Genomic DNA, 114,972 nt, shown 5'->3' on the forward strand with positions numbered 1-114,972 from the left:
TGAGATTTCATGCAGAACATTCTCTACTTTCAATTTGGATTTGCACCAAGCAACTGTTTTTTTTTCTCTTTTTCCCCAAAAAGAAGGTAACTACATAGATACATTGTCTTAAAATGAATGTGGTTATTATTCTTAACTACGTACACCCTTCAAATTATAAATGTAGGGATGAATGAAATGAATGATAAGAGAAGCTGACCTATAAAAATAGCACTATAAAATGATATGATTGAATGTATGTGAAACAAAATTTTACATTTTCAGTACATATCAATTAATCGTTATGTTTATTTCATGGTGTTGATAAAGTTATTCCGATCATGATGTTCGGTGGCCCTGTATTCCGGATCTTGAAGGATCAAATTGAACATTGACATTTAAATTGGTTTATAAAAATTCAAGGTTTACATCAGATTTTAAGTTTAGCGATGAAGGTGATGATTTTATGTTTATCTCATTGTGACCCGACAAATACCACGCCAAACCTAATCACAAATCACAACAATGTTAGACCAAAAATAAGAAAACAGATTGAGAAGCAATAACTCTAGGCTAGTCAGCTTCATTCAGTGACAAGAAATCAGAAATTTGGTTGAAATAGATTAGCACTATAGTGTATAATTATTTCAAACGAAAATACACTATTAAATAACAGAAATTTCAAACAAAAGTTTTAACTATTTCTCTGAAGGTACATCAATGAATGATAGCAGAGGTATTTATGAATGACAACTTTAATGCAGAGTGCACAATGATCCTCAGCCTCTTTCTTCAATTTTGATAAAATATAGTAACCCTGCTGGGACTCCAAAACAGATAGTAACCCTAGTAGTATATAGTACTACTCCCTCTTATGGTCCTTGATGATGAGTAAATAACTCATCAAAATATAATTATTTTCATATTAACCTAACAATAACATTTATATTCTAAAATGGTCATCCCAAAATATTTGTCGCATCTGAAAATTTCACATAAATCATCACTAAAATAATTATCGGTTGACTTTACATACTTTCGTCTAAACTTTAGATTACTAAACCTGATTTTCGTAGAAACCAGAAGGTTAAGAACAATACACACCTCTAATATCAACGAAAAAATATTTCAAATATCGGTAATTATTATAAACAAAAGTTAATACGGTACTTTTTCAATTATTTAACGCTATTATTCCTCATATACTCTTCATTTAATTCAATAAATTTAATATGCTAATTGAAGGGATATTTTCATCAAAAGGACAATTTAGTATATTTGACCTACGTTTTACATGAAATTTAACAAATTAATTGCACTTAACTAAATTTCTTAATTACCATGCATGTAACATGTAAGTTTCTTTGCTTATAAATCAAGACATTGAGTTCAAGTGGTTAATGAACTTCTCTTATGACGTATTATTTGGGAGAACTCAAGTTCGATTTCTGGTGGAAATAATTTTTTGTCAGACTTTATTTTCCTACTTGCCGAATTCTAGATTATTGGAGCCCCTTCTCCTGAGAATCAGATGGTTAAAAAACTTGCTTATAATAAATTTCATAATTCCTGCCAATTCTACAAACACAATACCCCAGTATCTCTTCTAAGTCTCTCTCTCTCTCTCTCTCTCTCTCTCTCTCTCTCTCTCTCTCTCTCTCTCTCTCTCTCTCTCTCTCAACATGTTTCTCTAAATTTGAAGTTTTGAAAACTGATTTGGTGTCTGTCACTCTGCTTTATTGCTCTGCTGCCTTCTTCTGGTATCTTGGAATCTTCCTTTCTTTCTTTCCATTTATAAAACCACATTTTCAGTGAAGTACACAACTGAAACTATCATAAATCCTTCATCAATTTCCTTTTTCACTTTTCTCTTTAAGTACAAAATGGAAACTCAAAAATTTCCAATAGATGATGACACTTTATTATTATCTGATATTTTCAATGAGACAGAGTTTGGAACAGAGGATCTTTTTTCCATTTTGGAAAATTTCAATAACTTTCCTCCCATTATAAATGAGCAAAACTCAAAAACAACTTCTTCAACTGCTCTTCAAGATTTTGAAACTGAGCTTGCTGAAACATCACACAAATGCAAGAGACAGAAGATTGTTCCTAGTACTATTGAGGAACCAAATAACAATGATGGACAACCTAGAATGTCGCATATCGCGGTGGAGCGTAATCGGAGGAAGCAAATGAATGAGCAATTATCTATCTTGAAGTCACTTATGCCTTGCTTTTATGTCAAAAGGGTAAGTCCATATTAACTAACTTGTCACATATTTAAATTCTTTTTTTAACTAACATGTTTGTTTGTTTCGAATTAAATTTCAGTTGCAGTCGCAATTTTTGATATTGTAAACATAAACAATTGTAGACAATTGCGGTTAATGCAATTATCGTGTGCACAAAATTCTTTAAAATCTTTTTATTACGGCTTCAATTTAATTAAAATTTTACTCTTTGCTTCGTCTTCTATAATATGTCACTTTACTATGCATGTCTAAATTTATTTATTTATTTTAAAAAAAAATCCGAAAGAGAGAATTTTTTTTTTAAGTGACGAATGATTATTTTACAACTGTTTATGAGGAGATTTGAATTTCCCCTTTTGAGTTTACAAAGTTAAACTTACGGTGACAAACTATATAAATGAATGATAAATTTATCACCAAAGTTTATCAAAGTTATTTTATCTTAAAATTGTGATTTTAATTAGGTGGTAGTAATTTATGTTTCTCTTCATGCCAATTAATATATATCTTTTGCTTCTTTAATTTTTAAAAATTTAACTAATTACTATCCTATATGATTTAGGGAGACCAAGCATCAATAGTTGAAGGAGTAATTGACTACATAAATGAGTTACATCAACTAGTACAATGCCTAGAATCCAAGAAACAAAGAAAAGTTTACAATGAAGTACTAAGTCCAAGACTATTAATTTCAAGTCCAAGACCTTCACCACTAATTAGTCCTAGAACAATTTTACCAATTAGTCCAAGAACTCCACATTCACAACAATGGTTGCAACAATGTGGTGGTTATCTTTCATCTGAGCCATCTCCTACTTCTTCGGCATCTTCCATCAACGACAACATCAATGAGCTTGTCGCGAATTCAAAGTCTTCGGTTGCTGATGTTGAGGTTAAGTTTTGTGGTTCTCATTTGATTTTGAAAACAGTTTCGTCGCCAATTCCCGGACAAGCTTTGAGAATTATGTCTGTTCTTGAAGATTTAGCTCTTGAAATTGTTCATGCTAGTGTTAATACTGCTGATGAAACCATGTTAAACTCTTTCACTATTAAGGTAACATAATCTTAATCTTTTGTTTATCTGCTTAGTTAATTACAATTATCCTTGTGCTATTAGGAAATATAAATGAAAAAAAAAAGGCTTAAAGCACAACCTTTGACATTTTTCACATTTTTTTAGGCAACATTTTTCACATATACTAAAAAGTTGGTAATGTGTACATTTTTTTTTTTTTTTTTATAATTTTGTATATACTACTAAATTGTCCTTTGTGTATAAATCTATGAAGCTCTGACACGGTTATCAGAGGGCGTGTCGCCGCACCATACGCGTGTCCGACACGGGTATGCGTGCGACATGTGTCCAACACGTTTTTTAAGTGTCGAGCAAAAAATATTTGATTAGTAATAGATACTAATTAGTATATTCAATATTAATTTTTTTTTTATCTTTCAAGACTAATTAGTAATATTAATTATGGAGTAGAAAGAGATGTTATATTTAGAGAAAATTATTTTTTGAATGGTCCTTAGACAAATGGTCCGCAGGAGTTGTTCACTAGGTATATTTTGAAAAGAGGAAGAAATGAAAATATTGGTCCCCATTTTTAACACATGCATTAATAACTGTTCTTTTCCACCTAATATTTGAACTCCAATTTAATGTTTTAAATTAAGGTGACAATCGTAGTGGCCACAATTGTCTCAATTGTAATTGCAGGCATCGCGTTACAAATCTTTTTTTAATTTACAAACGCGATACAATTGTAGGTTTATGTCGTTGTGGATATTGTTGCATCTGCAATATTACGTCCGCATCATGTTATGTTATCAACCGCATTATGCTACTGCATTACTTCGACCGCATCTAAGTTAGTTATCAACTGCATTATGTCAATTTTTTTTAATGAAAAGAAAATGATAACCTAGATGAGAATGAATATTGAATAATGTGGTACTAAATTCTAATGGTAATTTTTTTTTTTATTACTAGTAGCCTACAGTAGTGAAGTACAATGCTACTGCAAAGTGTAATAATAATCAATCAATGACATATGCAGTACACATACATAGCATCTTTTCCCTACTGATCATATCTGAGATGCCAGGGATGTATCATTCTGGCATTATATGTATTTAGTGGTAAAAAAACAAAAAAGTCTAATAAAAGCATGTAATTTTATTTATATGGTCCAATATTATTTATTTAATTCATAGCATCTAATGATTGAGTATGATGCATATGTATGATGTATCATTGTGTTATTTTTATGTGCTCAATTTTGATCCATTAATAATAATGTTTTCTTGAAATATTTCTCTTGTATAGATTGGAATTGAATGTCAACTTAGTGCTGAAGAACTTGCTCAACAAATTCAACAAACATTCTGTTAAAGAAAGGTTTTTACTAGATCGAGACAAGACCAAGAATTAATCATTGAACATCTCTTATTTTTACCTTTTAACTGTTTTTGTACTTTTCAGAAGAATAGGGTAACAATAGAATTTTGTTTCTTGTATTAATTGACTATAGTAAGTACTGCTGGTGTAATTGATCATGACTTGACTTATTTTGGAATTTTGTGTCATTCTATTGTAACTGACTCATTGTTAGAACTCGCGATTTATGATGCTCGTTTGACTTATCAGAAATTTAATATGGAACGAAGTCGATAGAGAAGATGCAACCCTTGATTATTTAATAATGCACTTTTTTTCCGGGATTTTCAAGAACGAGAAGTATAACAGATTGTGATGTCATTTAGGGGATCATAGATTGATCGATTAATATAGGGTTTTCTTTGGAGAAGTTAGATTGTGCGGTTGTATCGTGTTTGTGTACCTCTAGCACAGTGTCAAACGAAGACCTTAGGTTCACGTCTAGATTTTGAAAAAGTTTGCATAACTCGTTTGAAACCAAGCTAAGGATGAGTTCGGCGTACCATCTATAGACAAATGGGCCACATAGGACAACTCTATCTTTGAAAATTTTACAGTGAGTTTGTGTTTTGGAGGAAAGTTGTTAACAAGGAGAAGTTCTTACTCCTTATATTTTTAGACTATGAGGAAAGGTAATAAGTTAGGGTGTAGTATAAGAAACAGGGGTGTAAAAAGTGTTCAAATAAATTGTTGTTCTTAAAAATGCAGGCTCTGTTTGCTCGTATTAAGATTGGCCCTTCACTTTTTTAAACATGTATATATGCATAGATACAACACGTGAAATTGGATAAATCACACTGTAATTGCTATTCACACTCTCCTTTAATTACATATATACATCCCATATCCATTTATTAACAATTTTTTCGGGTTAAATATGTTTTTAGTCTCTACAGAATCATTTTTTTTATAAAGTTTAGTCCATATTAAATTTTAATGATAATTTTAGTCAAATATAATATTGTTTTTTTTATGCAACCAATATAATATTGCTGTTTGTAAGAATAATTCCTATTTTGAAGAAAAAAAATAAAATTACAAAAAATGGATAATTTTAATCCCTCAAAATAGTATCTGTAAAATATAAATAAGAACCAAAAGTGAATAAATAATTTTGAAGACTAAACTTTTTTTTTTTGACAAATTTTGAAGACTAATCTTAAAAGTTTGTGATTTTGTAAAGACTTAATTTTGGAACCTAAATGTAATGAGTACATGGAATTTGAGAAAGTATAAATATAAGTTCCAAAAGTTGAATTTTTCTCAAAAGAAATTTTAAGTTTCTTTAACTTACAACTATGCATTTTGAAGTCAACAGTTGAATTTGAGAAACTATGCATTTTAAGATATTTTACATTTTTTTGGTAAAAAATAAGATATTTTACATTTTTTTTTTAAAATAAATTTATACTTGAACTGTTTCATATAAATTCAGGTGTTTACATTTTAAATAGTAAATTTTGTTTGAAATTGTTCCGTTGCTGTTTTCTCACTACATGGACAGCTCTGGTGATATCTGCTTGGTTTTCAACTGTTGTGTTGTTGTAACTGTTGTGGCGGTTGTTTGTGCACTTATAAGAGAAACATTGTTTTTTAGATTGATTGAAAATCTAATGTATCTAGTCAATAATATGAACTAGATACATTAGATTCTTAATGAATCTTACGTGTACACATCATTCATTTATAACTTTTTAAAAATGGCATTTACTTAGCACTTAATTTCTCCAACTCAACACTCTTTAGAAATCTCTAAAACGATTCTACTAATAACATTACATCTCACTAATAAAATATCATGAAAGAATAACCGTGCCACATAACACACACAACACAAATTGGTATCCTTTTGCCACATAACGCAGTCACAATGCCACATTTGCATCGTTTAACATTTTTCACAAAAATCTAATAGAAAATACCAATATGATAAATAAAGATATCTTTTAAGAATTAAAGTGGAACATTTATTTTTTAAGAGATTAATGTGAAATCAATAAATTCTTTAAGGAATCAAAAGAGTAATTATTAAGCCTATCATTTAACAATATTTTTTTGAAAACTTTGCGAATAAGTTATATATATAATAATTCTTTCAGCCAAACCAACCTATACCAATGCCGAATTGGATAGGTTCTGGTTTGGCATAAAGAATACATATGTTTTTACATTAAATTTAAACCAATTCGTTCAGTCAAACCAACCTATACCAATGTCGTGGTACACGTTCATGTGTGATTTGACTATCATACTTTATTTGATGTTAACTTTTTAGTTTCAAAGAAAGGGACATGATAATCTGGAGTTCGACCAAAAGTTAAGTAAAATATGGCTGAGAATACAAAGTACTTATTATAATATAATGTAAAAATTCTTCATAGTGGCCATGTATTTAGTATATTAATTTCTTGACTTCAAAAATATTAGGATCTTTTAGTCAAAATCCATATAAGTTATTGGAAAATTAATTTCAACTGCTCCCATTTGATATAACTTTTGCTGTCCGACATGATCGATCACTCGTAAAAAATTGAGCAAGTTATCTGTCCTCTCCTAGAGTTGGTGAACAAAGGGACTTATTGAGAATCGATATTCAGCTTAAGTGACACATTCTCAAACATTCATTATACATGACAAGAATTCATTTCATTTTTTTTTAAAATATATTTTGGAAATAACAAGATTCATTTTTTATTTTATCAATTAATAGACAAAATAACAATTACTGTGAGGTAAGTTAAGTCTCATAAGTAGGATGACACATAAACCTAATTCCTTAAAATTTTGGGTTAAGATGTGTTGTGCAACTCACTCATATATATGGCTTGAACTTAGATTTTAGTATTTTACATAGAAACAAAATTGATTTAATTTGTATATAAAATAAAATATATGTATATCCAAATGAGAAATGAGAAAATACTAGGTGAGGAATGAGTAAGGAGAAAATGGATTAATTTAAGATAGATTCGAGTGCTTTATTAGATTTTAATCGTAAAGCTAGTCCAGTAAGTTTACACTCATAAAAGTTGCACATTGCACATACTATTTTGGATAGCTACAAACAACATGTATATGTACATATATAATAGTTAATCCAAGAAAATAAAATAATATAATTAATAGTTAAAAAAATATATCTAAATATTAAATAATATTAAATTGTCCGTGGATTTATTTTAATTAATTTTTCTTGGCTAATGGCTCTATATCTATCTAAAATGGCACATGTGCTGGAGCTAAAATATATCTAAATAATAATAAATATATAACACTAAATTTCTATATTTTTGTCACATATGCTGGAGCTAAAATGTTATATTTTTATCAATAATCTCATGTTTCTACATAATTGAGCATAATAAACTAAACAAGATATAAACATTCTCTTTTTTTTCATTTGAAATGAGATTTTTATATAAATAACTTTATTAAGGCAAAATTACATTTGGGTCTTATAATTTTCACAATCCAACAACCACACAAAAGTGTAAAGACAACCATAAAAGTGTAATACAATCTTAATCAATCTACACAAAAATGGTATACAGAACACAACTGGACAAAATCCAGTGAAAGAACCAAATGCGAAGTAGTCGAATACACATCAAACACAATCCAACAAGTCCAACACGGGACCCGAAATCAAGTTGCAAAAAAAGAGATGTGTAAAAGATGCAACCATTACAACAACAAACTAGAGACAGACTGAAAACACACCAATCTATCTCTTAAGGCACGACAATTGAATCTGACTGTCAACACGGAATCACAGACACCAACCGATAACAAGGAAGATAGTTATCTCTCACACCATATTGTCATTTATGTTATATATTAAAAATTATTAGAAACAAAGAAGATAGATATAATTGATCAATGATATAGCTAGGTTGAGAAATTAGGTTTGTCATGTCAAAAAAATTCCATTATCATGATCACATACATGACAATATATATATATATATATATATATATGCTATCAATAGTAAAAGATATTTGAGTATCCATTTGAAATAGTACTCTATAATGTAACCAATATAGAGACAAATTAAATTAAAATTATACATAAATTATTAGGTGAGTGAATAATATTGTGTATATATATACGAATGCATATAATTTGGTGTATGCCCACTTTGTTCATGCTTCGTAATCTGCCTATACAAATAATCATGCATCCTACTCGAGAACTACTTGGCAATGACACAGATCCAACTAATTTGGTTACTATAGAGCTACAATATTGCTTCCCCAATTGGTTATTATATGCAAGGTCAAAATTCAACAAAAATTCTAACTTATTTAGTGGTTTAAATTAAATCCGTACATAGACATGTCCACCAAAAAGTGTTGAGTGAGTGGCTCATCAAGAATTTATCATAAAGTTCTAATCAACGGGAAAACTATATACTTTAATTAGTAGCGGTGTATAAACTTTGTGAAATATGATTTTTAAATGTTTGTTTCCATGAAGCTATTTTTTCTTACTTTGAGGAACTATTTTATTTTTGAGGAAGTGATGAATTCTTCTGCCTTCCAACTGGCTCTTGTAACAAATCATATGATTTTGGATTCAGCTTAGCTAACTTAACACTTAATTACAAAAACAATTTAATAATTATACGATTTATAAACACATCTTCAAATCATATTTAGTTTGAAATGTTTGATATATAGAGCAAACTAATGTCTAAGTGACATATAATAGTAGGTGGCCTAACAAATTTTCAATTTTGTTCTTATATCATCTTAAAATTGAAGTTTAACTTAATTCAATCTTTAAAAATTGGTTTATAAGATGGAGAGTTTTTTTTCCTTCTTTTTTTGACTAAAGCGTTATTTTCCCCCTATAAACATATTTTTATGTGATATCATTATAAAGTTTTGGGTTGGACTCATTAATTTAACATTTACAATAGTCACCAATTATAAATACATTTTCAAGTTATATATCATCTAATGCATTTAACAACGACAAAAAGACTTTGGTTAACATGCACAAATCATCGATTTCATTATAACGAATACGAATTTTACAAAATTCACTATTGGATTGAAAGTTTATATCATATAGATCATCCATAATTGTTTTTGAAAATTAAAAATCATTTGATATGTTATTGAGACTCATAAAGATTAACAATATTTAATAAAAATTCATAAACCGTTAATTTTGACCAACTTTTTTAATGATTCTAATTAAAAATTAAAATGTACTCTCAGGTTTTCAAATTGCTCTTTAAAGTTTAAACTACAGCAAATATAGAATCTGTGAGCATATATTAATTAAGAACTTAAATCCTCATTGTGACGTGGCAATTAGAAGGCCTACATTTTATTTGAAAAATTAAAAGGCCCACATTGTGTATGACTTAATTGCTATTATCACATCTTAAACTCCACCTAGAAAATGATATGCGGATTCCTATTAATTATCACATCGTGCCATGTCACTAAATTTAAATAATTCGGATAAAATATCAAAAGAAATTAAAATTGAAGAATTAAAAGTCTAAAATTCTAACTTCAAAAAGATAGTTTAGTGATAAAAAGATAGACCTTAAATTTAAAAGGTCATGAATTCAAGTCTTGTTAGTCTTTTTAAATATCTTTATAAATGTTATTTTACACATGCATCTAATAATGTGAATTTAATTAATTATTTTACACATGCATCCAATAATATGTGAGTTTAATTAATTATTTTATACCGTCGGTGTGAAGTTATTTTACACATGCATCATCCAATAATGTGAGTGTAATTAATTATTTTACACCGTCGGTGTAAAATTATTTTACACATGCATCAACCAATAATATGAGTTTAATTAATTATTTTACACCGTCGGTGTAAAGTTATTTTACACATGCATTAATTATTTTACACCGTCGGTGTAAAGTTATTTTACACATGCATTAATTATTTTACACCGTCGGTGTAAAGTTATTACACATGCATCATCCAATAATGTGAGTTTAATATTTTACACCGTCAGTGTAAATTTATTTTACACATGTATTAATTATTTTACACCGTCGGTGTAAAGTTATTTTACACATGCATTAATTATTTTACACCGTCGGTGTAAAGTTATTTTACACATGCATTAATTATTTTACACCGTCGGTGTAAAGTTATTTTACACATGCATCATCCAATAATGTGAGTTTAATTAATTATTTTACACCGTCGGTGTAAAGTTATTTTACACATGCATTGATTATTTTACACCGTCGGTGTAAAGTTATTTTACACATGCATCATCCAATAATGTGAGTTTAATATTTTACACCGTCGGTGTAAAGTTATTTTACACATGCATTAATTATTTTACACCGTCGGTGTAAAGTTATTTTACACATGCATCATCCAATAATGTGAGTTTAATTAATTATTTTACACCGTCGGTGTAAAGTTATTTTACACATGCATTAATTATTTTACACCGTCGGTGTAAAGTTATTTTACACATGCATTAATGTGAGTTTAATTAATTATTTTACACCGTCGGTGTAAAGTTATTTTACACATGCATTGATTATTTTACACCGTCGGTGTAAAGTTATTTTACACATGCATCATCCAATAATGTGAGTTTAATATTTTACACCGTCGGTGTAAAGTTATTTTACACATGCATTAATTATTTTACACCGTCGGTGTAAAGTTATTTTACACATGCATCATCCAATAATAATGTGAGTTTAATTAATTATTTTACACCGTCGGTGTAAAGTTATTTTACACATGCATTAATTATTTTACACCGTCGGTGTAAAGTTATTTTACACATGCATTAATTATTTTACACCGTCGGTGTAAAGTTATTTTACAGATGCATCATCCAATAATGTGAGTTTAATATTTTACACTGTCGGTGTAAAGTTATTTTACACATACTTGAAAGGATGTGAGTTTAATTAATTATTGTGTGGTGTAAAGTTATTTTGACGCATCACACATCTTTTCAGTTCCATCTTCTTTGCAAAGCTTTTCACGAGTTCACTGGAGTGTTTACTTCTCTGCATTCTTTGCTCGATATATTCTATGAGGTTTTTAATATCTTTCTTTGTATTGTAAGGATTGAGTACTTCTTATACTCCTTATTAATTAATACATTATTTGCTTATAAAAAAATATATTTTAGAGTACTAGAAGTACTATTCTTTGCTCTAAACATATATTTCTTATAGATGAATTTTAAATTATGGAGTAGCTCACTAGCTCCCTAGTCAGTGGAACTATTATAAAATTTTATCCAAGCACAATTTGGAAGCTAGCTTTCCGTATCCATGCTTTACGACGTCAACGTGCAATGGGAACATTAACCTAAATAAAAGCCAATTATTGAGTAGTATTCTTTTATTCGTAAAATTAAGACATTGAGCTCAAGTGGTTAATGAGCTCCTTTTAGGATGAATTGTTCGGGAAATTCTGAATTCAATTTTTAATGGAAATAAAATTTTGCTAGATTTATTTATCTCGTGCCAAACCCTAGAGATTAGTCACCGGTTAAAGCGATTTGGTGCTATTAAGTAAATTGATAATGAGTCCGACCCTTAATTTTTGAGTATGTAAAAGTTTTGGTTGAAAGAAAAAAACTCGTGTCTAGCTAGATTTTTCAATAGAGATTTGTCACGTTAAAAATGGTGGAAATTTTATATCTATATTTATAGTAAAAAAAAATCATATGGCTTGACAATATATAGCATATGAGGTAATCATAGCCACTCTGAAAAAAAATTAAAATAGTATAGACTAAATGTATAAATAATTTATTTTAAACCTTAAATGATTTTTATTACATAAACAAACAAAATTTTGACCAAAGTTTTAGAATTAAAAATTTGACCTAATTCAACCATACAAACCCCGTTTTATAATTAAGGTGAGAGTTGTCTCACTTATAAAAACAAGGCTAGCTCTATCATTAATCAAATCGATGAGATGAAACCACAACTGAACTGTTAAAATAACCGAATCACGATAATGCCCGATTCAAGATTCAACTGGTTGAAATATTTCATATTATTTGAGTCATCAGTTTGCAAAACACTATCTTGGGTTTCCAAAACACTATTTAGCTTTAACAACTTGTAGATAGGATCTTTTTCCTTATTCTCCTCCATAATAATTGTAATGAATTGATCGATCCTAAAGAAGCAAGAAGTGAGAACTCCAAGAGTAGTGCGCGCATGGCCAATAAATGAACGAACAGCATAGTTTGTAGTAAGTGAAAGCAAAAAGAGTGATGCAATGTTGCACTATATGCATGTTTAAATAAGGACTACGTACGATATGGTTTTTCTCTTAATGTGTAACCAAAAGTCCCTTGAAGTAGAAGAAGGATTAAAATAAAATGATTGATATATGTCATTTCTATTTGATGATATGAATAGACATATTGCCATTTACATACACTTTTAGTTGTATTTAGACATTACTTATCATAGATATGCTATCTACCTTTCCTATGTCGATGATTTTCATACCTCAAATAAATTGATTTGTAAAAGTGGTATGTATGCATATGGTTTCTTACTTTAGCATTGTGTAGCTTAAATTAGAGCTTTGATAAAATGGGCTAATCTAACTCAACCAAATTAAACTGAACCGTCAAATGTAGATATATATCATCAGGGTTGGTTTCGACTATTTGGAGGTCCGATTCTGAAAATTAAAAATGAACTCCTTAAATAAAAAACGTAAAATTATTATAAAAAATAATCATCCTTATAACTAATAACATACAAAATATTATTATTCTTGCATAAAAAATTCTCATATTATTATCCTTATATCAATAACAACAAAATACTACCTTCTAACTAGCAACTACTTGCGTCCAACATTGTTGGCTTAAGGCGTGAATATAAATGATGGATGACACGATCAAAACTTGATAGTAGGTGGCCCGTCCAATCAAGAGCATACTCTAATATCATCTTAAAATTGCTGATGAGTCTTTTCGCAAGTGTACGAAAGATGTCAAGTAGTACAATTAAGAGTTATCGTCCTCAGGGATTGGATGAATTCGTATCGCGGATATCGTATTTTAACACACTATTTTTAAACATGATTGGGGATTAATTTTCAGAAGAATCTATGATTTATTAGTTTCAACGGTTTTGAAATGATTGAGAGTTTTCGGATCGAACTATTTCACAAGCTACACGCGAATTCACACACAATATGGTCGGTTAAATTCATTCAATGATGAATCGATTATAAGTGGATTCAATCTCTTGCAATCCACTTCTCTCAATCAATCACAGATCCTTAATCTCTTAAGTGATTTGTGATTCATTGAGGTTTTGACAAACATGATTCAAGTAACATAATCAATCAACATTCAATCTCTTAAACACAAATTGATTACTCAGAATTCTCAATTCTACAACTAAATCATATTCTCACATGCATTCAATTGTTAAGATCATTTGTGTAATTAGCTAAAAGACACAAAAGCATTACAATCTAAGAAGTTCTAAATTGAATAAACTAAACCGATTACAATTGAGGAAGAATTCACGCGAGAGCTTGATCCATAGTCTTCACCTCCAACTCCCAATCTTGGTGCTTAGTGTGCCATGATCTTGCACATAATCACCAGCTGGCTTTCATCTAGCATTATCTTCATCATCTTCAGCTAAAAGAGTAGAGGAAAGTACAAGATAGAGCTTGATTCTCAATTCCGGATCTAAAAAATCGAACCCTGCATAGGAAAACAGAGCATCTATTTATAATTTTCTCACCTGCGCCATGCGCAGGCCCCCTGCGCCCTGGCGCAAAGAGGCAGTTACAGCTGCGCAGTGGCGCAGGCCTCTTGCGCCGTGGCGCAGCTTCCAGATCAAGAACTCAAACCCAGATGTTCATCTTGCGCCATGCGCAGCTACCCTGCGCCATGGCGCAGCTTACAGCTAACAAGACTTCTCAAGCAAGACTAGATTGCGCCATGCGCAGCTCTTCTGCGCCATGGCGCAGAACCCAGTGGAGTTCACCATCAAACTTAACAAACAATGCGCCATGCGCAGCCCTGTGGCGCCATGGCGCAGCCTACAGAGAAAATGCCTTATTAATTAGCTCTCATAGGCGCCATGCGCAGCCCTTCTGCGCCGTGGCGCAGAATAAACTCAAATTCTCCCCTGTTTTGCTTGCGCAACACTCAATCTAATATTCGGCTAAATTTCACTCAATATACTCGACTTCTTTACATTATTTCCTAGAAATCGCCTTAAACATGCTCAGATAACATGTCATGATGAGGATTCATCAATTGCGTTTTGGGTCATCTAACAAAACCGGCTTGTAAGGTGAGAATTGCATCTACTTTATAAACACATATTCAAATCGTCTCGCAACGATGTGGAACTTCTTAACAACCATCAGTATTAAGCGATTAACTATTTTTTATAACATAGTAGAGCACAAGTGAAACTTCAAATTAATATCTACTACCATTTTTATTTTTCAAATCAAACTTTTTATTTTTTTTCAAAGACCAAGTACTATATAATTTTATTTTAGGCTAAAAAATAAAATAGAGGTTCAGCTGTGCCGGCCTTATATATATATATATATATATATATATATATTTAATCAAGAGATGAGGTGCAGAGGAATCACCTACTACAACACCCTTAACATATATTAATAGAAATAAAAAAGTACAAAAAAAAAAGGATATAACCAAAACCCTCAAAGGAAAAAGAAAGGCGAAAAATAAAAGATAAAAACATAACAAAACTAGGAAAACACCTACATACCAACTGAATTAAACTCACGGGACTCATCCATCGATTTATTATTCTTCCTTATATCGTTTCAAATTTTCACTCCTTATTAATAAAAAAAAAAATATATTTGGATTAAGTCAAATATTATTGAAATAAATAACCTTCCAATACTTTTTTTTTACTAAGCCTTCCAATACTTGACAACAACAAAAAAAACCTTCCAATTAGCTTCTCTTTGCATTTTTTCCCGATAATTAAACTTATTGATATAATCTAATCAAAAGGTTAGATAGAGAAAAAAAAAAGTACACAAGATTAAACAAAATTCACCCATAACACCAAAAAACACAACCCAACACCCTAAAAAGACATTAGTAGGAAAAAATACCTTTAAAAATAATCGAGATGAAAAAGACAAATCACAAATAAAAACACGTCTCAAAGAAAAAATAACACCTGAATACCCCCAATGAGAAAAGAAAAAAAACACAATAATCATTTTAAATGTTTTGGAGTGGTTCTTTTCCAAGTACTTTATCCTCCAATTCTGCATAAAGCTCCAACTTACCAATCTCCCAAGTTTTTACTGCTATTTGAACGTCGTCATTAAAGTCATCCGAGTTATCTTGATAATTTAAATTAGTTGAGTTGTTCCATTTTTTAAATTAGCTTTTTGGATCTTTTAATTTCTTTGACCTTTTCACAACGACTCATTTCTCTAAACAATCTCCAATTGGACTATCACATGGGCTTGTAACACAACTAGCTTGACCCACGTCAGAGTCCTCATGAATACACCCAAAATGGTTATAAAAGGAAGCTTGAATAGCTCCTAGACAAGCATTATGATGATCTGACACTCTATAAGAAAAGTTTACAATCTCTATTAAAACATTTTCATCATCTCGTTTAATTAAATCATTTTAATTATCAATATATCAAATTATCACTATATAACTTCTCTCATTATTGTTTGAAATTAACTATTTTATGAATTTATTTTCACCTATTTATTTATTTATTTATTTATTTATTTATTCACTTCTCTGATTTTTTTTGTGTCTTTTCAAGTTATAATTACATTTAAATATTATCTAAAACACATTTTCTTTTTCTATTGCTGAGTATGATCATAAAAAGCCAAAACAATTTTTTTTAAAAAAAAAAACTGAAAAAAATGGTGAAAGTGGGCCTAAATCATTTTTTTTGAAGAAGCTAAATCATTGAATCCTAGTGGCCCACAAGTTGTTTCAGCCCATTGGTTTACTATCTCATTTTCCTCGCCCAAACTATATATAGGAAATGTTTGCTGTGATTGTTTGAGAAATTAGGGTTTCAGAGCAAAGGAAATCTCAGTCTGCCGAAACACTCTTGTAACACGCCTCTTATTCCTCAATCCTAGATGGTAGGTGTTGATTGTCATCAAGAGCATTTAAATTCTCCTTGGAAATTGATTGGCCATCAAATCGTGTGTGGGAAGGAAATCGTTTAATCAATTCGAGAATCACGAAGTCACATATGCTTCCATTCCTTGAGAATCGTTAGCCGCAATTTCAGGTGAGTGATTAATTTCTCCACTATTTCTAATCATAATATCATTTACTGCACCAATCTATGCTCAATTCTACCTACCACATGTTGTATCCAATTCTTGTGTCGTTTCCAATTCTTGCATTTTTGTGTCGATTCCTCTCTGCAACAACTACGGTGCCCTCCAATCTATCACACTCTTCCACGCCATTATCATTTCCCTTGTTTGATTTTAATACTTCATTTTCCGTCGTCAACGACGCTTTCTTGAATCGATTGTGATGCATATCTCCTTGGTATACACAGTAAAACAAGGAATTACTCTTACCTGTTTTTCTATTCTCTGATGACAATCTTGTATTTCTAATTTTTATTTTTATTTTATTATAACAGAGAAGCTTATAAGAAGGGTTATTTATATAAAATTATTTTAGTTAATGCAAATATTTTTAAGAATAATTAAGGAAAGATGCATTTTAAGTAATATGGATTGATAATTGAAACGATGTGAGGTAGAATATTGCACCGATTGATTTGTGCATGAATATATTATCATTTCCCTTGTTTGATTTTAATACTTCATTTTCCGTCGTCAACGACGCTTTCTTGAATCGATTGTGATGCATATCTCCTTGGTATACACAGTAAAACAAGGAATTACTCTTACCTGGTTTTCTATTCTCTGATGACAATCTTGTATTTCTAATTTTTATTTTTATTTTATTATAACAGAGAAGCTTATAAGAAGGGTTATTTATATAAAATTATTTTAGTTAATGCAAATATTTTTAAGAATAATTAAGGAAAGATGCATTTTAAGTAATATGGATTGATAATTGAAACGATGTGAGGTAGAATATTGCACCGATTGATTTGTGCATGAATATATATTATTTTTTTTACTTTGGATGTAATAATTTGGACTTCATTAGTGCACCTAGACAATTTTGATTTGTCTAGGTGCCTTAATGATGTCAAAATTATTACATCCAAAGTAAAACGGAAAATATATTCATGCGCAAATCAATCGGTGCAATATTCTACCTCACATCGTTTCAATTATCAATCCATATTCCTAAAAATGCCTCTTTCCTTAGTTATTCTTAAAAATATTTGCATTAACTAAAATAATTTTATATAAATAGCCCTTCTTATAAGCTTCTCTGTTATATTAAGATAAAAAATTCACAGTATAGTTCGTGATAGTTAATTTGTACATGACATATGAATCTTCTAGCAACTTTGGCACTTTCCAATAGTAAGTTGATTCTTTTCGCAGGAAAGACGTAGTTAATATGAATGAGAATGAAAATCAAACATCAAACTTCAATTCCATCAAACCTATCAATTTCTTAAAATTATCGATTTACTGTTGGTGTGTCTCTGGAAGTATGCATTTGTATTGGTGTTAAGGGCATCATGGAGTATTCGTGTGGAGTATTGATACAAATGTAGACTTTCAGACACACTAGCTAGAAATCGATAACTATAAGAAATCAATAAACTTGTTGGAATTGGAGTTTGAGGTTTGAACTTCATGTTAACCATTTCTTTTCTGTATGAGGAATTGGAAGTGGAAGAGTTGTTAGAAGATTTAGATGACATGATAGAAATGCAAGTTTTAATATAAAATGGAGAGTAATGAAATTTAAGCTTGTTTCAAGAAAAAAAAGTGTAATTTTTCCTAATACATTTTACATAAAAGAGGAGAAAAATTTATATTTTAACATAAAAGAGGAGAGTAGTGTAATTTAAATATCTTTAAGAAAATGAAGTACTCCCTCCGTCCCAAAATATAAGAGCTATTTTGACTAAATGACACTATTCACTTATCTAGCTTTGACCATATTTTTTTAATTATATATAGATATAAATATTAGCATATAAGATCTTGTTTGATTTGTTTTGATGAGTATTTTCAAAATATCAAGTTTTTGTAATTTTTACTAATAGACAATTAAAGATATTAATGATCAAAATTGTGCATTGGCATACGTGCAGTAGTCAAACTGGTTTTTATATTTTGGGACGGATGGAGTATATGCAATTTACTCTAATTTAAATATACTATTGTGATTCTTGGATACTACAAAATCAGCTAAAATTCAACTAGCAAATACATGTAAAAAATTTATTTAGCAAACCATTTTTAAAATTTTAGAATCCACTTTTAAAAATAAAACATCATTTTGATAAAATAGTAGTTTAATTTTTTCCTTAAATAATAATCAAAAAGTAACTTTTAAAAATGATGATGTTATATCTTGATTGTCAAAAAAAAAAATGATGTTATATCTTGGGATGACTATTAGATTTTTTTTTTACTTACATGGAGTTTTGGCCTCCTATTTAAAAATAAAAAACAAAAGTTTCGGTCTCTCAATTTCAAAAATTGTTTTTTAATCCCCATCAATTTAACATCTTTCAAAATTTTGGCCCTCATCCTATTTTTAAGTCAATTTTAGTGATACGGTCTATTCATTTATGACCTGATAATACTTATTAGGTCACAATAAATACTCATGTCAATAAAATATGCTTAATGAGTACTTCTACTGTTCTACATCATAAATAAATATGTTGTACCATAAAAAAATGAAATGAGAGACCAAAATTCTAAAGGCTTAAATGCAACTTTAAAATTTTGAAATTCTTTGATTTTATTTTTTATCCACCAAGTTTCAAATGCTTGATTTTATCCCCCTCGATTTCACAATTGCTCGATGTTGGCCCTCAAATTTATCCCTTTTTGCATTTGTTAGTCCCCGTTGATTTTTTTGACTAAAAAGTTGCTTATGTGATATTTTAAAATTACAAAATATGGCTTAATTGAAGGAAAATATCGAGTATAACAGCAGCAAAAATTTAAAAAATTTCCTCCCAAGGATCATTACGAATGAGCATGAATCGGTGAATATAATAGATGTTTATACGCAAAACTTTTCCTCCCTATATACATCTTGTAGTGCAAAACTTTTTGCAGCATAACAACTTCTAATCATGAGCAAACCAAACTGGTGATACCGCTACTTAGTCCATACGTACAGAGCTTCTAATCATGTTTCTCTATTTAAATAATTATTCCTTAATTATATAAATTATAAATAAATCTCACTTATTTATTTTATATTGCTTACTATAGCAAAGTATCCCTTAATTATATCACTTACCGTCAACCTAATCCTTAGTTAACATGAATTAAATTGTCCGACATAATTCAAAACTAGAGTCTTTATTATCTATTTGCAAATTTTAGAGGTGTAAATGTTCGATCCATATAATTTCAAGGGTAAAATATGTTTTTCGTCCCTACTTTTATATTGAGTTTTAATTTTCGTCCATATATTTTAAAATCACTCGTTTTCGTCCTCAATTAATTGTCAGTTTTGGTTTTAGTCTCAAATGTTAAGTCAACTAACAGTTGACTAACAAAAGTCCACGTGGCGGTGCCACGCTGGATTCCATTGACACGTGTCATCCTACATGGACTGTCACGTCATAATTTTTTTATAAAAAATAGTTTTTTTAAAAAAAAAATAATAATACTTATTTTTTATTACTGTTATTTTTTTTATTTTTAAGATAATGACTTTTTTTATTTTATTTTTCTAGCGCATCCCACTGTCTTTTCTACGAATGGCAAGCAGAACCTCAACTATGTTTACTGCGCTAATCATGGACAACAGCTGATCTGTGTTTTGGAGAGTTGTTTTTCGGTTGCTTGTGTTGCTCAGTCATTTTGTGGTTGTGTGTTCGTTGTAAGCTTTGCCGGTTTTTTAGGTCTGTTTATATTACTGTCATGGACTTTATTTATTTACTGTTTTGTTTTCTTATTTGTAACTTTGTGAGGTGTGTTAGCATTTCTTATGCATCTCTCTTTTTTAATATAATTTAGAAGCTTTAAAAAAAATTCATCAAACACAATAAATTACAACCATAACAAGTCCTTATCTTAAAAATAAAAAAAAATATAACAGTAAAAAGAAAATATGTATTAAATTTTTAATATTTTTTTTTAAAAAAAACTGATGTGGCAGTCCACGTAGGATGCCACGTGTCAACGGAATCCAACGTGGCATCGCCACATAGACTTTTGTTAGTCAACTGTTAGTTGACTTAACATTTTTGGGACTAAAACCAAAACTGACAATTAATTGAGGACGAAAACGAGTGATTTTAAAGTATAGGGACGGAAACCAAAACTCAATATAAAAATAGGAACTGAAAACATATTTTACCCTAATTTCAAACAACAAAATCAGTGATTTATTCAATTTGAAATCTTTTAATTTATTCCCTCTTGCAACTAGTTTCATCTTCTTATCTATTTTTAATCCCTATCACTAGTTACACTAAGAAAAAACACTAGCCATAATATATGAAAAAGGTGAATTCTTCATTAAGTATAAATGATAAGATTGGAATAGGCTAGATACTTAGGTTTCCTACTTGATCATGACAAATCAAATTATGTCATAAACTTCTAAGTTCTCCCTGTCTTTCAAAAATAAAATGTTCAAAGAAGCTATTCTATGAATATATCTGAATTTCTATTTTTCGTTGGAAACACATGTGCCAATTAAGGGTGGTATAGTATCAAAACTATTGTAGATTTTGTGCTTGCAACCACAAAAAAAACAAACACTACACGTAAAATAAAGCAATGTTTTTATTATTCGTGGTTGGAACTTGGAATTAGAACATATTCTATGTTCTTAAATCTTAATTGATATCACATTGTGTGGTAAAACATTTTGTGTGTGTTGTTGCTGATCCATCATCCATCCATTCACCTTATCGAATATGCACTAGACATCCTATAGAGAGTGATACACGCTTAATGGTTCAGATAAAAAAGTGGATATTGTATCAATTGGTCATTTTGGGTATTAAATTTTACATTTTTTATTGTTAAGAGTCCCACATCGGTTGAGAGATGGCCTGACTAAGTGTTTATATACTAGAGGCAATCCTCACCTTACAAGCCGGTTTTGTAAGGATGAGTTAGGCCCAATACCCATTTCTAAGATTTATCACCCTAAGTTGGTAAAGTTTTATCAAAATTATTATCTAATCTTTTCTTTTGGGTAAATATGTTTTTTATCCAATAAATATTTCAAATATTATTTTTGTAACAACTTTTGGTTCTTGTTTTTCAATCAACTCATGTATATCATTCAAAATTTTGAATTTTTTACCATAGTCATGTTTAGTACATTATAAAAATTTCTCTTGCAAAATTTTTAAATTGTTTTTAATAATGGATGAATTATTTTTTTCGGTAACAAATAATGGATGAATTAAATATGAATTTTTATGTTTTTTGCACTTAAAAAATAATAAATAATTCATATTAGGTTAAAAAATGAAAATTTTTGTGAGAGGGATTCATATAATTAATACTATTATAAATATTAATACAAAAAACCACTCAAAAAATTGAAAGTACACAAGAGTTGATTAAAAGTATGGACCAAAAATTGTGACAAAAATATTTGGTGGACTAAGTTGCTAAAAACATTTATATGGAATAAAAATAAAATTTGAGATATTTATATGATATAAAAACTTATTTAACCTTATTTAATATTATAAGATTTTGTGTAAAAATATGGTGCGAATGTCTTGTAGGAATTTTAAACATTTAGCCTATTGATGTTTTTGGCGCTTTTCCTGATTCTCCAATAAATGGTATAAGAATCATCGTTCAACTTGGTGGGGGAGCTGGAGTGAGATCCTAGTGTGGATCATCAAATCTCTCGACCGAATTTTTTCAACCCATATACACCCGTAAGTCTAGTGATGCTTTTGGCATTTGTCCATAAGATTTTCGATAAATATGCGATATTACAATCTCTTAGGAGTCCTAAATGTTTGGCTTATTACTGCTCTTCCTAACTCCCCAATACAAATATTATTTTATTTTAAACTATATAAACTCAAAGTGATTTATGCTTTGAGGTAAGCGACTTGAATCTCTTAAACATGTCATCAATATATTATATTAAAATTCACTATTAGAGATATTTTGCATTTAAATATCATTTACTTTTTTTGCATTTAAATATCATTGTATAAATAAATTAAAATTCTAATTTAATTTCCTTACATTTAGCAATGGAGACTGTGTTGAAGATTTCCATTTATCCAACCAATTAACAATTTATAATCACCCAAAAGATCATATCTCACATCTCCACCAAATAAATTAAAGACTTGGAAACTCATTCATACCTCAATGTGGAACTATAATTCACATTTGAACTCATTTATAGTCGATGTGGATAGTCACACTTGAATACCAACAATCTCCATCACAAATGTGAATATAACACATAACTATACTTGATCCAAAACATGAGGTCAATCTCACTTATGATCTCTAATCAATATTTTGATACCACTTATTTTGAAGTTTGGGTGTAAAACAAGCTAATGATCATATATAGTTGAGATCATAAGTATGACTAGCTTGTTTTAAAACAAGAGATCGGACACAAAATTTCCAAAAAATAAAATAAAATTAAAACATTGAGAAAATGTATGACTTGTTTGAACTCATTCATATATAGTTGATGTGAGATTATATCATTAAATTAGAGAAAAAAAATAAAATATAGTGAAAATTCATTTTAACCTCTCAAAATATTCAGATGGCCCAATTCAATCTCTGACAAAAAAATAAAACTCACATTAATCCCTAATAATTTTATAGTGAAACAAACTAGTTTTTGGTCATTATAATAAATAAACTAATTTATCTCTAATATTAAAATATCATAAAATAATTTAAATTGTGTTTGTCAAAAATTGAATGTCTTCACTTAAAAAACAAAAGTTAATGTCATCATCTAAAAGCATTTGAAACAATCGTTAGTTGGTTCAGTAATGATTAACGCTGGATTTAATATGGAGATTCACGGTTCGATCCCCCGCAACTGCAATCGGGGGAGACTTTGATTCCAAAATTGACATCCGGATCGGATTAGACGCTCCAATGAGCTGGATATTGGCGGTGAGAATAAAAAAATCAAAAAATAAAAGCATATTGAGCCGACATACATTGAATTGAAGTCAAAATAAAAAGTGATGCTTTGAATTTCACACTTGTATAAGTTATCCCATTGCAAGCAAAACAAACCATTGGAGGGGATATAATATTTGTATGAACAGAAATGCTAGCTACTAGCTTAGCTTATATGATCTGTGTGTCATAAAAAATTATTATTATTCTTATTTGCCATTTAGCATCACATCATCAAATGTAAAACCAAACATACGAAAAGAATCAGAAACCAATTGCTGCGCTCATGCTTTAGGACATTGAATTTCCAGTCTGTTTTTAAGCCAATTTGCTACTAGTAGTAGAATCAAAGAGTGTCACTTGACATGACTAACAAAAAAGTGTGTTTAGGATTACATCTTTCTATAAAATTTCTTGGCTGGTTCGCATTCATTCAAAAGGAGAAATATTTTGCACCACAATGGTTTCCCACCATATGCTTATAATGTGCGGTTATTATAATTTTATGATTTATCCCATTTCCACTAGTACAATTTTGGAGGGAGTAATTTAAATTGAAAATCACTTTTAATGTGTCTTATCATATCACATTAACCTTTCGAGACTAGTACACATTAACTTTAAGCAAATTAGCATGTTAATTATAAGTCCCAAATTTTGATGAGATATGATCTAAAAATAGGTAAAGATTGAATTGAATTGCATTTCTATGACAATATTAAAGTTTAGGTAAAATTTGTTGAACAACTTGTTATTAGGTCGTCGCTTTCGAGTCACTCATGTTATGTCCACTCATAAATTCTAAAGGTTTGTGCTAAGAGTCTCACATATATGTCTTCAAAAAAAAGTGTGGTGGATAAACACCTTATACAAGTGTTGGTATTGGGTCATGAGAGGAGTCTAATTATCATCACATTTGGATAAAAGTGATCACATAAAGAGAATTTGACATCAAATTTTTACTCAAAATATTAAGATATTAGATATGTGAGTTCTCTCACTTATATACTGATCAACACTCATTTTTCCATCCAATATGATCTACCCCTCGAGTGTGAATCTATCTCTAGATTTGTCGGGGATTATCACATCTCACTTATATACGCCCTCCATCCCGATTTATAAGAAGAAAAAAATTTCATTTTCTTTGTCCTAAATTATAAGAGAGAAAAAATCAACATTTATCTTTTCTAAGAATTTGTTTTCATTTATTCTCATAAAATTAAATGTTAATTATATTTAATTTGTTTTTTCTTCTATTTTCTCAATAAGCCGGCCCATAACCAATAAATATTTTTTTTACATATTTCTATTATCTATGAAACTTATTTTAAGTAAAAGACAAATTAAAAAATACTCCAAATTATGATGTTTTTGTTTTTCTTAATACATGTGATTTTTATTTTTTTTCTTTATAGTTTTTTATTTATTTTATTTTTTACTTTATAATTTGAAATAAAGGAAGTAATATTGTTCAACACTCGTTTTATCATCTAATATAAATGTGTAGAGAATCATTGTATTGAACAAAGAACGACCACATAAAGAGAATTTCATATTATATCTTCATTCAAAACTTTAACGCTTTAAATATATGGATTATCTCACTTATATATTGTTAAACATGCGTTTTCTTTATTTGGTGTGAGATTTCTAACTCACAACACCCAAGTCGGTTTTTGTTTTAAGATTTTTGGTAGAAAGTGGTGTCAAATTTTCTTAATTAATACTTATTCCTTTTCCAATCCTATGATGAGACCCAATTAGAGCTCTTAAATTATTTAAAAACGATATTGCATAGTGGAACAACTTATCAACTTAGGGTGGATTATATTGGAGCATTACCTTACACAAAGTATAATAAACCCCCCTTTCTTATTATAGCAACGGCATATCGTTGAATTCCTTTCACTAAGATGAGTTTTATTCCACACACTAGCAATTGTTTTTTCGAGCAGCTTTAAAGAATTATTGGTTGTGCATGCATGAATGAGAATATATAATAATATAATCCCATCCCCTCTTATTGGGTAATATTATTATTGTCTCCTTTTTGTACTGTTTCTATTAGGTTGACTTAGCCAATGATTCATTTTCGTACACGAGAGGACAAAATCTAATTTAAAATTTTATGATTGAATTTATTTATTTTAGTTTTTCTCTTTATTATTTTGAGCAATTTATCCTTTACTTGTTTTGAAAAAAATTTGGTACTTCACATTTTTCTTCAATTTACATTGTGGTGACATTATTATTACTACAATTCAATTCTTCTCTAAATTTCTAATGATGTAAAGACAAAGAGTGAGACAGAGAGTTTGATTAATGCACTAGAACACTTTGAATTTTTGCTTGGTATGGTTATTTGGTATGATATTTTATTTGCTATATATTAATATGTCAGCAAAAAGTTGCAATCTAAATCTATCGACGCTACCATAAAATTACAAATGGAAGATGTATTATTGTATTTTGAAAAATATCGATGGGAAGGTTTTACAAAGAGTATGAATCTTGCAAAAAGTGTTGCACTAGAAATGAATGTTGAGCTCATCTTTTCAACAAAGTGTCATGTGATTAGAAGGAAATGTTTTTGGAGAGAACAATGAGGAACATCGATATCATAGTAATTTTTATTTTAATATTTATATTTATTATATGTACTAATGTATTTATATATTTTTAAAATATTAAAAATTTTATTTATCTGTTTTATGAAATAAAAAAAAATTGACGCAAAAAATTAAAATAAAAAACGGATTGTTAGATATTTGCATTTATTTTCTTGACCGAGTTATATTTCTATTTTTTTTTTAAATTGAAATATTTTTTAATCATGTCAATTTAATTTTGTAGAAACTTTTGAAGGAAACCAAGAATATTGATCTGTCCGTTCATTTTTAAATGTCGTTTTAGAAGAATTTTTTTGTTTTTATTTATACTAAAACTCCACTTAAAAAAAATAGAAGGAGTATAAAATTGGAATCAATATAATGCTATTAATTATCTTTTCTTCTTCTCAAGCCGTCACCCCCTCTCCCCTCGACCCTAGTTTTTTCTGTTGTTCATCCACCAAGGAGGGGTGGTTTTATGATCAATTTTTGATCCAAAATCACCCCTCTCAATTGTTTTTTTTCTTTCCTTTTCATTTAAATAAGTGATTATCCACACAGATTTGCTTCTTTATTTTTTGTCTTGTAAGCTTGTCGTCGTCTTGTGCGGCGTTTCTTCATGGTTCATTTTAGTACAATATTTCGTTGATTCAAATTGACATATCTACCTTCATTACAGATCTGATGAAGACTTTGACATCAACGTTGCAGATCCGGGTGTATGAAGATTCCGGTTACTTTTATTTTGTCATATTTGTAGGCACTTTCAGGATGTCGTTGTATGCTATTAACCTAAGTGCTGCAAGATTGTTTGTAGATTCGCCTTTTTTAGTTTTTAGCAATATTGAATTTATAATGATCGGTGTACTTTCAATTTGAATGAATGAATCCAGATTTTTAGTCAAAAAAAAAATATATAATGCTATTAATTTGGGGTCATTTTCATATTAAATTTTGGGGTCAATTTTAATTAAAGTACTATTAACGTGTGATAATTTAGGTTTTCTTTTCAAAATTCAATGTATATACCCTTGCAAGATAGAGGTGTTTTTAGGAGGGGAAAATTTGGTACTCCCAACTTTAGATTTTCAACCTAGGAGAGGCTTTAGTCCGGTCCCCCTCCTTAATGCATTCTCCTTATTTTTAGATTGCTAATATATTTCTAGGGTTCTCATCATCTTAATGCCTATTTACTAAAAAAAATGCTATTAATGTGTGATAAAGAAATTGACAAAATCAATAATTTTATAAAATATGAAACAGTAATTCAAAATAGTAAAAATATGAAACATTTTGAATAGAAAATAATTGTGAATTATTTAAGTAAACTTTGGGTTGATCTGCTCTCTAGTAAATATGTTGTTCGCTCAACTCTCCTCCCATCTGACAATCTTTCTAGTGGCTCTTCAACTTGGTCCTCTTTTATTCAGGCCAAAAACATTCTTAAAGATGGCTTTTTTTGACGGGCAAACTCGGGATCTTCTTCCTTTGGTTCAACCCTTGGACCACCTCTTAGTCACTTAGCGGCTCTGGTTCCTTACATTGATGTCCATGATTTGCAGCTTTTAGTGAAGGATTAGCTTTCCTCGGGCAATCCTCATACTCAAATCCTCTACACTCAGCTTCTTTCATTGGTTTCTAATATCATCAACAACACCCACATCAAGTTCAACGCTTCTATCGAGAACTTATAAAATAGTTCTCAAAAAATATATATAGTAGATAGATAGATATAGATATAAATATAGATATATAGATTCAGTTTGCTAATGCAATTTTTTTTTTTAATTAGTAGTATATCTAAAATTGGTACATCATGTGCACTTATACCTTTTGCCGTAGAAGTCAAAATATGTGTAATAATTATAATATATGATGATAGGATTTATGTCACACCCCATTCATGCAAGAATAATGAAATAAATTTGCATTGGCCATTTTCTTTACTATCTTAAAATTTGAGGAAAGTAGAAGAAAATAAAAAGTTTTCTTTCTAAACATAGGAAGCCAATCGTACAATTCCAATGAAAATAATTAATCTGTTGCTTGTCAAATGAATTCATATATATCAAGAAAATGGAATCCACATCATGAAGAGTAGAGCACTTGAATTAGTAATGTTTTTTAAGGCATTATTGGTATCTATAATGCTTTACCAACATAAAAGCATAAGCCATATATCACATTGTATCCATAAAAACAAAGAAGGAACATAACAAACATATTCTAACCTTACTTAAAATTTCAAATGACACGCAAGAATTATGTCAAAAAGAGATGGTGCAAATCTAGTGCCATTTACCAATCTAAATTCTCTAATCAGAGTTAGTAGCAAATGTGTATTTTGTCTCTACCTTACATTAACCTCTAAAACAGGAAATTAAGAAAAGAAATTCAGATTACAGCTCATAGCTAAGGTTAAAATAGACTAGACATTAGATTTGTAAAGTTGGTTTCTTAAGAATGCTAGCTATGGGCCTGACTGTTCCGGCTTTGTAAGAATTGTGAAAGTATAGACAGTCAATTGCAGAAAAGTAATAAGATAGAGTATCGTTCCCATAGGGATTGCGAGTGGAACTTAATTTCAATTCGTATTCAGTCAATTCTTAACTTATGAGCATAAAGGTAATAAAATATCATTTTGGATATTTATAACAGAGAATATAAATGACAATAATGAAAATAGGTTTTGATGACAGGAGTTGGAAAGTTGTTGGAATCAATCAGTTCAACTACGGTTTAATGCATGTGTGTGATAAGTGTTGTCAAGACTATTGTGACCAAGCTTCCTTGTGGTGTATGTCTATAACGTTAGATAATAAAATGAGGGATAAGGTGGGTCTTATGTCTAGGTCACGCTTAATTCATTTTAGTTCAGAAAAGATCTTGCTTATTTTAAATCACTATGGCCTCAAGGCTTATATCTAAGTAAGAAGTATGTGTCTATCCTCTATTTAACCATATTAGTTCATTCAATCCATTTACTATTAGATGTCTCATAATAATAAACTTGTATCTAATCCTAAGTTGATCAAGCTCAGAATCAAATATATAACAAAATAACAAATGAACCAAAATAGCATAACAACACGCAACACATCACATAAATGACATTAAACTTTCATTGAAGTTCACATAATTCCAACATCAAGAGGTTTAGCTCATGATGAGCTTTACAACCCAAATAACAAGAGGAATAGATCTACACATCAGATGAGAATAGAAATGTAAACCTACAAACACGACCACCTAGAGATGATGTCTCAACCTCCAAGTCAGCAGCGTCGCGCCTCCAGTTATCGGAACTGCATCAGAGTTGCGGCGGTGGCTCAAGTAGCTCTCCACGAAACTTAGGTATTCTGCCTCCAAGCTAGCACTTCTTCTCTTGTATGCCATACAGCTTTAGGATTATTGGCTCCTTTATATAGAGATCAATCTTGGATCATGGGCCCTAACCACTTAGAATAAGACATCCCAAAAGAATAAGGCATATTCCCTTAAGATAACAGCAGACAGTACAATCTGCACATGAGAAATCTGCCAGCTGTCTTAGCTTCGTCCTGTAGTGCTTTTGTCTTCTTTCACAACATACATCGAGCTTTGACTGCACATGCGACTCCACGCAATCCTTGTTGTATGGAACTCAGGTCTTGACTATAGTTAGCATGAGATAGCTCTGAACCCTTTTTGTCTTGCTTTAGGTCCAGTGGTTTGTCTTGACTCAAGTTATCACCAGAACGCCTTTTTTTGGACGAAGGATTACAATTATGTCCTATTTACATACTAGACTCAAAATACATAAAAATGACTCAAAACATTGAATGATCACCTTATGGTCAGACAATAACTAAAGTAAATAAGGATAACAAACATCACATAAAGTGAGTTATCACTGACCTAGTATTGTTTATTGAGTTTTACTTTTTTTCACCCCCGTATACATGCGCGCCCCTTGATACTCTAAATTTAACCGCTGCAGTGGCAAATTAAAATATGATATAAGATGGTGGCCATATTTTTTATAATATATACTAATTAAAGTGTAAACTGAGTTCACACTCTAAATAGCGAACTGTGTTTCATCTAGGGGGTGCAGACGTTGAGTTTCAGTTAAAAAAATTGACACTCGCTACTTAGAGTGTGAAAAGTGCTCGCATCCTAGAAAGTGAGATGGTTAGTTTGGTCATTTCAGGGGGTGACGTAGGAATTTTAGGGGGTGTGAAAAGCAAATCCCTTGTTTTTTAACCGTGATTGCAGTTTTGGTTCTCATATCTTTACCATTTTGTAGAATTGGTTCCCCTATTTCAAAATTTGATATTTTTAGTTCCTCCATCAAATATTTCACCTAAAAATTGATGATGTGATATATTTTAAATGATGTGGTATATGATTTGATGAAGAGAAAATATTAAAATTGATGAAGTTGTAAGAAAATTATTTATAAATTTAATTTAAAATATGTCGTATCACCATTATTTAGACAAAGGATTTAATGGAGACATTAAAACTGTCAAATTTTAAAATGGAAAAACCAATTATGCAAAATAGTGAAAATATGGGAATCGAAACTGCAATTAAACTTATTTATTAAAAGCTTTTCCTGTGTTCCCTCACTTTCCCCTCTCTTAAAATTTGATTTGTCGACCAAGACATTAGGCTCAAGTGTTTAATGATATACTCCTAGAATGCATCGTTCGTAAGAATCCGAATTGAATTTCTTATGAAAACAATTTTTAGCCAAATTTTACTTAACTCTGAATTTCTGAAACTTCTTTTTCGTGAAAACCAAAAGGTTAATAAAAAAAATATTGTCCAGATTCACCGTTTTAGATAGATAAAAAAAATGATTTTTTTTTTTTGGTTGAAACAGCAAATTCAAACAAATTTGATTTTAAGAAAATGGGAGTAGACAAGAATCTCACTTACTTATTATATATGCTCACTTTTGAGGCGACCTAGCTTTTTTGAAATTCCAAAATCCTGAAAGTTTGTTTAAAAATTTATTAAGTAATATGTCAATGTGTTCTATTTTTAATTTAACGTGATATTTTAGATAATTTTATATAATATCTTATTTAAATTCTATTTCTTAATAATACATTTAAACATGTCATAAATTGATGTAGGTCGATATATGTTTAAATTACACAAGATGTTATATTACTATTTACTAAGATAAGATGTTAACACAGAGTACTAATCTGTATATTATAATAATTAATAATAATATATATACTACTTAAATATGACAATAAGATTGTATTTATTCGAGTTTGAGTTGATGAGATACTTATAAATACAATCTTATTGTTATATTTTTTAGGGAGTGTCTCACACGAAGTACCTGCAATTTGAAGGTTTTAAATAAAAAGGTTCCATTGTTTGTCAAAAAAAATAAAAAGGTTCCATTTTGGTTTTCAAAAATCAACTAATGTTCTATTTTGTCTCATATGTATTTGACTCATGACCAAGCTGTAGTCGATATCTAATACTACCCTATGTGATAAAATAAAAAGAAGTTGTATTTGAAAAAGTATATTATATGTTTAATAAATGAACTTTACAAATTATATTTGATCTACTTAATAAGAATTATATTTGACGAAAAAAAAAGAGGACTATTTGTTAACAACTGAATAAGTAAAATTTGATGTCTGCAAAGAACTATTAAGCAAGAGTAATTCTAAAAAGGTATTCTTAGAGGGGTCAACTTACTCCAAAGAGTAACTTGTCTTATATGGCTTTCACTATTTGATCAATGAGTCTTGCTATTTAATTAATATGTCATATATTTTTTATTTGATTTAATTATAAAATTTATTTATCCAACGGTGAAAAAAATTATACACGGTAAAAAAAATTGTCTGACTTGTGCACAATAAACATGTACCCTCTTTTTATATGGTTATAAGTCTTAGAATTAAAAGTTGTGTTTAATTCAACCCTACAAAATTGACATGTAAAGTGAATATTATTTCTTATCTATAAACTCTAGTTCAGGCCAACTCATCTCCGATATAGGACTTCTAAAACTAACCATAGTTTTAACCATTGTCAAAGAATAGTTTCTCAAGTTTAACTAAGAACCTTTATTTTTAATTAAATTCTCTATATTCTTTTTTCATATTCTTTTTTTTACCTTAATACTTTAAGCATACCTCTACTAGCTTAGGTGTTGAATAGTACTCAAAAAGTATTATAAATAGAGCATCCTCAAAATGTCTTCTCACTCACCATTACAAAATATCTTCATCTCATCTCATATCACTAGAGAGAGCAAATAACTTCAACATGGCAGAAAGCCTTCGTTTGGCTGTTGCTGTTATTGGTACTTTTTCAATCCATTCCATAATCCATAGTCCATACCCTCTTAACATTATCATGCATTATTAATTACTATGATACAAAAAAAAAAGTGACTTATTTAACTGTTAATTTCTTGCAGGAAATGTTGCCTCAGTGTCCCTTTATGCTGCACCAATGTATGTTACATAACATTATAAATTTTTCATTTTTTTTAAAAAAATTCAGTATCCAGCCCAAAGACCGACTATTTAAAGATTATGAATCATTGAAAAAAAATTTCTTCTTCTTGATTTGATTTTGCAGTGTTACTTTCAAAAGGGTCATAAGGAAAAAAAGCACTGAGGAATTTTCATGTGTTCCTTATATCATAGCATTATTGAACTGTCTCCTTTTCACTTGGTATGGATTGCCAGTAGTTAGCTACCAGTGGGAAAATTTTCCTCTTGTTACTGTTAATGGAGTTGGGATTGTTTTGGAGCTAGCTTATGTTCTAATTTATTTTTGGTATTCTACACCCAAAGGAAAGGTATGTACAAAATAGTAAAATACCTCACCAAATTTTACATCTCATTATTATTCTAAGAAAATAATAATTGTGTGCATGAAAATTTATCAATATTTTGTCATATTTGCATGAAATGAAAATTTTGAATGAAAAACGAAATGAAATAAACAAGCTTAAGTGGTTCATGAGCTCTCTTAGGATGAACTGTTCAGAAGAATCTAAATTCAATTTTTAGAAGGAAGAATTGTTTACTAGACTTTATACTTTTTGGCCGAATTTCAGATCACCAGAGCTCTCATTCTCCTGAGACCCGGAAGATTGAGAAAAAAAAAATTGAATGCAAGAGTTCATGTATTTTGATTGTTTTAACTCAACTAGAAATTTCTTCATTAGTCAAAAATATTATATTATACCATTAAATTTGAAAGAAATAAAGTATGAAAGTAGATCAAAGAAACATGTGAGTTAAGAAACATATATGGATCAAAGAACTTCATAATTAAAAGTTAAGTATTTTGTGAAAGTAATTATGAAGAATTTTTTTACAGGTGAAGGTAGCTATGGTAGCTTTACCAATTCTTCTAGGGTTCTGTGCCATTGCTCTTGCATCAGCTTTTGCCTTCCCTGATCATCGTCACAGAAAGTTACTTGTTGGTAGCATTGGTTTGGGGGTTTCAATAGCAATGTATGCTTCCCCTTTGATTGTTATGGTGAGACTTCTCTTTTTCTTCCACTCAAATTTTATATGCAATCTCTCTGTTTACAAAAGGAAACAGAGGCACCACTAGAAAGAAAAAAAACAGGGGAACAGAACAGAGCATAGTTCATATACATAATGGAGTAATTAAATACACTCATTTTGTTCACTTAAATTATGAGGATAGTTTTGTCATTTACATTATCATTATTCTAAAATTATTTTTCAGTTATAAAATTTTAATCGGGTTCGTTCATTGACCTAGATCTGCTATCAAATACTATTTTTAATCTTAAATATAAATATAACAAAAAAGATCAATAGTCAAAAGTTGATATGTCTGGTGATACTATTCACTTTGTGTAAAATGCATCTCCGATACAGTCACTAAAACGTGAAAAGTCATGATCTGAATTTTAAAAAAAAGATATTCATATATATTTACTGTTGAAAGATCGGATTTTTTTAGCGTGCCTTCTGCCTGTGTCCAACAATTTTGAAAAAATATATTCTTCCATATAGTAATTAAAAAAAATATTACACAAAAAGAAATTGAAAAAAAAAGTGAGTAAATGGGTGTAACTTCATATTTTATTTTAATATGGTGCCTCTAAATTATATTCATTAACTTACATAATTTTGATTTTGATTATTGCAGAAGAAAGTGGTACAAACAAAGAGTGTGGAATTCATGCCACTACCCTTATCATTGTGTTCATTCTTAGCAAGTGTATTGTGGCTTACATATGGACTTCTCATTAGGGATATATTCGTTGCGGTTAGTGTAATATTAAGATAATTTGATAATTGAAATTAACATAATAATAATAATAATTTAATTATCAAGATAATCTTATTGACAATGATGTTGTTACTTTTAATAGGGACCAAGTGTGATTGGAACTCCCTTAGGAATCCTACAGCTGGTTCTCCACTGCAAATATTGGAAAAGAAAAGTTGTTATTGAAGAACCAAACAAAGTGGATCTTCATAAGCTTGGAAACCTCGAGAATTTGGACATGGAAAAGGGTGGTTTAGAAAAGGGGAAACTTGGAAATGAATGTGACAAAAACACAACTTGTGATGTGTGACAATGTTCTAAGACCTAAGATGATGATTTTCACTAGTTTTTATTATGTTTGTTTATTAATTAACACCCCCTCCCCCTCCAAAAAAAAAAGTGAAGTTATGTTCTTATTAGTTACATCTAATTTGTTAATGGATGTATTCATTACATAAATTCAAGTTAGTTTGCTTCTTCCGTTAAAGTTATATTTTTGTCAGTTGCGTTTTTTTCTTCGTTTTTTTTTTATAAGCAATATTGAATTATAAAGGAGTACAAGGGGTACTCAAACCCTTACAATTCAAGTCAATAGATTAAATGCTTTGTAAACATACAATAGGATTAGTACACCAATCCGCAAAAGAAAAAGTGGACTTGCGACCGGCTCTGCCACTAAACCAAATCCACGAAATTGTCGTGATATTATCAATCAGCATAGATACATCTGCCACCTCCCCTCGAAATATGATATTGTTCCTCAATCTCCATAAGCACCAGTTAGTAGTTAACCAAATCAAATGTCGAACACGATGTCCCTTAACAAGATCACCACACTTAAAAAAGTGATTCAGCCCTTCCTCGCCTATGGTTATACTACATCCCAACCATTTGAAAATGGCGGTCCACACCAATTGAGAAAACTTACATTGATAGAAAATATGAGAACAATCCTCTACATGCCTAAAACAGAATACACAGCAAGTTTCAAGAGGATTTGTGATAATACCTTTAGAAGCTAAGACATCCCGCGTTAGTAATTTCTTCAATAAAAGACGCCAACCAAAAACACTCACTTTCGAGGGCACGTCATTCTTCCACAACTTTTTAAAAGCCTCCAACATTGATGGATTAAGATTTTCAGCCGAGTCAAATTGTACCATAAAATTATAACAAGACTTGACCGAGAACGAACCTGTAGAACCAGGAATCCATCGCCACCTGTCAGCACAATTCGGATTCAAGTTAATTTCCAACATCAACTCCTTAAGCTTGAGTAAATCAAGTTCCTCCGCTTGCGTTAGAGCATCACGCCACTCCCATTGTCACACCAAACTCTCTCTACTGCTAGACAATCTATCGGCGATCAAAGAGTTCGGCCGCAACTCTTTTGCAAAAAGGTTAGGAAATAATTCTCCTAACAGAATATTACTGTGCCATTTAGCGTTTTTTTCTTCGTGAAATTATATGAATTTGGTGAGTAGAATAATTTTATTCGAAATCAGATTTCAATATCATTTAGATTTTTTGGAAATCTATGATAGGATAGAGACTATCAAATTGACTCGATCAAAATTTATAGGTAGGTTAGTTAAAATTGAAGTTCATGTTAATTTAATACTTCAATTTATTAGTCATTATTGTAGTAAATTACCTTTTGAAGAGTGGTTAATCTAAATATAAATGATAAAAATAATCAAATACAACATAGAGTTTGTTTTCGTCCAATAACATGTTAATGTCTAATTGGCCCAGTTAAAATTTTAGTGTGTTAGGGAAAAATATAATCATCTCAACTCGTCCACAATAGATATTTGTCTGGAATTAGATATTTGTAAGGATATTTTATAAATTAATTTAAAAATAATATCTAAAATATTTTAATTGAATACATGTTTTGCATTATCGGTTGTATACAAATTACTATATCATTACTTAAAATATGACCTACCAAATTGAAACTTATGCTCTAAATTTTCTCATACTGAATAGATAAAACAGCTTAATGTGATTTTTAAATTATGAAATTCTGTTAGGATTTTGTTTTAGGTTGGACTATATATCTTCATCATATGCTTAATTTCATTCAATAAATATATTGTACATATATGTTGTTGTCTTTTTTAACCTTCCAAAAGAATAAACTCTGATAATTTAAAATTCAGCCAAATCATAAATAAAATCTGATGAATTATTTTTATTTAAATAAACATAATATGTTTGTGTGCGAAACAGTTCTGTTTTTTAATTTGGAAATAATGGCATCACTTATGTCAAAGAAAGGTTAACTAGGTGAAGAGTGTGAGCTAAAAAAATTGTGGGGATACTTACACCTCATGCCTTAACTGTGGAGATCAAAATTTATAGGTAGGTTAACTAGTTATGTTAATTTAATACTTCAATTTATTAGTCATTCTTGTAGTAAATTACCTTTTTTGGTTTATAATCCTCCGGTTCTTAGGGGAACGGGGCCCTAGTAATCCAGAGTTCGGCCGCGAGGTAAGTAAAGTCTGGCCAAAAAAGTGTTCCATCCAAGAACCGAACCTGTCATCCATATTTTCCGTCACATCAATATTAAATATTTACTTTTTAAAAAATAAAAATAAAACCGTCATATTAAGCCACAATTGTGAAATTTGCAAATCTGTATTTATTTTGGAAATAAATAAAATGCAATATGTATTTAATTTTTTGAGAATAAATAAAAGTAAATCTTGAAAATGATAAAACATTATTTTTTTTCTTATAATTTGCGACAAAAAAAATGATGTTTTTGCTTATAAATCTGGACTCTTCTAGATCTCTCATAAATCTTTTTTTCTTTTGGACGATACAGTTGCAGAACAATCAACATATATATATATATATATATATATATATATATATATTGAATGAATCTTTTGAGTCTTCCAATGCATTATTGCCCAGTGCATTGGAATTCATTGGTATAGGAGCCAAACTTGTTAAATAGATATTTTTTTGTTTCGACCATCTTTCTATTTTTAATACAAAGTTTTTCAAAGTTTTTCCATGTTGATGATTCCTAATTATAGTGCTTCGAATTCCCCCATGCGGCCTATTGGTACTAGTAAAGTAGGATTAACCTAACCCCATATAGGTATAGGTATAATCTTTCGCTTAATAATGAAAACCTAAATGAAAGCATATGAAGCTGCATTAATCAGGAATGATGGGAATATATAGTAGACGTTCTAAGGAAAAATATGTTGAGCATATTTAATGCATGAGAAAAGAAGTAGTTTTTTCTAGTACATAAACGAAATGACAAAGTCATCATAAACTTACACATACAAGTAAGGGAGTCGGGAATCGAACGAAGAAGTAGTTTCTTAAGATGGGTAGTTATAATTACCCTTACCTATGGAAAATAATAATACCGGAGAAGGATGAAATCACTTTATTCACTTCGGAAATATGATTAAATATAAAAAAGGTAATCATATTAGACATTTGATTTGGTTAGCTACCACTTGGTGCATATGGAAGCTTAGGAATAATGTGATTTTCAATGGGACTATGTCTAATGCCGTCTCTATATTGGACAATATTAAAACTATATCTGGGGTTTGATTTAGTGATCGATCCAAACGCCATTCTTTGTTGTCTTTTTTTTAGTGGTATTTCGATCCTTATGGTTGTTTTCAAAGCATACTATAATTTGCTTTGCATTGTAAGGGATTGAGTATCCTTTGTACTCTATTATAATACTATTTTGCTTATAAAAAAAAGAGATAATACCGAGGTATACCCCGGGATATTAGTTAAGAAAACTGAATATAGTAAATGTTATAATACAACTTTGTGTAATTAATATTTATAAAATATATTTTCAAAAAAATATATTTATAAAATATAAAATTATTGTTTTTAATGTAAAATTTACTCATTTATGATATCTTTAACCAGTACCTTAGGAGCACCAGTTAGTATGATACGACCATTTTTCACATCATTCATAAAGATTGTCCATGGATGGTGTTAGTGTTTTTTTTTTTTTTTTTGTCTACTTTTTTAGTAAAGGATACTCGTTTGATTTTATTAAAGGTAGTAGAAAGAAAAAGAAATCAACTCGGGGATCATAGTAAGTATTTGAGTTATTAGACTTAAATACAAACATTGTAACTTGATAGCAACTCTATGAGCTTGCTGCCGGATGAAATGACTTATAGGTTGACAAGAGAGTGACGGTGCCTAACTCATTCTCATACATATAATCATTATCAGAATTATATTTACGATTATTTGACAACCGCTTTTAAAAGAGTGGTGCTATATATACCGACTGAATTCATCTCGAAAACTTCCCGAAACATAATTCAACCAATTAAATATTGGACAGGCCAGAAAACATGGGGGTGTGGTGTATATAATTGTTACCATGTTTAAATAAATATGCCTTCGGGAATAAGTCGGGATAAAAGTTTCGGGACATTAAGCATTTCCCCTTTTAAAAATGACTCTCTCTAAGCTACTTACATTGCTATTAACAAATGAGCTAAATATGTTTATGGTCTCTATAGTTTTTTAAAATTTTCATTTTAGTTCCTGAAGATTTTTTCATATTTTTTAGTCCCTGGAATTTTTTTCTTCAATGTTTTTAGTCCCTACTTTTCATTCAACTCGTGCGTACCCATTTATATTTCCAAAAAAATAAATATATATTTGTGGGGTTCATTCTTTGGAAATTTAAATAGTAGTTGAATAATTCATTCCACATATATTTGAAACTACTATTCAAGTTTAATATGTGTTTTTTTTTTTTTTTTATAAGCACAAGTTTAATATGTGTGTTTTTAACCAAATTAAAATTGCCACATAGTACCTCGTGACATATAATAGGACCACAAATTAACACATGCATATTATTCAGTTAAGGCATGAGGTGTAAGTATCCCCACAATTTTTTTAGCTCACACTCTTCACCTAGTTAACCTTTCTTTGATATAAGTGATGCCATTATTTCCAAATTAAAAAATAGAACTGTTTCATACACAAGCATATATATGCATGTTTATTTAAATAAAAAAAAAATTCATCAAGATTTTATTTATCAGAGTTTATTCTTTTGGAAGGTTAAAAAAGACAACAACAACATATATGTACAATATATTTATTGAATGGAATTAAGCATATGATGAAGATATATAGTCCAACCGAAAACAACAATCCCAACAGAATTTCATAATTTAAAAATTACATTAAGCTGTTTTATCTATTCAGTATGAGAAAATTTAGAGCATAAGTTTCAATTTGGTAGGTCATATTTTAAGTAATGATGTAGTAATTTGTATACAACTGTAAAATTATTTTATACATGTATTCAATTAAACTATTTTATATATTGAGTTCAAGTGGTTAATGAGCTCCATCAAAATGACGGATTTCGGGAGAACCCGGGTTCAAGTGTTATTCTTAGTTTTTGTTAATTAGTCCTTAATAATAACAAGTATTTAAGTTACACCGTCAATGTATAGTAATTAATTAATTAATTTTTCTTTTAAAAAAAACATTTCTACAACTTAATCAAAACGATGTTTCCATACATTAGTGAGTTCACATGTGAAAAACAAAAATGTAAACTAGAAAAATTCACATGCAACATGTAATTCATATAAGGTAAATGCTAACGAGCGTATCTGTGACACTCTTTAAGACCTTAAATAGTAAATTTTTTATTGAATTTTTATGGAAATGCGTAAAGTCAATGCATTGAAAATTGTACTGTTTGATTTTTTTAATAAAATTTTTCTTTAAATGAAATACTTAAAAGATGCCCCGAACACTCGTTAGCAAAGAACCTTCGTATAAACACTCTAGTCACTAAAGAGTCACCAAACAACTTTCAGAACACCTGGATTAACATCGTTTTCAAGACAACAACTGCTTCTTTTTATTTCTTGTTGTTTCTTCCTTCACCAAAGGAATGGGAATTATGGAATTCTTATTGCTTTATATAATGTAGAAGTATTATTTTTTGGGGACAAATATTCTGTTTTGGATGATTTTGACATCAAAAAATAAGTGGCTACTCTACTCCCTCGTCATGTTTCTAAGCTTTGTCATTAATTTCTTCAATCAAGATGAAATGTGATGCAGAAGCAAAGTCACATAGAAACTAGAAAGCATGAAAAATGGTGTCAAAAAAAAAAATGAGATTATGAAAAATTAATCAATTTATACGTACCAATTTGTTAGAGTAAATATGTATTTTAGACTTTTAGTCATTAAAAAATGGTAAGGATTAATCAATTTAATGTTTAAATTAAAAAATATTAATCTATATAAATATTTATTTAGTTAACATTCATCAAAATTAATAAAAGACATACAAATTAATTTCAATAGTCTTATCTGACTAAATTATTCTCTTATAAATTTAAACGACTAAATTGATTGACTTTTATAAAATTGAACAACTAAATTGTCTTGGAAGGAAAACTCTGCTAATTAACTATATTTCTCTACATAGATTAGTTATCGAGAATTTTAACTACATATACTTGTAAAATATGGACAAAATTATCTGCAATTCTTTAATTTGACAGCACCCTACCCTAGGAGTTTAAGCTTTTGAGTTTTTCAATTATTTGGGTTAGCGTTGTGCTAAAAATAAAATTCAAAGAATTGTTTTGTACGGAAAAAAAATTCAAAGAATTCAAAATGCCAAATATGCTAAGGTTAATAATAATAATTTCATCGTCCATAAATATGTCAAAATTATTAGGTCGGATGTCATGACTGAGGTTCGAACTTCGGTCTCTCTACTTTATATATGTGAATACGTGAATTGATAATTATTTATCATTTCATCTATTAAAAGAAAAATAATAACTTCATCATCAAAATTGTTACTATACCACACACCACACCACAAGTTTTCTTAGTAATATTGCTATCATATATTAGAGCCTAATCCTCAATAAATTTATCCATATCCCATTAAGATAAGTGATTCTTGTAAAATTAACACCGACATTCTTTTCTTGTGGCTAAGATTTAAATAACATCCGTAAGAATCCTATATAGTATCTTATCTATGCCTTTTTAATTTCCAATTGGGTGATATCTGAGTCACTAGACTATAGAAGCAGAAGCCTATCACCAAAATCATGTGCTTGGGTGAGAGATACAACAGAGAGCATTCTAATTTAAAACCTTTCAAACTATATCTCACATGGTGTTATGTTGTCACATTACATATATATTTATAAATTTTCACAACCTCTTTAGCTTATGATCAAATTATCTGACATCATATTAAGTTCAGAATCACATGCATGGCTACTCATATTAAAAAGTACTACAATTACTAACCAACAATTACTAGCGTCTCAAAATATTAAGTGTATGATTGATATCACGATAACAATGTCAAAATCACGGCGATCCATCGATTCATACTTATACAGAAATTATTAAGTGTAGCTTTTGAAAGATGACGATAGATCCCCGTGATTCTGACATATTCACCATAAATCCGTAATAGTAAACATAAGCTGAGATTATTTAAAGAATTGATTTTTTTTCCCTCCATATTTGTTTATACACATTAACTTGTTATCAAAATTCTAATAATATGCTTATCGTGAGACTAACAAAGTTGCGGATATTTTTGATAAATTTCAGTTTATATAAATATAAATTATTTAAGCATACTCAAAAAAAAATCGGAGATGATTCTATGTTCTATCTCTTCGGTTGTCTAAAATTGGTACTTTAAGCATGAATTCGACCAATGTTCAACCCTGCTGACTGAGATCAAACCCATGAACCTTTGGTCCCAAATAAATGTTTAATGTACATGTTAGAAATTTGTTAAAACACATCATTCACGGAAATGTCTAAAAGTTAATTTTATTATATACTATATTTTTTTGTAAAATAATTAAAAATTGTAATATACTCCTATTAGTTAATTAAAATGCATGGCACACATATAACTGATTCTCCACTTGATCCGTAGCGTTACGTTACGATATGTGCGGATGCGCGAATGCGCAGGTCTCTTACTAGTTTCTACTATATTTTTTTTAGTAAAAAAAGTTTAACCAAAAATCAGAATCATTTTCAAAAAGGTATATACTATTATAACTTATAGTTAGATCCCAGCATATTCGGACACACAGAGTCACAATTTTCAAATACTGCCATCTCATCGATCGTGTAAGAACTATAAAAGAATGGAAAACATTTTTGTGGTACTTTTTTCTGATAAAATAAAATGAGATCATATACCATGCTACTAATGTACACGTTAATTATATCGTAGCAAAAAAACAGTACACGTACTACTAGTACTACTATACTATGCACACATTATTGATGATTTTAACATGATATTATTGTTTTCTTTGTGTTATTTGGATACTTTGAAATTGACATCAAATTCGACATAGCATAAAATACAACTCAAATGTATCTTGACGTCGAACCCAATATTATGAGAATCAAGGAGATGTGTAAAACTTTAAAATTGTATATCTCGCTTGTTCATTTTTTTTAGTAGATCAAAACACATAACTAAGAGAGGATGAGAATAAATCAATCCTAAATTTACGAAAAAGGATTCCATGCAGTAATCGTGTTAACGCACTGTCTGGTCTACAATGAACGGCTGAAATTTAAAACTGTAAGTAATTATGAAAATCTGTACTGCACAATTATAGCCGTTAAATTATAGATCAACGGCGGAGATCTAAAACGATGGCTAACTGTGTGCTTTTATTATCGAAGACGATTCAAATCCCTAAATTTACAAGCCATGTGAAATGGTCCTCAAATAATGAAAATGTTGCAAACAGAATAACACGTCATGTACAAATTGAGGTGTGAAAGAGAGAAACTCACCTCTCATAAACACAGATCACAACACACAAGCATTTGTTTCCCTTCTAGTGGCTTTAACTCACTGAATTGTATCAAAAGGTGTACACTCCAGTTCCTATTTTTAACTTTAACTCTTTTCACTCAACGATTCCTAACACACTTTTCTGATTTTTCAGTTTCACAGAAACCAAACCAAGCAAGTTCACAGTTAAAGTTTTGAAACGTGGCAACAATGTAGTAGGGGGATGCCAAAAACCTGTACTTTATGTGCATTCTTGTTCCTCCCACACAATTGTCTTTTTCTTCATTACTTGTACTCAAGATTTGGAAAGCATGGAGAGGTGTCTTCAAAGGACACCTAAAAGCTGGTGCTATGTATGTGTTTCATATTACATATAATATCTTCCCAATACACATGACCATGATCAAATCAATAGTGTATATCAGGGATTTTTTGTTGTTTATAAAAGCTGCTTTGTAGATTTCACATGTCGACCATTTTATATTGTCCTACTATAGTTCTATCATCTATAGTGCAAGTAAAATAAATTTTGCATTTTTTTTTTTGACAAAAAAATAAATTTTGTATTATATACTATTAGATCGGTTAATCTCATATCATTAAATTAAATGAGATATAAGATTTATTGATTCAATTATGGAAAACACACTTATACGTGTACAATGCTAACTTACTCGATTAGTGATCGTTAGTTGGTCCAGTGGTAATTAGCACTGGACTTAGTAGGGAGGACCGCAGCTCGATCATCTGCAACTGCGATCGGGAGGGAAGTTGGAACCATGTGATACTTAGGCCATGAGGCTCTCCCACCTATTAAGCTAGTCTTTTGGATTAAATTCTTCTTATGTCTTTTTGTCCTCACAATTGGTGCTTTAACCGAGAGTTTGGTCACGGAAAATGCTACCTATAAGTTGGATTAAAATGTTCCACCGAATATTGATAAGTGAGGAAGCTCCAGTCAAAAAAAAAAAGGGTGAGGAAGCTGCCTCAATATGGTACTTAAGCTATTAGGCTCTCCCGCCAATTCTCCTAGTCTTTTAGGTTAGATTTTCCTAGATACGTTCAAATCCTAACACAGTAAACTCATATATCCTTGTCAAAAAAAGAGTAAGGTCGTATATCACGAAATGTTCCTCCAAAATTATTGTCATAAAATTGGATCAACACATGAAAAATTGGGAATGATCCTTTCATATAACATGAGAGAGTCTATTGAAATCCTCGCATTCTATTATAAAGAAGAGAAATATTAGAGTTTCAACTTTAGAGTTTAAGTAAAAAAAAAATAGAAGATGATCAAGGGTAGAGATTTTTTTGTTGAGGACAAAATTTAAGGGTAGAGATGACACTTGAGAAATCATGTATGCACCCATGTGGAGACTTTGTGACAATATTCTCAAACCACCTACCTACACTCAATTCAACCCGCTCCCTAACACCACACATATCCTCCACAAACACGAAGCTTTTTCACCCCCTTCCTTACCATCCTCCATACCATATTTAGCTATCAACACCTAAACCACAAGCCCTCTTGAATCCTCATCAACAAGAAGCCGTCAACTTCATTTCCCTAATAATGATAAATTAAATTTTCTAACTCTACGAACTCTCAATCCACATTCTTCGTGTCCTTACACACCTTATCTCACCTTACCAAATCAATTTTTCTCGTTTCCTCACTCCCACCCTACAGAAAAGATTTAAATAAGTACTAAATAGAAGAAATTATACTTGTACGAGCCTTGAAGAGTGAAATAAACCGACAACCAAGACAAAACATAATTAAGCATCATTAGACAACAATCTATCGACAAATTTCTACTTTTCCAACTAGACAATCTCTAACGTATTTTTTCAAACACCGTAAGTCCAAAAAATAAATGAAGGAATAAAATCCTAAATATTTTAGCTTATTAAAAGGATATATGTTGTATTAAAATTTATATCTTTTTTGACCTAAGTATTAAAATTTATATGAATTTTTCAAAGGGAAATATTGATGATCCGTATTTCATATTAATCACTCATAGAGGAGATGCTTTTAATGAGATCTGTTTTTTTTCTTTTCATTTTCAATTATTTCAGAACGTAGCATTTGAACCACATAAATATATACTTTTTTTTTTGTTACAAGGCTAATCAAAACAAAACAAAAAACAAAAAAAAAGAAAAGGGAACTATTCTCTAAGGTAGAAAGTTCCAGTCGCGTCGCTTCGAAGAATGTCAAAGAAGCCTTCTGGGGGAGATGCATGAATCGTGAGATCAGAATCTGAAGAGGCTCCAAGCTTGGCTAAGAAATCCGCACAATTGTTTCCCTCTCTGAGAGTGTGGCAAAGGGTAATGTTCCTTTGAGATATCAACTCTTTGATGTCTTGAATCAACACAGCATAAACATGATATTTGATATTGGGACCTTTAAGGAGGTTGATGCAGTGGAGAGAATCGGAGTAGCAAACTAACTCATCAATAGCCATATTTTTCGCCAAAGTGAGGCCCTGATAGATGGCAAATAACTCTGCGAGTAGAATGTTTGAGGATCCCTGAATGAAACCCGAGAAGCCTGACAAATAGTAGCCTGAGTCGTTTCTGATAACTCCTCCATAGCCGGCTCTAACAGGTGATCCGAGGCAACTTCCGTTAACATTGAGGATGACACCGGAGTAGTTACTGTTGTTCCATTTAACATGGATCTCTTCCGAAGTGGTTGTTGAGCGGGATGAGAAACAAGAGGTGAGGGTGGCAATCATACTATGAATATTAAAGGAGAGACGATTGATAGACCAAGTCTCGTTTTGTAAACACATCAAATTTCGATGTCTCCAGGCCCACCAAACGCCAGCAGAGAAAGCGAAAACTTGAGAACCCGTGGAACCAAATTTGAGCCACTCGTGAGCATCCATAGGGATGAAGAAATCGGGGGTGATAAAACCAAGGTGGTGCCAAATGGGTCTAGAGAAATCACAATCCCGAACACAATGGACATAAATATATACTTTAGATTCTGAAGAAAAAAGTTATTTCGGAAAATATAATAAGAAGTATATGTTTATGTGGTTTGGGTTCTATGTTCCGATATATTTGAAAATGCAAAAAAATAAAATTGATATCTCATTAAAACACACTCAACATTGTACCAAAAAAAAACACACTCAACAAAAACATGTCTTATTAAAAACATCAACTTCAAATGATACAAACTCATAATGGCATACAATAAAGATTTGGGTCATGCTAACCGGTGCCCCCGGGGCACTGGTTAAGGAAACCAAAAAAGGAAATTTTAAAATTGAAAATAACACTTTTTAGACTTTCGAGGCGTTGACTGCACAAACTTCAATATGATATTACTATATTTGGTTCCTTAAACAGTGCCCCGGGGGCACCGTTTAGCATTTTCCTAAAGATTTACATCAAAACATAAGATATAGATTAAAAAAACATAAATAAAACACAAACGAAAATAAATAAAATTAGATTTTAGAATCCGAAATTTTTTAAACTTTTTTTACTAATTCAAAAGGGCAAAAAAAAAAATTGGGGGGTCTGAAAGAAACATGAGAGCAAAGATAAATTTTCTAGAGATATTTTCTTTAAAGTTAGTATTGGGCCTACTTTATGCAGTCCATTATCCATTTGAAAATTGCTTTCCCCCCCCCCACTGTTTCCTCCAAGCCCCCCCAAAGTGACCATTTTGATCCTATAAATGCGTTTGGACTCTAGAATCCGAAATTTGTATGTTATGGTCCATACAATCCGAAATCAGTTTAAACAAGCAATTGGCTGGTTATGTCTGCCTTGTACGTGATGTTTTGCCCAAGAAAACCTGGGTTTGGACTGTACAATCCGAACGTCCTTTATTTTTAACGGTTTTGGAGTATGGAAGCCGAAACTTGTTTGATATGGACCATACAATCCGAAACCAGTTTAAACAAGCCATTGGCTGGCTATGCCTGACTTGTACATCGTTGATGATTTGCCCAGGAAAACTTGATTTTGGACTGTACAATCTGAAATGCTTTGATTTTTAAAATTTTGCATCATTTCGGATTCTACCAACCGGAAACGCTCATATTCGGTGTGTAGGATCCGAATAGAGTCTATATAGCCTATATTTTAGAAGTTGCACTTTCATAACCACTTGGACACTCAATTGGGAGCTTTGGAGCTAGGGCGATTTTTTTGGCGTATCAGAGACTTGAAAGCAACGTTTATTCACTCAAAGAGGGGCGCAATACTCAATCGGAGTCATACAAGAGGTAATAAGCACTTTAAACCGTTAATTTTTTCAATTTTCATGGTTTTATGATCGCAGTCGCGTTTGGCTCATACAATCCGAACCCATTTCGGATCCCACATGCCAAACTGGACAGCTTTTTAAAATTTTGAAATTTATTGTGATAGGTAGGGTTTGTGATGGCCGAACCTCCGTTTGAAATGAAACCGAACATCGATGAACCCGACATTGCACAACCTAATGTAGTTGAACCCGCAAATATTTTGGTTAACACTGCCAATTATTTTTTTAAGTGTGAAAAGTATAAGGTCCGAGATGAGATGATCGAATGGTGCAAAAAAGAGGCTATAAAAGCTGGATTTACTATGGTGATTGTGAAATCAGATATGGGGCATATCCTTGCAACGACCTACAACCGCGTTGTAGTTTTATTAACTAAACACGAGATTGGTTATTGTGAAACCTATTTTCCACTGCGCGGTCGTCCACCGTTGGATCCATCTGCACGCATTATGTGTGTTGGTATGGTTCCAAACCACTGCCTCCAACTTGTAAGGAATGGAAAATCATAGGGCGCCAGAGGCTGGGACTTGGGAGGATACATTTATGGATCGGATGGTTGAGTTTGACGAACTCATGAAGAATGAAAAAGGTGACATGAAGATGGAAACAAATGAAGATGATCCTGTAGTTGTGAGAGACAAATGAAGATGGAGCCAAATGAAGACGATCCTGTAGTTGTAATTTACGTTTTAGAGTTTGAAGTTGTGATTTATTTGATTATGTTTGAAGTTATCGTATGTAATGACAATGGTTATTTTTAACTTTTAATTTAGTGCAAAAGAGCAAATTCCGAACATGCATAATGTTGGCCTGCAAAACTGTAAAAAAATTTCTACAGAAAACTTGATTTTGGACTGTACACTCCAAACCTGTAATTTTAGTGACCATTTCGGTTCGCAGGATCCAAACCTGTGATTTTCATGACCATTTTGGTTCGCAGGATCCAAACCTGTGATTTTCGTGACCATTTCGGTTCGCAGAATCCGAACATAATTGGTTTTGGATTGTAGATTCCAAACCAACGTATAAGCACAATTTTCGCCCCCCCCCCCCCCCCCCCCCCCCCCAAAACGTGTTCCCATCTATAATTGGCTTGTTTCGGATCCCACGAACCACACATAATATATTTCGGATCCTAGGATCCATAGCTTCCTAAACCCCCCAAATTCAAGGTTATTTTTGGATTTTTGGGGGGTTTAAGAGGAACATGGGGGCGAAAAAAGCAATTTTCTATCCATTTTTTTTAAACTAGTATTTTTTTAAGATAAAAGTCTTGGGTCTAACTTTTTTGAATTTTGCTATTCTTTGATTTGTTCATAGGTCCTCTAAAGTTTTAAAAATATCCTAGGATATTTTGGAAGATAAATTTTAAATTGGGGCTCGTTGGGACCTATATTTCAAAATGAGTAAAATTTAGATTTTTTTTTTTTTTATTTCGGAAGATATCTTTTGAATACGTTGTGTTGTGTGTCGTAATGTATTTTTTTAAAAGGTACTCCCTCCGTCCCAAAATATAAGCAAAAGTGAGTCAAAGAAACTTGATGTATTTGGTTAAAGATTTGGACCAAATACATTCACTTTTGTTGACCAACTTTTGCTTATATTTTGGGACGGAGGGAGTACCTTTTTAGGCCAGCAGTTAGAAACTGTGTTTTTATTTCCTCTCCCACACTCCATCTCAATGTTACAAAAAAAAAAATACAATTTGTTGACGTTTTGAAAATATGAAATCAACATATCATCACTCATAGAGATTTCTCCACTCATTTGACATTAAAAAATAATGCTCCGTTTGACCCTACTTATTTTTCATATTTTTTTTCCTCCTTAAAAGTAGTAAATAAAAAAAAAATTGTGTTTGAACCAACTTCTCCTTATTTTCTATTTCTTTACTTTATTTCTCTAATTCTTTTAAGGAGAAATAGGGTCAAATACAAATTTCTACTTCTCTATTTCTTTTAAGGAGAAATAGAAAAGTAAAAAATAAGTAGGGTCAAACGGAGCCTAAGTACCATGTGTTTTAAGTTTTTTTTTTTTCCAAGAATTTTTGTAAAGCTGCATTTTGGATTGCAACTTCTGAAATGCAAGGGGAAGATAAATTCCGAAATGGCTTTTGGAAGATAACTTTGAAACTGGTTCAGAGTGAAAATCATGCAATTTTATGATGGTTAATGTTTTATTTACACACACACACTTGTAGATACGATTGAACCTCTGGTTGATTTGAAACAAGACAGTGATAAACCCGACATTGTTGAAACATACATTATTGAACTCTTGATTGTTAACATTGCCAAATATTGTTTTAAGAAATAAAAATATAAGATTTGAAAAGACTTTTTTGTGTTTTTCGAATAAATTTTATGAAAAGATTAAAAAATAATTTTTATTGGCTATTAATTGTGAGAAAAGGACAAAAAGAAAAACAACTTAAATACAATTCGTATATAATTTTATGAAAAAATAATAATAGGTCTTGCTAAAAAAAGTAATAATAAGTCTTAAAAATAGTAAAAAATGATCTTCTTATTTATAATAATTTAAGATAAAGACAATTGATTTTTTTTTTATTATTATTATAGATTGGGATGGAGAGAATACATAATATAATAATGTTCAAAGAATGAAAATAAATTATGAATAATTTTTTTTACCAAGTAGCCTACATGTTTGAATCGGTGTTGCGTATATCCCTACTGAGTGAAATATGCTTTTTAAAAAGGAAAGATAATTATATTGAGGTTAGAGGATGACATTCATGTGTTTTTTTGAATGTGCAGCAGCCTATGAGTGTTGCTCATAGTGTTTTTCATGTTAAGGATCATAGGGCGGTTCGGTGGGAGAAATCAGGAGTGAGATGAATAAAATATAATGTTGATGTCGTGTTTGTAGGTGGGCCCAATGTGACTTCTACGTGTTTGTAGGTGGGCCCAATGTGACTTCTACGAGTCTTTGTTTTCACGAGCAATTTGTGGCAAGTTTGACTCAGTGGCAGCAGCATGCTTACTTCGTAGTGGAAGGCGAAACATGAGCTCTATTACATATTATGAAAGGGGTCACTCTTCATGGATTTGAGCATGCCCAATTTGAAAGCGATTCAAAGTTGTTGGTTGATGTTATCCATTCAAGAAGACTAGACAATTCAGAGTTTAATTTGATTATTAAGGACATTATTCTTCCTATGTCATCTTTGAGGTTAAGATTGTTATGAGACAAACAAATTTGATTGCTGGTACTCTTGTTGTGGCGGCCAAAGCTTGAGCTAATTTCCATACAACATTTATGAGTTAATCATATTTTTATTATTTTATTTTTTTGGTTTACAATGAGTTGAGGATTGAACCCAGTACCTATAACATGCTACTCAAATCCCTCACCACTAGACCAAACCTAGTGACTTATATCTTTATTTTTTTGTTACAAATTAGTTAATGATATCAATTGAATTTGTTTGTTTAAAAAAAGAAAATAATTTTTGTAAAAAAAAAAAAGTAAAATGTCAAATACCCACTAAAATTTGAAAATTCGTCAAATACCCCCTGGAATTTGAAAATAAGCAAATACCCCCTGAAATTATAAAACGTCAATCAAATTGCCCTGTGACACTACCAATCAGAGTCCACGTCAGGGGTAATTTGATTGAAGTTTTATAATCTCATGGGGTATTTGCCTATTTCCAAATTTCAAGAAATATTTGACGAATTTTGAAATTTCAAGGGTATTTGATAGTTTACTCAATAAAAAATTATAAGAAAAAGAAAAAAGAAAGATAAAAATTTATTTTCTTGGAAAAAACAAAGTACCACATCACACGCCATCATCGAGTCTCATCTTTAGCTTCAGCTACGATATACAGCCCCTCTTTTGGAACCCTAATTTCCACAAATCCCTAAATTCGCAATCCCTTTCCCTCCATATCTTCTCTCAGGTGATGTTTATCATATCATTGCTCTTGAAGTTTTCTTCTTTCTTTTAATGGTCGTATCTGAATTCTGATGCATGTCTCAATTGCTAGATATCCTTTAATTTGATGCCAATTTCAAAAATCATAGCGTTTTATTTCCTCGTTTCGTAGTATGAATTGTTATGGATTTTTATTTTATTTTAAGTAATTAATGGAATCTATAAATGTCTATGTTGAATTCCATGCAGATTTTATGAACAGAGTTTTGGAATATTTATTTATTTTTGGTTTGTTGCCTTAGTTGTAGTTTGTATATGTCAATGGAATCTAGGTTGTGAAAGCCCAATGCTTTGTTGTGGATTTATTTAGGGGGGAAGTGTTTTGTTGTATCATAAAGCTTGCATATTGTTATTGTGACTTGGAATTTGTGATTTGCAAGATTTGGGTTGGTTTTAAACTTTTAGCTATAGCTTGGGTTTGAGAGGGAACTTTCTAGGCCCATTGGCAAGTTTTGTTTTTGAAACAACCAATGTTAGTTGTTAGTTTTTGTTAGATTAATATTTTTCTCCTTTGCCGGGTGTTAAGTCCGAGACCTCCAACTTTTTTTAACCCTTAGCTCAAACCAGTTGAGCTACCCACTCTCCCTGGATTGACAAGTTTGATTCGCTCAATCTTATAACGGCCAATTCAAACCACGAGTACCCAATTCAAACTGATTGTTGGAAATGAAGTTGAGTTTTAGCTTGTTAGCCACTTATACTAATATTATTCTAGTTCTGCAATGTTATCCTTATACTCATATTCTTTTACTTGCTATTGTGGTTCAATGGAGTCTAAATTAGTCTAAATGTGTAGAGGCAAATTGATTGGCTATCGACATGATTTTTGATAGAACAATATAGTGTTGTTTGATTCATATAGTTGATCCCACCTAGAGGGATAAGGCTTGGTTGGTTTTTGTTGGAGATTGGGGGTTTTGGCTATTCATCTTGTTGACTTACCTTTTATCACGCACACAATTATGTTCTTGATAGTTGATACAATTAATTTAGATAGGATGCTGGTGGAACATTTGAACCTTTATAACGCATGCTGCCTAAATTGATCATCTTTTTGAAAATTATCTAGATAAAGGCATTTTTTTGTAATACTATACTTCTCAATACTTCTATATGATGGGTTACCTGATTTCGAAATGGACATTGTAGTCCAAGGGACTGCATATTTTGGTGGTTCCATTCAACAGGTTTAAGGTTATAGTCTGAAATGGCATCAGTGTCTACTCAACCACAGTTTCGTTACACACAGCCACCATCAAAGGTACTTCATTTGAGAAACTTGCCATGGGAGTGTATAGAAGAGGAGCTAATTGAACTTGGAAAGCCATTTGGTAAAGTTGTCAACACAAAGTGCAATGTTGGAGCAAATCGAAATCAAGCTTTTATTGAATTTGTAAGTAGCATATGTTCTTTTTCTTCCTCTATTTTTCTTTTCCTTTCAAATGAAGCTACGGATTTTAGTTATGAATCATATATTGTAACCTGCAGTCAGATATAAATCAAGCCATTGCAATGATATCATACTATGCTTCATCATCAGAGCCTGCTCAAGTACGGGGGAAAACTGTGTATCTGCAGTATTCCAATAGACAAGAAATAGTGAATAATAAAACTGCTGCAGATGTTGCTGGAAATGTACTATTGGTAACAATTGAGGGTGCAGATGCACGCCTTGTGAGCATAGATGTTTTACACTTGGTAAGCAATTGCGTATGTGCCTATGCTATATATGCTAAAAATGTCATCATGCGGATGCTGTTCTTTTAGTTTTGTGATTAGGTTTTTGTCTTTGTCAAACTATGGATTTTTTTTGACATGTATGTAAATAATCGGCAGGCCCATATCAAGGCAATATCTTCGATGGCAGCTTAGTGCTTTTGGAGAAAGAGCTTGTGTGTGTTTGTTTCCTTTCTCCTTTCCTTAGAACTGCCTCTTTCTTCCCTACTCTCTCCCTCAGCTCCTACATTTTTGTAGTTTAGGTTTTACTTTTACCATTATTTTTTTCATTTGTGCAAAGTGAATTAGTAAGCAATTTTCCTCACAAAGCATTTGTTTGAATATAAGTGACAAAGTGAATAACACCACTTTAATATAATAACCATTTTAGTTTTATGTTTGAAGTTGTCATTATTTTAAGAAAACCATTATCAAAATTGAATCAGCCATATTCCCCTGGGCCTTACCCCAATTTTCTGCAGTTAATGCTAGCACTGTTGAACAATTGTTGTGTTTTCTTCATGTTTCAATAACTCCCACAATCTTTGCTTAAGATAGTCTAATTCATCATTCAGCAAAATATGCGATAAGAACAGTATCCTAGCATTTCACGAGATACCGTTAGGATTCCCCAAACAGCAAAATAATAATACTAATAACAGTGTTATACACATATACTATAGAATCAAAATAGAAAGTGCAACTGTATTAAGTTAACACTGAAAATGTACGATCACTATTAACCAGAGCCTATGGCTCCCTCAAGAGAGTTTTCTCAGTCCAAAACTACATAAGAAACTCCTGTGCTTTCGCTCTCTGCACCCCCTCCTTTTTATTCTTTCATTCCCTCTGACCAACTTACTCCCAGCTTATCCTTCAATTACTCATTACCCTATTGCCCATTTTCTTTTTCCAATAGTAGGGTGTACCCATGTTCTGTCACAACAACACTTGTAGGTTCTGATGTAAAACCATTGCCCTACTGTAAAAGCACTACCTTGTCCCAAAGTTGAATTATGGAAATTTTCCTCATCGAATAGGTTCATACTCGCAAGTAGTATCGTGATTAAAATCTCCTTTCCACATAACAAACCATTGCCTAATAGGAGAACCACACTTGATTATCTCCCTACTAGCCAAGACACAACTGAATCTGCCAACGCCTACCTCCAATTCCTCAGGGAAAGCAGCCTTTAGGGAATAATCACCACTAACCTTCTTCAGCTGGGAGACATGGAAAACTGGACAAGTCCTTGAATCTGCGGGTAATTTTAATTTGTAGGGCTTTGGTCTTTGGTGTATATCGTTCTAGATACTGAGATGAACCATTGTGACGAGCATCCAGCTTTTGATTAATTCACATATGCAAAGACTGTCTATAAGCTCCAAGATTGAAAACCTTTCTTAGAAGAGTCTTGAACACTGTTAACCCGCAGACTGTTTCATTTGGATTTGTCTTGATCAAGTTTTGCTTGAGCTGATTAAGAGCTTCATCCCGATCCACTCATTCTTGATCCACTGCCTCAACCCTCAAGTTTGATCTGATTGCATTAAAATTTAAAGTAGTGATGTACCCTTTCTTCCATAGACAATTTCAATTAGATAGAGGCATGGAAGGATGCATTGTATCACACTTCAGACTACCGTAACCATTATGCCCAGTTTGTTAATTGTTCGAATGCAAAACACGGAGGTCTCATTTTCAAATGAGTGCCTTGTAATATGAAAAGCTCCTTCCAAATAAATTGCTCAAGTACAAGGTGTCTTATAGTATGAGGGACTCCATGAAATCTAAACTCCTCTCTAAAAAGTCTGGCCAGTATCATTGCTGCATATGGACGGCAAACTTAGACAACACATATTGCTGCATGACCCTTGGATTGGGAAGACCTATGATAAAAGCAATAGAAATATCCTCCCAAATCTGACTTGGAATCCAAAGAGGCTTTAGTAATCCTGCAGCGGGGTTGTGGCTGCATATTTCTACCTTCGACAAACATCACATGATGATGGACAAAGTCCAGGATACAACTTTTCATTCCCAACCTATATTAATTTCCAGCAATGCTTCTATATGTGCACAATTAACATAGAGGGGACATAAGAAGTGGTTGGTATGACCAAAAAATTCTTCTAATGCAACAAGACACTGTGGAATGTGGATAGGTAAATCTTGATCTTAAAGATGGATTTTAGTGCAAATCATTCTAATGCTGAGAATGATTTGCATCAATTGCTTGATTTTGCAATACCATGCAAACAATTTGATCTCCTTCCAACCAAATCGGTATGAAAGATCAGTATGTACTTCGCCAACTTCATGCAAATGAGGGCATCAGTTGCCTTATGTTAACAAAGGGCATCTCTTGTGATGGAACTATGACTAATGAAAGAGATATCTTCCCATGACTATTTTCTCTCAAACTAACCTGTTCCATCTTTACTGAAATGTCATTGTCATGTTCTTCCAATCCACTTAGACCTTCCCCAGTTTCCTCAACCCAGCTACCCATTCCCCCCAATTCCGGAACATAAGACTGTCTTGGAGTTGAAATACTAACTTACTAGAGTTTGTGTTAAATCTGTTGAGTTAAAATTGTGGGCTGCCCCACTATCAGTAAGCACTACCACCTCCTGCCATTCTATACAATACTTCAGCTGTGCACATTGTTTTTTATTTTCCAATATTGTGATTTTCCATTAAAATTCATTGCCTCATTCTTGTTAACACAAGCATGTTAAGTTATTTCTCCAGGCAATGGTAAATGGATGAACCTTCCCTCCACAACAGTAACAGTGTAGCACAAACTCTTAATTTTTCGATCTGGCAGCTCTAGGTAGGAGATATGACACTCCACCCAATTCTGACAACTAGCAACGTTCGTCCTCAGCATGATGAGAGATGCAAACGTTGGTTTCTGTAAGGGCTAACCAGGGGCTGACCCATAAATGACAAATTGGATTGGATTTGGGTATTCTCTTAAGGTCCCCAACCCAAACTTCCTCTGTGGGTGTGACTCTCTTTGATTCAAGCTATTACGAGTCTCACTTCCAACAATATGTTTTCTTCCTTTTAAATTCCAAAAACAACTATGTATCGGCTCGCCGCTTACATCCTTTCATCCTTGTCCTCACTCGCCGGCTGATGGATGATTGAAAGTCACTCATGAAGTACCCAATATACTGCACTTCAGATAATCTTGTACGAGATGAAATCAGCTGAGGTCTTTCAATGTAGTACTTGGTCGATTTGTCTAAGAGAACAAGCTCCTTAAATGAATTTTGAAACTTCTGACCACCACAATCAGCAATCCGCTTACACTTTTATTTCCCCCATGTCAAATTCCATATAGTCTTTGGTCTCTCAGAGAAGTTTAACAATATGTTTGGGTTAGAATCTCCAACGCACAAAGTGCATTGGTCCAAAGTTGCGTCAAGGAACCTTCGGTCAAAAGTGCCTTGGGTCCTTCCATGCTATTCTTGGTTAATTTGAGCTTCACTTCTTCAAAGGTGTTATGTACTTCAAAATAAACTTCCGTTATGATAATTGATCTTTCTTGGTCCATGCCATCAAACATGGGGAGCTCACCCTTTCTTTGTTGACATTAGATACTCTCTCTTTGTATCCCCTCCTTTTTATTGTTTCATTCCTTTGGACTATTTTACTGCCAACTCACCCTATACTTACACATTACCTTACTACCCATTTTCTTTTCCCCTAGAGTTGACTCCCCATAATATTGGCCTACCAACATCACTAGTAGGTTCTACAGTAAACCATCCTAATGGCCTCTAGCAGATGCACAGTGATAGTTTTATCCAATCATAAGTGTTCATTAATTCTTGTATGCACAATGATGTTTGTGAGTTTATGTAAATGGGCAGCTGTTTTACTTATTTTGAACTTCTAGATATGTTAAAAGTTCTTATCTTACACAGGTTTTTGTTAGTTTTAGGTTCCCAGATTCGTCGATTCTAGAGTTAAATCTTGATTCTAGATTTGTTAATTTTTTAAATTCTGATTATATTGCTCACATATGCAGGTTTTTTCAGCCTTTGGATTTGTTCATAAGATTACTACTTTTGAGAAGACAGCTGGATTCCAGGTTTGTTGATTAGTCACCCTTCATCTATTTTGGCTTTATTTTCAATGGGTACAAGCTTATTCTAAATACAACTGTTTAGGCACTGGTGCAATTCTCAGATCAAGAAACTGCCACTTCTGCAAAGGATGCTTTGGATGGAAGAAGCATACCTAGGTGACAGTTGTATTACTTGTTTGTCATAGTATTTTGTTCAAACTGTGTACAATTGTTAATGTGGTGCATTTCTTGGTTAAATGATGGACTATCGTAAATAGTAATGTTTATTGACTTCTGGAGTTTATACACTATTTTTGTGCCTGTTGTAATTGTTTGGATCATTGAATGCGTGAAATATGGTTAGCTACATCATTCCAATTGAACTGATCACGAGTAGAACATTTGTGCAGTTATTTGCATCTTCATTAGCACTGCTGAATCCTGATAGTCTTTATACATTAAGCATTACTATTGCTCAATTGTTGTTTGTTTAAAATGATTGATCTTAATATTTTTTCTCCCTTTTTGTATCAGCTACCTGCTCCCTGGGAATTTGGGACCATGTACCCTTAAAATCACATATTCTGGACATTCAGACTTAAGTGTCAAGTTTCAAAGTCACAGAAGCAGGTATGACTGCTTTCTTTTGGCATCCAAGGCATATAAGAAACCTATGCTCGACGATTTATCGTTCCCCTGGCCTGGTGACTTTTAATTGATTCACTGTCATGGGCATTGGTTCTGTATCTCACCCTTGATATAGTGTTTTAGCCCTTCTATTTGCATGCGGTAACCGTATACATTTTTATTTTATTTTTAAATTATGTAACTCCTTTTTTTCTTTCTTTTTCTTGTTTCAGGGACTACACTAATCCTTACCTTCCTGTTGCTCAATCAGCTATGGAGGGAAACGGACAGGTAACCTTCTTGAATGTGCATAATGAAGCCTTTTAACTTGATATGCACTTCATTCACATTGGTGATGGGTATCTACCCTCACACTTTGTTGCTGCATGCTGTCATCCTTACAAAGGATTATGGTTTTCTAAATATATTTATAAATTTACAATTTTTGCAGTCCGTGATGGGTTTGGATGGGAAGAGACTGGAAGCCGAGAGTAATGTTCTTCTTGCATCAATTGAGAACATGCAGTATGCTGTAACCTTGGATGTCTTGCACATGGTACTTTGAACTGCAGTTGGCAGTTCTCTATTTTTGAAATGATGTTGCTGACAACACTGTTTTACTGATATTATACTGCTTTTTCTCTGTTATTTGTAACAGGTTTTCTCTTCTTTTGGACCCATCCAAAAGATTGCAATGTTTGATAAGAATGGTGGTTTACAGGCTCTAGTTCAATATCCAGGTTAGGTTCTTTCAATACCTTCATTCATCTTTGTTCAAATCTTCCTATATATTATGTTTCTGTTGTCGATTATTTGTGCATACCATACCAGCGGGCTTCTCACTGTCAATGTCCTCTATGTTGCTTAGGTTTTGAATTGTTTATTTTTTGAAACATGCCTTCACAACCTTTTTTTATAACAACCTCATTTTTTTTTTACTTTCACCTCCCTTGTGTATACAAATTGTTAAACAAGTTATTAAATAACCCTTTTGGTTTTGCTGCGTTTTAATTCATTCCTCAATTAGCTGGCTGAATTCTTTATTACTGAAAATTTTCTTATGCTTATGATTTCTTTTGTATCTTATATTTGTGTTTAAAACTGATGTATGTATGTGTTTTATTAGGTAATTATGTCATGGTCAATAGATTTGAATTTGAAGATTGAGCTTGTGAAATTGTATTAATTTGTCAGAGGATTTTTTTGACATTGTTTAGGTGTAATTAGTTTTTTAGAGACCGAGCCGAGCTGGTTTTTTAAACATTGAATAAAACTGTTGTATCTATAAATTTCATGTTTTGGGAGCCTAGCAAAGGACGTGTTAAATTTTTTTAAAAAAATTTGAAAGGATTATTGAACCTTTGGGGGGAAATGTGTGCATTTGAGTCTGAATAATTGTGATTTTTGCCTGGTTGGTAATTAGAAACATTTTACCTGTTTTATTATTTTATAATTACAGTTAATAATATTGTTGCGATATTAAATTCTATGGATTACAGATGTTCAAACTGCCATCGTGGCCAAAGAAGCCTTGGAAGGACACTGCATTTATGATGGGGGATTTTGCAAGCTTCACCTCTCCTATTCACGTCATACTGATCTGAGTATAAAGGTAATCAGCCTACGCTGTCCATAGAATAGGTGCCCCGTGCCCCATATGTCCATTGGTGGTTGTTTTGTATACTTCTCGTATGGAGTTTTGGTTGTCTCAGGCTCTCAAGATTTGTGTTATTACAGGTCAATAATGACAGAAGCAGAGACTATACCATGCCTACTGCACCGCCACCAGTTATGAACGTTCAGCCCTCAGTTTCAGGGCAACAACAAGCTCCCATGTCTGGTCCACCATCTCAACAGTACAACACCGCTCAATACGCTCCAAGTAACAACAACCAGAATTTTATACCTCAATCTCAGGCTGGATGGGGACCAGCTCCACCAGCACCACACCCTATGCAGCAACAGCAGCAGCAACAACAACGGATGCATCATAATCCTTACTTGCCACCTGGTACAATGCCACCACAAGGTGGCCCTGGAATGATGCAGTATCCCGGTCACATTCATCAATAGCCTTGCTCTTCGGCTTCAACTAAGCTGAAAATTGGCTAACAGTCAACACATTGGCAGAAATGAGGACTGTCATAATTATGAGTTCTTATGTTTAATTATGTAATTCCGAATCTCAGTTTGTTTCCACTTTTCATCATATTTAATTTTGAAATTTTTAGATGTAATCAATGTTTTAAGAACACTTAGTTTGCTGGTAAGCATTTGAAAAAACTACTAAAATTTCTTTTATTTATCTATTTCTATTGGTTTCTCCTAAAAAAAGTGTGCTAGCTTGGAATTGTGTTTCCATTGAAGTTGCCTTTGAAATAAAATGTCTTGACCTAAGCGACTCTCACCAACTCACTTTAATGTCTCCGACTCTTATCTAATTCTTCTTTCCACACACTCATATGATTCTACCTCATCGTAACCACACAATCCACCCTTTGCAAGTTCTTTCTCGTGGTCTTGCACGACCGCTCTTTATTTTCCGTCTCGCGTAAAACCATATATTTTCTTTTCCATGCCCCGCGTGCGACCTTGCTTCTCTTCTCCAATTAAAAAACAAAAGAGATTCTTTATATCTCCCTTTTCTATTTTGAATCTCCACTATTAGGGTTTTTGAAATCTTAATTTGATCTTTTTTAACTTGACATATTGCTTATTTTTATTTTGGTGTGTTGATTGATTACACGATTGAGACTATAAGTAATATATTTGTGTTTGTTCCGAACTAAATCAAGGCCTAATTCCTTAGCAAACTAGATCACCTTGGGTCTTTAGCTCCTGAACGAACCATAGCATAGACACACCCTAGATAGACACTTGAATAAGCCGCCCGCCAATCCTATTAGGAATTTTAGATATGAATCTCATCACAATTTGTCTACAGCTGTCCATAGAAATAGTTGTCCAAACTAGGGTTTTGGGTCCTACAATCCTAATCGTCTCATTATAAAGTTTAACTCATGGTCTACATTCGTGTCCACAACTTTTCTAACCCTAAAACTTTAGACTGCAATGCTTATTTACTTGGTCATCATAGTGTTTGCATGCACAAATCCCTCTTTGGAGCCGTTGTTCATCAACCACCTTTTTCAACCTTTCATCACTCTCCTAGGCTGCATATATCTTAGGTCCGGAAGGATCAATGTTGTAAAATATTTGTTATAATTTTTTTACATGTCCAAAATTGGAGTATTTTGTGATATTTGTGTTGTAATACTCTTCAAAATTATTGGTAGTTGTCGTTCATCTCCACGTTGTTAGTTGTTGTGATATTATTTGCCAATCCTCTTCAACTTCATTATTGTATTAGTTGTTGTAGGAAATGATTGATGGTATTCAAAATCATTATTGTGTTAATTGTAGTTCAAAAACATTGATGTTGTTCCTATCGTCAAAATGAGTTGTTTCTTGATATTGTTTTTGTTGTTATACGATAACGTGAATGAACATTTAAAGAATAAATTACTATCAAATGACCAAGAATATGGTCCTAAACAACAATATGTTTAGTCTAGTTCGGAAAGGTTGCTATCCAATTATAGAAAACAAGTGATTACCTTTTTTTGTAGTCATGATGAATCAACTAAATCTACTAATCAAAGTAACTTGCCTGAAATTTTTAAATGACTCGGAGAGACATTGTTATTTGGTGTTTGTAGCCACTTTAATATTTATGGATCAAAAGGAGTATAATATTGATTAAATTTAAGGTCATGTTGACCGATAGTTAGTTAGTTTAATAGTGATTGACGTTAAACTTGGTAGGGGAATCATGGTTCGATCCCTCGCAACTGTGATCGGGAGGAGGTTGAAACCACTTGATGTCAGAACTGACCTCGATCTAGATTAAACTGGTGGTGAAAAAAGAAAATTAAGGTCATGCTAATGGGTTTTCTAAAGGTATATGATATATTTTTTTTCGACGGATGGAATTTGATACGTTAAGAATATAAATATAGTAATATTCTTATAAAATATACGTGTTAAAATTATAAAAAATTTAAAATTAAATTATATACACAAATTTTAATAAAACAATTCTTTATTTAGATTCATAACGAGTTAGCTAAAAAACTGCATTTAAACTAAAACTAATTCCATCATATGTAATATTCATAGTTATTTGTCTTTTAATTCTAACTTTAAGGTGAAGTTTGCCAAGCGACAAACGAACATGGTTGCCCATAAGCTTGCTAGAGCGGCAATTTTTTGGGCTAGTCGCTATTATCTTGAGAGGATACCTATTTGTATTGAAACTATTTTGATTAATGAAATGTTTTAAGTTTGTGTTTGTCAAAAAAAAAAAAAAACTAAAACTAATTTATGAAATTGAGTTAGAGCACAAATTCCTCAATTATGGCTCTACCATTCCATACCGTATCACAATGAGATTTCTTTTATTTTAAAAGTAAATACTAAACAGAACAACACATGACAAACACATTGAATATTTTTTTTTATACGATATTTGATGGTCAAAAAGTTATTTAGTATTTTAAACAACTTAATACAAATAGTAGTGTAATTTTAAAAGTAGTGCATTCAATGCCTTGACATTTTAAAAAGATTTTTTTTTTACTTAGAACTTTTGTTTTTGTTTCTATTTTTATTTCTTTAACCATTGCTTTTAGGAGCGGTGACCCTTGATTTTTAGCATATCAATTATCAAACTCATATTTTTTTTTTTTACTTTCACCATCAGTTTAAGCTGGTTTGGAGGTCATTTTATGAGATCAAGTGGTTTCAGCCTCCTTTCAATCACAGTTAAAGAGATTAAACTGTGGTTCTCCCTACCAAATTCAGCAGCAATCACCATTGAACTAACTATTTTAAGCTTATACTACAAAATAATTTCTGCAAATCAGTTTTTTTTTTTTTTTTTTTTTTTTTTTTTTTTTTTTTTATAAATTTGTAAAAGTAATTTATAATAACTTATACAATTTTTATTAATAATTTTTTTTATAATAAGCTAAGTTGAAATTTATAAATTAACATAATTAAATTTTTATTTTTTTTTTTAAATTAAAACATAAGTCAATCCATGCGTGTAGTTATAAAACCTCAATCTCAAAATCAAATCTACGGGTAGACACAAAAATCTGAAGCCGGCGCCAATTTCATTGTTGGATAAGGTTTACGTGCTTCTTCTTCTTCTTCTTCCGCCTCACATCACTCTTCCTATTCCTACCCTCAACGAGGGAAAGGAAAAACAAAAACCATGGCAACACTCCAAACCTCCCTTCTCTCCAAACCTCTCCTCCCATTCCTCATTCCAAACCACTCCATTCTCAAACCTCACAATCACTTCACTCCCACGCGCCTCCACCCTCGCGTCCCCTTCACTCCCCTCCTCTGTACATTCCATCCCGACAATACAACAGTCCCTCACTCCGAACCTAACCCTAACAACCTATCCGAACCTATTACCGATTCTGCTGACGTGGAATCTATAAATTCTTTAGAAAACGATACGGTTGTTACGGTTTTGGATTCGAATTTGAATGAATCGAGATTTGAAGGTGTTGTTGTTGATGGAGAGAGTGAAAAGAAGGATTCGAAATTGGTTGAGAATGATGGTAGGTTACCGATTGTGGTGTTCTTGATTGGACTTTGGGTGAGAGCGAAGAAAAGTATTGAGAGGGCATTTTCGGAATTGTTTGATTGGTGGCCGTTTTGGCGCCAGGAGAAACGGTTGGCTAAGTTGATTTCGGAAGCTGATGCTAATCGGGACGATGCTGTTAAGCAGAGTGCGCTTTTTGTTGAGCTCAATAAACATAGGTTTGTTTGTGTGGAATTTTTCAACTGGAAATTTCAAATTCTTGCTAATTTTTCTTCTATATGAATGAATGAATACGGTAGAAGAAAATTTTACTTTTTGTATTGCATTTGGAAAATTGGATTTTAGTGTTGTTGAAGATTGTAGGACATGTAAACCAAGTATTTGGGCTCAAGTGTTAATGAGCTTTAGCTGTTCGGGAGAATCTGAGTTTGGGTCATGGCAGAAACAATTGTTGAAGAGGTTTTACTTGCCTCCTGGCTGAATTCCAGATCACTTGGGTCCTAGGAATCGGAGGGTTAAACCCAAAAAATAAAGATTGTAGGACATTTAACAATTTACTTGGGAAAATTGGAACTTGACATTAGGGAAAATTACCTTAGGTTTACTATAGTACTGCTTAATTCTTCTTTAGATTTTTTGTTTTTATTCAATTTTCATTTATGTTATTATATATGTTCTTATTGTTTAGGAAGATTTTTATTGTTGCTATGAAAATTAGGGTTCTAACCGTAAGAGTCTAAGACTAAGAAAGAGAAGAGGAACATAAATTAGCTACAAAATAAAAAAATTTCTTCATTGAATGATTCATATCCATAGACACAATACACCTAATAAACTATTCTACATGAATGATAGTTATCCATGTGTTACCCATCTTAGAAAAACATTAAAATTCCAATAGAAATAACAATTATTTTCTGCTGAGTTTCTAAAGCTAGTTCTTGAGCTGGATCAAAACCCAGTATTTTATGCTTTTTTCATTTATTTATTATAGTCCCGAGTCTGTGATAAAGAGATTTGAAGAAAGGGACCGAGCTGTGGACAGTAGAGGAGTTGCAGAATATCTTAGAGCTCTAGTGATCACTAATGCTATCGCAGAATATCTTCCTGATGAGGAATCTGGAAAACCTTCTGGCCTTCCTAGCTTGGTAATCACTTTGAAATTGAATCTTTCGTATTCTTGTTCTTTCGTATTTTGAATCAATTTTTAGTCTTTATTCCCGACTTTACAGTGCTTCATTGTTCATTAGTGGAGGTGGAGTGCAACTAAGGCATATTATGTATATGTATCTACTTTTATAGGTCATTTACCTAGTTCTATTGTAATAAGTTGTGAGAATGAGATAGAAAAATGGCTGAAGTTGACAAGTGTTAATTCATAATTGTGATAGAAAATATTTCTTAAGTTCACGGGAAAATTTTCTCACGCAACCACAGCTAAAATCCAATGAGAGCATAAGCTCAATGTTAATAAAATGAGGATGCAATGTGAATGTGTAGACATACGCTACGATAAGAAGTGAATGCATTTGAGAGAAAGTAGGGGGGTAGCATAGCATCTGTTGAGAAGATGATTGAATCTCACCCAAGGTGGTTAAGCAATGTAGAAAGATGATGAATAGAATACGGAGTAGGCATGGTGGACAGAATGCAGGATACCTTATAGTTAGAGATAGAGGGTGACTGAGAAAAACTATAGAAGGAGAAAGCATTAAATTGGACTTTTTGAGGATTGATTCTTTCTTGACAGAAGTACAAAAAATATTGACATTGTTTGATCAATGTCATTGACAAACCTAATGAGAAAAAAGATTTGCTGGTTTTCTTTCTACTAAATTTTTTGGATAATTATTATTTTCATACTTCTACAAAGGATCATGCTGATATGTGCCCGAAGGGAACATATTAAGAATACTTCAAATAGTAATTGTCTTGAACAAAACAATTTTTAACTTCTAAAATGATAAAATGCACAATTTTCAATACCAAATTACTATCTATAGTATACTAACAAGGGCCTTAAGGGCACATGTTAGCTTTTCCCTTCTACAAATTAGTAGGTAGTGTTTCTCCAATATATGCTTCTGGATCTGAAATATTTGATTTGTGTTCTTATCTTAAAATACTTGATAGAGTTTATGATGATGAGCTTAGAAGATAGTTCTTGTCCAGTGATTCTTGCAAGTTTGCCTTTTGATAACATGAACTTTTTCTCATCATAGTACATCTTCATTTGACAATTTCAGTTCATAATTTACTTGTATTATGCTTTGGAAACTTATGGCAAACATATATTTTCAGTTGCAAGACTTGAAACAACGGGCGTCGGGTAACACAGATGAGACTTTTCTTAACCCTGGAATATCTGAGAAGCAGCCGTTGCATGTGGTTATGGTAAAAAAATTATCAGAAGACTTTCTTTTTGTGCTTTGAGTGGTTAGCCTAACTACATAAATAATTTGTTCAATTTGCATCCCAGATTCTATTGTTTGATTGTTCTTGGAAACTCAAGATGCTGCTTCATTTTTTAGGTTGATCAGAAAGTATCAAACAAATCACGTTTTGCAAATGAGCTTTTCACAACTATTGTGTGTACTGTAGCTATTGGACTGATCTGGTATGAGCCTCTAGTTTCCCTATCTTGCTCCTTTTCTCATTCTGGTGTATAACATCCACCCTTTGATTTTTTGTATACTAATATTCCTACTATATGTCTGTCAGGTTAGTGGGTACTTTTACACTTCAAAAATATGTCGGAGGCTTGGGTGGGATTGGTTCTTCAGGTGTTGGTTCAAGTTCTTCCTATACCCCAAAGGAGCAAAACAAGGAAGTGATGCCCGAAAAGGTTAACCCTGTGATATGCTTTTATTTCTATTTCAATATGGCACATAGATTGTTCTTTCTTTTCAAAAATACATGATTGAATAGTTTAGGTGTGTATTAGCAAGAAATTTGGGCTGTCAGTGAGTATCTTGGATGAGAAGATTGTAAATGCAATGGGTTAATGAACAATAGCATGTCATGATAGATGTAATACGTTAACAATTATTTTATTATCCAAACAAGATAGTCCCCGCTAATCATGCCATTACTAAATATTTCATTGACCAGCCAACAATAAAGCTGGGAAATATGACCACCCCCGTTAGTCTTGAAGTATATCTTAGGGTCCGTTTGGCCCAGCTTTTTTTAGAGCTTATGCAAACAGCTTATGCAATATAAATTAGGTTTTATGCTATTTTATAAGTTCGCACTAGTGAAAATTGTAATTTTATAAGTTATTTTATCATAAACTACCTCGACAAACTTATAATAATATATAAAAGTTGCATAAGCTCTAAAAAAAGCTGGGCCAAACGAGCCCTTAATACTATCAAATGAGTTATTATTTCCTTATTTGTCATATGTAAGGTCTTACATATACGATACATCGGAAAACCAGAAATTCTGCCATGCGTTATATACTTTAATCTTTATCTTTCTTTGTCTCACCTTGCAGAATGTAAAAACTTTTAAGGATGTGAAAGGCTGTGATGATGCAAAGCAAGAGCTTGAGGAAGTTGTGGAGTACCTAAAAAATCCAGCTAAATTTACACGCCTTGGAGGAAAGTTGCCAAAGGTCTACACAAGTTATTGGTCATTTTGTTTTTAATTTACTTATTGCTTTTGTTAATATATCTTTCTACTCTACATGTATGGGTTCTCAATTGTTAGTAACGAAGTCCTTATTCCCATCACTGTTTAGGAACTGATAACGTATTTAGTAGTTAGTACATCTCTTTATGCACATTGTGCTGTGCACACTAACAAACATGTTAAACTCTGGTCATCAATCATGATATTATGTATTTTTCTTATTATTTTTATTTCATGCCATGCTGATGAACTTGCTTTTATTGAAATAAAATGTCATGCTGCCTTTATATGTATATAAATAAAATAACCATGCTTGTTGTTGGTGCAATATAGTTGTAATATATTGTTTATGAAGTCAGGCTAAGATGGTCCTCTTTTCAGGGGATTCTTCTGACAGGGGCACCTGGAACTGGAAAAACTCTGCTAGCCAAGGTCAGTTAAATTCTATAGTCGGACATTTTTGGGAAGTTCTTTGAAGGGCTTAAATCTGGACTCTTGTTCTTATATGTGACATTGATATTTTTTTTACACTCTTTGCATAATTCTAAAGTCTTTATTGCAATGTTCATTATAAACTAATCCATTGAAATTCATTTCTATTATGATCTGATTGTTTGCTTTATGTGGCACCTTGAAGGCTATTGCTGGAGAAGCTGGTGTTCCATTTTTCTATCGTGCAGGGTCAGAGTTTGAGGAGATGTAAGTCTTCTTTTGCCAGACTATGTTGATAAGTTGGCACATGTTATGCCAGAATGGGGGTACATTTTGTTATTAAAAAAGGTGCATAAAAATCTGCTGTTGTTAACAACTAAGTTGTCAATCCCGCATAACGGCGCAATGTGTCCAACCCGAAAACTGCGATACCAGGATAGCATAGGGCAGGATGGCCTCTATTTAAATTTGTTTTGGACAAATTACATGATTAATATTATAAACACATAGTAATTACAAATTCATGAAATTGCATAATTAGCAATAAATAGTTACTATAAAATTAACCAAATAATTACAAATTCATGAAATATTCATAATTAGCAATAAATTTAAAAGTGACAAGTCCTCATGTCAGCAAAACACAGATAAATACCAACAAAAGTCGAGAAAACAAACAAGTTTAAGTCTTACTACTTGAAGTAACTAAATATTAAAACTCAAACATAAGTTTTAGTCAATAGTAATCAAAGATCATTATCATCATCAAGACTGGGATGAATTTGCCATCGCTGAATAAATGAAGCCTACTCTGCTCTTTTAGCATGAAAAAGAGGGGACAAAAAAAAAAACACACCTGTGGCCTTCTCTGTTCTATTTGCACAAAACCGGAAAAGTAATTAAAACAAGGCAGATAAGTATATTGAATCACACAGAAAGTGTGCTGTTTGGAGAATAAGATGCAGCGGCAGGGTCGATGGTAGTTAAGTCGAAAGTGGCTGCTCGGAAGAGGTTCCCGTTTTTGTTCTACTTGTAGAAAGGGAATGCTAGGGTTTTTAGTGTGCAAAAAACCCAAAAGTGCCACTAAAAGTTGTCTCTATCTTAAGGGTACTTTTAGGTTCTTGAAACCCTCATTGTAGCGGGTCTGTTGCACCGCAAGGAAATAAGTCCAAGACAATTTGAACATTACAATACATGTAACATTGTGATGAGTTATAAACGTTCCAGAATTTCTTATTTCTTTTAGATGTGTGGCATTCTTCGTTGGCAAATTAGATGCTAAAATGTTTTCACGAAACAAAATTTCGAACTTTAATCTCTGTCTTCTGGCAGTTGAAACTTTTAAGTCAGTGGATGGGTATCTTGTGCTTGTATACTGTAGCCACTTTCATTGCATTAAGGAAAGTTTAAAATGTTGGCTGTTATGGATGATTGGATTCATATTTCTTTTCATACTCAGGTTTGTTGGAGTTGGTGCTCGACGTGTAAGATCCTTATTTCAAGCAGCCAAAAAGAAGGTTTGTTGCTTTTTGTGGATGATCTCACAAAACGTTTCCTATAATGGTTTACTCTAACACAGGACTTGTATATGTTTCTGATTGTAGAACGTGTTTTCTCCTTTATGTGTAGGCTCCTTGCATTATTTTCATTGATGAAATCGATGCTGTTGGATCAACCAGGAAACAGTGGGAGGGCCACACCAAGAAGACATTGCACCAACTACTTGTTGAAATGGATGGGTTTGAGCAGAATGAGGTATCTTTGAACAGTTTGGGTTGCAATTTGTTCGTCTCTTCTTTTCCAAATTTATTTATCATTTTTTATGCTGCAGGGAATAATATTAATAGCTGCAACAAACTTGCCTGATATTCTTGATCCAGCTTTAACGAGGCCTGGTAGATTTGATCGACATGTAAGTTCTTATAGTCGTTGTTTCCCCTATAAACGAATTTATGAAGAGAGAGAGAGAAGAGCAGTAGAAATATTGCGTATCTCAAGAATTAACAAACTAAACAACAGGAAAATAAAAAAAAAAAACATAGGGCAAAAGTAGTTTCCAGTTTCTCTTTCAATCCAGGTTGTTGTACCCATTTAATGTGTATAAAATATAGTAGAAGATAAGATGACTAACAAATTCTGAATTCCAGATTGTTGTAACAAATCCAGATGTACGTGGTCGGCAAGAAATATTGGAACTCTACCTGCAAGATAAACCTATAGCTGATAATGTTGATATTAAACAAATAGCTCGTGGTACCCCGGGATTCAACGGGGCAGGTGAGTTAACATTCAAATATATTTGACATGACATAATTTCTATCAATGTATGAATCTTCATCTGAATGTTGTTCTCTGTAATTATATATTTACATGAACTAGATCTTGCAAACTTGGTGAACATTGCTGCCATTAAAGCTGCGGTTGAAGGTGCAGAGAAATTAACAGCCTCCCAGTTGGAGTTTGCAAAAGACAGAATAATTATGGGTACAGAGCGAAAAACAATGTTTGTATCGGAAGAGTCAAAAAAGGTATGCGCAGGAATTTGTGTATGTCAGGAAATTCAGTTTGGTACTTAAGAACTGTGGCTTATTTTATTGGTGTACTTTCTAATCTTGTTATCTTTTCAAGACTTTTGAACATGAATATTCTGTGCTGCATTATCTTAAAACTCTACAGTCTTCACTGTAGTTTGTTTTGTTCACATATATCTAAAATTCTAAATATAATAGCTTTAATCATAATAGTATTCATATATCTTATGATTGCAGCAGGCTTAACATTAAATTACTAAAAATAAATGGACGAAATTTTTCGGTAACTTGACCATTCCATATACTATGTAATGAAATAGACTGAGAAAATATCAGTCTTTTGTAATAATGAAATAGAAAATCGGATGACCACCTAACAATAGTTAGATGCTAAATCAGTTGTTAGATGTTAGGTTGATATGATAGGTAAATTGGTTTTTTGGGCATCTTTTTAGTCCATTTTAATATAATATTCATCCATTGATGTAGGCTCATTATGTTATTAATTAATGGTTGTAAAATTTTCAGCTTACTGCTTATCATGAGAGCGGCCATGCAATTGTTGCGCTTAACACTGATGGTGCACATCCAATTCATAAGGCAACTATCATGCCACGTGGATCTGCTTTAGGAATGGTCACCCAGCTTCCCTCAAACGATGAGACATCAATAAGTAGGAAGCAGTTGTTAGCACGTCTTGATGTTTGTATGGGAGGAAGAGTTGCAGAAGAGCTTATCTTTGGTAGGGATAATGTCACTACTGGAGCAAGTAGTGATCTTCAATCTGCTACCGAGCTTGCCCAATACATGGTATTGTTTCGCTCCCCTGTTTTGTTGATAGTGCTGTTGTTGCATTTGTTAGTTCTTTACAAAAATTATTCAAAATTTTGTTTTTGCGTATTCCTTTTGTTGATGTTCAATTGTTACTTGGAATATTGAAAAGTAGTAACTTAAATTCCAGGCATATCTTAGTTTCTGCTGAAATTCATTGCTTGTGTTTGTTGTATTTTAACCTCTCACAAGGTATCAAGTTGTGGGATGAGTGATACAATCGGACCAATTCATTTAAAGGATAGACCAAGCTCTGAAATGCAATCACGCATTGATGCAGAGGTAAGTATTATAAATCATATTTTTTAACATTTTGATATCGAAATCATTTTTGGATAGTAGAATTCATGGTTGGAGCTGAGCTTTTCCTGTTTTGCAGGTTGTTAAACTCCTTAGAGATGCATATGATCGTGTGAAAGCTCTTCTGAAGAAGGTTTGTTGAATATTATTGTCTAAATAGGTTTTTTTATATAAAACGGGAAACCTCTTACTTTCATTGAGATAAAGAGAAGAAATTACAAAATGTTTGGATGATAAGGAGTTTTATTTTTAAGTCAATGGTACTTTGGTATGCGCGCACGGTAATGATTAGTTTTGAGAAGTCTTGTAACACAAGTTATTTAACCCACTAGTAAGTCCAGTGAGTCAAGCAACTAGTAGACATTAACACATTTTTGTGGTGAAAGTGTGTTTGGGTTTTAATCAAAATGAACTGGTGTCCAATGGATCCTATTGATTTTGAGCCACAAAAAAGGTTTGGAACGCGACCCATTTAAATAGCAAGGCAACATTATGTGAGTCGTGAGGATCATTGATATTAGAAAATTAGAATCAAAAGGAACTTTTTGAAGTGTATAAATTCATTGGAAAAAGCTGGCAACCTTGAATTATGCAATGTTTGATATCTATACTGTTCGGCATGTAAAAAATATAACTAGTCATCTTTTACATTTTTTTAGCATGAGAAGGCATTACATGTGCTGGCAAATGCATTATTAGAGTGTGAGACACTAAGTGCAGAAGAAATCAGGCGAATACTTCTCCCATATCGGGAAGGAAGACTGCCAGAACAACAGGAACAAGAAGAAGCAGAAGGAGATCTTGTACTGGTGTAATCTTTCTCTCTACTTTGTGTCTATTGTTGTACTAATTATAGGGGAAACTCTGTACAGTATATCTTGAAGTCCTACAGGTAAATTTTTTAATCTATTATGCAGTTTCCCTCCTTAGCTCATGCTATTCTTGTCATAAGATGATCATAGGAAGTAAGTTATACACCTTTGAATATCAACGTGTAGCATTTAGTCCTGCTAAAGATGACAAAGGTCAACTATTAGAATACTACAGCCCTTGCCAAGGGCAATATATTTTTTTTTTGGAGAGAACCGTGTAATTTGTAGACAGATATTTATTGGACATGAACAATTCTGTTTAGTAGCCTATGCATTCTTCATTTTTGTAAGAATTTTTTATTTGTTATGAGATTGTGACCCAAGTGTCTGTTAGCAAGGTTACACTGTCAATGTAAGTGTTGAAAGAAATAAGATGCAACTGTCTGAGTTTGAAGCATCATTGTTTCTCAATCCAAATTTCTTGAACCCTGCTCCCGGTTACCAATGGTTGAATGAATAATCTTGGTTAAATTTTGTAGTTCTACATATTAATTTCCACAAAACTTTTTTCAACCTTGTATTTATTGTTCACCCTAATTAAAGGACCGGGATGTTGGGAAATTCTCATTAAAAAAGGGGAAGACTTTAGGAAAATGGAAATTTTAAATTGTTTGCCAATTTCAATAAAAGTTCTTAATATTACAATCTTCGAAAATGTCAAGACTAATGTGGATGGATCTCATCAATAAATTGCAGTGATGAGAGACCTCATGAGTGAATCAACTTCATTGATCGATGAACGAATGGAGTTACAAGGGGTTTATATATGAATGAATGAATTAAAAATAAGCGTTTAAGGTATTCGTCACGAATATAGAATATTGTCCATATTATTTTTGCAAAACGCATGATTCAATATGGTAGCAAAGAAGTCTTGCGCCCAGTAAAGAAAAAATAATAATTAAAGAACAAACTCCAGAAACATCAGCAAGGTTCAAATGACTAGTCTGTGTAGGCAACCTATGACATTACTTTCTACAGAAAGTTAGCAGGCAACCTATGACTTAGAACATGAAGATTCCAATCACTGTTACAATCCACAAGATTATCAACTTGAGCATTGTTTAGATCGCTTGGAATACTAACTTCGAAATCTGCAATTCTAATATTAGGCACAATCCAATTGCTAGATCAGACCACAATACTCACTCCATTACCTATAATCCAGAATTCACGCTTCTGTGAATTTTGGCCATAATTTAACCAAAGTTCTCCAATGACTTGAGTCTGAAGGTTTTGCTCACAATACTCACTCTATTACCTATAATTCATATTTCCCCTTCAAGGCCACCACATTTTTTAGGCTGAGCCACATTCATCAAGTTCACTACATGGAACATCCTAACCTCATGAATATCACCCCCAAATAAAGGAGTGCTTCTTTGAATTGCATGCAAATATGATTTTGGAATGGCCATGGTCATCATAGGAATAGCTTGAATAACCGAGCTAGCAAGGGCAACACTTCCTGAAGCTAGCTTATTGCCTTATTTTGAACCTGCTCGATCAAATAACGACGATCCATCTTCTTTGGTGTTTTTCTAGTTAGAGGTATACCAAGAGATTTACCCAAATAAATTGTTTCCATAAATCAAGATAATTAAATCAAAGAGGACCTAATGTTTCTAAAAACATTCTTCGAAAAGTACTAGTATAAACTAGTCATCTCCATGTTCACCTTTTTTGCCCCTGCAATATTTGAAGAACACAATTCATTGGTGTTTCAAAGAGAATTGTCTTTGAAGCAGGGTGTATTATTATTTCTAATTACAATTTTATTTTTATAAACTCTCATGTTAAGTTTGCTAAGAGAGAAGCGATTGTAGTTGTTCACTCGTTAATACAGATAATCACGTCTCATGCCGGTTCTTGCGTTTTCCATGATGTTCCTACATGTATAAACTCTTTTATTATGAATGAAACACATTGATGTTTCCTTGGTGAATAAAACAATAGTAAATTACTTGCTCTGACAATAGGCCAGAAAGAAGGAACCTGGAACCAAAGTCCCCTAATCCCCTTGACACAATTAACAAAATTGTAATATATGCAAACCATAGTGTGCAAATCTTCAACATCCACAATGTAGTCCCTTTTCTATCACCTATCTTCCACAGTTTAGATTTTGAGTTCCTAATTTGTTGAAGTCATGATGTGAGCGATCTAATCTCTACACAGAAACTTAGATCGGTTGATTGCAATGGCTACCGAAATTATTGTCTGCAGTGAATCCAGATCCATCTAAAGTTTTTGTAGGACTCACCTTACTATTAGACTCTGATCCCATGAAAACTATGAAGAAAAAAAAGGAACTAAATTATGTACAAAGGAAACACAAAAACTCAAAGTAGCTATAAAACTCTTGCAAGAATTAACCTCAGCTACCACAAATAGAAACTTCAATGGACCAATCAAAACAAATCTACAAACCATGTTTAACCACCACCTATATACATATACAACAAATAACATGCCAAGAAAACAAAAAACCTTAAGACATCTTCAAGAAGCATCTGATCTATCATCACTTGTTACTGCACTGGATGAATCCAATCACATCTCAAATACTGTTGTTCTTTTACTACAGAAAAGAGAGTCATATATAACAAAGGATAATCAATAGAGAAAATGGAATCATATCACTCAGTACAAATTGCCAGTCCGTCTCCTAAGCCTCCGAGAGGAAAACCGCTGAAGCTTCATCCGTGGCAGCTATATGTCCTTGGAAGCAACTTCGTATTAAAAGTCCTATACCCGATCAATTGGTTCTGTGCGGTCTTGCAAAGCAAGTCCTTCTGAGACATCGGCAAGTGATTTGAGATTGCACTTGATAACAGCTTCAACGAAGTAGCATGTATCGTCCTTAGTGTTCCCTTCAGGTATATCGACCACAAAAGATTCAATTACTAGTGTACCTGGCCTTCCGTCAATAATTTCTGGGTGGAGAGACATCACAGATGAGTAGTTCTGAAAGATGAAATAGATCATTTAGATTAAAAGCTCGAACTTTGTTGTGTGTGAAGGAAATATACCAAATATATATTAAACGATAGTTACAGAAAAATAACCTGATTATTCCTGCATATTTATATGGAGAAAAAACCATCACAAAAGAAAAATGTAAAATATTGAACATCAAATATTATTATCATTTCATATAGGCATACTTTTTTTCAAAAGAATCAATTCAGACACACATTAGCTTAGAAGAACACAAGATTCTGGTCATTTGTTGCAAAGATTTATTCATACCGTAAGTCTATGATCGCCACCAATAATCCTGATGCTGAGAACATGCTCATTGTCATCAAGGAGCTCTAATCTTTCTGTACTTGTGGTAGCAGGAAGACCTGACTTAACATCAACTTCTCTTAGACTTCCAATCTCAAGGTTTCCCCTTACAACACATCTGCTTACAAATGGTTTGTACTTTTGCGGCTGATCGAACCTTCTTACCAAAGACCATACCTAGATAAACCAAATGTAAGCGTCATAAATAAACATCACATAGAGCGAATAGCTGCTAGAAATGCATAAGCGTACAAAAACATTGTTAGGTAGCACACCAAAGTCTTTATTCAGTAGGAGACGAAGAGAAAATCAAACGGAATTTGGGTTCGCTCTGTACTTGGTCATTTTTTCCACATAAAATGTAATGATTAAACTTTTACAACACACTTCTGGGTCAACCAAACCAAGCTGGTTGAACATTTGTTGTGCTAAAATTGCAGAATATAAAAGAAGAATCCCACACTCAATCAAAAACAAAAGTTCTACATTAAGATTTTTACACACGCGAAAAGATGCTAAAATAAAATAAGAATAGCAATTGGTCCGAATTGACCAGGATTATGATTTGACTTCGCTAAAGCGAGCGATTCTCTTTCGACAGTAATAAAACAAATAATCCCAACCATTAATATTCTCATCAACGATTGAAATTACTTGCTTTACCTTCTAAAGGAAATTGCTCACTTAAATGGAGCTAAATCCGTGATTAAGCTATGCTTCACAAGGATCACCGATCACACTACTACCATAGTTTTCATTATTTGTCAACAAATAGATAATCTTCAACTTAAGCTCTTCTTATAACACAAACAATTGTTACCAAACCCTAAAAATTAGAAGCATATCAAATCACATTGTACAGCCAAGCAAGTCAACCATAAAATAGACCAAAAACAGTATCAAAACATTTTCACACTCTTTACCCAAGTAGCACCAATTCTTCATATCAAACCAAAGATATGTCCAGTATCCGACACATGTCAGTTTAAAACACATACACAACACTGACATAAGTAGTTACGTTTAATTTCAATCACTTTCATATCCTCAAATTATTACCAATATCCCGTGCCAGTGTTGTGTCCGATGTATATGTGTTTCATTTCTCTTTACCAAAAATCAGCTAACCGTTTCTAAGATATACATAACCACAACCTTCCCTCCAAATCAAACCACCAATCCCAGCAGTTTTTTTGGTTACAACCAGCAATCCCAACATTAAAACACCATAACTATAACTATTTATTTTATTTTTTAAAAAAAGATACTATTTAAGGAAAGAAAAAAACAGATTCCAACAACCATAACTGAATATCCAATACAATCACAACCATACATCCAAAACATAAAATCTTCACACCCACTCACAGACAGATTCAACTCAACAAATTCAATTCAACAAAACCATATAAAAATAATAATTAAAAATAAAATAAAATAAAAAATTTAAAAAAAGAAAAAGAAGGGTAACCTGAGGAACCGGTGCTCTAATATGCTTAACAAGAGCAGAAGCACACTGATTATGTCCAGGCTGGTGCCGGTGATGTCTTCTTATATACTCCATCTCTATGTTACTAAATCTTCCATTTCCAATTCCATTCATTTTTACTCTTCCAAATGAAACTTTTCTATTATTCAGATTTCAGAACAAGATGCTATGCTAGTGTGTTTGATTGAATATTCAGAGTCACCTCACCACAATGGATCGTGGAAACTACTTACTTAGCTAAGAAACTATTTGTTATTATCCTAAAAAAAGTAAACGAATTAATTTAATTATGGATATTTGTTATTATCTATCATCACTTTGTTGTTATGTTTGGTAAGTTCAGTTGTTATTATTTTGATTATTAAATGTAAAATATCTTTGTTAAAATAGTCTATTTATTTGAAAATGGGGTCCATTAATTAATTATGCATAGTGGTATGTATTATTATACAAAAATATATAAACTAACAGTTTGCTTGTCTTTTTGTGTTTCTCTTGCTTTCCTCACCCGCCATTACCATTAGCTGCTCATTTGTTTGAGAGAGGAGAATATTCTTAGTGGTTTTTGTTAATTTCATCATGTGTCATTTTTAAATTTTATTTTATCTGCACTATATATGAGAACAAATCTCATTCAATCCATTAACATAAAGTCCTATTTGACAATGACAATTTTTTTTTCTTTTGTCAAATAGTTTAGTTGCTAGAAATTTCACTTTTAAGATGGATAAATAGAATGACTGAGATTCGAACTCCGATCTTCTGCATATATAATACGATATCTTGCCAACTGAGTTAAACTCACGGGACTGACGATGACAAATTTACTCCTTCAATTTTATATATAAGCATTAAGCATAATTTTATATTTTAAGAATATTCAATTATGAACCAAATACATTATTAATTGAATGAATCTATAAAGTGAATTATAGTTTACGAGACTATAGTTTATTTTTCCTAACTTTTATTGTACTCTCTCCGTAACACTTTATAAGCAAAAATGCACTTTTTAAATTTATTGTATATTTAATGTATCTGATCCACAATATAGACTAGATGCATTAAATATACAATTAACTCAATTGACAAAAATATTAAGACTTAAATACAGTTTCGTAAGTTTAGCTCAATTAACAGAAATATTGCATTATATATATAGGTTTGAAGTTCGAATCCCTTAAAAGAGTGGCCAATTATGTGAAACAAATTCATGATATAAAAAAACTATATTAAACATTTTTTATTTACTCTGACTCATAACAACACTAACCAATTATTGTAAAAAAAAAAGAAAACACTAACCAATTACTCAATTTTCCACTTTTCAATTTGGTTTTTATGGTTTACATTAAGTTGTATTGGATATGATCATATGAAAATCATTTTTTTTAAGTAGGATATGAATCAATCATAAAATTATCATTTTCTACGTCATCCATCATCATCAGCATACTGTTTCTATATTTTTGGTGTGATATCTAATTGGTTAAAGAAATAAATAAGAAAACATTACCTATAGCTTTTTAGTTATATTGATAGTCTAAGGTTTTTTTTAACAAATATGATACTCTAATTTTGGTCTTCAAATTTTAATTACCTGATTAGGTTTATATATATATATATATATATATAAAATTTCGGGCCTTCAAACTAATCTGCCCATGATATCCGTATAGAAGAGAGCTCACTCTTTGACCCACCAATAATAACAATACACATCAGCATATATATAGCATTACTGATAAAGAAAACTTTGTAGCGCCGCTCTCTGAACTGTCTCATAAAACCTACATACTCTTTCAACTATTTCTTTGCAACTGACAGTGCTGTTTTCTCCCTTAAACCTATATACATTCCTCGCTCATTCAATCCAAACTCGTTCTTGGAGATGGAGATATCGCCGACTACGTCAAATGCTAAGGTTAGTAATCATATACCCGATGATCTTGTTAACTCTATTCTCTACAAACTTCCTATTAAATCTTTAAAGCATTTTGAATGCGTATGCAAGTCATGGTCCCACCTGATTATTGACTCTTATTTCATGACTGTGTACCGCAATTATTTATTATCCAAGGATCATTCTTTTTATGATGATACATCTATCCTCCTGCATTCGACAAAAAAAGTTAAATATGATTTATACTCTCTTTCCGGTGAGAGATTTGAGAATAAAGTTAAGTTAGATTGGCCAAAGGTTCCACTTCACCCTTCAGTAAGAGGTGTGAAAATAAAACATAGTATACATGACATTTCTAAAGATAATGTCCCACCATCTCGAGTGGGTGACTTTAGTTTTGAAATATTGCGTCCAATTAGTATTAATGGCACTCTTTGTCTCGAATATCCTGAGATTCCCGACATCAATGACCATACAAAACTTATATTGTGGAACCCGACAACAAAGGAATTCAAGGTCATTTATTTGCATAAATCTAATCATCTTTCGGATGTTTGGGCCCATCATTATCAATTTGGTTATGATCATGTTAAAAATGACTATAAGATGATTTGATGTACACATTATCCTCCAAAAGCTCACCGCTATAATAGTCTATAGGTTGCCTGCTTTTGGGAGATATATAGTCTAAATAGTAATTCTTGGAGGAAAATTACTAGCGATGTGCCTCATTATAGATGCGGTGAAGAAGTGTACATGGATGGAGTATCTCATTGGTGGGATAAAAGTGGAACACAAGCATATTTGGTATCATTTGACTTCAGCAAAGAATCTTTCATTATAACACCCATACCCTTTTATGTAGGCGGTCCTTTTGATTTTCATTCGACCAGGAAGAGACTACTGACGATATTAAATGGATCTATTGCTTTTATATTAAATTATGAAGAGAAAGCTACATTTCACATATACATTTTGGGTGAACTCGGTGTAAAAGAATCATGGACTAAGCTCTTCATCGTTGGACCCTTACCTTGTCATGAGTATCTGATTGGAGCAGGGAAGAAGGGGAATATATTGACCAGAATAAAAGACAATAAACTCGCTTGGTTTGATTTATGTACCGGGTTGATGAATGAGATTGGTATTAGAGCCGAAATATGCGTACCTTGTGAAATGTAGTGAAGGTCTTATATATAGTTCCCCAGCATTGGGCCAAGGCCCTCGATGGCGTTAATGACCATCAAGTGGCTGCCGGAAAACGGCTGGAGAACCATGATGAGCAGTAAATGCTCATCATTCTGGTGCACGGCCGTTACAATACGCAAGAGTATTGTGACCTTAGCTCGTCACAGACTTTTGCGGGCTATCCCTTATTGGGCCTTGCTCGACGGCCTAGTCAGCAATTCCTCAGTTGTTGGGCTTCTAGGCCTAATCCAGAACACATTGCATTCTACTTGAAATCAAAGCATAACCAGACCAAAAGGTAGAGTTTAAAATGCACAAAGCATTTCGAGCAAGTATTTAAAGTCAAACAACAATATTCTATAAGTGAAGCTTTTATATGTTTAGCTAATCAATTGCAATGGGCACTTTCTAAACTGAGATGTTTGGGTATACTTGAAAATTGAGTGAAACAATCACAGTAGCATGTCATGAAGTTGACTTCTAGTATTTATTTTGATTTTTAATGTAACCAACCATTGGTTACATTAAAAATCTCACATTTTATTATCAAATTAAAATGAAGAGATACTTCAATAAAAGACAACACATGTTTGTTACACTTTTTCACTTCTTTCAAACATCCAACAATATCTCTTTAACAAGAAAAATTACATTTTGTGAAATGATTATGAGATATAGTTAGTATCTTGGACTTTCAAGGTAAAAGTCAAAAACATGAAACTTTTGTTTTTTTAAGTGAAACATAGTTTCACTAATAAGAAAAAAAATTATACATGACAACAGGAGAATGATGTGGGACATGCCCCACCCAAATTTTACATCCTACAACTTTTGTCATCCCGCCCACTTCCCCCTTTGTCGCGCTCTTCTCCACCCTCTGCCACATCTCCTCCGTCTCCCTACCATTCCCTACTCTTTACCAGCTTCCCTCAGTCTCCCTCTTCCCCACCCTCTGCCACCTCCCCTCTATCTCCCTCTTCCTCACCATCTGCACCTCCCCTCTGTCTCCCTCTTTCCCACCCTCATCCACCTCCCATTCCCTTCCCTACCCTTTACCAACTCCCTTCTTTCTCCCTCTTCCGCACCCTCCGGCACCTCCCCTCCCCTCCGTCTCCCTTTTCCCCCACCCTGCACCTCCCCTTTGTCTCCCTCTTCCCCACCCTTAGCCACCTCCCCTCCAACTCCCTTCGCCATCTCGAGGACGACAACCTCTTCCCCTTCACCGTCGCAGCCCTCTGCCACCTCTATGAGGCGGCTGCCTTCCTCTACTAGTTCAATGATGCCGATGTTGCCTCTTCTACTGCCTCCTCCCAAATTCTCCTCAACAGCAGCGATCTCAACATCAATTTGCTTACCGGCTCGAGAGTAGAGTGTAAAAGAATTTGAATGGGTCCAAATACGAGTCCAATCACATTGTGAAGCTGGAAAAAAATCAATAAATTATATATATATTTTTATAACCATAAGTAAATACATATTGTAACTATTAAAAAAAGTGTAAAATAAACATATATTGTATTTTTATAATTAATGATTAAACTAAAAACTGATATATTTATAAGTAATTATTACTTTTATAAAAAAAGGTTCATCATAGACCCTGTAAATCGAACTTTCTTCATCATCCTTTTTCTATCATCTTCTTCTCCATTCACTAAATGACGAAGGAGAAAATAACTTTGAATCAATAACAAAAATGGTGAAAAAGAGGATGAAGAAGTTTGGTAAAGAAGAGGTAGAAGATGATTTCTCATATCCAAATAATTGAAACCCAACTTCTATTTTTATTTAAGAAAATGTTAAAAAATATCCACCATTTAAGATAAAGTTGCACATTTAAGTGGTTAGCTAATCAATTTTGTCCAAAATTTGCGTCATGTAACTTTTTTGTTGTTCAATGAGTTAAAAATGAAGAGAGAAGAAGATGATGAGAGTCTTGTGAGCTTAGATGACAGAGACATTACATTATATATGTATGGACTGAGGTTCGACCATTAACATCCCACACTACAAGAAAAATCATTTTTTTTGGCGGAATTATTCCCTCACTATGTGCATTTTTTTTTTGAAACACCCTCACTATGTGCATTATTCCCCCCACTAACTGATAATTTAGTGGCAGAACAGGTCTGCCACTAAAACACACGCCACTAAATTTTGTGGCGGAAAAATCCACTAAGCTACTTGACTAAAAAAAATGATGAAAAAAAAGTAGTTTTAACCATAGAGAAAAATATGGAATCTGTGAATATAAGAAAGTTTAAAAATTTAAAAAAGGACATATAGTTTTAGAATTATGAAATGAAACAAAACTTAATTTTGTAATTACCTAATAAGCCAAAGCCAGCAGATAGACTATGTTGCATCCACATCATAGGCGCATGTAAGTGGATTACATGTATAGCATAATGATAATGATTATAATTTGTTGCATGGATCGAGATCCTAGGATGTTATTTTACCACTTCTCTGGGTGCTAATCCTTGTATTCTACGTGCTGCTTTAGGGAAGGATAGTCTTAGAATAAACAGGGTTCAGTTTGCTTTCTTAGGTTTTCTTTTGCTCCTCCTCATTCATGCTTTGGTTACAAGCATGGAAGTTTTGCTTTTGTTTTGGTTCAAAGGAGGGTTTGTATTGGGTTAAGCTTGTCTTGCTTCTGTTTTGTGAATTTGATTGTACTTATCGACCCTTGTGCCTTTTTTATTTATAATAATATATTTTGGCCTTTACAAAAAAAAAAAAAAAACTCATCTACCGGTGTATTTTGATTTTCAGTTACACCACCAACCAGTTCCAAAAATATTTAGGTGGTCACTACCATTTAGACGCATTATTTGATCACACTTATAATGAATAACTTATCATTTAACTATATTAAAAATATACATTATTTATTTCATTTCTCTTTCTACTCCTTTTTAAATATGTGAGTGTGGCCAAATCACATGACCATTGACCAATAGTTGGACCATGGAAGAATTGCTCAACCGGTCTTTGTTTCGAAAATGGCAGCCATTTTTACTACATTGATCAATGCATCATAGTCGTTTGATTAAAATTAGACAGCTCAGATTTAAATGTAGCTTTAATTTTTTAAAACATAAAATTCTAATCTAAATCTAAACCGTTTGATCTTAATCAAATGTGATTGTACGAAATGCAAGCAGTCCCAGGCAATGTTTTAAAAACCGGACCGGAGATCGAACCGTTGTGACCTCCGGTTCAAGGGTCAACCGGTCTAACCGGTTCAATCGTTATTGGACCGTTTCCAATGAACCGTTCATATAATTATTCTATAATAATAATATGGAAATGAACTAATTAGTAATTTTTTTATTTTACTAAATTAGTAATGTTATTATTTAGGCTTATTAGTGTGATATATTCTAAGCTTTTATTTTTATCAAACATCAATACTTTTAAGCCCAAGCCCACTTATATAACTAGACAAACTACTACTACTAAGTACTAACAAACCCTAAAATTAATAAAATGAAAAAGTAAGTAGCAGCATAGTCGGCCGCCACCCACCTTTTCCATCCTCCATTCCTTGTTTTCTTTCTTTTTTCTTTTTTCTTTCCTTGTTTTCTTTTTTTTTCTATCTTTTCTTCTTCTCCCAATCCTTCTTCTATTTCCTCTAGTTCCATTGTTGAGTTATCCTCTCATGAAATATGAATCAAAACATAATCATCTTTTTCAAGAACAAAAACCATGTCAGCTTGTGTTATTTGTGGATGAAAGTATGTAATATGTTTTTCTTTCAAGATCTGGTATATTTTTCTTTTATCATTTTTTTATCCTTTTCTCTTAGGAATCTATTATGCCGAAAAGAAATAATAAACAGGGGAAAAAATGATTTTTTATTTATTTTTTAAAGTAGATTCCGAACCGGCCGGTTTTTTAAAACCGCCCCCGGTTCAACGGTTTGGACGGTTCCGAACGGTTCAAAACGGTTTTTTTTCCGGTTCCACAGACTACCGGTTCTTAGCACTCATCCGGACCGCTGCTGTGTTCGGTTCCCGGTTGAACCAGCCGGTCCGGTCCGGTTCTTAAAACATTGGTCCCAGGTACTGACCGCATCCGATTCAGATCCAATTCACACTTGTTTGAATACTTATTTTATGGCAATCATTCTTATATCAGAAAGCTAATATTGTGAGACTGAGTCTAAGTTTGAATAGTAGGCACCAAAACACATGAAAAACATGAAGAGGTTCGTTGAACATACAGTCAACACAACTAACAGCATTTTCAGCCAATTAAAGAACCAACATCAAGAGGTTATGTGCAACCCAACTTATCCCTCCCCAATAAAGATGATTTGGAATTTTAAGATTTCAAAAACTGGCAGTATCCAAAAGATGATTTTTCCAAAACTCATAATAAAAGCATTTATGCTCCAGAATATATATATCTGAAATTGTTTCATTTTGTTACAATATATTAGTCTAGAAATATAAACATCACAACTCTATTAGGTATTAGCAAACGTGAGTCTTCTTTCCCATATTTTAAAATTCAAGTTTTATGTGTGTGTGAGTGTGATAGCAACAAGGTTGGTTCAATATGCAATATGATAAAATTGATAATTAGTTTTGTTGAACGTAAAAAGTTGTTGTGATCGCGCGTGCTTCACATTGGATTCTTTTTTTATTTTAAAATTGTATATAGCCTTATTACGCAGTTGTGTGAAGACTAATTTCTTGAACTTTATAAAATTTAAATTCAAATGAACCGTAAATTCTTCTTAAATTTTTTAAAGTTGCTACATGCTATTATAAAAAAGAAATGTTGCTACATGCTTAAATTTAAGTTTGAACTCGAGATATTGGTTAAAGGAGATAATCGTGCAATCTAATCTAAGTATTCTTGGATATTGAATTATTTTATTTTTTTGATAAAATATTGAATTATTTTAATCAGACAAATTAGAGATTAGTTATTTTAATCATTCTTACTTTAAGTGAAATTTGTAGCCACTTTTTCTCCTAATCCTTCTCACTTTAATATTTATACATCTATACTTTTATATAAAAAATATTAAATTTTAGTGTAGCATTTTTTCTTTCAATTTTTTAGGTTATCATGTTATACCACCTGTATTTAAGATACATAAGGTGAATTTTTTCTTCAATTGAATTTTCTTCATGAGTCTGACAATTTATTTAAGGAATCCAAAATCTACCACTTAGACCAATTCATTTTTTATCTTTTAATTTTACTCTTGCCATAAATTTTTTTTTGTTGTTCTTCGCGACTTCGCCCCCTATATTGCTCAAATAACTTTTTTTATTCATGTAATTTATCGAACAAGTTTTATATTAAAAACAAAAGTATTACTATTTCTGTCCCTAAATATAAGATCCCCTTGAATTCTTTTTCTTCCTTTTTATAAGACTTCTTTTAAATTTTTCTTTACCAACATATTCTAAATTATAGTGTATATTTTTCTACAATCTATAACAAATGCTTTAATAAAAACATTAACTCATTCTTTCTATTAAAAAATAAAATTGTTAAAACAATATCAAATATCAACAAATTTAATACAATAATTAACTTTTTTAATATTCATAAATTTTTCAAAGATGTAATATATTCAGAGAGGGTAGTGATTATAATACGGATTTAATAAAAATCTTTTCATTAAATGATCCTTCCTCATCATATTCTATATATAATAAAACAATTATTTTTTAGATTCATTATAAAGTTGATGTTTTTGGACAACATTGTAGTTTAGATGCATCAACTTCATGATGAATCTAAAAAATAAACTTTTTTTATACATAGGACCAAATGGAGTACCAAATTTAATATTTTACTTTAGTTTTAAATAAAATCCCATATAAACTCGTCCCATAAGTATAGCTCAAATGGTAGCTATCAGAGATGGAATCCCGAACTCTACATTTCTCCAAATTTAAATGTGTAAGACTCTAGCCACTAGGCTATTTGACAAAAAAAAAACTCATATAAACCCTTTTCATGTACCCAAAAAAAATCCCATATAATAAATAAATATAAATACAGTATATTCTATAAAAAAAAATATGGATCATGCTAAATAGTAATTCCGGAGCACTAATTAAAAATTCAACGGTAATAAATTTTACATTTAAAAAAAGTTTACTACAGTTAATTCTAAGACTATTTTATTACTTTTGATGGATTAGTTAGATTTTCCAAAAAATATGTTCCCTCTATTTCTTTTTAAACGTTGTTTTGAAATAGTACAGCAAATTATAACGAAGTGTATTTTTGTCCTTCATGAATAGTTTTTTTTTTAATTGTTTTTTTTTCTTTTTTCTTTAGCATCCTTACCAAAAAAATGAAGTGTATTTTTGCACATTTTCTTTTTATTATACTCTTATTTTAATCTATAAATAATTTTTTAAATTTTTTTTCCACACACTTTTTTTTTCCAATAAATTTAACATGTTATGTTATCTTTCTCTCGTAACAAACTTTAGTTTTCTAAATATATAATATTAATTAGTTTTTAAAAATGCTAACTAGTGTTTCGGGGGACTAGTTAATTAAGGATACTCAATATAGTAAAGTTATATTGAAATTTATGTAATGAACATTTGTAACACATAAAAAGTGTTGTTTTCAATGGATAATTTATCCTTAACCAGTGTTATGGAGATGTGACTCATTACTTTTATTAAAAAAATCAGAGTAATTGATAAAAATATAATTGACGAATCATATCTTAAAACACCAAAACGACAATTAAATAAGTTAAATTTATAGTCAAACAACATTTAAAAAATAACGAAGGAATATGTCTCTATTATAAGAAAAATTTTACTTTTCAGATACATTGTAAAACTAATGTATCTAGAAAATATTATAGTTCAGATACATTTGGTTTATAATGAACCTAAAAATAAAACTTACTAAGAAAAGTAATCTATATTCGTATCTACTACTAATCTTTCTGCATTGGATAGTTGTTGGATCATAGTCGTTGATTCATAATCATAAAACGCTTGTTTGTCAACAACGTACTTGTTGACCCAAACGGACTCCAAACCCCAACAAGACAAAACTTCTTAACATTTTTCAAACCTTAAAAGCAGGACCCACACCCACTCACATGAAATAATTGTTTCCTTTCTTTCTCTTCATCACCATTTTCACACACACACTCCCACTCACTCACACTTGTCTCTCTATCTGTTTCTTTCCACCCACCTTCCTTCCCTCCCATTTCCTTTACTTTCTTTTCCTTTCCCCGTGTCTCTTGTCTCTCTTAATATAACCCCCAACCCCAATTATTACACTACTACTTTCTTCTTCTTCTTCTTCTCTTACAAGATTCATCTTTTTTTCAAAACCATAACCCGTGACTGTGATTGTGTGTACTATTTCACTTTCTACCATCTGTCATTTTCTTACTCTTTTTTTCTTTTTGGATACACTTTCTTACTCATTTTCCTCGAACCTTCCTTCTTTCCTTTCTTTTTCTTCATATATATATATATCCATTTCACTGTTTCCTTTCTCTCCAATCGCTTCTTCTCTTTGGGTAATACTATACAATACAATCCTTTCTTCTCTATATTCTATTCTTATGTTACTGCTCTCAATAATACTTGCCAAAATCTCTCATTACTTTATATTATAGTTTCAACAAATTTGGGTTTTGATTTTAAAAGGGAACATTTTTATATATTGGGTCACTGTTTTTTTAATCAATGTATTAGTTTCATCATTTGAAGTTTGAAAGGGGACATTTTTATATATTGGGTCAGTGTTTTATCATTGTATTAGTTTCATCATTTGGAGTTTGAAAGATGACATTTTTATATATGTTGGTTTCATCAAATTTGGGTTTTGATTTTCAAAGGAGACATTTTTATGTACGGTTTCATCAATTTTGGATTTGGATTTTCAAAGGGGGCATTTTTTGCTTTGTTTTTTTTATTGATTGGGTGTTTGTTTTTATATGGAAATGCAATTTTTCCCTGTTTGACTATTTGGTAGATAAATGCAATTTATGGGAATAATGCACCCATCATTTGGAATTATATTTGGTGGTTTGTCAAGGATATATTGTTTTTACTAATCATATTTATGATGATGATTGATGTATTTGGGGTCAAATTGTAGTTTTCTTTTTGCTTAATTTGGGGGGTTTTAGGAAAGGAATGACACCATTGTTTTAAGTTTGAATTGATTATTTGTATGTTTAGTTTGAGCATTTGGTATACATGATTTCAATTTGAATAAAATAGATTTTGTTAAAGATTATTTGAGTTCGAAATTAAGTTCAACCTTTGAGTGTTTTTAGTCTTAAGCGAGTTTGATGTAAAATTTAGTGTACATTTTCAACTCAATGCAAGATCTATTTTTTATCATTTCTAGTCAAAAATGAAGAAACACTTCGTCATTTTTTGTTTTATATATTTACATGGATATGTGGTACTTTGATAAATGGAGTATCTAATATTCTAATTTTCATTGTCTCTTTGTTTCAGAAGGTAGTCAGTAAAATTCATAAGGCCAATTCTTCAGTCATGAGTACTACTCAGCAAGAGAAGTTTGTTAGGTGAGTTTGATTATGCGTGCTGTAATTTACATTCTCTGTGATCTTTTGTTGTTGTCTCAGGCAATGTTAGAAGCATTTTTTGTTGATTAGAACATTTTGTGTGGATGAATATTAGAATCTATAAAACATTGACACAAACACCGATAATAATTTAAGAAAATGGACGTAATTGAAATGTTGCCACATGTGTCGTGTTGGACACCAATACGCGTCAAACACTAGACATGCCTTCAATCTGAAGTGTCAATATTACATAGATTAGAATCATCCATTAAATTCTGTTATTTATTTTTTGTGATGTTCAGGTTTCGGGCTTCTGATTCAGATATTTCTGCAAGAAATATTGCTGCATTTAAGACAACAGAGTCGGGGAGATTTAGAAGTACATTAAATTCATTTTCGGAAATGTTTCAAAGAGGACTGGAATCTGGTTCTGAGAGGATAAAGAAGTTCAGAACAACATTCGACTCTATTCACTATGACAATGCTCTTTCCAGAAACTTTGGTTCTAAAAGGAAAATCCTCGATCCACAAGGTCCATTCCTTCAACAGTGGAACAAGATATTCGTCTTGTTATGTGTTATTGCCGTATCATTGGATCCTTTGTTCTTCTATGTACCTGTGATTGACGGCGAAAATAAATGTCTTTCATTGGACAGAGGGATGGAGATTACAGCCACATTTTTGAGAACTTTCTCTGATGCTTTTTACATCATCCACATGATTTTCCAGTTTCGTACTGGATTCATTGCTCCTTCTTCTCGAGTATTTGGAAGAGGTGTTTTGGTCGAAGATTCTTGGATCATTGCTAAGAGATATCTGTCATCATATTTCTTAGTTGACATTCTTGCAATTCTTCCCCTCCCACAGGTATGCCCCTCTAGTATGTTAAGGGTTTATGAGACTAAGATTCAAAATTTTACATTGTGATGTGTTCATTTGTAAGCTTATTGACTCAACCTGATAAAATATTGCTAGGTGGTGATTCTAGTTATCATCCCGAAGATGAGTGGTTTTGAATCACTCAATACAAAGAACATGCTGAAAATTGTTGTTTTCTTCCAATATGTGCCTCGGCTATTACGAATACTTCCATTATATAAAGAAGTTACAAGAACATCTGGTATTCTCACTGAAACAGCTTGGGCGGGAGCTGCATTCAATCTGTTTCTTTACATGCTTGCAAGTCATGTAAGTCCTTGCTACATTCATATGTTTATGGAATTATTTTTGGTAATATATTATTTTCTATTATATGTTTATGTTCGAATTATTTATATTCTATTTCCATGTTTACATGGTTTTTCTTTTAAGTCGTTTACTTATATACCTTTTTACCTTTGTGCTGGTGGTGTTATTCTTTCAACATGTTCATCATTGTCGGATCAATAGGTTAAAAACTATCATTCATAGTAATCAATACTTTCTCTTGTGGATGAAACAAAATATGTTTCTTTAAGTGCATTTGCATATTTTGTTCCACCAAAAATATGTATGTTTGATGATATAGGAAGCATGATGATGCTGGTCAATAAAAAGAAAATAATTAACTACTGTATGGATTTAAGATATTATATTCAATTCTTTAAGCTTCTATTTCTGGACAGTATCTTGGTCAGTTTTTTGTTGCGTACGAGTTCTAGTGTTGTATTTGCAAGAACAAGCTTAAGTTTTTTGGTTGTGTTTGCAGAGTATGAATAAATTCTCCTGCACTTTTTTCTGTGTATCGATTAGACAATTTTTGTGCATTTTGTTTAAGGCACTTATGAAGCATATAGACTTGTGCCTTTGTTCGATACGTTTGACATTTGGCACTTGTATCATCTTGAAGTGTTGGCACATTTGCATTGTTTTAAAAAAATTACAATTTTGATGCATGTTTGAAATGATGTCATCTTCGTTTCTCATTGCTAAATTGTTTGTTTTGTTTAGGTCCTTGGTGCCTTTTGGTACTTGTTTTCTATAGAACGAGAAACCACATGCTGGCAAAAAGCCTGTCGAGGTAATATCATGTGTAACAAAGCAGATATGTATTGTAATGATCGAGGAGGGTTTAAGTCAATTTTGAAATTCTTGAATGATTCTTGCCCAATACTGGAGGAAGATAAAAATAAATTTGATTTCGGGATTTTCCTTGATGCCCTTCAATCCGGTGTTGTGGAGTCAAGAGATTTTACCGAAAAACTCTTCTACTGTTTTTGGTGGGGCCTAAAAAATTTAAGGTATGCTTCCTTGATTCTTTTTAGTATACTATATAAAGTTATACTCTAAAACAAATCATATTATGTTGCAATATAATTTTACTATAAGTCATTATCTTATATTTTGTAATCGTTTCTTCATCCTTTTTTGGGAATTTGGATGCCTTTATTGCAGTTCTCTTGGCCAGAACCTGGCAACGAGTACCGATTTTTGGGAAATCAATTTCGCAGTTTTCATTTCCATAGCTGGTTTGGTTTTATTTTCGTTCCTCATTGGAAATATGCAGGTATGTAGCCAATATCTCCAAAGTTTCTTTTAATCCATGCTAAACTCGGATCAATAATTAGACACATGAGCCGTTCTTTTACTATTAATGTTCTTCTAGGTTTTGACTGATTATACTTGATTTGTTTTGAAACAGACATATTTACAGTCAACAACGACAAGATTGGAGGAAATGAGAGTAAAAAGGAGGGATGCCGAACAGTGGATGTCTCATCGGTTGCTTCCTGACAGCCTGAGAGAGCGAATCAGGCGGTATGATCAGTACAAATGGCAAGAAACCAGAGGTGTAGATGAAGACAGTTTAATTCATGATCTTCCCAAAGATTTAAGAAGGGACATTAAGCGTCATCTTTGCTTAGATTTGCTGATGAGGGTAAGTTTTTCCAACTTTAATTCTGGATTCATTTAATTGAAAGTAAATCTTATGGATTTTAATGACAACCCTTGAAATGCAAATAAGATATCATTGCTATCGGAACATCGAAGACTATATCGTTGATTTTTTATTTAACATGTGTTATAATAACCGCATGTTTTTCTCTCTTGTGTATGAAATTTAGGTGCCAATGTTTGAGAAAATGGATGGACAACTTTTGGACGCAATGTGTGACCGTCTCAAACCAATACTTTACACCGAACAAAGCTACGTTGTTCGGGAAGGAGACCCTGTCGATGAGATGCTCTTCATAATGCGAGGCAAGCTATTGACCATAACAACTAACGGCGGAAGAACCGGCTTCTTCAACTCCGAGTTCTTAAAAGCTGGCGACTTCTGTGGAGAGGAGCTTCTGACATGGGCCTTAGATCCTCATTCCTCATCCAACCTTCCTATCTCCACTAGGACGGTCCAAACCATCGTAGAAGTCGAAGCCTTTGCCCTAAAAGCCGACGATCTGAAGTTTGTGGCATCTCAGTTCCGACGCCTTCACAGCAAACAGCTACGCCACACTTTCAGATTCTACTCGCAACAATGGCGCACATGGGCTGCGTGCTTTATACAAGCTGCATGGCGGCGCTATAGCAAGAAGAAGCTTGAAGAGTCTCTTGTTGAAGAAGAGAACAGGCTGAAAGATGCATTGGCAAAGGCTAGTGGTAGCTCAGCAAGTCTAGGTGCTACCATATATGCTTCAAGGTTTGCTGCAAATGCACTCAGATTATTGCGACGTAGTGGCACCGCAAGGAAGACAAGGATGTCGGAGAGAATACCTGCTATGTTACTTCAGAAGCCTGAAGAACCTGACTTTACCGAAGAACAATAGTATATAGTTAATGTGGTTGGATATGTCTGGTTTATTGATTTGGAAAGGTGAACATGCAATGAAATTTCTGTAGAATATGGTGTCCATATTAAGTATTTAGTTGTTTATGTAAATATATATAAATTATTGTTATTAAATGATTTTCTGGTTAAATTTTTCTTTCCATTCATTTTATTCTTCTTGAATGCTTGGTCTGAACTCATGAATGTAGAGACCATATATATAGTTATTCCTAATTGTTTGATGCCATCCACCTTGGGAATCAAACCTCAATCATAGGAACAATGAGAGTTAATCCTCAAGTTTTTAACCACCTGTGTCGATTCATATAGGTGCGCTTATAGAAAAAATTCCCTTAGGCGCAAGACGAGTTTTAACATTCTTATATTATTATTTTTTTAGTTAGTACTAGTAATAGGAATGAGTAGTGTTATTTGAGCATTACAAATTTGACTTATCATCTGTTGACGCCATATAAAATTACACTCAGAATAACTATTGACGCGACAACAAGATAGAAAAACAGTAATAAAAATACAAAATCATTTTGCAGAATAAAAAAATAGATAGCAATCACACATATAGCTAGTCAAAACTGAGAATTGATGGCCTTCAAATTAACATCCATTGTTATTGCAATGTGATACAGATGCAGTGTCACGCAGCAGTTTCACCTCCCTCTTCAAAAATGCTGGTAAAGCAAATGCAGCTTTGTGCATCTGCAGAAAGAAACACAAGACATTAATGGAATGCAAAGAAAAATTTATTTACAATGATAAGCATAGGATATTCAGATGAACAAAAAAAATAAATTTGTAGAAGTAACACATATCTTTGGACCATATATATTTTACTAACCTCTGAATTATAGAACCTAAGTTCTCTTATGTTCTTAGCAGTGCCTTCAACTTTTTCAATAGGATTGATAGGGTTTACAAAATCAACTTGTGGCCCCTCTTTTGAGCATAGGATAAAGCCTATCAAACCACTGCATACAAAGCAAGGAAGAGAACAAAGAAGATCCAATCATTAATAGCAGATAAATAGTGTAAAAACATATCCCTTGTGAAATAATAGAAGAGAACTAGCACGTCTTGCCACATATACTGACTAACTAACTAACTACCTTGGATATGTCGGAACACTTGTCCATGCATAACGTACAGAAGCAAAAGTTTGTTGACAAATTGATATCATATCTTGAATAAGGTGAGTATGAAGCCACATACTTTCTGCCATATTACATAGTACTCCACCAGGTCTTAATGCCTTAGCTAATGTCACAAAAAATGGTTTCTCTACAAGTTCTTGAGCAGGACCTAAACCACCAAACACATAATAATTAAGAGATCCTTTGAGTAGTTACAAGATGAATTAACAACAAAAATGAAATGACAAACATACCAACTGGATCAGAGGAATCAACTATTATTGCATCATACTTTCCTTCAGAAGTACATTTAAGAAATTCAACAGCTGCACAAATTTGGTGAAAATAAACAACATTAGATTATTTATTTATAATATCAGTTTAAAAGTTATATAATTGAAAACTTAATCATTGATGGTAGCAAATAATTAGAAATATATACCATCACCAACATGCAGGTGTACTCTTGGATCTTCAAATCCAACAGCTAATTCTGGAAAATACTTCTTAGAAACCTGTGAATCAATGATCAATGTCAATTAGTTTTTCATATTTAGAAAATTAGTTATATGATTGATGAATTACATTTTGGTGTTTATAACTTACATCAATAACCATTTTATCTATCTCACAAATATCAACATGAGTTACAGAACTGTGGCGGCACACTTCCCTCAGAACTCCGCCGTCTCCACCACCAACAACTAAAACCTGAATCAACAAATGGAATAAGTATGACAAATAATAAACGATACAAGTCAGCACTCGGAACATCAAGAAATGTTTGATGTACCGAATACTAACTTTTTAGGTCCAAAAAGGAATAATAAACAACATAAACAGTTTCTGATGTGCTGAATGCCGACTTTTAGATCAAAAAGTCAACATTCAGTTCATCAGAAACCATTTGATCAAGATTAGACGTCAATATCTAAAACTTGGTAATCCTATTTAAAATAAAATTTAAAATCTGCGCGTTTGTGGGTTATCTGATCAAAACAAAATAACATACTGTTTTGGGGGACTGAATTGAACAAAGTGGGAGATGAGTTATCATCTCTTGGTAAGCACATTCATCCTTCTCAGTCAATTGAACAATTCCATCAAGTACAAGCACTTTTCCATATGTTAATGACTGAAAAACCCAAAAAAAAAAAAAATTGGTGTTAATAAATTAATTATTATAGCGAGAAAAAGAATCTTGAGTAGCAAGTAAGAGAAAGATTTCAAACCTCAAAAACCAAAACTTCTTGGAACTCTGATTTTTCCTTGTACAATATTTTTTCTACTTTTATTGAATGTGCTTCTCCTAATGATAGATACCAAAACCATTAGCACTAACAATATACAAAATATGAGTATGATTGTAAATTAATTGTAAAACAAAAAAATAAAGTCCTATTTTAGTATTAAGAAATATATATATTTCTACAAAATGTTTTATACAAAAACAAGCAAAATATGGTTAGTATTAAATTGCCCAAAATAAAAGGCTTAGTAACAAACCAACAAACATAATTTTTTGTCTTTAACCCTCCGGTTCTCGATAAAAGGAGATGGATTCTAGTAATCTAGAATTTGACCAGAAGATAAGTAAAGTTTAGTCAAGGATTGTTTTAGTCAGAATTTGAACTTAGATTCTCTCTCGAACGCTAATCGAAGTTAATTAATCACATGAACTCAATCTCTTAATTAAACAACTGACCATCCTTAGTAAATAGGAATTACCAACAACATTTTCAATAACTGCACAAACCTGGCCACATAGGATTGTTGAAATAAACAACTTTACCTGTTTTAAAAAAAGGACAAAGAAAAATAAGTTATAATATTTTCTTAGACAATTAAATACATTAACATAAGTGAAGGTGTGTGATGAAATAAATTCAAGAATACAAAAAAATAAAATAGCTAGCATGATTGATGATGACCAGATGATGATTGAGATTGTGAGAACCATCCAGAAACAACAGTAGAATGACACTTTCCCTCATGTTCAGGGGCTGAAACCTTAGCCTTCAAACAACATGAAGGAATTTCCTTCTCTTTATCATCACAAGTCATGTTTCTTTCTGTTCCGACCTTAAGTCCGCAACACTTTTCCGATGAATCGTTCATACTGTTCCGACCTTAAGTCTGCAACACTTTCTCTTCACAAGTTACTTCTCTTTATAATAAGGAATTATTTTATGAAAAACAATTATACTAATTAAGACAAAAACATCAAGTCCAAGGAGATTTATATATAGATCATACAAGGAATTTCAATTACAAATCATACAGAATCTTTATTTACAAGAAATCTTGTATTTCGATTTTCCATGCCGCAAAAGATTGACTTCTTTTTTTTATACTAGATTGACTTCTTTTTTTTATGAAAGAAAAAGATTGACATTAAACATAAATTTTATTTGATTGCATTTGCATAGATAAATTTATGCCTTATCAAAGTCAACTATAAGGCCTCGTGTCGTGTATATGGACGAAGTGATTTCTCATCAAGCAAAAAAGTCAAATAATTAAGAATAAAAACACAAAAAATCTACATAATATTCTGAAAGAATAAAGTAATCATTAATTGCGCATGCATATTTAGAATTAAAAGATCAATGTGCAATACATAATTAACTTGTCGAAAAATTAGGTCAAAACAATTGCATAAGTATTGATGTATTGACAATTATAAGATGTTGAATATGATTTTTTATTTTTGGTTACAAGATGTTGAATATGATTCATGTAACATTTTTTTTTTGTATTTATGTAACTTTCTTATCATGATTTTTTGTCTCTACTTTTCATTCAACTCGTGCATATCATTCGAAATTTGCAGTGATGTTTAGTACATTATATGAATACCTCCTGCAAAAGTTTAATTTTTTTGAACAAGAGATGAATTAAAGATGAATTTTTTAGTTTTTTACACATAAAAATTCATAAATAATTTGTCTTATGTTAAAAAATTCTAAATTTTTATGGGAGACATTCTTATAATATCATAAATATGAATACAAAAAATTTGAACGTACACAAGAGTTTGATCGAAAGTAGAGACCAAAAGTTGTGATAGAAAATATTTGAGGACCAAAAGTTACTGAAAATTTTTATAAAGACTAAAAATAAAATTCGAGATATTTATTGGACTAAAAACTTATTTAACAAAAAAAACTAACTAACTGTAATGAATTGACAGTTAAGTACACGTTTAGAATTGGACACATGACTGAGAATTAATGAAGTGAAGGCAGTTGATCAAGTCACTTTCTTCACCATGTCCAGTCCATGCATGTTATTTCTGTTTTTTTGCTAGCTAAGCCAGCTTACTCTGTTTAATTAGATGAAAATGGCGTTTTCTCTAATAATGACATTATTATTTGTGGGATTAATTAGTCCATCACTATCTTTTTCTTAAGCACACCTACCATTCTATGAGATCACCTACCCACGTTTTCTTTTGCATTTTAATCCAAATGTAACAATTTTATAAAATTGTCTCGGTTAACTATTGGATAATAACAACCGTTAAATACATGTTGAAATAGTTATTTTATAAGAACATGTTTAAATATTAAGAATTTAATTTATATGCACCGTCAGTCTAAAGTTATTTTATACATGTATTTAATAATATACTGACACATCATGTATGGTGTTTAAAAACACATGATGTGTCACATTCATTAAATGATGTGACAACACATCATTGAATATATGTGTAAAGAATATTTACACCGACGGTGCACAACAATTAAACTTAAATATTAATCAATTGTAAGTTGTATTCACAATATTAGTTCGGGGTAAAAGTTTAAATAAATTAATGTTGTATTATAAAAAGTGCACTTATTTTAGAATAAAATTATTTTGCTACATTTATTTTAGAACTTAGGGCCTGTTTGGTGCACATGATAAGAGACATGATAGCATAACTGTATCATATCCTGCCGCAATCCAGTGTTTGATGATACAGCATGATATGATAAGTTAATCCTGAAGCTTATCCTATCCTGTCTCTCTAGTTATAATTCTTATCTTGAATTTGAGCTGGGTTACCAGCAGGATAGGATAAGAAGAAAAAAAAAATTACTGATTTATTTTATAAAATATATTTTAAAATACATAAAATAAAATTAATAAAATATAAATAATAAAATAATTAATTTTTAAATATATATGTGATTTTCTCACAGGGATAATTTTGTAATTTATATATTCTAAAAAATCAAAATTTTACTAAAATTACAATATTTTAAAGTAAAATGATTATTAAAAAATTGACAAATAGGGATATTAATTTAAATTTTATAAAAAATTAAATATAATTATTTTGCAATAGTAGTTTTATTATTTACGTATGAGATATATCATATATTTATTTGGCTTATCTAACATGTATATATTATTGAGTTATTTATTTAATCATGATTCATATAAAAAATTAAACTTGATTATTTTCTCATGATTTTTATTTTTGAAATTCTGGCACACTAGTAACACGATGTTGAACACGATGCTCCAACACTGTATATTTGATCCGATGATCCAACACTGTGTTCAACACTGAACTAGATGAACAATAAGGAAATATAAAATGCACGAAACAGAATAACACAGTTATTTGTTAACCCAGTTCAGCATAACAGCCTACTCTGGGGGATACCAATCCAGGAGTGAATCCACTATGATAGTATTAGTTCAAAGCCCTCAATAAACGCCCCGTTTATGACTTCTCACCTAATCACCACCCGTGCTATATTCTACCTAAGTCACACCTAGGTATGAGAACCTCCGCTCAACTCCTCTTAATCACAGCCACTGTGATCGTACACGTTACAGTTTACAGATGAAGACACACTTCTTAAAACATCCACCAATTCCGTACTTCAAAGCTTAGGAATGGTTCATACACACTATCTCCTTGCTTAGAAGCTCCGGAGATATTACAACACAATAAAACAATTCTCAGACTTGCATCAAGAAGATACAAGCACAAGAAAAACAGTACACACTAAAACCTAAACACACGCTTTGTGAAATTCAATAACGGCTTCAGTGATTTGCACAAGGGTTCAGTCACCCTATTAATAACCTGAGCAACTAGCATGGGCTAGGTCTTGAATTGGGCTTCTAACTTGTATCAGGTCCGAAAGTTCCTTCAAGGAATATTCTTCGAGCAAATGTTTTGTTTCCATAAATAAGAGATTCTTTCTGAAACAAAACTAGGTTATGGCCGCCTTCTGGAGCATTAGGAAAGGCGCTGCTTGCCATACAAGTAAAATCACGTGGATTCCTTTTATAGAGTAAGGCGCGAGATTTAATGATAACAGGCCCGGCCCAGTGGATGTGGTATCCAATGTTGAAGCATTCTGCGCAACATCTTGCTTGAACTTGATGGTGAAGCATTCTGCTCCACATCTGGCTTGATCATTTGTTTTAGCAAAATGAGGCCAAACTTTAAAACACCAACAATCTCCCCCTTTGGCAATTTTTGGCTAAAACAATTTGTGATTATTTCAACCAATCTAGAGAGATACAATAACTACCTTTCTTCAACTCAACATAGGCACACAGTCATGAAGTAAAGTAGAACAATCTTCAAGTGCATTTTCAAACGCTCCTCATATGGAAAACGCAATCAAATATAGAAGTATCGCACTAGAGTATCAGAGACATACACAGCGGAATAACGAGCACAACTAGCCTCACAGGATATACGCCAATAGAGAGTATATAGATTCTCATGAAAGAAACACTGGGGAAAAATAAATTCCCTCAACGCAGAGAAAAATAAATTCTCAGGAATATTGATGCTTCAACATTCATTAGCACCTTGCATGGTGTGAGTAAAGCACTTGCTGCTCCCCCTTAATATCAGAGACGAGTAAATATTTTAAACAAGTAATTTTTACTCCCCCTACAAACATGCATACCAGATAAGCACATATGCATAGTATATCAGAACTGTTACTCCCCCTCAACTCCCGCATTACTACCTGTGTAGCTTGATGATGCAACATCAGGTAGCACATCCTCATGGAACATCACATCAGAGAGCATAAAGAAATTAGATACTCTACTCCCCCTTTTTAGCCAGAAATTAGACAAACATGGTCTTCAATAGAGCATAAAGAAAAAAAAATAGCCAGAGTACCAGAATATAAAGTGCAGAGAGTACCAGAAATTATTACAGACCATGCACACTTGGTGCCAAATTCAAAAGATCAAATGCAAAAGTGAAATAAAGAAAGTTACACAGAGGCACTAGCACTAGAGTCACTTTCTTCTTCCTCATCTGAACCAGCTTCCTCTTCCTCACTAACAGCATCAGCCATTTGCTCATCCATATCAGTAGCTGCAGCTTCTTCAAGCTTCAGAGCATGAATCATCCTTTCAAATTGCAGCTTCTTTTCATCCAACTCCTTGCAGTTTGCTTCCAGCACAGCAATTATCTCCTTCCTTGTCATGGGAGCATTTGTAGCAGCAGTTGATGGGCCAACAATGTCTGGAGCATGCTGTTGGCTATACAATTTCTGATGAATAGAGAGAGATTCTGCTCTTCTCTTTGCAGACTCACCCTCATGTCTAATGCTAGGGTGCTGAGAAAATATGATATCACAAAGCAAAGTAGGGAAAGCAATGGGTTGCTTTGTAACAGAGGTCTTGGCATGTTGTACAATTTGATTGAAGATATAAAGACCAGCATTAAATTTTGTACCTGTGCCAATCATGTAGATCAATTTACCTAGTCCAGTAGCAACATCAGAGGAGTGGGTTGTGGGAACCCAGTTGACTGAAGCAATGCGATTCAGAATAGCATACTTAAAAGTCAGCTTTACAGCAGGCACCTTTGCCTTCCTTGGCCAAGTCTTCACCTGGTTAGCAGTAATGGTTTTGCAGATCACATTATTAGATACCTCAAGATCAGGATGAGTCACATCAGGGTTATCAAGAGCCTTGTTGATAACAGCAGGGGAGAATTCCACACACTTTCCACGCACATAAACCTTCTGGTATTCTCTATCCAGAGGATTGTCACATCCTGCAGGGATGTTGACCACAAACTCCCTTACCAGCTTCTCATAACAGGAGCCTAAACCCCTCACAGTCTTAATCATCCCAGCATCCTTGATCAAGTTCACTACTTCTTCACACTCCAAGATATCTTCGCCTAATTCTCTTTCCAAGGCAAGTCTCCTTTTGCAGATAAGACCCCATCTTTGGGCATATGATGGAAGATGGAATGACACATTATCACATGGAAAATCTTCAATCTCAGCAGGAACAGAGGCAGCTTTTCTTGCAGACATGGTCTTCTTCGCAGGAGGCTTGATGCTTGAAGCATCCTTTTCAGCATCAAAATCAGAGTCACTGGATGGTGCACTCTTCCTTTTCAGCACATTCTTCTTCTTTTCAGAGGGAGGTACAGACTTGCTCCAAGATTTCTTAGGACCATATTTGACAGGTTTCAGGGTAGAACCCCTAGTCTTCTTGGTCACAACAGGGGTGGTTTCAATAACAGGTGCAGGTTTTGTTGTCCTGCTTCTCAGTCTTCTTCCAACACCTTTCTGAACAGGTTTGGCCTGTTGGTCTTCATCAGTTTCAATGTCATCCAAATCCACCATATTCTTGCCTTCAGTACCTGTTTTCTCAGAACCAGTAGCATCATTGTTCCCAGTAGCTTCTTTCTCTTTTTCTTTCTCAGGCTCAGAGTCAGCCACAATCTCAGGAGTACCTCCATCTTTAGTTATCTCTTCTTCAGTAGATGCTTCTGTATCAGAACTACTACCAAATGAATCAGTGAAGGCAGTATCACTGGAGTTTTGACGAGTTTTGGATGGTTCAACATCCTTTGCAGCATCAATCAGTTTCGCGGATGCTCCAGCTTCCAACACATCATCAGGAATAGAATCCTTTTCTTTCACAGTTTTGTCACCAACCGCAGGGGTGACATTATCAGAAACAATTACTTCCTCTTTCTCAGCCAAAAAGGTTTGACCAACAACAGGTTCAACAGTAACAGACCTAGATGTTTCTAGGGTTTCAGTAGATTTGGGGTTAATCGACAGAGTAGGTTTTTCTCCAACAACCTTTTCAACTTCAGATTTCTCAGTTTCACTATGAACCTTACTAGATGATTCAACATTTGATTCAGTCGCTAATTTGACAGAGGCGTCAACATGCGATTCAACATTGACAGTATCAAAGGGATTTTTGCTCAAGTACAAATCAAACATGTTCAAACCCTTTTTAACAGACAATTCACCCTTTTTCTTCTCAGATTTACTAGAAATAGACTTGTTCGAGAGAGACGGAGAGGATTCACTTACTTTAGTAGGTTTCTCCTTCTTTTCGCTAGCCTTCGATTTTGACGATTTCTTCTTCGATTTAGTTGAAAGCACAGTCGTGATGGGTTCAGCATCAATGACAACAGTAGAACCTTTTGCTTTGGAGCGAGTTTTCACAGTATCATCAGTGGTGTTCTTGATTTGGGAAGGATCAGATTGTTGAGACATGGTGATGAGATTTTTGTGAATTTTGGTGATTGAGGGTGATGAACGAGATGATTCTAGTTTCCAAGAATGTGATAGAGTTGATAGGGAAGTTGAGAGTTTGAGAGAGAAAACACAATTGATGGAGAGATGAGTGCGTGTAATGAGGGGGTTATGGAAAGTGTTTGATGTCTTTCCTAGATTTGCGTGCTCCACTAGTTGAAGAGAAGAGAGAAGAACGGTTGCACGCATATAGTGCTTTAACTGCTATAACTCCTCATGCAGGCAAATTCCTAATTTGCCCCTGAGCCTTTCAAATTGTGTTGCATCCAATGCTTTAGTGAAAATGTCAGCCACCTGTTCCTCTGTAGCAACATGCTCCAACTTCACAATATTTTCCTCTACTAAATCCCTGATGAATGGGACTTTGTTGACACGGGCAGGTTCTGATTTAGGATTAGTAGATTCATTGTTAGAACCTGAAACTTCATCAAATACAATATCATATGACTGTTGAATGGATGATTCAACATCTGCTGTTTTAGTTGATGGTGCATCATCAACTACCACATTGATTGATTCCATGGTAACTTTAGTTCTAGAGTTATAAACTCTGTAAGCTCTGTTGTTTGTGGAGTATCCAAGAAAAATTCCTTCTGATGCACATAAATCAAAGAATTTTGCATTCTCAAATTCTTTGCCATGATCACTTCTTATTCTTACAATAACAACCTCTTTTTCTCTTTGAAGTTGTAAGCATAAGTTTCTAAAAGTTTCAAAGCTGTCTGATTTTTCTCTAAGGAAATCTATCCAAGTGAATCTAGAAAAATCATCTTCCAAAGCAAAAACATACCTTTTACCACAAAGACTTTCAGTCTGCATAGGTCCCATCAGATCTATGTGTAATAGTTCAAGTGCTCTAGATGTAACCGGATGTTGGAGCCTCGGATGTGCCACCATGGTTTGCTTGCCTATTTGGCACTCACCACATATAGTTCCTTCCTCAATCTTGAGCTTTGGATTCCCCCTGATTGCTTCTTCTGCTATGACCTTCTTCAAACCTCTCAGATGTAAGTGACCAATTTCTTGATGCCACGGCTTCACTTTATCCTCTTTGCTTAAGAGACAAGTGGACAAGTGGTTTTCTTCTTCAGAGACCCATAAGTAGCAGTTGTCCTTTGACATCACACCCTTCATCAAGAGTCTTCCTTCTTCATTTGTAACAAGACATTCTGACTTTGTGAAGTTTACTTTCATGCCTTGATCACACAACTGGCTAATGCTGATTAGATTAGTTGTAAGGCCTTTCACCAATAGAACATTATCTAGATTTGGCAATCCATTGTTGATTAGATTCCCAATTCCTTTTATCTCTCCCTTAGCTCCATCACCAAAGGTTACATAACTTGTGGCATAGGATTTTAAGTTGGCAAGATATCCTTCCACTCCAGTCATGTGTCTTGAACATCCACTGTCAAAGTACCAATCTTGTCTAGATGATGCTCGTAGTGATGTGTGAGCTATCAGACATACATCATTCTCCTTTTCTTTCCACTCTTTCTTAGTCTTCACATTTTCTGGTTTTGGTGCAGGTGACCGGAAATTCTTTGGGTAACCATACAATTTATAGCAATAAGGCCTTATGTGCCCTTTCCTGCCACAATAGTGACATCTCCAGTTCCTTCTCCTAGATTTAGGTCTTGACCAATTATTCCGATGTGGAGGAGGATGTTGAGGCATCGATCCGGTCTGTGCAGGAGGCTTAGGTTTGGGTTTTAACCAAGTGTCGGTTCCCTGGTGTGTGGGAGGATGTGGTGGTAAAAAGCCAGCACTGACAGGAAAAGTCTTCTCGATGGGAGTACTGATTGTAGCTTTGTTGTATCCCATTTGTTGATCAACAATCTCATAGTCAAAGCCAATTGGTTTCTTTCCTGCACTTTGTTTCAACAACATGGCTTGGAATTTTTCTTCTCCTGACCCATAAACTCTGACTTGTTTTCTAGCATGCTCCAAGTCACCATTCAGTTTTTCAATTTCTTTGTTGAGAGTATCAATTGTTACCAGACATTCATTCTTCTCAGCCTGCAGTTGATAATTCGCCTTCTTTTGTTTTTCCAACGCTTTGTAAACTTCATTGCTTCTGATGAACAGATCCTTATAGGTGGTAAGCAGTTCCTCATAGGATGTTCCATCACATGATTCAGCATCAGATTCACACACACCTGTCAACGCATTGACATGTTTTGCAGATCCACTTTCAGTTTCCTCCTCTGAGTCATCCTCATCTGACCAAGTGATAGTCAGACTTTTCCTTTGTCTCTTCAGAAAGGTAGGACATTCAGCTTTGATGTGTCCATATCCTTCACATTCATGACACTGGACCCCTTCTGACTGACTGATTTTCTCATCACTTCTAGCCCTTCTTTGATCATTGGTCTGTTTGTTGATGTCGAGCTTGATGCTTGGCACATTGAACTTAGACTTTTTGTCCATTCTTTTCATGACTCGGTTGAATTGCCTTCCTAGCAAGACCATTGCTTCTGACAAACTTTCATCACTCTCCAGATCTGATTCTTCATCTTCTCCAGTGTTGGAGGCAAAAGCTAAACTTTTATTTTTCTTTTCTTTTCTTTGATTCATGCCTAGCTCATAGGTTTGAAGAGATCCTATTAGCTCATCTACTTGGATAGTTGCTAGGTCTTGAGACTCTTCTATTGCTGTTACCTTCATGTCAAACCTCTTAGGAAGAGATCTGAGAATTTTGCTTACAAGCTTCTCATCAGATATGGGTTCTCCTAACGCATCAAATGAGTTTGCAAATTCTAGAATATTCATGTGAAAATCATGAATGGTCTCTTCTTCCTTCATACACAGGTTTTCAAAGTTTGTACGAAGCATCTGAAGTTTAGACAATTTTACCTTGCTTGTTCCTTCATGTGCTTTCCTTAGTATTTCCCATGCATTCTTTGCTACAGTGCATCGTTTAACAAGTCTGAACATATTGATGTCCACTCCATTGAAGATGGCATTTAGAGCTTTTGAGTTACCAAGAGCTAGTTCATCCTCATCCTTTGAGTAGTCCTTTACTGCCTTAACCTCAGTTGTCTTGTTCCCGTCTTTGTCAAGAACAACTGGAGCCTCCCAGCCATTTTCAATAGCTTTCCATGTTCTGCTGTCAATGGATTTTAAGAAAGCCATCATCTTAGCTTTCCAGTAGTCATAGTTCTCAGGCCCTATCAGTAGGGGCGGTCTGGAAATTGTTCCTCCTTCCTTGTCCATTTCACCAGAAAGTATTTTCCCTGGAGCTCACCCTAAATCCAGAACAGGGTGCCTGCTCTGATGCCAATTGAAATTCTGGCACACTAGTAACACGATGCTCCAACACTGTATATTTGATCCGATGATCCAACACTGTGTTCAACACTGAACTAGATGAACAATAAGGAAATATAAAATGCACGAAACAGAATAACACAGTTATTTGTTAACCCAGTTCAGCATAACAGCCTACTCTGGGGGATACCAATCCAGGAGTGAATCCACTATGATAGTATTAGTTCAAAGCCCTCAATAAACGCCCCGTTTATGACTTCTCACCTAATCACCACCCGTGCTATATTCTACCTAAGTCACACCTAGGTATGAGAACCTCCGCTCAACTCCTCTTAATCACAGCCACTGTGATCGTACACGTTACAGTTTACAGATGAAGACACACTTCTTAAAACATCCACCAATTCCGTACTTCAAAGCTTAGGAATGGTTCATACACACTATCTCCTTGCTTAGAAGCTCCGGAGATATTACAACACAATAAAACAATTCTCAGACTTGCATCAAGAAGATACAAGCACAAGAAAAACAGTACACACTAAAACCTAAACACACGCTTTGTGAAATTCAATAACGGCTTCAGTGATTTGCACAAGGGTTCAGTCACCCTATTAATAACCTGAGCAACTAGCATGGGCTAGGTCTTGAATTGGGCTTCTAACTTGTATCAGGTCCGAAAGTTCCTTCAAGGAATATTCTTCGAGCAAATGTTTTGTTTCCATAAATAAGAGATTCTTTCTGAAACAAAACTAGGTTATGGCCGCCTTCTGGAGCATTAGGAAAGGCGCTGCTTGCCATACAAGTAAAATCACGTGGATTCCTTTTATAGAGTAAGGCGCGAGATTTAATGATAACAGGCCCGGCCCAGTGGATGTGGTATCCAATGTTGAAGCATTCTGCGCAACATCTTGCTTGAACTTGATGGTGAAGCATTCTGCTCCACATCTGGCTTGATCATTTGTTTTAGCAAAATGAGGCCAAACTTTAAAACACCAACAATTTTAAATTATATAAAGTTATTTGATTACTTATTTATATTTTTTATTTATAAAATTCAAAGTATTACAAAATAATTTTTAAAAAATAATAATTGTTTTACAAGAGTAATTTTGTCAATTAAATATGTTATATATCTTATCATATTATTATGAGCAAGTATGTATTAAAAACAAAATATAATAGTTATCATGTTTGTTATCCTGTGTGCACCAAACATAGGATATGATAACTAGGGGTGATCGTATCCGAACCAATCCAAAAGTAAAACCGCAAATCGAACCAAACCAAACCGAAAACCGCAAAAACCGCATTTGGTTTGGATGTATTTGGATGGCTTTCTTACTGAACCGCAAACCGCAAAACCGCAAACCGCAAAAACCGCGGATAACCGCAAAAACCGCATTAAGTTACTATTATATATTTATATTCCAATATCGTAAAAGAAAATATATTTATATTCCAATATACATGCCCAATTACCAAGTCAGTCGACCAAATTAATCGAACTTCAAGTTGTTTTTATTTTTTGTACTGAAATTTTATTTTGGTGTTGTAATGTTATTTTAAATAAACAAATTTTATCGGTACCGTGATGTTATTTTGAAAATTCAATTTTTTTATATATTTAAAATTGTAAGTTACTATAATGTTATTTTGGATAAATAATTTTTGTTGGTACTACAATGTTATTTTGGAACTTCAATTTTTTATTTTTTTTTTATGCTTAAAATTGTTCGGTACAATCGTTATGTTTTAAACCGCACCAACCGAACCGATCCAAACCGCATTGGTTTGGTTTGGTTTGGATGACTTTTTAAAAATCAACCGAACCAAACCAAACCGCATGCATTTTTATCTCGCAGTTAGGATGACTTTTATGCTCAAAACCGAACCAAACCGCACCGCGATCACCCCTAATGATAACTGAGTATAACTGTTATCCTGCTGTTATCCTATCCTATCCTTATCCTGTTTTATATCCTATCTTATTACTATGCTATCCTGCGCACCAAACGGGCGCTTAATGAATATTTGAAAATGAAACCTCAACTCGGCGCAAATATATGTATGGCAGGTTAACACAATTGACAGGGAGTTATCTCATATCCTACAAGAACGTGAGTTCAATTCTCACTATTATAAGTACTTTTATTAGTGTTTGACGAGCCTTGAACTTGTCGTGATCCTGATGAATATGACTTTGAAACCCAATTCACATTTTTCATTAGATACTGTAGTAAAGATGTCAATTTAAATTCGTGTGTGGTGACATATATTGAGGAGTCGTTTGGGATGGGGAACATACATTGCCTTGTAGGACCAAAATTTACTAAATATGTGCATATACAAATAGTTTATATATTATAGGCAAAATTACACCAGAAGTCATTTATCTTATTTATTTGTAACACTTTGATCCTTTATTTTTTATTTGTAACATATAGGCCCTTTATCTTTTAAAACATGCATAATCATGTCATTTTTTCTATTTTGTATTTAAAATGCTCAGATGACATGACCATGTAGGATTATAAATAATAATTTATTTTTGAAATTGGATTATATTACATTTTAAAATGTTTTTCTTTTATTAAAATTATAAAAAAAACCCAAAAAATTAATGTGTTCATCATCATCATCTTCATCCTTAACCCAAAATTAATTTCTTCTCAAATACACCTACAAACAATATCAATGTTATGTTCTCCTTAATATCCATCTAAAATAAAAATAAAAAAATTAAAACTCCAAAGCTACACCACCAAGCATCCATTTTTCGTAGTTTGTTGTCAAATCCACATATTAAAGTTGTATCTCCAAAGCTCCACCAAGCAAATCTACTGCAAATTGTATGAGTTTTAGCCGCCCGTAATCTTATTGCCTTATGTGGTGTTACTTGTTGGGAAGAGATACTGAGAACAAATTCATGAGGTTTTTTTTTAACAAATTTATGAGGTTGTGTTTTAGATTTTTGGGACTTGCTTGATTTATGTTTTCTTAATGTTTGCTTGATTTTGTTATGTGATTTATGGCTTTAATTTCTCAGATTTGGTTAAACTTTTTGGTTTTTTGGGTTGTGGGTATTAGGTATTAGGTTTTTTGATTGAAGATGAAGAATATAGAATATGAACATTCTTAGGTTTTTATTTTTTATTTTTAAAAATTAAAATTTTATTTAAAATGTTTATGTAAAAAAATAATTTAAAAAAATAGTGACATTACTGCCAAGTCATCGACACATCAGCATTCTTAAATACAAAATAGAAAAAATGACATGATTGTGCATGTTTTAAAAGATAAAGGACCTATATGTTACAAATAAAAGATAAAGGACCAAAGTGTTACAAATAAATAAGATAAAGGACTTCTGGTGTAATTTTGCCTATATTATATTTATTTATCTTTTTACATAATGTGCATAAAAAAAAAATTAAAATTGAGAATTTATATGTAAAAATTATATATTTAACAATATAAAAATTTAATGCTTAAAAAGTTAAATTCAACATTTAATGTTTATTTTTCCTATAAATAAACAAGAGAGCAAAATGAAAATTTATTTTTCCTCCCTATAGTGTAAGAATGTTAGGTTATTGATGATATCGGTCCAGTGTTTTTTTTTTTTTGAGGTGTTGAGTTGACAGAATAAATTGTTAATTAAATATTTAAGTTGAAAACTTGTCAAAAATAACCTTATTTTTAGACAGCAAATTAAATGCTACAAGGTAAAATCAAATTTAACACTAGATTTTGATGTGTAAGAAAGGAATATCTTCTGGCCCATTTTTCACCAACACTAGTACTAATATATTCTATCCCTTTTGCATTTCAATCGTATAAAACATTTAAAATAAATGTTTAGTACTGTTGGAACTTGGAACAACTAATAACATAACAGAAGAGTAAATAACACACAAGTTTGTTAACAGAGTTTTTTAAGTGGTTTGTACGTCTTCTCGACTATAAAATTCGCTATAACTAGAATTCGCTATAACACGTTTTTTTTTTTTTGGCCCTTAGATGCTACAACACATTTTTATTAGATGAATAGATGAATTCAAGTTTTTTTTTTTTTTTTTTGAAAACTTGGTATTCGGCCTTATGACCGATTAATTTAAGGGGACCAATCCCACTGCCCACTTGCGGGGCGCCATTTAAAGCCAACGTTTTTTGCTCTGCATGGACTTAGCCCACCGAAATTGGCACCAGGGGGAATCAAACCTGGGACCTTGAAAGGAGCATACTCCAAGGACCCAGGTCAACACCACTAGACCAACCTCAAGTGGGTTAATTAAAGTTTGTGTTACAGGCAGTATTTATAATAATAATAATAATAATAATAATAATAATAATAATAGTTCGGTCTAGTCTGACCAAATAACAACAATAATAATATTGTTCAAAACAACAATAATAATATATATGAATTGAGGAATATTATGTCTAACATATATATTCATATTTAAACTCAAATATATCATCATTACTTGTACTTAATTTCTTCTTTGGTCATCAAAGTATTGTGCTTGTGTTATTTTTGTCTTTAACTTTTATTTGCTTTATTTTGATTTGATCCCAATGTTCTTCTACTATTGTACAATAAAGGAATCACCTGATTTTCTCTCAATTTCCTCCATATTTATTACACTTGGTATTATCATTGTGTAATATTGCTAGTTGTTAGAAGTCCCACATTGGCTAGAGATATGGTAAAGATAGCCTTTGAAATTCTGGTACACAGTAGACAAGTGTTGTCCACGATGTGCAGACACTTGTCGCAACACTTGTCTTAGCAGTAAGAACAATAAAACAGAGCATTAAAAACATATACTGAAAAGCATAAACGACACACATAATTGTTAACCCAGTTCAGCCTAACAGCCTAATCTGGGGGATACCAATCCAGGAGGAAATTCACTATCAGCAGTATTAATTCGGAGCTAAACTCCCCCGTTTACAACTCCTCACTTAATCTCTACCCAATGACACTTCTACCTAGGAACTCCTAGATATGAGACCCCGTCTCACTCCCCTCAACCTTACAACCAGTAAGGATTTCAATAACAACATAATGGAGACACTCTCCTTGACAAAGATGAAGACACACTTCAATAACATCACCACCTAGCCAACGACTAAGTTCACAATTTGGAGTTGCTTAAAAGCTTCCTCCAAGTACAATTCTCAACTCATTACCTACAGGTTTCTGAGTGAGGACATAGTGACCATCTCACAACCCGAGTGGTTCACTTTACACCAACTCTCCTAGAGAGTGGCTTAAAGACACGAAACCCTTAAAAGACTACATCTTTGATATTCTATTTTAGCTTCAAGTTTCGGTGCATAATAAGGGTTAGCAGCACCCTTTAAATAGCAGAGCCTCGTGGGCTTTTCATAATGCTTCAGCTCCAATAAATCTTCTAGATGCAAAATATATATTTTTATCAAATCTTTATTTGCATCAAATATTCCTCCCATAAATATATTTGTTGTAAATATATTTTAAAATTAAATCTTCTAATCTTCTTGAAGCACAAAGATTTATTTGAAATAAATCTTTTATATTTTCTGCAGCAATCTTCACAAGATATATTTTTGAAAATAATAGTTCTATTTTTGAAACACAAAAATATATTTTCCAAAAATATAATTCCTTTAGAAAAATATAACTAGGGTTTCGGCTGCCTCCTGAAACACATTAAACACGTGCGCCTTCCTCTGTAAGAAACCTTGAAACAATTCTTCAATCAAATCTTCAAAAGATTGAGTAGAAATTAAAACCCGCTAGCTGGCGCGCACAGTCAGTCAGACAGGTGTTGTTCCAAAGTGTACCAACATTTGTCACAACACTTGGGGTCAGCACATTTGTCTCAACACTTGGCTAAAATATGTTTTTGCAAAATGTAGCCAATATACAAAAACCCAACAATCTCCCCCTTTGGCAAATTTTGGCTAAAACAATATTAGACCAGTATATAGAGAGATACAGTATTACCTTTCCTTCGCGTCAACATGATCACACAACTAGGAAAAGAAAGTAACACATAATAAAACTACTTCCAAGAGAGGTAAGTAGCATCAGAGGCAATGCAACAGCGGAATAAAACAACTAGCCTCATGGAACAACACAAGGGAGAAATAAACTCCCATAGTAGATGCTAAGAAGTAGGAGAAATAAACTCCTAATAGTGTAAGCGCGTATCCATTCATCATAAGAACAACAGGAAAAATAAATTCCCATAAAACATCTGAGAAAAATAAATTCTCAGTCAAAGTGGATAGTGGACTCATTAGTCAGGTGCCATAACACTTGGCACAACATTTGTCATCAAATATATTCAGGCGATCAAGAGATACTATCACTCACACTCCCCCTGAATTCATGCATACAATCATCAGATAGAGAAAGAATATTCACTACTCCCCCTCAACACATGCATATTACTCACGCTCCCCCTCAATACGAGCATAGATCATTAGCGCAGAAACAGTCACCAGATGTAAGAACATCTGTCCACACACACTTGTCACACACACACACTACTCCCCCTTTTTAGTCATAATTTAGACAAACATCATGCATAGGAAATCATAGGGTAGCAGACAAGCGCTTCAGAGTGCACACAATACATACCATAATGCACACAAAGGTGCTAGAAATCCAGGGCCAGGCCCATACAATATACGGAGAACATGCAAGCCTTTATCCACAATACCATAACTAAACTCCAACAGTATAACATGAAGATCATAAGTCATAAGGCATAAACTTATATCATCTTCATCACATCAACTTCCATAGTTAACACTCATAAAATAGACATTTTCCCCTTGTTTCCACAACATGACAAGAGCATGAGAAAACATTGTTCTTGGAAATAACATGTACCAACCGGCAGAGAAAACAATGTTAGGAACATGTGGTCCGACAAAAGAAATCTATAGTCAGAAGTCAAAGACACTCCCTTTTTGGCTTTGGAGTGCTTCTGATCTTTCAATCTCAAAGAGTTGTCTCATAATACTCTTAGAGATTACACCCATAAAGGTTATTGGTAGCTTCACCATAAACGTTGTAGTTTGCTTCATAGTCAAAAACATACTCACAAAAAATTCAGCTTCTCATAACGTTATCTCCTTTAAAACATAAATTTCTATTTCTAGACATTTTCTTCAAAATGAATGAAACATTCTCTAAGAGGACAGAAGAGATGTCAACTTTCTTCCTGTCAAGTGACATGATGCCCAGAACAACATCCTCAATATTTGGCTCATAGTCAACCACATTCTGGCATTTTGGTGACAGATGTTGTACACAATGTTGGAACACTTGAGATAACACGATGTTGAGACAAATGTTACAACATCTCGTACCAGAACAGACAAGTTATTCAACACAGATGAGTATTATTCAGTTCCAATCTCAAGAGACATATACCAAAAGCATCTTCAACAATATATATATTGTCATCACATAAGAACATCAAACTAGAGGTTTCAGAAACAGGTCTGAAACAGTCACTTACCATAGTAGTAATCAACTTTGATCATCACATATCTGAGCATTATCGCATCTGATCATAACACATCTGAACACATATAATACTTCTCAGCAGAATGCACATCCAAACAATCGTACCATGCTAGTTCTCTTTTAGTCACACTTTCAGCAACATCTTTGGTCAAGTGGAAGATCTTCAAGATCAGTTTCTTCTACCAAATTCAAAACCTCAATACTCCAAACCACCATTAGTTCATCTTCAACCTCATTAGATTGAGGACTCTCAGAACCATATCAGCATTAGTTTGGGGCATTGCAGAATAGGTTTCAACAATACTAACGGGTTGGTCCAGGATGTTTCAACATCCGATATGACATTAGACTTATGTTAGGTTCCTTTGGGGGACTCAACCACAACTTTAGTGAGGGATGACAAAGTGTCAGAACCAACAACCTTGGAAGATGACACATGCACAATTTCAACAACAATGTCATCAACAACAGCAACATTCATACTAGATTGACAGTTTGAGAGGTACATCTGACAGATGTTCCAACACTACCCACAACATTTGAACTGACAAAACCTTTAACATGGGTAACAGCATTTGATTCGACATTAGGGGTTTTGATAGGTTCAAGATACAAACAAACATGTCATAGTATGAAATTTATTGACAACAAAAGGATCATCATTCCTACCATCACTTTTGAGATTCATCTTTTCGTCTTTGTTCTCTATTAGCCAAGATGTAGCATTTACTCCCAAACACATAGAAATAATTAACATTTGGTTTTCTCCCCTTCCAAAGCTCAGAGAGGGTAGATGAGAACTCATGACTAATTCCTTTAGCATTTTCAAATTCCTTCCGATGGTCACTTCTGATCCTGACAATTACACCCTCATTCTCTCTTTGGAGGCGTTGACAAAGGTCTTTGAAGACATTAAAATAAAATTTACCCAAGTAAATCTGGAGGAATCATCAACAACTACAAAGACATACTTCTTTCGACCAAGGTTGTCAACTTGCATAGGTTCATCAAATCAGCAATCATCTCTTTTCTTGTCATGAAGCCAGAATTTTCTTGCCAGATGTTGCAACATTATGTGGGACATTTGTCCCTTCAACTAGTCTATAGTGCAATGTGAGAGGAGATTCCCTCTTACAGACAACATCAGAGTTGATCAAAATATTTGGATGCTGATCAAGAATAATACTACAAAGCACAGTGGGAAATGTTGTTGGCATCTTCACAGCCAAAGACTTAGCATGCTTAGTAGTTTAAAAAAATATAAGAGTCAAAATCACATTTGGTCTTGATACCAACAATGTAGATAAAGTTACTCAAACCTATAGCTCTGTCAGATAACTCTACCTCATCTTCAGGTTCTTCACTCCTGCCCAAAAACTTATTAATCACAGCAGGTGAAAATTCAACACATCAAAAAAAAAGTCTTCATGAATTCTTTGCTCAAAAGATCATCACAGTCTTCAGTTTCGTGGCTTCAAGAGCTGTACTAGACTCAATCAAGTTAGTTATCATTTGCTGCCTAGTGAGAGCACCAACCTTTTGCTGGACAGATGTACCTACACCAGCATCTACATGTGTCCCAGACAGTAAATTCTTATCACTAACAATCAGCTCACTTGATCTTCTGGTCTTTGTTCCCACAAC

At 32.6% G+C, this 114,972-nt stretch overlaps 12 protein-coding genes across 13 annotated transcripts; 6 read left to right on the forward strand and 6 right to left on the reverse strand.

Moving 5' to 3' along the window:
- Nucleotides 1–1,674: 1,674 nt before the first annotated feature.
- On the forward strand, nucleotides 1,675–4,829 carry LOC123887371 (transcription factor SPEECHLESS-like). Its single transcript, XM_045936697.1, has 3 exons — nucleotides 1,675–2,231; nucleotides 2,797–3,288; nucleotides 4,564–4,829. Exons 1-3 carry the CDS (start codon nucleotides 1,863–1,865, stop codon nucleotides 4,627–4,629), a joined length of 927 nt encoding a protein of 308 aa, XP_045792653.1. The 5' UTR covers nucleotides 1,675–1,862; the 3' UTR covers nucleotides 4,630–4,829.
- Nucleotides 4,830–32,792: 27,963 nt separating this feature from the next.
- Nucleotides 32,793–35,371, forward strand: LOC123923454 (bidirectional sugar transporter SWEET3-like). Its single transcript, XM_045976144.1, has 6 exons — nucleotides 32,793–32,908; nucleotides 33,026–33,062; nucleotides 33,190–33,412; nucleotides 33,940–34,101; nucleotides 34,747–34,866; nucleotides 34,973–35,371. The coding sequence occupies exons 1-6, from the start codon at nucleotides 32,872–32,874 to the stop codon at nucleotides 35,177–35,179; spliced, it is 786 nt and encodes a 261-aa protein (XP_045832100.1). The 5' UTR covers nucleotides 32,793–32,871; the 3' UTR covers nucleotides 35,180–35,371.
- A 10,547-nt stretch (nucleotides 35,372–45,918) lies between these two features.
- LOC123893150 lies at nucleotides 45,919–46,641 on the reverse strand. The gene has a single exon (XM_045943076.1). It carries the CDS (start codon nucleotides 46,639–46,641, stop codon nucleotides 45,919–45,921), a length of 723 nt encoding a protein of 240 aa, XP_045799032.1.
- Nucleotides 46,642–51,728: 5,087 nt separating this feature from the next.
- On the forward strand, nucleotides 51,729–60,735 carry LOC123917797 (polypyrimidine tract-binding protein homolog 2-like). Of its 2 annotated transcripts, none has more exons than XM_045969644.1 (11): nucleotides 51,729–51,966; nucleotides 53,151–53,394; nucleotides 53,490–53,699; nucleotides 57,761–57,823; nucleotides 57,903–57,976; nucleotides 58,334–58,429; nucleotides 58,660–58,717; nucleotides 58,878–58,982; nucleotides 59,085–59,166; nucleotides 59,926–60,038; nucleotides 60,164–60,735. In XM_045969644.1, the coding sequence occupies exons 2-11, from the start codon at nucleotides 53,209–53,211 to the stop codon at nucleotides 60,497–60,499; spliced, it is 1,323 nt and encodes a 440-aa protein (XP_045825600.1). In that variant the 5' UTR covers nucleotides 51,729–51,966; nucleotides 53,151–53,208; the 3' UTR covers nucleotides 60,500–60,735. The 2 variants fall into 2 exon arrangements, with proteins under 2 accessions (XP_045825600.1, XP_045825591.1); XM_045969635.1 differs by having other exon boundaries at nucleotides 51,832–51,966; nucleotides 53,189–53,394.
- Nucleotides 60,736–63,531: 2,796 nt separating this feature from the next.
- Nucleotides 63,532–72,936, forward strand: LOC123923212 (ATP-dependent zinc metalloprotease FTSH 11, chloroplastic/mitochondrial). Its single transcript, XM_045975900.1, has 17 exons — nucleotides 63,532–64,264; nucleotides 65,041–65,194; nucleotides 66,348–66,440; nucleotides 66,578–66,663; nucleotides 66,768–66,891; nucleotides 67,546–67,665; nucleotides 68,064–68,114; nucleotides 68,320–68,381; nucleotides 69,574–69,631; nucleotides 69,744–69,869; nucleotides 69,946–70,026; nucleotides 70,262–70,391; nucleotides 70,494–70,642; nucleotides 71,174–71,455; nucleotides 71,669–71,758; nucleotides 71,856–71,909; nucleotides 72,436–72,936. The coding sequence occupies exons 1-17, from the start codon at nucleotides 63,705–63,707 to the stop codon at nucleotides 72,589–72,591; spliced, it is 2,376 nt and encodes a 791-aa protein (XP_045831856.1). The 5' UTR covers nucleotides 63,532–63,704; the 3' UTR covers nucleotides 72,592–72,936.
- A 2,005-nt stretch (nucleotides 72,937–74,941) lies between these two features.
- On the reverse strand, nucleotides 74,942–77,764 carry LOC123923223 (abscisic acid receptor PYL8). Its single transcript, XM_045975911.1, has 3 exons — nucleotides 77,411–77,764; nucleotides 75,901–76,116; nucleotides 74,942–75,615 (listed from the first exon to the last, which is right to left on the reverse strand). Exons 1-3 carry the CDS (start codon nucleotides 77,540–77,542, stop codon nucleotides 75,397–75,399), a joined length of 567 nt encoding a protein of 188 aa, XP_045831867.1. The 5' UTR covers nucleotides 77,543–77,764; the 3' UTR covers nucleotides 74,942–75,396.
- Nucleotides 77,765–79,319: 1,555 nt separating this feature from the next.
- Nucleotides 79,320–79,946, forward strand: LOC123893160 (putative F-box protein At3g16210). Its single transcript, XM_045943086.1, has one exon. It carries the CDS (start codon nucleotides 79,320–79,322, stop codon nucleotides 79,944–79,946), a length of 627 nt encoding a protein of 208 aa, XP_045799042.1.
- A 1,554-nt stretch (nucleotides 79,947–81,500) lies between these two features.
- On the reverse strand, nucleotides 81,501–83,194 carry LOC123893167. The gene is made up of 2 exons (XM_045943094.1): nucleotides 82,849–83,194; nucleotides 81,501–81,940 (listed from the first exon to the last, which is right to left on the reverse strand). The coding sequence occupies exons 1-2, from the start codon at nucleotides 82,892–82,894 to the stop codon at nucleotides 81,501–81,503; spliced, it is 486 nt and encodes a 161-aa protein (XP_045799050.1). The 5' UTR covers nucleotides 82,895–83,194.
- Nucleotides 83,195–87,654: 4,460 nt separating this feature from the next.
- Nucleotides 87,655–92,962, forward strand: LOC123922582 (cyclic nucleotide-gated ion channel 1-like). The gene is made up of 8 exons (XM_045975286.1): nucleotides 87,655–88,056; nucleotides 89,009–89,079; nucleotides 89,385–89,949; nucleotides 90,058–90,270; nucleotides 91,012–91,301; nucleotides 91,456–91,567; nucleotides 91,703–91,939; nucleotides 92,127–92,962. Exons 2-8 carry the CDS (start codon nucleotides 89,048–89,050, stop codon nucleotides 92,823–92,825), a joined length of 2,148 nt encoding a protein of 715 aa, XP_045831242.1. The 5' UTR covers nucleotides 87,655–88,056; nucleotides 89,009–89,047; the 3' UTR covers nucleotides 92,826–92,962.
- Nucleotides 92,963–93,265: 303 nt separating this feature from the next.
- LOC123922591 (spermine synthase-like) lies at nucleotides 93,266–96,309 on the reverse strand. Its single transcript, XM_045975291.1, has 10 exons — nucleotides 95,907–96,309; nucleotides 95,732–95,767; nucleotides 95,208–95,284; nucleotides 94,988–95,110; nucleotides 94,582–94,686; nucleotides 94,418–94,490; nucleotides 94,230–94,301; nucleotides 93,952–94,144; nucleotides 93,684–93,813; nucleotides 93,266–93,544 (listed from the first exon to the last, which is right to left on the reverse strand). Exons 1-10 carry the CDS (start codon nucleotides 96,091–96,093, stop codon nucleotides 93,443–93,445), a joined length of 1,098 nt encoding a protein of 365 aa, XP_045831247.1. The 5' UTR covers nucleotides 96,094–96,309; the 3' UTR covers nucleotides 93,266–93,442.
- A 3,914-nt stretch (nucleotides 96,310–100,223) lies between these two features.
- On the reverse strand, nucleotides 100,224–102,488 carry LOC123893176. The gene has a single exon (XM_045943106.1). The coding sequence runs from the start codon at nucleotides 102,486–102,488 to the stop codon at nucleotides 100,224–100,226; it is 2,265 nt and encodes a 754-aa protein (XP_045799062.1).
- A 243-nt stretch (nucleotides 102,489–102,731) lies between these two features.
- Nucleotides 102,732–105,743, reverse strand: LOC123893185. The gene is made up of 3 exons (XM_045943116.1): nucleotides 103,998–105,743; nucleotides 103,318–103,841; nucleotides 102,732–103,206 (listed from the first exon to the last, which is right to left on the reverse strand). The coding sequence occupies exons 1-3, from the start codon at nucleotides 105,741–105,743 to the stop codon at nucleotides 102,732–102,734; spliced, it is 2,745 nt and encodes a 914-aa protein (XP_045799072.1).
- Between the last annotated feature and the right edge of the window lie 9,229 nt (nucleotides 105,744–114,972).

The sequence above is a fragment of the Trifolium pratense genome, linkage group LG1 (genome assembly GCF_020283565.1).
Source record: "Trifolium pratense cultivar HEN17-A07 linkage group LG1, ARS_RC_1.1, whole genome shotgun sequence".
Taxonomy (NCBI): domain Eukaryota; kingdom Viridiplantae; phylum Streptophyta; class Magnoliopsida; order Fabales; family Fabaceae; genus Trifolium; species Trifolium pratense.

Excerpts from the sequence above, each read along its gene's own strand:
- LOC123887371 (XM_045936697.1), top strand. The coding sequence starts at position 1,863 with ATGGAAACTCAAAAATTTCCAATAGATGATGACACTTTATTATTATCT. Across the intron at positions 2,232-2,796 it reads CTTGCTTTTATGTCAAAAGG|GGAGACCAAGCATCAATAGT; the intron begins GTAAGTCCATAT and ends TATATGATTTAG. Across the intron at positions 3,289-4,563 it reads TAAACTCTTTCACTATTAAG|ATTGGAATTGAATGTCAACT; the intron begins GTAACATAATCT and ends TCTCTTGTATAG.
- LOC123923454 (XM_045976144.1), top strand. The coding sequence starts at position 32,872 with ATGGCAGAAAGCCTTCGTTTGGCTGTTGCTGTTATTG. Across the intron at positions 33,063-33,189 it reads TCCCTTTATGCTGCACCAAT|TGTTACTTTCAAAAGGGTCA; the intron begins GTATGTTACATA and ends TTGATTTTGCAG. Across the intron at positions 34,867-34,972 it reads TTAGGGATATATTCGTTGCG|GGACCAAGTGTGATTGGAAC; the intron begins GTTAGTGTAATA and ends TACTTTTAATAG.
- LOC123893150 (XM_045943076.1), bottom strand. The coding sequence starts at position 46,641 with ATGGATGCTCACGAGTGGCTCAAATTTGGTTCCACGGGTTCTCAAGTT.
- LOC123917797 (XM_045969644.1), top strand. The coding sequence starts at position 53,209 with ATGGCATCAGTGTCTACTCAACCACAGTTTCGTTACACACAGCCACCA. Across the intron at positions 53,395-53,489 it reads ATCAAGCTTTTATTGAATTT|TCAGATATAAATCAAGCCAT; the intron begins GTAAGTAGCATA and ends TGTAACCTGCAG. Across the intron at positions 58,430-58,659 it reads TTTCAAAGTCACAGAAGCAG|GGACTACACTAATCCTTACC; the intron begins GTATGACTGCTT and ends TTCTTGTTTCAG.
- LOC123923212 (XM_045975900.1), top strand. The coding sequence starts at position 63,705 with ATGGCAACACTCCAAACCTCCCTTCTCTCCAAACCTCTCCTCCCATTC. Across the intron at positions 69,870-69,945 it reads ATGGGTTTGAGCAGAATGAG|GGAATAATATTAATAGCTGC; the intron begins GTATCTTTGAAC and ends TTTATGCTGCAG. Across the intron at positions 71,759-71,855 it reads AATCACGCATTGATGCAGAG|GTTGTTAAACTCCTTAGAGA; the intron begins GTAAGTATTATA and ends CCTGTTTTGCAG.
- LOC123923223 (XM_045975911.1), bottom strand. The coding sequence starts at position 77,542 with ATGAATGGAATTGGAAATGGAAGATTTAGTAACATAGAGATGGAGTAT. Across the intron at positions 76,117-77,410 it reads TTAGAGCACCGGTTCCTCAG|GTATGGTCTTTGGTAAGAAG; the intron begins GTTACCCTTCTT and ends TGGTTTATCTAG. Across the intron at positions 75,616-75,900 it reads GTGGCGATCATAGACTTACG|AACTACTCATCTGTGATGTC; the intron begins GTATGAATAAAT and ends TTCATCTTTCAG.
- LOC123893160 (XM_045943086.1), top strand. The coding sequence starts at position 79,320 with ATGGAGATATCGCCGACTACGTCAAATGCTAAGGTTAGTAATCATATA.
- LOC123893167 (XM_045943094.1), bottom strand. The coding sequence starts at position 82,894 with ATGATGTGGATGCAACATAGTCTATCTGCTGGCTTTGGCTTATTAG. Across the intron at positions 81,941-82,848 it reads TGCTGGCTTTGGCTTATTAG|CTTCACAATGTGATTGGACT; the intron begins GTAATTACAAAA and ends ATTTTTTTCCAG.
- LOC123922582 (XM_045975286.1), top strand. The coding sequence starts at position 89,048 with ATGAGTACTACTCAGCAAGAGAAGTTTGTTAG. Across the intron at positions 90,271-91,011 it reads TTTACATGCTTGCAAGTCAT|GTCCTTGGTGCCTTTTGGTA; the intron begins GTAAGTCCTTGC and ends TGTTTTGTTTAG. Across the intron at positions 91,568-91,702 it reads TCCTCATTGGAAATATGCAG|ACATATTTACAGTCAACAAC; the intron begins GTATGTAGCCAA and ends GTTTTGAAACAG.
- LOC123922591 (XM_045975291.1), bottom strand. The coding sequence starts at position 96,093 with ATGAACGATTCATCGGAAAAGTGTTGCGGACTTAAGGTCGGAACAGAA. Across the intron at positions 95,111-95,207 it reads AAGAAGTTTTGGTTTTTGAG|TCATTAACATATGGAAAAGT; the intron begins GTTTGAAATCTT and ends TGGGTTTTTCAG. Across the intron at positions 94,687-94,987 it reads CAATTCAGTCCCCCAAAACA|GTTTTAGTTGTTGGTGGTGG; the intron begins GTATGTTATTTT and ends TTGTTGATTCAG.
- LOC123893176 (XM_045943106.1), bottom strand. The coding sequence starts at position 102,488 with ATGTCTCAACAATCTGATCCTTCCCAAATCAAGAACACCACTGATGAT.
- LOC123893185 (XM_045943116.1), bottom strand. The coding sequence starts at position 105,743 with ATGGACAAGGAAGGAGGAACAATTTCCAGACCGCCCCTACTGATAGGG. Across the intron at positions 103,842-103,997 it reads GGAAAGAAAAGGAGAATGAT|GGAGAGATAAAAGGAATTGG; the intron begins GTATGTCTGATA and ends GATGGAGCTAAG. Across the intron at positions 103,207-103,317 it reads GAAAGTCTTTGTGGTAAAAG|AGAAAAAGAGGTTGTTATTG; the intron begins GTATGTTTTTGC and ends ACAACTTCAAAG.